This window comes from Cervus elaphus, chromosome 22 (genome assembly GCF_910594005.1).
Source record: "Cervus elaphus chromosome 22, mCerEla1.1, whole genome shotgun sequence".
NCBI lineage: Eukaryota > Metazoa > Chordata > Mammalia > Artiodactyla > Cervidae > Cervus > Cervus elaphus.
In genome coordinates, this window is record NC_057836.1 from 45900524 (window position 1) to 46043197 (window position 142674).

Below are 142674 nucleotides of genomic sequence, written 5' to 3' on the forward strand. Positions count from 1 at the left end.
GGTCAGTAGGGTGTGAAACTGCTGAGATGAGAAAAACTAGACTGGGTGTCAAGAGTGCAGAGGATCTGGAGAGTGTGACAGGGCCCAGACCCCAGGGACCTTGCCAGTCAGGCCAGGAAGTAGGCCCTAACCTGAGAGAAAGTGGAGGGTTTCATGTTTGTGTATTGGGGTTTGGGGGTGCTAAAACATGGACAGATTTGCCTTTTACAATTATTTATCCTGGCTGCACATGAGGAATTCACTGGGTGGAAGGCAGAGCTGCTGGCTTTAATCCTCTAACTTTATGTCCAGTAAAAGTTCAAAATCCTCCAAAGTTTCAGAGATTCTTGGACACTTATGTTTTCACCACTTCCCCTGCCGCTCTCGCTTCTCCCTGAATTTCTGCTCCGTACGGTGCTGACTCAGACATGAAACTTGGTCCCTTCTCCATTTCCATAAAACCCCCATCTTGACAAACACTTGTGAGTGGAACATGAAGATCTTGGGGTCACAGAGAGGGGTGAAGTCACACCCAGAAGGCCCTTCACAGGGCATTTAGATAGGTCTGTTCTCCCGGAACACTCAGGAGTATTCTGTCCCTTCCCCTCCCTCAGCCCGGGAGTTCATCTCCAGACCTTCCTCAACCCTTTGTCTGGTCACCCTGGCTCCTCTCTTCTCCTCCCCTTCTCTTCACTCTGGGCTCCCCTCCCCTCTCCAGGAGCAGGCCATGGACATCGGAATGTAGGATTCATCTTCCTCTGATACACAGAGCAGGCTGCCCTCCAAGCTTGCAGATCCCGAGTTCACAAACCTGACTGTGACTTTTGCTCATTTTCTCCATCCCCTGCCTTTGATGGTGCCCAGCTTCCCATTTGCAGCCTTTTTGACACTTTCAGCACTTTTGTCAACTTTCTTCTTTTTTTTTTTTTTTGGCCAAGCCTCTGTGGCATGTGGGATCTTAGTTCCCCAACCAGGGATGGAACCTGCCCCACTTGCAGTGGGAGCTCGGAGTCTTAACTACTGGTCCCCCAGAGAAGTGCCTCTTGTTACTTTCAAGCATGAAAATGTTCAAAGTTAAATCTAACATCTGATTTCCACCCCACTCTTAGTCGTCTCTTAGCTCCGAGGTCCTTGCTAGAGAGATTTGGAAGGGGTGGGGTGGCCGGCTCCTTCACCCCCACTTCCCTCTGTTCTCTGGATCCCTTTCTTCTCTGGTGGGCTATGGTGGGGATGAGAAAGACAGAAAGGTCCTCATCTCTTCTCAGTGGATGCTGCCGTGGTCCTTACTGTGTGGTGTCCCTGTGTTTGTGGCCCTCACTGGGGGCCCTCGATGTCCCCTGTGTGGCAGGCATCTGTGCAGTCTGGATAAGACGGTGATGGAAGGAAGGAGGCTATGCTGGCATTTGTGTTGGGTGAGTGAATGGAGGGATGGTGGACGGACCAGTGGTGCATGGCTAGGGGGAACAGGACACCGAGAGATGGAGGCAGGGCTGGACGGCATTGGGCGTTCTCACCTGGAGGTCTCTGGCCACCCTGCCTGGTCCTCAGGCACCTTGGCAGCATCTGAGAAGGCTCAACAATGTCACTCTTGGGCAATGGGTGGAGCTCTTGGTGGGACAGTAACTGGGGAGGGGTGAGGGGCAGAAGGGGTGGGGCTTCTCACCACAAGTCCGGGTTTAAAAGCTGAGATTCCCAAGTGTCACGGAGGGTGGGACAAATGAGACTCAAACAATTTGATAGCCTGGGTTTGCAGGTGTCATGTGTGCATGTGTGTTAAGCTGCTTGTCTGACTCTGTGAGCCCATGGACTAGCCCTCCAGGCTCCTCTGTTTATGGGATTCTCCACATAAAAATACTGGAGTGAGTTGCCATGCCCTCCTCTGGGGAATCTTCCTGACCCAGGGATTGAATCAGAGTCTCTTATGTCTCCTGCATTGGCAGGAGGGTTCTTTACCACGAGTGCCACCTGGGAAGCCCCTGCAGGTGTCACAGAGAAGAACAAATCTGATTCCATATTGGATCTGTTTCTTCAATTTAACCTGTGTGTTCTATTGCTTTTGCTATAAGTTAGTCACTAAAAGAATGCTGCCTGTAGCCTGAAATATGGGATAATCCATTCTCAAGGCTCTGACCTTTAAAGGTATAACACTTTTCCATTCATATGCAGATAAAAAGCTGCAGAACAGAGAATACATTTGTCTTGGGACTTCCCTGGTGATCCAGTGGCTAACACTCAATTCCAATGTAGGTAGGTGGCCTGGATTTGATACCTAGTCAGGGAACTAGATCCCACATGCCACAACTAAGAGTTTGCATGCTGCAATAAAGACCAGCACAGCCAAACAGATAATAGGTATTAAATATATATATATATATATATTAGCAAGAGACAGGCCTGGAAAGAAGGGTCAGGAACATAGTGTCTGATGGTTGGGTCTGGAGGCAGGTGAAGGAGTACTTCCCCTAAAATACAAAACACATAAAAAACAAACAAAAAAGCACCTTTGTTTTGTTGGAGGTTTATAGGAACATCGTGACCAGATATATAAGCTAGAACAAAGGATCCGGGCACCAACAAGTTTGCAACACTCAACCACACCCCCCTCTCTTTCACTAAAAAAGAAGTCTGAATTCTAACTCAGGTAAGATGGTTCTTTGGGATACTAGTCACCATCTTCTTGGTCTGCTGGTTTTCTTTTTTTTTAATTTTTGTTTTTGTTTTTTTTTCCAAATAAAGTCACCATTCTCTGTCCCGACAACTCATCTCTCAATTCATCAGCCTGTTGTGCGGTGAGCAGTATGAGCTTGGACTCAGTAACAGAATCGAGGAGGGAGGTGGGGAGCAGACTGTGTCCATGAGGGAGGGGCCAGTGCAGAAACCAGACGTCAAGAATGGTCATGCGTGGCAAAGGTGAAGGCCTTTGGCGCCTGTGGGTGCCTGGCACGGTGCAGTAGTCCTCGGCTCCTGCCCTTTGGGTGGTGGGGCTGCCCCAAACAGTGGATGGGCCCAGTGGGGCTATTTCTGACTGGAGTGAGAAACTGCCTCACTATGTGATGCAGTCTGATTATGTCACACAAAAGGTAAAGCATTAACTCCTCAATGCATTGCAAAATGGTTTGTAGGCAAAAAACCGAGACCATAAAAACTTGCAAGTCAGGTCCTAGAGAAGCCGTGATAAAGGAAGTCCTTGGTGAGACGTTTACAACCTGCGGACCAGCTGGTCTCTGAGGTTTAACATTCTGTGGGAGCTGGGGTGCGGAGGGGGGCCAGGAGGTGTTTCCACGGAGGGACTCCCAACTGCTGTCCTCTCCCCACTTCCTGCCGGGCTGGATCTGTGGGCAACCTGATTTCTAATCCTGGTTGTGGCACAGATTTGTTTTGTGACTTTGGCCAAGTTTCTGCATCACTCTGGGCCCAAGAAACTCTGCCTCACCCTGGCAACCCGCTTCCCGCAGGTGACCAGGACACTCCTGCAGACTAAAGGGTGCATCCAGCCCACTGTAGGGGCACACACACATTTATTTGTGCAAGCATGCACATGTGATGCACACACACGTGTGCACAGAGACTTGCACACGCTGACTCTGCTAGCCCCAAAGCAGCCCTAGGCATTGCCCCAGTATCAGAATAAAATGCACCTCATCTGACCCCCCAGTAGGACGCTTTCCTCCAAGAAGAGGAGGACTCAGTGGGGCCAGTCCACTTCCCAGCGGTGTAGCCTTGGATTGAGTAGTTGACCTTTCTGAGCCCACTTCTCTCCTCCACAAGATGGACATTCTTTTTTTAAAAAACAATATTTATTTATTTTTGTCTGTGCTAGGTGTTCAGTACGGCGTGCGGGCTTCTCACTGAGGCAGCTTCTCGCCGCAGAGCACGGGCGCTCGGGCACAAGGGCTTCAGTCCTTGCAGCTTGTGGGCTCAGTAGCTGTGGCTCCCGGGCTTCAGAGCACGGGCTCAGCTGCCTGGATCAGGGATCGAACCCGTGTCTCCTGCATCAGCAGGTGGCTTCTTTACCACAGAGTTGCTGGGGAAGCCGTGATTCCTTTCCTTTCCATCTCAGGAGCCCCAGGGCTGGGCCGCTCCCACCCCTACCCTGTGCAGCCCAAGGGCAGGTTGCTCTGCTGTTGCACCACTAGCTTCCTCTTTTCAGGGGCTATCCCAGGGCTGGGGCAGCGGGTGGTGAGTGCAAAGAAGTTCGCAGCTTGGGTTTCACTTCCTTTCTGCCCTTGCGGCTGCCAGCTCCCCGCATGGCCCAGGGCCTCCCCTACCTGTTCTGCTGTCCTGGTCAGCAGGTATTTTCCCACTCCTGTGTGTCCTGGAGCAGGAGAAGAACCCTAAGACCCCGTGTTGCTACCTCTGTTATTAGGATTTCTAGCCTCATATACGGAGAAGGCAATGGCACCCCACTCCAGTACTCTTGCCTGGAATATCCCATGGGCAGAGGAGCCTGGTAGGCTGCAGTCCATGGGGTCCCGAAGAGTCGGACACGACTGAGCGATTTCACTTTCACTTTCATGCATTGGAGAAGGAAATGGCAACCCACTCCAGTGTTCTTTCCTGGAGAATCCCAGGAATGGCGGAGCCTGGTGGGCTGACGTCTATGGGGTCGCACAGAGTCGGACACGACTGAAGCGACTTAGCAGCAGCAGCCTCATATATGTAATTTTTTCTTTCACAGGGAGGATTGTGGAGTTTGGGGGTTGAGGGAGCAGAAGAGCAGAGTGGGAGGGAGTCCCAGGATCACTTTGTCAATCTCCTTGGTTGACAGCTGGGGATACTGAGGCCCCGGGAGGGAAGGGCTTGCCTCAAACCATACTGTAAACCAGTGGCGGAGTGAGCCAGCCACTGTGTCTGCTGATTCCCTGCCAGTGCTAGGCCTGCACAGCCTCTAGCCTGACAAATAAGGCCGCCCGCCCTGGCCTTCCTGAGCTCCTGGGGTGGGCTGGGAGCTGCCTCTTCCTGGACAGGGAGGCAGGACACCTGCCCAGACAGGCCCCCTCCCCTCTCTGGGCTGCTGTTTCCCTGTCTGTGATACCACAGTGGCCCAGCCAGCTCTAACTCGGCATGAAGCCAGCTGGACTATGGGGGAAAGAGGTGCAGGCTGGCCTCTGGCAGGGGCTGGGAGAGGCCACATGAGTCCTGAGTCAGAGGTAAAGGGAGACGAAGGGGCCTGGTCCTGCTGCCCCAGGGTGGGCGGAAGGGAACCCCACCAGGTCACTCCCTTGGATCTGCTCTAAAACAGCAGGTGGCAATGGGGCCCAGGACAGCCCCTGGCCTAGGCTCTGGGTGTCTGTGGTCTCCTTACTTCCATCTCCTTCCCACTCTGCTCTGCCCCTGGTCCCCATGGCTGGTCTTTCCTCGACCTCCAAGGCCAGATTGGCTCAAGGATGGATTAAACTGCCCTCAAACCCCTACCAGGAGAGGGGACATGGAGAGGGTGGAGGTGAGTGTGACACATGGTCACCCCTTTGCAGAACTGGTGTGGGTCATGGGTGATCCTGTTCTGGGACAGGGGCCAAAGCGGAGCAGGCATGCCCTAGGAAGATGGCCAGAGGGACTCTGTATATCTGAGCATGTGGGCTGAATTGTGTCCCCCTCAAATTCATCTGTTGAAGTCCTAGCCCCTAAGACTTCAAAACGTGACTGTATTTGCAGACAGGGTCTTTAAAGAGGTAATTAAGATAAAACGAGGTCACTAGTGAAGTGTGAGACACTGATCTGTGCCCGACTTTTTGCGACCTCACGGACTGTAGACCTCATGGCCCTAACCCAGCACGACTGGTTTAAGAGGAAATGAGGACACAGATACACAGAGGGAAGACGGCTGTCTGCAAACCAAGGAGAGAGGCCTCCAGACAAACAGCCCGCTGGCACTGTGACCCCCACGGCCTGGAACTATGAGATAAAACACTTGTGCTGTTTAAGCCCCCAGTCTGTGGAACCCTGTTATGGCAGTCCTATCACACAAACTCACTAAGGATTTTTGTGCTTTGTGATGTAAGTGGTAGGCAATGGTAGTTTGGAGGTGTAAATTCTAGATTTGTGCAAACCTTTGGATGGTTTGCGGGGACAATGGGACTCACACATTACCTTGGAGAGGCTTTCTCTGACCATCTTTTTTTTTTTTATTAACCTTTTTGGCTGTTCTGCGTGGCAGGCAGGATCTGAGCTCCCAACCCAGGATCAAACCCAAGCCCGTTGCAGTGGAAGCAGGGAGTCTTAACCACTAGACTGCCAGGGAAGCCCCTGACCATGCTTCTTGAAGTGAAATCCCCTCTTCCTCTTCCCTCCTGAGTAATCGGTCCAGTCATGAAACAGTACCAGGCAAGGCAGGAAGCAGCCTCGGGAGGGGGGGGGGACTGTGCTGCGGTGGCCCCAGGTAGGCGGGGGTCTGAGCAGGGGTTCTGGTGGTCCATCCAGAGATGTCAGGACCCAAGGAAGGTGAGGACACCTTCAGGGCTGGGCCGGTGGGGGCAGAGGGTGATTGGCTACCCACGGGCCTGAGCAAATAGCTCTGTACATGAAGGGCAGCGGGAACCAGGCTCTGCAGTTAAAGGGGGCGGGCTCAGGGAACGGAAAACTGGAGGGGATCTGTGGTGTTGGGCTGTGACTGCATACACTTGTGCTATCCTGCATATACAGGTAGAAGTAGAAATACACACGGATCCGCACGCTGCGTCCACTGAGCGTCCCCACGGGAGTGAGTGCACGCTGTAACCTCGTGGGAGGCACTCGCAGCTTCGGGGAGCTCAGAGGGCCACGGCTCCGTGTTGCCCACCCAGGGCTCCCTTTTGCGGGTCCCTCCTCTTGTCAACTCGGAGGCGCTGGCCCCACTGGCCCTGGGACACAGGGTACTCCTGCCACCTTGTGGTCGCTGTGGGACACCGTCCTGAGCCAGAGTCACCCCTGCAGACGGCAGGTTGTGGGGGCGGGGGGAGGGCTTTCCCAAGTGCCCGCCGTGACCACCCAAGGGGGTCATCCAGCAGGGCCACCCAAGACCAGTGGGCAGACCCTGCTTCTCTCCCGCTGCTGGGATCAAGGCACCATGGCCCCACTCGGGCAGCAGCTCAGACCCAAGAGAGGGGCACGAGGGCCCTGTGTGGGAACCCAGGTTGTCCGGGAGGCAGCCAGCACCCTTGAGAACTGGAAAGGCAATACTGGAGGCTGAGCTGGGGTCTCTGAAACCACCCAGGATTTGACAGGGCAGTGCGCCTGGCTGAGTGTCTGATGCAGAGGCCATTCTGGATGCAGGTGGTACCATCCATGACGACGTGTTGGAACATTTCCTTGACAGGTGTTAGGCTACTGGTCCTCTTAATTAACCCTTGTAACAGTCCTATGAGGGAGTGGAGGCTCTGCCAGGGGGCTTTGAAGGCAGCTCCGGTCCGTACTTCCCCCCTCCCCACCCACCTAACTGGCTCCACTCAACCTCCCCAGGCCCCTGGCTGGGTACCATTTCCGAGGAGTTGAACCCAGCAGGAGCCGCTGGTGCCTGGATAATCCTGCCCCCGCCTGCAGTTGGTCCTCCTATAAGTGGGGTCCCGTGGCTTCCTGCTGCTGCGACTGACCTGGGGCCTGTGGCCTCAAACACCAGCGCTGGCGGCTTCTGCCAGGGTTCCCTCACCCATCCCAGGCCCTTACGGCGGGGCTGCCCTGTGCTGCCCCCTCCGGGGGAAGCCTGGACACCTTCGAGGCCGGGCTGTCTGGGGCAGGCCCCACCTCACTGGCCTTGGGCCCTGTCTGACCTCCGGGCTCTGTTCCTTGGCATCAGCCTCTACTTTCTTCACATCAGAGCAGGTGGTTCGTGTGGAACTTATACCTGTGTCTACTGCCCCCTGCCCTGCCACGGGGCCCGCTGGGCCTGGCACATTCGCCTCTGGATTCTCAGTACACAGAACCACATCTGGTTTGCCACTGGCGCTCTGGGGGTGCCCACACGCAGGAAGGAACAGGCGACTTCAGCCATGCACAGGCCATGAGCCCCTGGAGCCCGCACGGAGGGTTTCCGGGCTCGCCGTCACTCACCTGGAGGGGTGGGGGGCAGAGAGGAGCAGAGGCAACAGCGCCCAGAGCACCGGGTCCCACCCTTCCCTCCTGGCTCACTGACTCCACAGGACCATGGTGAGGTGTGGAAAGGCCCAGGCCGGGGGGGGGGGGGGGCGGGGGCGCCTGCAGCAGGAATGTGGGGTGGCGAGAGCTGGGGGCTACAGGGAAGGAGCCTCAGTCTCCGGGGGACCCGGGTCAGAGGCCTGGAAGCTCAGTGAGCAGGCGGGACACCTGCCGGAGCTCAGCACGTAGCCTGCCCCACCGTCTGTGTGAGCGTGCCTGGCAGCCGTCCAGTCAGGCCAAGGGTGGGGGTAACCCACCTATTATCACCACAGTCCTCTTATCTGACCACCAGAGGCTCCCAACCTCATGATACACGTGGGTGTTATGAAAAAGATGGTCATAAAACGCAGGTGCTTGGGGCTTCTCCCACACAGAATTCAGCTACAACCCCAGAGGCTGGAGGTCTGGTGCCCTGCTGCTGACCACTGGCCAGAACAGCCCAGGAAGGGGCCTCTGGAAGGCGTCTGCTGTCCTGAGTGCTGGCGGGGGCTGGCAGCCTGGTGAGCCGGGCTGCGGTCCCGAGCACCCGGCCACCTCCGGGTGACCTGAGGCAGGAGGAGATGGAGAGGTGCTGGGGACCGTGGGACAGCATGGAACATCGACTCTGCCTGCTCCCCCATTCTGTCTGACCATCTTCGGGCAGGGCTGGCACGGGGGTCACTGCCAAGCAGCCAGGCAAGGCTGGACCGTGTCCAGGAGACGCTTAGTTCATCTTGTGAGAACTAGAGCCTCCCCACTACCTGGACATTAGCGGACATGGCTAATTTATGCAGGCTGCAGGAGGGAACCTTCAGGCCCGCTGAGCCTGGTGTGACTGAAGGGTGGGCGCCTCCATCTCCTAAAACGTTGTCGGACCAGGCTGACACTGGTTGCCCAGGGACAGGGATGAGCTGCTCCCCAGGGGGTGGCGGGGAGAGAAAGGGGGTTCAGGTGGGGAGACAGGTCAGAGGTCACATTCAGCCGTCTTTTCTCCAGGCTGGCTTCTCGTCATGCTCCGAACCGAGGCCTGGACGATGAGCCCCCTCCTCCCTGCCTGGGGGATGGACAAGCCTTTGGTCCCATGTACCTGCTTTGCAGCTACTCCCCTGGCCCCAGCTCCTCATGGAGTGCGGGGTGGGCCTGGCCTCCTGGCGCCCGGCCCCAGGCCACGCCTCAGAACACACAGCCCACCTGCTGCTCTCAGGAGATGGGGGCTGCTGAGGCCCCAGGCCCAGGCATTCCGACTTCTGCTCTCCTCCACGGGCTGACCTTTCAGGCAGGTCAACTGTTCCAGCCCCACACCGGCCCCCTTCCCTTCCACCACCGAGGGGCTGCTGGGTGGGGGCTCCCACGTGCCTCAAGCAGTGACTCTCGGGAGCCTGGTGTGAAGATTCCAGACCAGAAAAGGCTGTGCTCTGAGACCAGGGCACCTGAGCTGCCATGGAGATGAGAGCTGACACCAGCACCTGACCTGTGGCCCAGCTCCTGAGCCGTGTGCCAAGGCCTCCACGCTGAGCCTCAGCGTTGCCATCTGAAAAATGGGGATGATGTGCTGAGGCATGAGGAAGTGCCCAGCACCTGATAAACAAGTGCATCTGGGGTGGCTCACAGGACCCAGAGTCAGAGACTCAGCCTCTGAAAATCGAGATGTAACTTTGCTCCACCCAGGGTTGTGGATCCGATGCCATGAGATCAAGGAGAGCCTAGCACCTGGGCCTTCGACAGGATGGCTGCGTCCTCCCTGCAGGCTCAGTGCCCCGCCACACCCACACCTGTTCCATCTCTGTGATCACAGAGCTCCTGTTGCTGGGCAGGGGCTGGCCTGAGGATGCAGACAGGTCACCCACAGACAGTAATGGGGCCGCCTGGCAGGAAAGTAGTGGCGGAGCCTGTGCTGGTGTGAGGTGTGGCTGGGTGTCCAGTCCATCTGCAGATGTCAGTCTCGTGGGCGGCCCTCAGCCCAGCCCAGCCCAGCCGAGTCCCTGCCCCTGGTGAGGCCAAGTAGCTTTCTGCTGGAGACCGAACACTTCTAGTAGGGTGCTCTTCTACCTTTATTGGGGATACGAAAGGCACCTCTCCCAGTCAAGAGGATCAACTGACAGGTGGGGGGGCCCAGTGCCTGGCGGAGCCCTGTGAGGGAGGAACAGAGGAAGGAGGGCAAGGCAGTGGAGGTCACAGGGGTCCCAGGAGCCACAGGCATCGCCGGAAGCCCCCTGGCGGCCTGGGGCTGGTGAGGTCTCCCCGCGTCACATGCAGCTTATCTGGACAGTGCGCTCTCAGTAGAGAGCCACAGGCCCTGCCCTCAACAGCTGGCCAACCCTTCGGGCTCCAAGGCAGGCACTGGGGAATGGGCCTGAGGCTGCGACAGAGACTTCTGCTGTCTCTAGCCCCTGGCCAGGCTTCAACAGGCAGTGTGGGCTCTGAAGAGGACTCCTCTGGGGGTGGGTCCCGGGAGGGGATCACTCAGGACAAGGGGAGTCACACTGGGCCACCAAGCGACCAGCCTCTCCAGCCTGGGGCCTTCCTGTCCTCAGCAAAGTCGCAGTGGTTGGTGGGGGTGGGAGGGGAGGCATGAGTGTCCAGGGCCCCAAAGTAGAACTCACTCACTCCCCCAGTTCATCCAGCTGCCTCCCACACTCCCAGGCAGCACGGCCCCAACCTCAAGGTGAAGAGAAGGATGCATGTGACAAGCCACCCCCAAGCAGCCTTAACACCAAAGCAGGGAGAGGCCCCCGCCACGGGGTGTGGGAGCAGCCGGGGCTCGGGCGGCAGGGCGCCAGGCCACACACTCATAAGGCAAACAGCATGTCGTCGTCTTTCTCCTGGGTCTTCTTTCTCGGGGCAATGCCAGGTGGGGGGCCTGGGGGCCCCTCGGTGGAGGGACTGGAGAGGTTGGGCAAACGATCGGCCACTTTGGCACGTTCTTCCAGGAACTTGTCGAATTCTAGAGCAACGAGAGGGAGGCTGGGGCTGGGCTCTGAGGCCAGGGCTGGGGAAAGGTGGGCAGGGCCAGGGTCTACTACCTTCACTGGTGACGCCCTTGGGCTCCTCCACGTCAGTCCCCTGACAAGGCAGAAGGAGAGAGGTTAGCTGCGGGCACGGCGGGGCGGGGCTCAGCTGCTGACCCAGAGGGTCCAGACCTCGGCCCCACCACTTTCTGAGCCACAGGGGCTTGGGTGGCACTTGACTCCTCTGAGCCTCAGTTCTCTGCCTGGGGACACTCATGGGGTTGTTGGCAAGCTAAAGTGGAGGACTTCTGGAAAGTGCCAGATGCAGGGTGTGGTGCCCTTGAGGGCACTAGTTCCTGCCCTTCCAGTGTCCAAAGGGATCGCAGACTCGCCCACAGTGGAGAGGCTGACACCCAAGCCTGTGTCAGCTACACATGCTCAATGAGGGGCCGGGCAGGGGGTGAGCCTTCACCCACGAGGCAGAACGGATGGACCCTGGGCAGAAACACAGTCTTGGCCACTTGCAGAAGGCGGCCTTGGAGCCGGGAAGTGCCCAGGCACCTGGTCCTTGGGTGCTCAGAATAGGGGGTGGGCTGGCAGAGGCTGGGGAAGAAACCTGGAAGGGGGCCTGGACTGACTGCCCCTCCTGCACACTGGGGGCTCTGGAGGAGGCCGGGCCCCCTTCTCCTAGCACAGCACCCCTGACAGCTGCCCATCAGTCTCTGCTCCGCACAATGCGGCTCCCTCTGGGCACCACTCCCCGAGCTACGCAGGTGCTGAGCTCAGAGCTCTCAGGTCCCTGCTGGCCTCGGCTGGCCCGTCTTGCCCACAGTGGGCCTTCACGTGGGCAGCAGGCTCGGGGCTGCGAGGAGTGCGCTGGGCCCCCCTCTAAGGTGAAGTACTGGGGAAGCGGCAGGGGAGGGGACACTAACCCTGCTCCCCTGCCCCCCCACCGGTCACTTCCTCATGGGAAAATGGGGGCCCCAGGTGAGGTGGGTGAGGAGCGGGCCCCACTCACCACGTCCGTGGACAGCCACTTCTCGATGTCCTCCATGAGGCAGGCCTGGGTGACAGGGATCTGGAGGGGAGGGCAGGGGTGAGGGGGGAGGGCAGGGCCCCTCACCAGCTCTGGCCCCGGGGGAGGCGCCCAGCCCAAGCCCCTCACTCCTGGGACGGGGCCAGTTGACCTGCCCGGCCCCCTCAGGACAGTCCCTCCAAGACCGCTCCGGCCCAGCTCCCTGGGACTCTGAGGTCTCCCCGAGTTCTGCCCGTTGTGCCAGGCTGTGGGCAAGGGGGATGTGGGCCAGCAGGCCGAGCAGGGGATGGAGAGGGGCTCCTAACAGCTGACACGAGATTATTCTAAGCCCAGGAAGTGGGCAGCCAGCCAGCAAGGCTGGGGCAGGGGCATGGCCGCGGGCTGTCCCCACAAGCCTCCGCAGACTCCGAGTTCCTGGTGGAAGTGGGCAGAGGAGGGCCCAGTGAGGAGGCAGGGGCTGAGACGACCAGAGGAGGCCAGGCTAGTGGATCCAGAGGTGATGTATCACTGTGGCTGCCACACAGCCCTGCACAGGGCAGGGCTGAGGGCTGGTGTGGGGTCTTCCCACTTGTAAAACATCTGAAGAATCCAGAGGTTATGGGCCAGACTCCGGGGTCAGAGAGACCAGAAGCCGGCTAGGCCCCTGCACTTGGCGGCAGGTGATTTAGCTCCTCTCACCCTCACGGCTCGTCTGTCGTTAGACAGGATGACAGTACCTACTGTCCAGGTCGCTGTGAGGATTAAAGGGACGAGGGAGGTAAAGAGGGCAGCACCGCGCCCGGCACAGGGCAGACGCTCGGGAAATGTGAGCTACCACTCAGCTACTCTGAGAAACAGGGAGAGCGAGTCCTTCTCCAACCAAAGCCAGCCCAGGCCGCAAGCTCCGTCCTCAGCACCGAGACCCCGGAGGGGGCGGGGGCACCAGAGAAGCGGCAGAGCTGACTTCCCAGCAGCACCAGCAGCAGCAGCAAGTTCTCTGGGCTGCACCCTCCAGCTCCCTCTGCCGGCACTCGGCCCAGACCCAGACGCGCCCCGGGCACCTCCCAGCTGCCAGAGGCACTGCCCAGGCCTTGCTCCGAGGCAGCACCGAGGGGCCGTGGAAGCAACAGCAGAGGGAGCGGGACTGTGCTGGGCGCCGGGTGGGGCCCACAGGCCCCCAGCCGGCCCCACAGGCCCTTGGCCGACCCCGCAGGCCCTCAGCCGACCCCACGCTCCTCTTGTGATGCCGGTACCACCTGGGCAGGCCCCCTGCGAGTGTTTCTGGCCCCTCCTCACCATGCCTTGTCTCACCATCCAGTCACTGAGGCTCTTCTCACTGCCGCCTCCCATCTGGGTGAGAGAGGGTCACGCTGAGGGTGGTGGGGAGGCCAGGCCACTGGTGTACTGGTAGCCTCCTCCAGCACAGGCCTGCTACTGCCTCAAGAGCCTGTATATGTATGTATGTATATATGTATGTATGTATGTATGTATGTATGTATGTATGTGTGTGTGTGTGTGTGTGTGTGTGTGTGCTACTGCCTCAAGAGCCTGTATATGTATGTATATATGTGTGTGTGTGTGTGTGTGTGTGTGTGTGTGTGTATGCCCATGTTTGTGTAGATGTGGTGACCGGGGAAAGGGATCAGAAAGGTGTGGTGTGTGTGTGTGTGTGTGTGTCCATGTTTGTGTAGATGTGGTGACTGGGGAAAGGGATCAGGAAAGGTGTGGTGTGTGTGTGTGTGTGTCCATGTTTGTGTAGATGTGGTGACTGGGGAAAGGGATCAGGAAAGGTGTGGGGGGTGTGTGTGTGTGTGTGTGTGTGTGTGTGTGTCCATGTTTGTGTAGATGTGGTGACCGGGGAAAGGGATCAGGAAAGGTGTGGTGTGTGTGTGTGTGTGTGTGTGTGTCCATGTTTGTGTAGATGTGGTGACCGGGGAAAGGGATCAGGAAAGGTGTCTCCCCGTGGGGACCCCAGAGTCCTGGAAGAGTGGGGCAAAGCCTCCCGCCCTTTCACCCCACAGATCCCGGGGGTGTGTGCTGAGCAATCCTAGGACGGAGTAGGCAGCCCCCCACTGGCTCTCAGGGGGTTCTGACGGGCACCCAGTGTCAGGAGCTGTACCTGTTTCCCCTCATGTTTGTCAATGGGCAAACAGGAGATGCCCAGGGCCCCAGAGCAGATGGATGGTGGAGGAAGCCTAGGGTCCTGGCTCCTGGCCCATCACCCCGTGATCGTCTTCCCAAGTCAGACAGACCCAGCCTGGGGCCTGGCACAGGCCATCCAGCATCCTTACCTCCCAGGATTCATTAACCCCTGGGGGCAAACACCAGCCGATCACCTACAGGGTTGGCACTTGATTCTTTTCTGTACTTCGCTGCCTGTTTTGACAGCTGAGAGGGAGAAAGCCTTAGCCCTCAGCCAGATCTGAGCATCTCGGGAGCAGATGTTTATGACCTGATTTATGATTTCCTTTGGAGGAAGTCATACCCTGATTGGGGGAACTCACTTAAATCTCTCAAGTCATCAAAGATGAACTTGTCAGCATCTGCTTTTCTGCAGGCAGAGGTGTGTGTGTTTCCGCCCCAAGGCTGATGGCAGGTGGGGCAGCAGCCAGGAGACCTTGTCCCAATGCTCGTCAGGTCCCTGAGCTGCTCTGTGCCCCTAGTGGGTGACATCTGTCCTCCATCACCCCAATTCTACAACAGGAAGGCATACTGCTGTGAGGTCAGTCTCTGCCCACGGGAGACCAGGCGGCGGGGGAGGGACGTGCTCCCCAACTGTCCGGACTCATCTGGATTCTTGGAGCCAGAGTGATGGCCCATGGAAAAGGAAGGTTGAGCATGGGAGCAAGCCTGCTCCGTGGAGCTCTGCAAGTCATCTGGGGCTCTCATTACCAGCACTGGTTTCCATGCTGGACAGACCAACGGCTGTGAGATTGTGGGCAAATGACCTTAATTCTAAGCCCTGGTGTCTCCTCTGTAAGTGAGGACGACCACACTGCAGTGCTATGAAGTTAAAATGTTTCACTACATGCCAGGCACTGTGCGGAGGATGTGAGATCTGTGGTTTCACTCACCCTTCTCTGGGGCCTGGCTTTCTCATGTGCAAAGGGGACACCTTCAGGGTTTGTGTGATGACTTAGTAAGTGGAGGACACAGAATGCTCACTCAGCAGGGGACACAGGGTGCAAGTGGGAGGCTCTGAGACTCGGGGCTCTCCGCGTGGTGGCAGATCTACAACACACCTAAGGGGGCAACACACCTAGGTGTGTTGTAGATCTGCCTGCCCTGGGCCTCAGATCTCCCTCTCCCTCACTGGGCCTGCCCTGTTCTGACTTGGCAATGACTCCTGGGGCACTGGGGATGCACCTGGGAACCACCCCCCTGCATCTCCTGCGCCCCCCTCCCCACTCCAGAGGACAGGACAGCTTCCACAGCCTCCTGACTGCTCTCCCAGCTTCCAGGCTGGGTCCTCCTAAAATGAAGCCAGATAAACGTCCCCTTTCCAACCCTTGCCCCAGACTGCCCAGGGCTTCCACCTCAGGCAGGAGAAGCCAGTCCTCCCAGTTGCCCCTCAGGCTTTACCTCCCAGCGCCCAGTCCCACCTGCGCTCTGAAGCCCTGTGCTGTGACCAAGCCCCTCCTTGGCCCCGCTGTTCACTGCACCTGCCTCTCTGGTGCCCGGGTCCTGAACGTCCTAACCACCTTTCTCTGCCTGAAAGGCATCCACAAACAGACTCAGAGGCACAGGAGCTGTCCTCGGAGCTCCTGCCAAAGGGGCGAGTGGCTGGCAGAGTGTGCTCAGTGTGGCGAGTGGCTTCACGTCACGCACACCAGCAGTTAGATGGAATAAAAGCAGCGCCTTTGGGCGCCTCCCTGTGGTTTCAGGGTCTGTCCTCCAGTCCCTCTCTGTCCACATGCCTGCAGCTAACAGCTCTCTAGAGGGGCAGCGAGGCTGAATACCAGCTTAGATCCAAGTCAGTGCCAAGCCCCTCCCATCCACTCTCTCACATCTCCTGTCATAAACCAAGGGCACCACCAGGCAAGCACTGCCCAGCCTTCCTCTGGACAGGCCCCAGGGTGGCCGCAGGGCCCCTCTGCTTACCGCTCCAGTGCTCTGCTGCCGGGCATCCAGGGCTCCAGCCAGGCCATCTGTTGCTTGAGGGGCTTCATATTTTACCCTGAAATACAGAGGCCATCGTGGCCATTACCTGCCACCCTCACTGTACCAGACATGCCAGCCGACGTGAGGAGGGAGGGGGTTGGGTAGGCAAGGGCTGGACCCACATTCTGTGTGGACTTGGGAGGTGCCTGGGCAGGGTTTCTCGGAGGGGCACCAATCTGCAGGACTGCCTGGGGATGGAGGAAAGAGTCTCCTTTCCTGCCTTTGGGAACCTGGGACAGACATGTGACCTGCATGACAGGCAGAGCAAGGCTGGAGAAGCGAGGGAAAGTGTTGGGGGCCAGAGACCAAGACCACCGACCTCCTGTTCCCGAATCTGGCCACACTACAGGGATGAGCACAGCGTCCCAGACCCTGTGGTCATGGAGAGCTCATATCTAGACCCTCTCCAGAGCAGCCCCCACTGCATAATTTCAGAATCTGTGGTTCTGTGAAGGCTGCGTGTGAATGGGGGAACCCCACTCTGCAGCTGAAAACAAACCTGCAGACGGTGGGTCAGGATTCTGCATGTACTTGGGGATGCCAGCCGCGGCAACTGGGAGGAAATGCTGGGGACACTGTACCCTCAGTGGGTACAGTGGGCAGAGGAGGACGGGGAGGGAGGTGTCTGCTGTGTCTCCAGTGAAGGCTCAGGGGGAGTGGGAGGAAAGTCCATGCTAACAAGGGGGCTGGTGTCTCCCTGGCTGCTACAGGGAGGGCATCCAGGGAGGCCTTGGGGACGTGGCCCTGCTGCTTGGGAACAGCTGTCATTCTTGCCCTGAACTGCCAGCAGAGAGAAGGTGAGACTGGGTCAGTCTTTTTTTTTCTGGTGGTCATGCCATGATATGTGGGATCTAGTTTCTTGACAAGGGATCGAACCTGTGCCCTCTGCATTGGAAGTGTGGAGTCAATCACTGGACCATCAGGAAGTCCCTGGGTCAGTTGTTGAGGCGAAGATGAGACTCTTGGGATTCCAGCCTCAAAGGAAGGCCCTGCGCCGTTAGGGAGGAGGGGTCTTCCTCCAGACGGGGCGGGTGGGGAGCTCCTCACACTCTGCTGGAGCTGGGCTGGACCAGCGCAAGCAGAGCACACGTAGCTCTGATAGTGCCAGCCTGCCTCCCTGGGCACTGGGTAGGCTGGCACTTAAAGGGGCCTCTAGAATAAACCCCCAAATTCTCAGGCAGCCTCTCTGAAGAATGGAGGTAGCCAGGAGGGCGCGGGAATCGACGAGTTAACCCTGTCACACGGTTCACCACACAAGGGGGCTGGGGCCAACCAGAAAACTGGGTGTCTCACGCTATCCCTGCCTCTGACCCTTGGCATGAGCTGATCCACAGCCTAGCACTGCGTGGCCATGATCCACCGGCAGGCTACCTCCCACCCCCAAGAGACTGCAGGCTCTTGAAAGCAAGCCCAAGGTGCTTTTCTCTGGCCTTCAGGGCTCCCCAGAGCAGGGACAGGACAGCGGCAAACCTCAGCCGGCCGGGGCTCTCAGGCGGGCCGCCCTTCTGGCGGCAAGTCCCACCAGACTCATTAGCCTCCAGCCACACAGCAGCCTCACTGTGCCCCGACCTCCAAGGTGACCGTGCGCCGCTGGTCCCAGGGCACCTGGGCTTGGGAACACAGACTCTGCCCCAGACTCCCGGGTTCGGCTCACAGCGCAGGGCTGGTAGGCCAGGGGGTGGGGCTGTGAGCAGCCCTATGAGCCAGCCTGGCTACAGCCTGCCAGGTTTCACTGGCCAGTGTGGATGGGGGACCCCGGGCCCTCTGGAGGCCCCCCAACAGTCCCCAAGGGGGCCAGAATGGAGCCTGCCGAGAAGTCCCCTTAGTTCAGCACTCTCTGTGGCTGTCCATCCTGGTTGCCCCGGGGTTATAAGCAAAAGGCTGGCAACAACCCCGAGCAAACCCTGTCCCCTGACCAGCCTGTACGGAGCTGGTCCTGGGAATCTGGCCTGGTGGACACTTGGCCACGTGGCCTCCGCTGCTGAAAGCATCTCCCTGAAAATGGACAGTCCTGGGAAGCATAGAGCCCCAGCTTGAGGGCAGGGTAGGCAGACTTGAGTGGGATAATGCAACTTCTCTGGAAATTAAGGCTGGTTACAGAATAGCAGAAATCACTGGACCAGCCCCGAGGGCTTGGTACATGGTGTACAGTGCAGTGGGGAGCTAGGCTGGGTTGGAGACGCTGTTTTAGAACCAGACAGTCTGGGGTTCCCAACGCTGTCAAACATTAGCAGACTGAGCCGGGGCAAATGACCAGCCTCTATGAGCCGCTGTTTCCTCATCTGCTCGGCTGTGTGAGAGTCTGGGACCAAGCTGGTCATCACCCAGTGGGCGTCCCTCCCTCATCCACCCCAGGCTGTGTAGGGCTAGCTCGGGGGGAAGAACTCTGCCATCCTGAAGGCGTGCAGGTGGGGTTGGTGTGCCCACCCACACGGCGAGCTCAGGGACCTGAGAGAGGCCCCCGCTGACAGCGGGTGACCCAAACCGCAGGGGCCCAGGGTGGGCTTCAGCACTCACTCTTTGCGTTGGTCAGCCAGCGAGCTGCCCCGTGTCAGCGCAAACATGTCAAACTCGTCTTCCAGTCGGCCAGAGGCCTCCAGAGACTGCAGGCCAGCCCTCACGCTGCTGGAGCCCAGGTCTGTGGGGACAGAAAGACCGCATGAAGGGTCTGCCTGGCTGTCCTTGGACACTGAGTCGTGGCTGAGCTGCTTCCTGCCAGGCCCAGGTTGGTTCTGGAGAAGCTGGGCAACTTGGAGTGGGGGCAGGGTGGGGCGTACGGATGGGACAGGCCACCTGCTGGCTGAGGGACACCGGGCACCTCACCTCCTCTCTCTCAGTTACTTCTGAGCAGGCAGCCGACAGCAGATTAAGTGACGGTGCTGATGGCTGACGTGTACCAGGAGCCCATCCTGGGCCTGGCCTGGTCTAAGCCCGCTCTGTACATAAGCTTATTCAGGAGAAAAGGGGCACAGGGTGTCCACGTGACGTGTCCAAGTTCACCAGATGATCCAGGGGCAATCACACAACAGTGGGGTTTCTCAGATCTAAGCAGGCTCAGCAGCTGTGGGGCTGCGAGGGAGAGTCCCCCATGATCTGTCCTAGCTGTGCAGCAAGATTTAGCAGGGGACCCAGGAGAAGTGGGGGCCGACATTCTGCTGTGGGCACTCCAGCTCCAACTGTGTAATGGGAGGGCACCCCAAGAGCTGCAGGGGTACCCATGCTATGTAATGTACCCCGGCCAGAGCCCCCAACACTGCACTTACTCATTTCTGCCAGCTGGGACGAGAGACTGCCGGTGGCTACAGGGTCAGGGCCCATGTCGATCAGGTCAGGGGCTGCCTCGGCCTCACTTGGGGCCTGTGGGGAGGGGAGAGGCCACCGTCACCCTCTGGCCAGAGCTGCAGCCTCATTCCCTTCTGCCCTGAAGCACGGGCACCTGCATTCTTTGCCTGAGGGTGTGTCATTAGGCTCCCTCCTCCCCTCCTCACCCCCAGCAGCTATGACCGGGAGTCAGGGAGTCTTTCTTCCTCCCCTTGGCCTATAGCTCAGCTGGACCTGCTGGGAGGTTTGCAAGGCCCTGGGGCATCAGCTGCTGGCAGAACCTTGTTTAGCCTAAAGGGACAGTGACAAAAACACTTAGAAGGAGCCTTCTCTAAGAGCCTGGCTAAGAAGACACATTCTAGCCAGGATACCGGGGGAGGGAGGTGGGCACAGCCCTTCCTGTCATTAATACGGAGAAGCTGCCTCTTACCTTGGTGGTCTGGCCTGTTCGGAGGCGTTCAAACCTATGGGACAGAAAAGACCTGGGTCAAGGAGACAGACTAAGAGGGTCCTCAGCACAGCCAGGCCAGAGCTTTGCCCACTGCAGGTCTTGAAACCCATGGAATGGGTCACAAACAGGGTGATCACTGGCCAGGTTTGCCCTGGACGATCCAGTTTATGCTCTAGGGGAGTATTAGCAGGGTGCCTCTTTCACTAGCAAGTGTCCCAATTAGATGACCAATTATTTAGTTACCTTAGCTACAACCAGCATTAAACAAACAACAGGCACAGACTAGAGAGGAAAAGGAAAAGGGGTGCACGCACATAGTAAAGGTGTGGATTTTTTTGGACCTTGTTTGGTAACATACTTCTGTGCATGTGGTGAGTGTCTAAAGTGGTGTTAAGGAGGACACGCATCTCTTACACTACTTCACGGAGACACTTAAACCACCCTAGACAGGCCAAGTTGCTGCTGGGTGGGCTAAAGACCTCGGTCTAGGATCTGCTCTTGTCCTGGTTCTGTCCCTCACTGTGTGACCCCAGCTTAATTATATCACCTCTGAACAATTAACAAGGGGGTGACAGTGCAACCTGCCTTCCAGGTGTGAGGATCAAGCAAAGACACAGAGGAGGAGTGATTATAAACCGGAAACAACCAAACACGAGGTCCGATGAGTGGGTGGCAGAGGGGTCCTGGTCACCTCGAGACTGGGCCCACGGGCCACCCCCAGCCCATACCCCTAGTGGCAGGGGCTCTTGGCTCCACCGGTCTAGTGAGCAGGAAAGGCTGGGCGGATGTTATCTGTTGCAGCCCCATCCCCTTCACCTGATTCAGAATCACTGAGCAAGTGTCTGCTGATGGATAAACATATGAAATGAACTGGGAGCCGGAGGCAGCAGGCATAATTAGCACCGGTGCAGTCAGCCTGCCTGCCGAGGCCCTTATAGGAATAACTGCACGGGCTGTCGGGTACCTACAAGGGATCACAGCTTCGCTGTACAGAGAGGAGAGTGGCGGTGTGCCGTCTCTGCAGGCCCAGCCCCTACAAGCTCCTCTGGGGAGCTGCTTCCCATTTCCCATGACCCTGGTGGGACTGCCAGGATCAAGGGGGCCTCTCCCCTCCCACTCCTGTGGGCACAGGAAGCTGAGCCAATCGGAGTGTCTCCCGGGGTGCTGACTCTTGGACAGAATGATACCCCCCAAGTGGGCAAGTGTTTGGAGCCCATGTATTCAGGGTGACACCCTGGGATCACGGTCCAGGCATTATTGTCCCGAGACCCCTGAGCCACCCTGGCATCTGCCCTTCTGCCCCCTTGGGAGAGCTCACTGTTTTATTCTTCTTTGGGCTCTGAAAGCTACCCATTCAATAAAGGCTGTTCTCCTCATGACTTCTTTTTCTGCTTAAGTTAGCCAGAAGCACTTACCGAGTTTGCAATCAAGGAGCCCTAATTAAGTCGTCACTTGTCCAAGGCCCCAGAGCCAGGCAGTGGGGGCAGGGTGGGGTGGGGGTGCAGGGACAGCACAGGCCTGTTTGGCCGTGGGCGCATGCGCTCAGCCACCACTGACGCCAGCCCGGAGGCGGGATGCAGGCACAGAGGTGACAGGAGAGGAGGGGCTGGGGGAGGGTGGGCACTGTGGCCTGCGCTGGATGAAGACAGTTGAGAGTGTGCACTGGGTGGCTGGCCTGGTGTTTGAGGGAGATGAAAGGTCAGAGGGTGTGAACAGAGGAGAAGGTGGGTTGGCGGGCCAGACGCGGGGCTACCGTTCGTGGCGCAGGAAGACGTTGTTGAGATTGTCATTAACGATGAGCAGCTCCTCGGTGAGCTGCTCGTTGGCGATGCGGGGGATGAGCTCTAGGACCCGCTGCTGCATGGCGCGGCACGTCCGGTTGAGCTCCTACCAGGGAAGGAAGAGAGACAACCATGGCCATGTGGAGCGAGGCTGTCCTTTCCGGACGCCCGGCCCTGGGCGCGCCATGGAGAAGCAGCGGTCTCCACACTGGACTTGAGGCTGCAGGGAACAGCTTTTGGACGAGCACCGGCGTCTCATTTCTAAGGGTGGAGCGCACTGGACATGGCCAAACGGGAGCTGTGCTGTGGTTTAACCTGGCTCTGTCGACGGAGCTCCTGCCACCACCTCCAGTACGGGGAAAGGTCGAGCTGGTGAGCTGCCTGTTGGAACACCTGCCACTTCTCAGGGGGCACTCAGGTTTTTTGTGACCAAAGCATAAAAAATGAACTGGATGATCCAACTATCATCCACAAACCCTGATTCTGAACTTCTGCCTCATTACTCTAATTTCTTTTTTTAATGCCTTTTATTTTGGAATAATTTTAAATATGCAGAAAAGTTCCCAAGGTGAGAGAGCACAGGGGTTCCTGTAAACCCTTCACCCAGACTCTCCTTACCTTAGTTCTGTCAAACTTAGCGTTGTCAAAACTAAGACCTTAACATGGGCACACTGCTATTAACTAAACTACAGGCTTGACTCAGATTTCACTAGCTTTTCCACTAATGTCCTTTTCCCCTCTGTTCCACAGTCCCACACTGCATTTAGTCACCAGGTCACTGACTGACTTTTAATCAGTTAGTGTTATGTATTTAAGCTTGTTTGGGAAAAAGAAAAAAAAAATTAGAAGCTGCAGCAATCACAGGCTTTTCATTTGTAGGACTGAGCACTTCCTTCCTCAGGGGCCCACCACCAGGTGGACGGGGACCCAGGTTAGAGTCTTGAGGTCTCAGCAAACAGCTGTTGGGCACTGTGGACTCAGCCACGAGCCAGACTTTTCTCTTGGCATCATGAAGACCACTGACTTTGGTTCTTTGCAGACCATGTTGCCCCTCCCCAACTTAGACCCTCTCCCGGGATTTCGTCTCCCCTCTGAGCGTGGGGCAGGGCAGCCCGGACTCCTTCCAGCATCCCATGGGCCTCCCCTCTCCTCCCCCCATGACTAAGTACACTGCGCCTTTGTCCCCACTTCCTCGCCTGCCCCTCTCAAGAGCGGAAGAGCAGCAGTTGGAGCCAGGGCCCTGAGCTCATACCCCAGCTCTGCTGATGACCAGCTCTGTGACCCTGGGCATGTCCCATGGCATCTCTTTGTCTCAGCAGTTTGCTGACCTGGGACATGGAGACAGTAAGAGTACCTACCTTATGGGGGGAAAGGGGAGGATTAAGTGAGTGAACCTGTATCACGTATCCACATCAGAACCTGGCACATGGGACATGCTCAGCACGTGTCAGTTGTCCGAGAGTCACCCCTGCTTGCCAGCCAGCCTCCTGGGGCCACAGAATCACTCACACCTGCACGGCCCTGGCATGAGACATCTGAAATTAACTGCACTACAGTAATCCTGTCGCTTCCCAACTCACTCAGGCTTTTGTCATTTACTCCTCATGTTTGTGGGTTCACTCAATGCTGAGACTCCGACTGCACTCCTCCCCCCGGCTCCTGCACTAAGGTAAGGGCCACACAACTCAGCTGGGCTCGGGGACAGAGAGATGACCCAGCTCTGCCCACCAGAAACGCGAGGGTCCAGCAGGAAAGTCACCAAGTGAGTTGATCACATCAAGCCCTCTGTCCCCTCACAGGTTCAGGTGACTCCTGGGCCTCGGGGGTCCCCAGGGATGACCTCCATGGGGAGGGTGCCTTTTCCCACATACAGCCCCTTCATGCCCAGCTGGGGGTGGGACCCTGGGGATATCACCTGACATATGGGAGCCCTGGCCCGTAGATCCCAGCTCACGCCTGCCTGCTAGGCTTCCTCTTCTGATGGATGGAAACCTCACCTTCCAGCCTTCCTCAAGACACTGTTTGGGAGCTATGTGGAACCAGGCATAGGAAGGGGGGTTTACATGCAAAGCCTTATTTAATTCTCACCCCAAATGGGTTCCATAAAAGCAATCTTACATATGAGGAAACTGAGACAACAGGGGCTTTACTGTTCCCACCATCAAGTGGTAGAAGCTGAGTTCCAATCTGATAGAGCCCAAAGCCCCTGGTTTTAACCTCTCCCACTGTGACCCAGGAGCCCAGAGTCGCCATGGAAACTGCCTTGCAGGTGAGGAGCGGGGAGGCTGAGCCTGCCACTCACCTGTAGCAGCTCCAGGTCCGCTGGCTCCGTCTGGGTGGGCACCAGCTCAGTCAGCATCTCTGACATCACCCTCACGTTTCCGCTCACCATCTCCAGCTCGCTGCGCAGCTTCCCGATCTGGAACACACGGTCGGTCTTGCTGAGTGAGGCTAGGGTCCGGAGCCGCTGCCCCTCCCAGAGCCTGGCACCATTAGCCCAACCTGCCGGCACCCTCTCCAGGCTCCTGGGCCACAGGCCTTGTGCCAGGAGGCCTGAGGGGGGCTTGTTCCCACCCCCACCAACCCGCTTACAGAGGTGCTACCAACCGTTACCATCTCCACGCCTGGGTGCCTGGAGCAGGGAGAGGCCAGGAGGAAAGAAGCTGAGCGCTCTAGCATCTCATGGGTGCCGGCACCTAATGAGGCCCTGAAGGGCAGTTCCCTCGAGGGGAGAGGAGGGAGGCCGTCCTCCCAGGACGGGGTTCTGTCTTGCTCCGGCCTGCTCTGGTGTCCCAGATTCTACCGAGCGTTAAGTCCCAGTGCCACCCCCCACCTGAACATGCATGTGAGAAGATTCTCAACAATCAGGGTCCCAGTCCTGGCTTGGGAAACAGCTGCACATCAGTCGCAGAGTCTCAGCACCCAGGTGAGGTGACGGAAGGGCCCTGGTGGAGCATCTCACACCGTGGGCTCTGCAGGGTGGCTCGTGTCCTCATGGACAACGTGGACACTGTGAATGTCCAGGAAGGGACCCCTGTGGATGTTGCCAAACATGACCTGGTTGGTGAACCCTTTGATCACAGGCTGTTTCATGAGTCTAAGATTTACTGGCCTACGTTTTGAGAAATGCTGGATGTATTCTTAATTGGGTGACCCAGTTGATTTCAGAATACAAGTGTTATCATATAAATTCATGGTGCCTGTGAAGGCAGTTGCCATTCTGATCACCTCTAAGTGATAAGCGTTTATCACTTAGCACGTATATTGCTAGTTAACTCTGACCACAGTCTCATGAGACAGGTATCACTACTCCCACCCGTTATAGATGAAGAAGTGGGCCTGCAGACACAGTCACAGCAGTCTGCCAGCACCTTCCAGACCTGTGAAATGTTTGGTACATTTGGCCTGTTTAATGAAGGCTCTTGGTAGAAGCGAGTGGAAAAACGACTGATCACGATCCCTGTATGTCTGGGTCAGATGGGACCTAATTACAAGGAGTCTGGGAGTTACATCAACATGTCCCAAAAGACTGATGGGCCCTCTGAAATTAAATAGACTACTCGGTCTTGTTTAGTAAGGATGTTCTTCCACTGGACATAATTAGTCTTAGTCTACACAGAGGCCAGACTACAGGCAAACTGGTTAAAATTATAACCAGGTAAGATCAGTTTTGTCACCCTGCTTATTTAACTTATATGCAGAGTACATCATGAGAAATGATGGGCTGGATGAAGCACAAGGTGAAATCAAGATTGCCGGGAGAAATATCAATAACCTCAGATATGCAGATGATACCATCCATATGGCAAAAAGCAAAGAAGAACTAAAGAGCCTCTTGATGAAAGTGAAAGAGGAGAGTGAAAAAGTTGGCTTAAAGCTCAACATTCAGAAAACTAAGATCATGGCATCTGGTCCCACCACTTCATGGCAAACAGATGGGGAAACAGTGGAAACAGTGGCTGACTTTATTTTTTGGGGCTCCAAAATCACTGCAGATGGTGACTGCAGCCATGAAATTAAAAGATGTTTGCTCCTTAGAAGAAAAGTTATGACCAACCTAGACAGCATATTAAAAAGCAGAGACATTACTTTGCCAACAAAGGTCCGTCTAGTCAAGGCTATGGTTTTTCCAGTGGTCATGTATGGATGTGACAGTTGGACTATAAAGAAAGCTGAGCACCGAAGAATTGACGCTTTTGAACCGTGGTGTTGGAGAAGACTCCTGAGAGTCTCTTGGACTGCAAGGAGATCCAACCAGTCCATCCTAAAGGAGATCAGTCCTGAATATTCATTAGAAGGACTGATGCTGAAGCTCAAATACCATTACTTTGGCCACCTGATGTGAAGAACTGACTCATTTGAAAAGACCCTGATGCTGGGAAAGAACGAAAGCGGGAGGAGAAGGGGACGACAGAGAATGGGATGGTTGGATGGCATCACTGACTCAATGGACATGAGTCTGAGTGGACTCCGGGCGTTGGTGATGGACAGGGAGGCCGGGCGTGCTGTAGTCCATGGCGTCGCAGAGTCGGACACGACTGAGAGACCGAACTGAACTGAGATCAGTTTTGGATCACAGGGTGATTTTACAACTTTTATGCACCTTTTACTATTGGGCCTATTATTTATTAGGAAAACTTTTCTAGTAATATTTGTAACTCTGGGGATTGACTTCATAACTTGCTAGAAGTACAGAATTAAATAGGTTTGGGTGTGAAGGCTATTGATAAGCTTATTTGTTTCTGAGGCTAAACAGTACTGTAGACATTTGTAAAACACCTCAGAAGTGATACCCACGGTGCGCAGGCCATGACCGACTCCCATCCACACTAAACTGACCAAACACCCAGAGCTGCTGGACATGGCTGTGGATGTCCCTCGCAGGACAGAACCAATGGCGCTGGTCTCAGGGGCAGCAGGGACAAGCGGCATGGTCTCAAGAAGGAAGTCCTGCAAAGTTACTCATGGGGCGCCAGAAAACCCTGCCCAGGACTGGCCTCCAGGATCATATGCTACATACAACCCCAATCCTCTTCTTAGGGCTTGATGGGAAGTATCATGGTGTGAGACAAGGGTTTAACATTTTTTCTGTGCAGATGTTTGAGAACCATTATTTTAGTGAGAACCTCTATTCAAATGAAATCTTATGTGAGCACCTGAGCAAACCCTAGCAGGGAATGCAGCTGCGGTGGATGAGGGGCTGTCTGCTGAGTCTTTCCTCTTCCTGGCATTGCCCAGAAAGCTCCACAAAGGGTACAGTCTGGAGAAGGGCCTGGGTGCAGGGCAGAGCCTGCCTGGAGTCACAGACTTGGGCTTGAATCCTGGCCCTGTCTTCATTGGGCTGTGTGGCTCTGGGCAAGTTAACTGACCTCTCTGAGCCTCATCTCCCAAACAGTGAGCCCCTGTGGGGCTGCCTGAGGACTGGGTGGAGTACTTCCACACTGACAGGGCCCCCTCCCTAATGTGCGGGGAGGTGCCGGGTCTACGGCCTGACTTGCATGGCTGTGACCCAGGTTTGATTACCTGCTCAGGGGTCGGCGTTATGGGTGTGTCGCTCGGGAGTAGGGCCGAGGTGGGCAGGGGTGTGGTTTGTTGGTTAGAGTCCCCTCGATGGCTGGTGTCAGTGCCCATGGAATTCTGTCCTGACTGTGTCTCTGAGTTGAACACGGTCTAGAAGGCAACAGGCTGAATCAGCAAGGCTGGAAGATCAGGGCCCCCCAGGAAACAGCCACAGAACCCCTCTGGGGTGACCCCCGCCACCCCTGCCACTGCCCCTCACCCTCTGGGGCGTGTGGATGGGCGACAGCATGTCCAGGTCAGTCATGGGGAACTCCAGGCCCTTCCTCCGCAGGTCCTCGTAGACGGCCACCACACCCGTCAAGTCGGGCGAGCTGCGGAACGCGTCAGCCCAGGACTGAGAGGGGACAAGGGGACAGGGTTGATAACCACTGCTCAGTGGCTCCTCTGCAAGCCTGCCTGCCACCCCCAGGGAGCAGAAATTCCCTCCTGGACTTGCTGGTCCTTTGGCAGCATCACCCGGGCAGCCAGGCCTCTGCCAACTAGGCTCCCTCATTCAGAAGTACCGTCTGTAGATGAGCAAGACGGCCCCAGTGAGAGAAACCAAAGTGGACAGACAAGCAGCAGCACTGAGGGGGGCGCCTTCTCCCAACCTGCCCCGGGCTGCCTGCACTCACCTGGATGAGGGTGAGCACCTTGTCGTGCACGATGGTGGGCGGGTTGTTTTTGGGCAGGATGGTCCTCACTAGCACACCCTCCACAAAGTCCTGGCTGGCCACCAGCACGTGGAAGCGGTGCCCACAGTTCTTGACGCAGGTTTCCAAGACCTGGATGCCGTGTGGTGCCCATGAGCACCCGGCAGAGGAGGGGGAGGACCCAGGACCCCACCCTCACCCCCCACCCACACCCCAGCATAGAGACCCAGCAGAGGGTGCGGTTTTCTAAAGTGAGACCCAGAACATGGAGGAGCAGGGACGATGTTGGATTCAGGGGCTGGGTGGCTTGGGGGTGAGCCTGGGGTGGGCAGAGGGCTGAGTACTGGCTGCAGGTCCCAGGCTGAGTGGCCTTGGTGCCCACAGAATCCTGTTCTGAGGCCGTCTCTGAGCTGAGCACAATCTAGAGGGAGGTGGCTCTCCAGGTGGAAAGCAGAGAACTTTCACTGAAATGGTGATCCTGTGGCCTGGGAAAAAGGTGTTCAACTTCCCTCCCCACTCCTGCCCCCACTTCCTGGCAGGAGCTGCCTTTGACTTTCAGTTCAGTGGATTAATCCAGATATAAGTACTGCCTGGGGGAGGCAGAGACAGCGCCCTCCCAAGCCCCCTCCCCAGCCAAACCCATCCTGACTGCCAGGCTGCCAGCTTATGTCTGTCCTGCCCTGCTGTGGGCAAGGACTGGCCTTGGCCTCTGACACTTGCATTATGTTTATTTTTCAGGGCCAATTAGTCCACGTGTCAATGGGAGCTCAGCTTGGGCACTGCCCCCCAGAGGCCCATGTGCAGCGAGCTTCTGTGTCACCGGGCAGGCCCTCTGCCCACGTGCTCCATGACGGGCCCTCCACGGCCCTGCTGTGTCTGTTCCCCACACCAGCAGGCTGGAGAGAACTTTTCCAAATAGCCTCTCTTGTCACTCCGTATTGGCCAGCTGTGTAGACAGGCCAGTTTTTTGCCCACAGCCCCATAGCTCGGCCAGTAAAAAATCTGCCTGCAGTGCGGGGAACCTGGGTTCAATTCCTGGGTTGGGAAGATCCCTTGGAGAAGGAAATGGCAGCCCACTCCAGTGGGCTCCAGTTTCCTTGCCTGGAGAATCCCACGGACAGAGGAGCCTGACGGGCTACAGTGCATGGGGTCACAAGAGTTGGGCATGACTTAGTGACTAAACTGCCACCACCTGGAAGAGGGGCCCCAGGATGGCTGGGAGTCCCGCCAGGCCCCTGGTGGACTGTGGTCCCCCATGGATGGAGGGATGCGGCACTCACCGTGAGAGCTAACATCACCTCGTGGAAGTTCTTGTTCCCCACGATTCTCTTCTTCACGGCTCGGAAGGCATCTTTGGGACTGGGCAGACGGACAAAAGGAAGGATGGGTGGAGGATCACAACCTCCTTATCCAACAGGGAGGCTGCATGCCTGACATCAGGAGGTGCTGGGAGACGGGAACGGCTCTCATCCACCCAGGGGGAGGGGGGTGGGTGGGTGTGGGAGCCAGGGAAGCCTCCTCCTTCTCCGAGGCCTGCAGCTGAGCGTGAAGGGTGGGATGGTGTCAGCTGCAAGGAGTGGGGGAAGTGGTTCAGGTAGTAGAGGCAGCAGTCTGGACCAGGCCCAGGTGGGGAGGAGATGAAAGGCCACCACATGTGGGGCAGGTGAGGGAGGGGCTGGCGAGGCCTGTGGTCACAGTGGGGAGGGGAGCGCGGCAGCTGCTCTCTCTGCTCCACCTGCAACCCCACAGCTGTCCCCATGCCTCACCCCCGTGTCTCTGTCCCTCAGCCCTGCGCAGGGGAGAACCACACTGCCTGGGCTACTCCGGCCTAAAAGCCTCTGTGGCCCACAACTTGCACACCTACCGAGTAAAGGCCCAGCTGAAATCCTGCTGATTCATGACCCTTTCCCTGTCCTCATCTCCCGGCTGCATTTGCCCCGGGGGGCTGCCTGGCTAGAGAGGACGCCCCCTAGAGGCCGGGGTGGGGGGCAGCATTTTCCTCTGACACTTTGCCTTCCCAGAGCCCGGCGTGCTGCAGGAGCTCAAGCAACACTTCTAGGCTGGGGAGGGCGGGAGGGGGCTATCGGTGCCAAATCCACCAGAGGCAATGTAGGAGAGTCGGGAACCCTGACGGGGGCTCCCTGACAGGAGAGAAGCGGGCAGCCAAGGCTTCCCGGGAACAAACCTGCGTGGGGGGCGGTGATGACATAGGTGACACGGGGTGAAGGACCACACGGCCCCGGCCGGGGAGGGACCCTGCCCCTGGGGTGTGAGGGCAGTTTTCAACCCAATGCCCTGGGGCAGCAACTCAGCCGCCCTTGGGGCTCCAGCCTGGGAGAAGCTGGTTTCTATTCCTGGCGTGGCCGCTCACCTGTGGCCACCTCAGCGCTCTGAAGGGATGAGTCTCCACTTCTTACCGAGCGAGCACAGAAGGGGCGCAGCGCTGGGAACCAGCAAGTCTGGCCCGGGTCCTGCAGCTACGGGCCCGAGGGTCTAGTCCTAGTCTACAGGCCCGCGGGTCTAGTTCCCCGCCAGGGCACAAAGGGGACGACAAGAAGGCCGCAACCCAAGGTGGCAGCAGACAAGAGACAACGGCTTAGATGACAAGCTCAGTGAGGTCAAGGGTCACGTCTGCCCCGCTCACTGCTGGATCCCCTGGGCCTTGCGCAGAGCCTGGAACTCAGGAGGTACTCACATCAACAGCAGCTGAACAAGTATGACCCCAGTTCTGCCGATGTCTACTGCGAGATGGGGACTTGCTTCTCTAAGGACACGGCAGTGATCTCCAGCCCCAAAATTCACCACCGGGCTCTGTGAGGTTTTCTGCCTCAGTCCTTTCTCTCGGTGGACCCGCCACCTGCCCACCCCTCTCCTCCACACTTAGGAGTCCAGATGCAGGCGGGCGTGTCCCCTCCCAGCACCTCGGCAAGCCCAGGGCACACGGCCGGGGAACTGGAAGGCTCTGGTAGCCACTGAGCGCTCCTGACTGGCCCTGACCGTGTGCCACAGACGCCCACAGACTTCTTGGCTCCGAGGTGGGTGCTGCCCATCTGCTCCCTCCACATGGTGAGGGAGCCCTCACAGGGCAACTGGACCACCGCAGGGAGAAACAGGGGGAGCGCTGAGAGCCTGCTACAACTGCCGAGCCTCATTTTCCAGACAGAGGCCTCCTCTGGTAGCTCCTCCGGTGGTGGTCATCACACCCCTCCCACCTCATCCCTGGTTTTTCCTGAGGACAGTAACCCTGTCCCTTTCTCTGTTCCCCTCAGGCCCTTGGAGAGAAAAGAGCTTTGTCTCTGAAGACAAAGACCTGGGGAGGTATACAGTGATTTGCCTAAGGTCACACGCCGGTGAGCAATGCTAGTCAGAGCCGGGGAGCTGGGACCACGGCACCTGGCCCACACCACGTGCTTCATTGGGACGCCCTGACCCCGAGCAGGAGGCCGTGCCCCACGCTCCGGAAACACTAACTCTGCCCAGCCTCTCTCGGTTCCGCTGCACATTCACTGGCCCCCATGTGATCCCGAACTTCCGTGCTGCTTTCAGATTTTAAGGAAACAAAAGTCTGTCCCTGCTCACAGGGGAAGCTAGGCATCCCTGATGCACAGTCCCGCCCATGGCATGCAGAGGGGGCTCGGGGCCACCTCCATATTCTAAGAGCCTCTGGCTGGCTTTGTCCTGTGAAGATGCCACGCAGGTGATGTCCCTGCAAGAGCAAGTTGGCTGTGCTGCGGCCACTGGGTGGGCAGCACCCAGGGGCCAGCTGGCCGGCTGCACACCGGGCATCTCTGGGCCTCTCACCCACCTGATGAGATGGTCAGACTAGATCACGGTTCTGAAATGTTTAAGATGAGCTGCAGTGGCCGCCCCTCCTGCCTCCCTCTCCCCCCACGGTCCTCACCCTTCCTCGGTCTCATTGATGATGTCACAGATCTCCATGTTGAGTGCCCAGTCCTCACTCTGCAGGGAGCCATCCGTGGCTTTCTCTGAGGACAAGAAATCACAGGTCACAGAGGTGTGCGGGGGTCCTGGATGGACAAACTCAGACAGCGGGAGTAGGGAGGACAGCGCCTGCTCTCTGGGCACCGAGGTGGGCCAGAACCATGTATATGGTGTCACCTTCATCGTCCCATTTCGTCTCTTAATTCTTACAGTAGCCATGCGAGGCCAGGAGGGACGCCCCGGCTGAGTCTACCACGTGGGCAGCAGATGGATTCAGAGGCCTGGCCTCAGCCTGCTTGTTTTTGACATGACAATAGAGAGACAGGGTTTGGTTTTATGCTTGTAAATAAGTGTTCTTTCTTGACTTCTTAATTATCTTTGGACTTGGAAACCCTTCTTAGGTTCAAAGTGTAAAAAGTTTCAAAAAGACATCGAATGGCGAGTCAATCGACCTGCCTCCCCTGCCCCCAGCTCCCTTTTCCTCTCTCAGTTTCCTCTCAAATCTCCCAGCGATGTTCTTTATCTCCAGAGATAGGGACACGGGGTTTTAAATCCTGACTCTGTTACCAAAAGGCCTGGCCATGGCCTCCTGCTTTGAGTCAGCTCATCTACAAACAGGTGGACACCGAGCCGCCCTGCAGAACCGCGCAGGGGAATCTGGTAATGCAAACCAGCATCGACAGGTACTTGGTGCCAAATGGGTGCTCATGGGTGCTGATGGGTCTTTTTCTTTTTTTTTAAATTGAGGCAAAAGTCGCACAAAATAAAATTCACCATTTCAGTGGCATTTAGCATATTCACAAAGGTATACAACCACCCTGTCTGTCTGGATCTTAGGGTGAGGTCTCCAGGTAGCTGGCTACGAGATTCTCCAGGCCCAGTGAGGCCGTGTTTAGGGGGCCTTTGCTGTAAGATCTGCCAAGTGTGCTCTAGTGTGAGAGGTGGTGGGTGGACAGCGAACAGGAAGGGAAAATCCTAGGATGTTCAAAAACATTCTTCAAGAGTGAAGCGCCAACCTTGCGTCACACTGCCTGTTTTCTCTGACCTTGCACCTTCTAGGTTCCATCCACACACAGACCTAGCTTTAAAAGAAGCTGCAAAAAATAAAATAAAATAAAATAAAAGAAGCTGCAGCAGAGCGCACATATCCTGCTCATCTCAGGCGAGAGTCTGCCCTGCATGTTACACCTGCGCGTCTGTCAAGCACGCACACGAGTGTTAACCACTGGTTGGATCAGTGGTTAGGACACTAGTCAAGATCCCACGTCATGGCTGAGTTCTCAGCTTGAGAGCCCTGCTCCAGGCCAGGAGCACCCCTGCCTGTAGCCTTGGTGCATCCCCGGGCACTGCACAGTGGGGTGTCTCCCAGGAGCCCCGATGGACCAGGCACCCAGAGCTTATTACACACGATGGTGCAGGGGAGGTTCCCGCACCACCCTGCTCAGGGGGTGACATGCCAGGCCTGCTCTAGGCAGCGGGGATGCAGTGTGGACAGATGGACATGGTCCCTGCCTTGTGGTGCTCAAAGAGGCCGAGCTCTCGGGACAGATGAGCAGGCTCTGTGGGACTGGTCAGGGCTCTCCTCCAGCCGGCAGGCAGTCCCATCCTGTGGGCAGAGCCTGGGCTGGGCTGGCATAGTCAGATCCCTAGAACAGTGGCTTCCATGCTCTTCGTTTGGAAACTGGCCTGACTTCAGCTCCACCCTGGGGCCCCCTTGGGTCCTGCAGGCTAGATGGAGGCCTGGGTAGCTCAGGTCATGGGCCAGACAGCTGGGCATCCAGGTATGGACCTGGCAGCAGGCAGGTTGCTTGGCTCCTGGGTTAGGGCTGTGGGAGGGGATGACAAAGGGCTCCCTTTAAAAGGGTGGAAGAGGGACTTGCTCATCCCACAAGTATGTCCTGGGTGTGGCTTCTCTGGGCCACACTCCCTACCCCTGGGACTTACACGCCTACTGAACCACATATGAAGAACCAAAAGAGCTGACAAGTGACCCCCATGCAGGGGAGGGCTGGGTCTGGGGGGCATTGGCTGATCAACCACGCAGAACAGCACCTCCTTCAGAAGCCACGTCTCAGTGACCCCCAGTCCCCGGGCGGGAAGGACTCATCAACCCAAGTCCTGACTGCCTCTAATGATCCACCGAGTTCTGCCAGCTCCAGCCCTGCATGCGCTCTCCATCCCAGCCCCTCCCTTCCCTGCCCTGCTCTCTGCCATCCAGGCCACCTCCCCACCCTCGCCTCGCTCCCCTCACCCGTTCTCCATGCTAACCCAGAGTGAACTTTCTGGAACTTGAAAGTGATTGTGTCCTTCCAGCCCCAAATCCTTCAAAGGTCCCTTAGCCCCCTGCTGGACCCACAAGGCTCTTCCACAGTGGTGATATTTTCACTTCCCAAGTTATATTGCTAGGTAACACCCAGCTGTTTACATAAAGAAGGTGACAGGGCCCTGGCACCCATAACGTGGTCACTACTGCCCTCGTCTAACTAATGGGGAAGCTGAGACATGGAGAGGTCGCACGGTGCTGAGGGAGGGTGGTTATGGCTGCCACCGCCCTACCCCCCATCAGGCGCCAGGGACTCTGGTTTTCCAGAAGGATGCGCCCAGACCACTCAGGCCATCTGCCCCCTCCTTCCGGACCCTGGCTCCACCAGCAGCCCTCAGTGGTTCCTCCATTGGTTCCTCCCTATGACCTCCCCCAGGGACTGCTGAAAACCACAGCACCTCCCTCCTCCTGGGGGACAGAGCGGCAAAGTCTCAGAGGGATTATGATCATTTTGGAAAGACAAGCGGATGTTGAGGGGGCAGATGGGACATTTATGAGAGAGAGAAAGCCATCTTGAGGAACCAGGGTCGGTGCAGCGGGACCCCTGGAGCGTGAGATGCCAACCTGAGCACAGGGCCAAGCTCTTTAGTCCTGAGTGCCAGCCATGGGCGGAGCCATTCGGAGGATGGAGCTTTTTGTAGGGGGTTTGGAGTAAAGGGGGCGCTGCAGTCAGTCTGAGCAGGTAGGAGGTGAGGAAGAGGCAGAAGGGAGACAAGAGACATCTGAGCAATTCCAGCAGAAGGGAGGTGTGCCCAGACCCCTCCCGTCAGGGCCGGGACAGTTCTAGGACTTCCTCAGTAAAGATGTCCAGAGACTTCCCTGGTGGGGTGGTCCAGTGGTTAAGACTCTGTGCTGCCAATGCAGGGGGCGTGGGTTCTATTCCTGGTCAGGGAACTAAGATCCCAGATGCTGAGCAGCTTGACCAGAAGATTAAAAAAAATAATAATAAAGATTAAAGAAAAAAGAAAAAAAAAGAAAAGAAAAAAAGGTCCAAGGGGTAGGCATGCTCCATTAAAGGCAGAAATTTAAACCCACAGGAATCTGGGGATGTGTGTTTTGTTTTTGGTTTTAACCACAAAAGTAACTCAGCTGGCTATTTTAAGAAGGCGGAATAAAAACACTGACAATGGTTACTAGTTCCAAAAGAATGACAGCTGACTTCCCAAGCTCTCTGCTGTTGGCCGTGACCTTTGGAGGCCCTGGGGTGATCCTACCCTTGTCCCCCAGCTCCTGAGGAAGCAGGGCCCTATGAATCACCTGCTGCTGTCTGGGCGGGCAGGTGGAGGTTGGGGATCTTGGGGCATCCGTCTGTCTGCTCAGCAGTCTGTCCTCTCTGTGAGGGGCTGGTGCCGGCACAGTCAGAGTGGTGGCACAGCTTTGGAGTGGGACAAGCCTGGCCTCACCTCGGAACTCGGAGACTCCGGGCAAGGATCTGAGCCTCAGAGTCTTGGTTTCCTCATCTGTGAAGCTGGAAGAAGACGGCCTCCCACACAGGAGATGGGACTTTTCGGCCTGACAATGTGCAGTGCGTCAGCTGAAGAGCAGCGGCAGGTCACTGCTGAGTCCCATGACCATGACCCGGGTTGAGAGCAGCAGACAGTGGCCACCACAGTCTCCAGCTGCAGGCCCCTGGAGCCAGCCTGCTCGACCCTGGGGCACCCTGGGTTTCTGGATAGCCCACGCTCTCAGCCATGGGGGAAGCCCTGCTTCGCAGGAGGCCACTTCTGTGGGGCTCAGGGGACCTGTGGTCACCACTGTGGGTGCCCATCCCCCTGACCGCCTCCTGCCAGGTCAGCCTGAGGGCAGCAGCCTAGAGCTGCCTCCCCACCATCCTGCACGTTCCGTCGCTGGGTCCTCACGGGCCCGGCTGCTCAATGTGTCTCAGAGGTGCCCAGCTCCGTCATCACGGTCGCAGCTCTGGTTCCTGGCCTGTCTCCCACCCAGCCCTGTACCATCACCTCCACACTCTCCTCTCCCAACATAAATCCAACCAGCGCTCCTCTGTCTAAATATTGTCCATGACATCCCACTGCCCGAGGGTTGAAAACCGGATCTCTTCAGGGGCTGAGAGGGACATCTGAGGCCGAGCTTGGCCACAATCTGCTGTGGTCTCCTCCCTCCCTCGGCTGGCCTGGTTCTTTCATGCATCAGGGTTTCTGCTTGGGGCGCCCGGCTCCCCTCCAGGTAGGCACCAGGTCACAGGTGATGGTGAGACCTCAGCCCTCACCACCACCACTTGCCGGCTTCTCAGCACAACCAAGCACAGCGCTCCGCACTGCCCTCAGCACAGACCCCGGCAGAGGGTGGGAGCACCGAGGGGCACAGAGAGGCCAGTGGCTCGCCCATGGTCGTGCGGCGTGCGTGCTGCAGGGCGGAGGTTTGAACCCCAAGAGTCTCTCAGCTACTAGGTTGCGTGCCTCTCAGACACACTGAACACGTGTCATCCGGGCCCCGGGAGACACAGGTGAGCAGAGCCGGCCAGGTCCTGCCTTCGGGGAGTCTGCAGCCTAGGAGGCAGCCACAGTGGCATCACAGAAGGGCAAAACGCCTGGACAGAAAAGCGTGGGTGCTGAGACAAGCACGGGGGGTGCGGTTCAGACGTGCCAACGGGACGGCCTGTGAGGCCCGAGCCCAGGGCTGGCCCCGCAGCGAGCCTCCAGACAGGCGAGCCGTGCCCGGCTCATCCTGCCCCTCGGCATGGCGCTGTGGACGACAGTGACCAGACCTTTCCTGCCCGTCAGCCGGGGACAAGGAGGTAAATACTGCAGAGTTACTGTAACGCACACTCCACAGCCCACAGCACGTGCGGGGACAGCTCACACCCACACCCGGAAGTGGAGGGTGGGGGTGCGGAGCCGGTCCGGGAGCTCCAGACCTGTGCGCCCCCCCCTGCTCTGCTCCCACTTGCCCCACTGCATGCCGAGCTCTGGGGACATCTCTGTCTCTCCGGGCCCGCCCTCTGGCGGGACGGAGAGCAGAGGCCCAGCCAACGTTTGGGGAAGGACCAGCCGAGGCTCCAGGCCGCCTCGCCGCCCCAGGTCGTGCTGAGCACCCGCCCCACTGTGTCCTGGGGAAGATTCCTCGTGCGTCACTGACCTAAGCTCCCCTGTCCACCCTTGAGCCCCTCTGCTGCTGGGATGTGGCTTACAAATAATGACCTGTCAGAACTCAGTGGGTAGACTTTTCTTTCTAGATTCAAATGAAATATGGTTTGCAAACAGTAATGAAGTGTTTTAAAGGGTGAGGTCAACAGCTAAAGTCCCACCTTGACCATGACCAGGCCTGGGGCAGGGCTCACCGACCTGGGGTAGAAGGAGAGGTAGCTGACCGTGATCAAGCAAGCAGTGACATGAGGCATCGGATCTACCCAGAGCTCCCACGGGTCCTCTTTCCAGATCTTCCTCCTATGACCAGCTCCCCTGCGAGGGTGCCCACAGATCACCTTCAGGAACTATCACCTTTCCAGTGTAATCGGCCACCTACTCATATCGCTCAAAGGAACCATGGTGAACCCTTGAGGAGATTTCCCTTCTGGTCCTTACTGTTTTCAGGCTTTAAAAAACACATTTTTTTTAAAGCGTGTAATGGTACTGTGATTATGGCTCATTTGTTTCTACGTACGATTCCTGTTCCATACCCTTAAGAGACACACAGAAATAGTTGTGAGTGAAATGAAAGGCTGTCTGGAATCCGCAGTAAGTAGTACCCACCCCTCAGTTCCCTGCTGCCTCCCACCCACGTCTGCCTCCATCCCTGGCCCAGGGCCCCTTTGCCCCTCTGTCCACCTCCCCACTGCCTCCCAGGTGCCCTCTTCCTGCCCTTCTCTTCTCCCTCCCACGACACACTCTGAGCGGCTCCCATTCGTCCAGCCCTGCGCCAGGTGCCAGAGGGGCAAAGATGAAGAACAGAATCCCTGCCCTTGGGGCGGCCGACAGCAGTCAGTGAAGACAGCTGGAGGCATGTGTTTAGTGCAAAAGGACAAGTGATGTGACTGAGGCCAGTGCAGGGCACTGGGGAGCCGGGGTAGGGGTCAGCACCTGCAGGAGGAACCAGGAAGGTTCCAGTGAGGGGGTACTGTCTGGGCTGAGCACAGAGCATGAGCTGCTGGGCTGGAAAAGATGAAGAGGGACATTCCTGGGAGAGGAAGGGCATGAGCTGAATGAAAGATTCCGAGATGAAACCTCAGGGGTGAAGAGAAGAGGAGACACAAGGGGCTTGAGGGTCAGTCTGAAGGGCCCGAGGGAGGGAGACAAGGCTGTTCTGAGACCAGGAAAGATCCCGGAGCCGGAGGTGGGCTAAGGGTCCCGGAGGGAGTGAGGCAGCCAGAGGAGAAGGGCAGTGATGAAAACTGCCCGGAAGACCAGTCCTCGGAGCAGGACAGAAGGGATCGGGCATGGGCACCCCTGGCCTGCCCCCTAGCAACTCCTCCCTCATCCCCACCCAAAACAACAACCCCGCTACCCATTGGCAGTGCCCAGTCCAGGAGTGGTCAAGCCACCCAGTCCTGACCCCTGGGGAGCATGGGGTGTCTGCGGGGCTCGGCTGTGTGTCTGTCTGTCACATGCAGGCAGGGTACCCCAAAGCTTGGTGGTGGGATGTGGTGTGGAGACTGGTCTTCTCCCCACTTCCTCCTCCGCTGCCCAGGCCTTCTACCTGGGCCCTGCTTCCTATGGGGCCTTGCCTCCGTGCTGGGCCAGCAGGACTCTGCGCAGACAAAACCACCAGCTCTGTTCAGTGTTACAGTGACTGCAATATTTACTGCTTTGTTTCCGTCTCCTCCATTAGGCTGTGAGCTCCAGGGTGGAGACTGTGAGTCATGGAATTCTCTACACCAGGCTGGATGACGGGGCCTGTGAAAAACCTGCAGGACATGTTTGATGAATGACTGAATGAAGGATGAGGCCATATTCGCCAGGACAATAAGCCCTTAGAGCACTTTAACTTAAATGAACTACTCCCACCCTTTGGCCCTCGTAGACCCTTTAGTAGTGGCTGTGTAGAAATCCTAATCTTCCCTCCACTTCGCAGTCCTATGAACTTTTACTTTTTTTTTAAACTTTTTCGGCCGTGCCGCGTGGCATATAGGATCTTACTTCTCTGACCCCTGCATTGGAAGTGTGCAGTCTTAACCACTGGACTGCCAGGAAGTCCCAGTCCTATGAATACTTTTAAAAACTACCTTGCGTGTGTGCTCAGTCACTTCAGTCCTATCAGACTCTGTGATCCCATGCACTGTAGCCTTCCAGACTCCTCTGTCCATGGGATTCTCCAGGCCAGGATACTGGAGTGGGTTGCCACGCCCTCCTCCAGGGGATCGTCCCGACCCAGAGATTGAACCTGTGTCTCTTATGTCTCCTGACTTGCAGGTAGGTTCTTTACCACTAGTGCCACGTGGGAAGCCCTAACAAGTACCACAGCCCTCTTTAACCTGACCTCCGCACCACATCCTCAGTTCCTGTGACCACTCCACTCTGACGTGACCTCCAGAGCCTTCACCATTCCCATCAGCCCCTTGGGACACTGGCCAGCTGAGCTGTCCTGGAAACGCAGTGTGGGAACTCACGCACCTGTCCACATGGGAGGCGGTATCTGGGCTAACTCACCCTGTGACTACATTAGATGTTTATTCACTCCACTGTGTGGACCTGACCCCTACAGAGTCTGTTGCTGTGAAAGACACTCTCCACTGGTGTCCTCTATTGAGGTATTCTAATCTCCCTTGCAGTCAGAAGAGGTCCTGTGACCCAGCACTGGCCTCTGACGTTAGTGGAACTTTCTGGTGGCTCCCAGGGAAGGTTTTCCTCTCCCGATAACAGAGGCAGTGCTGGGAGGTACTAACTGTGCTCTGTTATGTGCAGTCCAGCAGAAGGAGGAAAGCAATATGCTAAAGGTTGGGGGTGGGTGGGTGGAGAAATGCAGAAAGAAGAATTACGAACAAACTCAAACTACATGGATTCTGGACCCACACATTTCCACTGTAAAGGAAACCCGCCAGGTCCCTGTCAATTCTAAGGGGAAGCAATGAGGTGGGAAAATTAGGAGAGTGGGATCTGGACACAGACAAATCCCAGTTCAAGTCCTGACGGGAGCACTCGCTGACTGTGTGACCGGAGTGAATTCCTTAACCTCTCTGTGCCGAGTTCCCCTCCGGCAGAACAGAGGAAAGGATAACTAAAGCACCGACCCTCAGAGGAAATGAGAGAAGGCACTTCATGTGCTCCGCGTCCCACCCAGCACAACAGTCAGCCCCCAAACACACGTTACCAACTGGAAATATCAACCCCCAAATCATTGCTTGGAAATTTCAAGCATCCCCCCAGAAATAGCTTTTCAAATCACACACATGCAGAAGCCATTCTTTCCCGCCCCAGCCAGCAAACCGTCCTGAAGCCCACTTTCCAGTGAATAGCTCTTTCCAGACCCAACATGGAAAGCTCAATCATTCTCCTAAGTTGCTGAGCCAGCCTTCCCCAAACCCTGGCTGCCTCTCCCCTGCCATTTTGTAACCACAGGCCACAAGAGGAACTCGAAAATACCTCGCAGAAGGCATAACTTTGGCAACCCACAATTTTAGAGTTGATACAGCTAACTATAGTACCTAACTGGAGAAAATTCCAATTTGCTGAAGGAGGGCTTTTGAAAAACTATCCAGGTAAGAAGGAGCAAAACTGTGAAAACAGAGGTTTGAAGGGGCTGGCCAAGGCATATATGACATTCTTTTTTTCTTCCCCCAACTCATGAATGCAAAAGATGTTACTGACATATGTAGGCATGTATGTATTTATGTACCTATCTATCTATAGAGAGATTTAAGGGATTGCTTGTGCTATTGTGGAGGCTTGGCAGGTTCAAAATCTGCAGGACAGACTAGCAGGAGACAGATGCAGTTCAAGTCCAGGGTCATCTGCTGGCAGAATCCCATCTTTTGGGGAGGTCAGTCTTTCTTCTATGCAACTGGTCAGATGAGGCCCATCCACATTATAGACGGTAATCTGCTCTTCTCAAAGACAGACTTAAATGTTAATTTCATCTAAAAAAAATACTTTCACAGAAACATCTAGATTAATGTTTGGCTAAATATCTGTGTGGGCTTTCTTAGTGGCTCAGCCAGTGCAGGAGATGCAGGTTTGATCCCTGGGTCGGGAAGATCCCCTGGAGGAGGGCATGGCAACCCACTCCAGTCTTCTTGCTCGCAGAATCACCTAGACAGAGGAGCCTAGTGGGCTACAGTCCATGGGGTTGCAAAAGAGGTGACACAATTTAGTGACTAAACAACAACAACAAATATCTGGGTACTGTGACCTGGCCAAAACGGACACACGAAGGGAACCAACCAGGGTTTATCCTGCATCAGTGTATTCAAGTTCCAGGTGAACAGAGGACATCTCTGCTTGGCCTTCGGTTCTCCTAGTCACAGTCTCTGTGACTGGCTGGCTCCTCCCTCCCGATTCCCTCCTTCCCGTCTCTGCTTTCCCCGCAGGTGTGAAGCCCAATTCCTCCCCATGGCTCCTGCACAGCTGCTTGGCTCTTCATGGCACCCTGGGGTCTCTACCAGTTCTCAAATCTTCCATGTCCATGCAGGCACAATCCCCTTGGAGGTTCTGTCACTTGCCTGGGGACATGGCTGGGGAGGGGAGGAGCTGGTACTTGAACCCAAATCTTCTGATGCAGGGTCTGTGTTCTGAGCCTATTCAGATTGCTTACATCCGAGTGGCTGAAATGCACCACCTGGGATCACGAGCAAACCTGGGATCAGGTGGGCTCATGCGCAAACATAAAGACATTTTTGGAGTTGCCTATTTAATGTCGAGTAGCTTGTCAAAGTCATGATTTCAGGATGTAATTACACAGGATAAGGCCAACTTTAAAAAGGTAACTGAACAAAAGGAAAATACTACGAAAATAAAACTAAAGGTGGGACACAAAGGGCAGAAATCCGGAGAGAGCTAGCTTAGGCAGTGACTTACGTGATAAGGAGGTAAAGAGTTAACTTGTCCTGAATCCTCCTGCTTTTATGGAGTGATGGCCCCAGGCTAATCAGAAGACTGAGGGTTTTTGTTTTTTTCTGTAACCAGAAGGGCGGAAATCCGGGACTTTACTCTTATTTCTTTGAGCTCAGGGAGGGAACAAAACCTATTCACCAGTTCCATCTGTAGGGTCAGGCAAAGGCTTTAATTCCCAAGTGAGAACCGGCTCCACCCCACAGCCTGAAACCTGACCTGTCTGCGACTGTGGCTGCCACCCAGTCTGCGACTGCTCATTCCCAGTAACACCAAGACCAGACAGAGGCTGTGCTGGGGCCAGGGCCCTAAGTGGGCACCCTGGCTCCCCAGCGACCTTAGACTCTGCCCCAGTAATGATGATAAGACCTGGGGAAAATCACAACAGCTGACAATTATGGACAATTACTGTCTGGTGGGCACTGGGCCAAGTGCTTCACGACGTGACCATATGAGAACCTCCCTACATGGCTGAACCTCCCAATCCTGACTGCTCCCTGCTATTATTATCCTTATTTTTTAGGCAGGAAATTGGAGAACAGAGAGGTTAAGTAACTTGCTCCAGGTAACAAAGCAGATGATGGATAAACCAGGATTTGGACCACCTGGTCTGACCCAGGCACACACCCCATGCGGCCATCTGACTCAAAGCCCTTTCTAGATATTAGTCCCTGTTATCCTTAAGACCCAAATTTTGGGTTCTAACCTGGTGCCAGATCAAAGAATCGGAGCTTCAAGCTGCAAGGGCTCCCCATAGCAAAGAGTGGGAAGTGGTAGAGATTCTGACTCAGGAGGTCCAGAGTTGGAGCATTCTCAAGTATCTCTAACAGGGATGCCTTGGGACCCCATTCTGAAGCACACTGTCCTCTATCATTCTGCCTCTGGCCAAGAGGTCAGCAAACTATAAACTCATGTGCCAAAAGGAGTCTGCTTTTGCATGGCCCACAAGCTAAGAATGGTCTCTACAATTTCAAAGGGTTGAAAAAAAATTCCAAAGATCATTTCATAACATGAAAATACATGAAATTCCCACTTCAGTGTCCGTAAGTGAAGTCTGATTGGAACACAGCCACGTCCCTTCACTGACATTGTCTGCTTTCGTGCTCTGAGGCAGAGGCCAACAGATTGCAGCACAGGCCCTACAGCCCACAAAACTGAAAATATTTACTCTCTGGCCCTTTACAGAAAAAGTTTGCAAATCCTGGTCAAGTTTACCCTGCCAGCCACCCAATAGCCTCCTTACAGCCTCCCCCCACTCCATACCTCCAGTGGTGGGGAGCTCACTACCAAACAACGCACCCAGTCCTGCTGTGAACTGTGCTGGCATGGAGCTCCTTGGAGTCATGGAATAGTTCCATCACCCCTCCACAGCGCCCATCCGTTTCTTTCTTCTCTCTAGTATCATCCTCCCCCCGTCCTCACTGTCCCCTCAGCTGTTCAGTCCTCTGTGAATGAGGGAGAATGTGGCCCCTGACAGAAAGCAGTGAGAAGGAAAGACATGCAGTCGGGAGCGAACGTGAGCTGGGCCCAGGTCTCCTGCCACCTAGCCTGGTGACCCCTTGACAGCACCTGAATGTCCAGTTTGGTTTCCACTCTTTGCTCCCCAAAGGGCAGCCCTCAGGGCCTGTGGTCTCCCACCCATGATGCCTTCTGGGAGCCCCCTGGCTTGGCCTTTGTAGGGCTAAGAGCGGCTCTCCCTGACTTTTCACCTCTCCCGTCCGCCCCAGGGCTCAGTCTTAGGCTCTGACCTTTCCTCCTGCTCCACAACAAGGGGGTGGTCCCCAGGCACTGCCTGTGTTTACAGTCTCTGCTGTTTGCAGCTGGCTCTCCTGGGTCAGCTGTGCCTCTAGTCAAAGTGCTGGGGTGAGCTGACGGCTGGAAGTGGAAAACTGGGTTCTTAAAACACGGCCAGCAAGAGCTGTCCTCAGAGAATACCTGGGATGGGTTTTTAAATCCTTGGAAGAAGAGGGCTGTGTCAACAGCAGCTAGTACTCACTATCTGGGGTCCTTTCAGCCACAGGCTGCTGCCCACTGGAAGCTTTCCTGATAGATAAAGCATCACCCACCATTTCAGTAAACAAAAGCACTTGTGGCCATCAAGCCTTTGGTTACAGAGGCACCCGCCCGCCACCAAAGTGCACCTTGAGCAGAATTCAGGATGGAGAAAAAGAGTATACTGGGCCTAGATAGTGAAGATGCATACCAAAGGGATGCCTTCAAAAAGCCCAAACTCTTTCATCTTCCCACACAGAGAAAAGCACTAAAATCATTAATTTGTGATATCTGCTTTTTGTGATTAGCAGTCATCTTTTGATGTCTGACTGTGTCGTCCCCCCCCCCAGCAAAAACTGTATCTCCTGGCTCCCCACCCCCACCAAACCTGGAACAGTCCCTCGGAGCTATCTGAGAGACTGCCTCCCGGGCTGTAGTTCTCAGTGAGGGCTCCAGACAAAACACGATTCTCAACTTGTAGGCTGCGCATATTCTTTAGTTGACAGGTGAGTGATTTGGAGGAGGAAATGGCACCCCACTCCAGTATTCTTGCCTGGGAAGTCTCAGGGACAGAGCAATCTGGAGGGCTACAGTCCATGACATCGCAGAGAGTCGGACACGACTGACCGACTGAGCACGAGAGACCTGGAAACACTCAGGGGCCCAGCGTGTGCCACAAGCAGAAAAGCAGGTCTGCGGGCCAAACAACAGCTGTGGATGCTGGAGGGCTGGGCTGCTCCAAATCCCAAACCGGCGCTGACCAGCCAGAGGCAGAGTGGTGAGGGTGCAAGAAAGGACCTCAGCTCTGCAAGCAGAGACATGGGTCTGGGTCCCGACTCTAGAAAGCTGGGAAACCTTGGGAAGTGACACCTTCTTTCAGACTTACTTTTGGTGATTGGAAAAAACAGCAAAACCTTGTAGGCTTGAAACCGACTCCCCCTAAAACTGAGTTCCTCTGTCAAGTTCATATTAATTTCTTTATCCAAAACTTTATTCCCTTTCTTGTCCCACACCTGTTCCCCCCAAGACTGAAGAGTATCAAAGAAAAGGGGGCTTTGAAACCCGCTGGTATTCTGCAGGGCCCATCTGGGCATGAAAGCTTTTCAGTGTTCCCCGTTTCTTGTTTATGCGGAAAAGGCTGCTGTCTCCTAAATCTTCCCTGAGTTCCAAAGGGCAGATTCAGTTACTCATTAGGGGAGGGAGGGAACCCAGAAACAAAAGAAAAGCAGTCAAGAAACAATAGTGCAGCAATAAAAAAGAGTCCTAGTTCCTTCTCAAGGGATTTACTTGACAATCTGATACACATCTCTGAGTTCTACTATCGGAGCTGGGGCCCCACCCAGGTGGATGAGGGTGACTTCAAGCCTGCACAAGTTCGGACCCCAGACTGGATGGAACCAGAAGGCTGATGCCGAAGATTCCAGGAGCCCCTCCCACCAACCAATCAGAAGCAAGTTACAAACCCTGGAGTTCCACCCTCCTAATTTTGCCTTTAGAAACTCCTCCCGGAAAACCAATGGGATTTTGGGTCTTTTGAGTATGCATAGCCCAATCTCCTTCCTTGGCCCCTGTAACAAACTTTTCTCTGCTCCAAACCCCTGCTTTGGTTTGTTTGGCCTCACTGCACATCCAGCACACAAACCTGGGTTTGACAATAGGACTGTGATAACAAGTATGGCACCTGGTGTTTGCTCACAAACTGTTACCTTCCTTTTTTCCTTTCTTCCCTCCAGTAATGTGTCAGCATGATGCTAGTACCTAGGGTCTGGATCAGTAAGATTCGGAATCTGCTCTCACAAAGCCTAGTCCAGCAGGGGAATCACATGCACAACTACTAACAGAATGCCACGGTGCTTTATTAGTGTGACATTGGTGAAAATAATAAAAATGATGACAATGTTTCCTGCAAACTGACAATGGGCCAGGCCCTCTCCGAGAGCATCTCACTTCACTCTCACAACCACTCTGAGAAATGGATGCTGCTATAACCACCATTCCACCCAGGAAGCAGAGGCTCAGAGCCCAAAAGCAGACAGGGAGTGAGCCTGAGGAGCTAGAGTGATAGGAGGGCACAAAAGCAATGGCTGGATCTGAAGGGGTCAACGAAGGCCTCATGGAATAGGTGATGATGCCTGGAGCTTTGAAGGAGGCACTGGCAGCAGGCATTCCAGGCAGAGCAAGCAGCAAGCAGAAAGGGGTGTGAATGGGTGACTGAAAACTTTCTGAGCCGAGAGACACTGAGCTCTGATTTACACCATCAGGACCTACAGTCAGTGCTGCCGACTGGACAGGGCTCTACGCTCAACAGGGGGATGAAGCTGGCAGGCGGGAGAAGAGATTATTTCAATCCTGCAGTTTATAGAAATGCAAGCAGCTCATACTAGGTCATTAGTAATTACAGCTGATCAGGGCTGTTGCTCCCCCACACCCCCGGGGGTGGAGGCCGGGGGTGGGGGCGGTGGGGAGAAAAGGAATACTGAGGGTATTAACTCAAACAGCAGACATTATTCATTTAGTCGTACTTTTAGAGCCTCTTCAGCTTTGGTTCAGATTTCAGGGACTCAGAGGGGTTCATCTCAGCTTTCTGACCATGTAACTGGGGTCTTGGGTGAGTCCTATTTTCCACCTTCCCTCTCTTGGCCTCAGTCTCCAGTGTAGAGTGAAGGGGATGGGCTAGGATGGAGGTTTTCAATCTGGTGGCCACCTCAGATCTATAGCCTTTGATGCTATAACAAGTCTTCCAGGGGATTCTGATGATAGCTCTGGATTAGAAGAGCCCCAGGATAAGGACTGTTCCTGCAGTAAAACATGGTCTGTGCTCTAAACGAATAAGAGTTAGTAGCATGCTCTTTGGATTGATTATTTCTTGCCCAAGACAGGTAACCCTTTAGGGTAAGAAGAGAAGACTCAAGCCTGGAGTCCCAACAAGCTTTTCTAGAAAGCCTCTGGCATATTTGGCTGACTGTGAACCAGAATTTTTTTCTTTTTTGGGGGTGGGTGGGCAGGAAGTCTCAAGCTTGACATGTGATAAAAGCAGAGGTTTCTACAGTTGGAGAAATACAGACAAGAGATGAGCTGCCTTCTCTTTTCAGCTCCCAAACAATGACTCATCAGAGTGTGTGTGCCTGTGTGTGTCATCAGAGAGTGTGTGAGTGTGTGTGTGTGTAGCAGGTGGATGAGGGTCCTGAGAAAGCAGTTGCCCCTCTTAGGTCCAGGAACTTCCTGGTGTGTAAATTCTCTACTGACAGCATCCTCTTGAATACATTTGATTACAAAACCTCAAAAGAGCCACAAACAGCCGGCGGGGGGCAATTTCAACACAGAGCTGGGTTAACAGACTTAAGTGAGGTTTAACTTCTAAGACAGCAAGAATGAAAAGAATGTCTTGTCTAAAAGATCCAGTTTTCCCAGTCTGGACTTAAGGCTAAAAATCATCAAAAAGATAGAGAGAGGCTTTCAGAGTACTTCCCTCGGTTTATTCAGGCGAGGAGGCACACCCAGACTGTTCTGGAGAAGTGTCCGGGCCATGGCCTGTGGCTTCTCTGAGTTGGTGGGCAGGAATGAGTGTCTGTGAGACCAACTCTTCAGCCATTCTCAGGATTTTGGAACCCTCATTTGGTGGTGTCTCAGTAACAATAATAAATATTACCACTTTCTTTAAGAGAGCATCTGCCACGTGGAAGGCACTAAATCCTTCACACTTATGAACGAGTTTAACCTACACAACAACCCCAAGGAGGCAGGGATCATTATTATCCCCTAATCACAGGGGAGGGATCCTCTACAGACAGCCAACGCCGCACCATTAGTAAGTCTCCAGTCAACAGGTGCCAAGGGAGTCAGGAGACCTGGGCTCTGAGTGAGCCTGTGTCTCGCCCAGAGGGCTTGGCCCTCCCATCTGCTGAGAAATGAGGGAGGCCGAATCAGGTGGTTTTGAAGATCCCTTCCAGCTCCGAACCTGCGACTCCACGCGGTCCATTAAGGGCCGGTTGGTGAGGTGGCTACGGCCGGCAGTTCCTGAGCCTTTGGCCTGGCCTTCTTGTGGGGTGGACTCCCCAGCGTCTAGCCCCGGCTGGGCGGAGGAAAGGCTCCCAGCCGCCTGCCCGCAACATGCCCGCCCGGCCGCCAAGCTCCAGCCTCCTGGTCCTTGAGAATGGACTTCCAGCCCTTCTCAGGTATCCGCGTTCGCAGCTCCAGACGAGCCAGGAAAGAAATGGCAAGAGCCCAGGTGGTGCAACCCGTGCGGGGTAGGCGACGACAGAAACCATCGAGGGACCCAAGGACTGCAAAAACCACGCAGTCCCTTTAACCCCCAAAACTTTCTGCCTGGATTCGCGACCCCAGCAGCTGCACATTGGCTGAGCCGCGGCAGCCCGGGCCCGCCTCCTCTCTTTATTTATTGGCTGCCGTGGGCATCCATCACAAGCCGAGGCTTCCTAGTGGACAGCGGCTTTTGTCAATCAAAGCAGGCGGGAGGCAGGGCGGGGCCGGGTCTGGGAGAGACACGCCAGCCTCACTCCCCTCCCAGTCTCCCTCTGGCGTGTGACTCGGGACCTGGAGGTGCCCCGGGGGGCCGGGGTCGAGCGCGGAGTGCTGCGCTGGGGCTGCGCGGGGCCCCGCGGACTCACCGATGCGCTGTCCCACCGGAGAGCTGAACGGGTTCCCCAGGAGAAAGTCCATCGCCACTGCTGCTGCTGCCACCAAGCCGGGGAATCAGCTGACAGCAACCGCCAGCGCCGCGGACCCGTCACGTGACGCGCTGGACCGTCCTCGAGGAGGCGCGGCTGGGGCGGGGCAGAGGGAGACTGGAGCCCGGAGCCCAGCCGCAGGCCCCGCCCCGGACGTGGAGTGTCGGCGCCCTGAGGCGGAGGGCGATGACCTCACTGCGGTTAACTCGGCGTCGGCGGACGTCACGCACTACATAGGGCGACTGCGGACCAGAGGGCGTGGGTTTCGTTATGCCACGCCCTCCATGCTTCCTTAAGGATTTAGGGGCGCGGTCTTTGAACTCTTCACATCTGGAAAACCCAATCTCAAACCAGGGAAATGGCTTGGGTAAGGTTACCCAACAAGCCGAGACCAAAGCTCTAGTTCTTAGTCTAAGCTCCTGGGACCTCAGTATGACTACACACCCGCTGCTGGGGTTGACAGCCTCTCTGTCCTGTTGCCTCCCTACCCAGAGAGGACGCTTCCTGTTTGAGGCTGAGGTCTCCTGGCTGCAAAATGCGTCATGTTTGCAGCCCAGATTCCCTTACCTCAAATAGGAGGCAAGGGCCAAGGTTTTTCGAGACCTTGACACCGAGACACACCTCAGTGAATTGCAGCTGGTTATTGGCTAGAGCTCAGGGTGGCAGAAAGCATACAAATGTTATGAGTGGGTCCTAGGACACATCTCTGCCACTCATTTACTGTGTGATTCAAACAGCAGGCTTCCATTTTCTCTGAATTCTGGAATTAGATCAAGGACTTATAACCTTTATTTTTTTAGGTCACAGGTTCCTTTGAGAAATTGTACAAAGCATTGGAGCGTTTCTGAAGAAAAAGGGCGAGATAGAATTGTACCTCAGGGGGGTTCTGGGGTCCCTGAGGTACACCAGTGGACCCCAAGCTAAGAATCTCAAAGGCTTTCTCCAGCTTTGTAATTCAAATATCTTCTTCCATGTTCCCGTGTGCCATGTTTCAGCTGTGTCACTTACTCATTAGATATCTTACCGGTTATATTTTTTTGCTTCTAATGACATGTACTCCAAAAGATACAATAACCGGTGCTTTGGTAGTCTGAGCTACTGTGAGGTGCTTTAGTATTTATCGAACATATTTGTGAATTTTTAATTTGAAAGGCTAGTAAATTTCACAAATTTAGGATGATAGAAAACTTGAATTACAATTTTATCACTTCTGTATGTTAACTGTTTGAGCAATCAATAGGGTCTGACATCTTTACTGTATGATATAAAAACTTTATTGAAATCATGTACTCCTGTGCTTTGAAGTGTTTTAATAATGCTCATGAGACATGTTAATACATGCCCAGTCCCCCAGTAGTCTATATGCTCCTTGAGGCTGGGATACTATGTCTGTTTCTCTCACTGTTGTCCAGCATGATGACTAATGCTTGAAAATTTAAATTAGTAATGGTATTAAGCCTATAAAGGGGGGATGTGCACTTATGATGATTTTCATGTCAGGTAGGTACCTTCTATGTTTTTTTTTTTCATTTAAGTATATTGCTTGTTAGTATGGAAAGTATTTAGCATGATTTTCCTTTGGATTCTTCCATTAATCTTTAATATCTCTATGTTAGATGACTGGAAGTTCTTGCCTTCTTGCATCATTCTGGTTTGAAGTGATTATAGGCAGATCGTGGCTTTACAACAGAGAATAGAACAGTCAGTTTTATCCTTCATGGTAAGAAAGCAGAAACCACCCACATACCCCCAACCAGGGAGTGAAATTATATTAACTCCATGCAGACAGAAAGTTGTACAGCTATTAAATTAGAAATGGAAGTGTGTAGATTTTGTCAATACAATAAATAGTAACGTAAACGGCAAACATTAAGTGCAGTATAAAACTATGTCTTCAAACTATTTCCTAACAGGGAACAAACTTGTTCAGTAAATAGTCTGTTTTAATTTTTTCTTTTAAGTATTTTAGCAATATCAATATCAAATGCCTTACTATGGATAAAAATGTTGAAGTCCCTTAAGATTGACAGTGCATAAATGTAATATAATTGATTATAACCTTTAAGTACTTTTAAACAAAAAAATTAAGATACTCTGCTTTCAAAATGTAAAGACCATAGTATGACAAGAAAAGTGAGGTCCCTATAGTAAAGTCCAGCTAGGACAAAAGAACACTTGGACAATGAAAAGGTCTGATAGTTTTCCTGCAATCACATTTGCTCAGGACTGCAGATAATGGAGAAGGATTCTGATGAATTACATACACAATTTAAATTTGAAAGTGGCTTGGGGTAGAGGAGAGCCTTGGCTTTGGTTTCGGCCTTTGCTGTTCCAGTGTGCTTATTCTGGCTTTGCCATTTACTTAGCTGTTTAAACTCAGGGAAAGTGCTTTCCTGTACCTGTCTCCTCATTTGTAAAAGGGGATAATGTTTATAAAGCTTTGGGGGAGGATTAAGTGTAATAAAATATGCAAAACACTCTCTTCATTCAGCAATATGGTGATCTCTTTCTTGCTGCCTCTCTGTAAGAAGTGAGCCATACAGCCAATCATAATATTTTGCTATTTATGACTATTAACACCTTGTGTTTGCATTGAAAATTTTACCTTGAAAGGTCTAATCTCATATATTAGATGTTCACAGTATTACTAAACATACATGTCAGGCTGGCTGGCTGCAAGGCTTGGGAGACAGAGAAGTGACATTAACACTTTTATAGATAGGGCTGCAGATACCTATAAAAATTAAGTGATTTATCCAATCCAGTGTAACTCAGCAAATCAGGACAGTACTGAAACACATGATTTAGCACACAAGTTGGATGCGACTCTTACACAAGACTGATAGATATCTGACTTAGGCCAACAATATAATGTGCATACAATTTCATTTGCCAGTGAATACAGCTACACTTAACAGAGCCACTGGCTTCGCAGTTAGCAAAAGAGAAGATGAAAGTCCTCAATGTAAAAGTTAATAGAAACAGAGCAAGATATGTTAGGAAGATAGCTTTGATCAGACACTTGACCTCTATTCCAGATGGGCTTTTTTTGTTTAAATGTGAAAGACAGGTTTAAAATTTCATAGGAACTTTGGTTAGCCACAGGAAAAAGATAGCTGACACTGGACTACAAATATTAAAAATGTGATTTTTAATAATATAAGTACAAAATTTTATTTCTTTATACAACTGTAATGGGATTTGGATCAAACTGCTAGAATTTATTTAAAAAACAAAATAAAACAATGATATAAAAACTGCAAGAAGGTCTGAATCCAAAGTTTTTCCTCTAATAGTACCAAATACCACAAGGAACAGATTATCATACAAATGTGTACAAATTTTAAATACAAATACAACAGGGTTGGACTTTAAAGGAAAACAAACAAACACAAAGCAGGCTCTCATCAGGACTTCATTAATGTGTACAAATGACGATGGCAGGACTGACTTCTTTCTGTCCTAATCCGTGTCTCCGAGGCCCCTTCCTCGATACCCTGTGTCCAACAGGAAAATGACGTGGGTAGAGAGGAGGTGTGTGACAAGTGCTGACACACGAAATCAAACCAGGATTTCTTGTTTCCCCAGTTCAATCTCAAAACTGCTCTGAGGTGAGAAAGGCATTCGGCAGCCAGAATACCTTTAACGAACACAGCCCTGTGACCACATGGATGGGAGGGAAGGAAGGAAGGATGGAAGGAGTTACACAGGATGCCGGCTGGGGGCACTATCCTCAAAGATCGACACTGATGCCTCAGTGCTCCATCCAGGCCAAGGGAAGCAAGCAGTCACCTCAGAGCTTGGTTTTGATGTGGACTCTTGCACCAAATTTAAAAACAACCCTGAAGGGCTCAACTGTTTTCTTTGAAACTGGGAAGCAAAATCTGGTTCTTTGGAAATTAGGGCAGCTGGGAATGGTAACATTCCTTTTTATTTCACTTTCTTGACATTATTTAATTGTAAAGAACTAGAATCCCAACATAATGATTCCGTCTTGAGGCACGATACCTTAAAGTGTGGGTGATCTGGAATTTGCAGAGGAGGCCAGAGGAAGGAGGGGAGGAAGAAATGACAAATCTAGTCTCTTCCACATGCTGTTGCTGGTGGAGGCTCTTGTTTTTTAAATTATATATACAGAAATTTACAGGATAAATTAAAATCTAAGGGAGTTTAAAGAGTTAAATACACATAATTAAAACACATTCATACTCGCACATAAATAAACCTACATGAGAACACAGTACTTTTTTTTTTTTTTTTGCAATTCGCTTATGTGTGGAATGCGAAACGCCATGTTTCTGGCCAGCAGGGGAGCCAATGAGAAGATCCCAGGAATCAGGCTGGGCAAAGCTCACCTTCCGTATCCGCCCAACAACCAGGCGGCACAACTGTGAGCTGAGCTGATGCTGCCCGTGGAAGATACCAGCTCTCAGCGCTGCAGACCAAATGCTCCGGGTCAGCTCACAGCACAGACTGTGCAACTGCTGACTGATGGCTTGACCCACTCCAGGGCTCACAAAACTCCTTGGCCCAGACAGAGGCTGCCAGTGGTACCAATGATTACAATAAGTTTTGAGACGTGGACACCAATAGAGCAGGAATTGGAATGAACCCTCTACTAAGTTCACTTAGGCCATCACAATAACTTTCAGATGGGAACGATGTTATCGCCTCCCACCTAGGTCACTTCAAGTTGAAAAGCTTTGTATTTTCAGTTAACTGACGTCTTCCCATAATCTTTCCCATTACATTTCAGACTGTAAGACAGGTAAGGCAAATGGTCAGTGATGGGTCTGGAGGTACAACTGAGTTTGGAAAAGAATCACATTTTAGCCAACCTTACCACGATGCACTTGGCATCCAAAACTAGCCCCCAGCCCCCAAGTTACATTGATTTTTAAGGCAGATTTATCCACCACAGGAGAAGAAAGAATTCCAAGCCCATATTCATGCCAAGGTTTCCTCTTGGCTAAACCTTTGCCATTTCATAAAATTATTAAAAGCAAAGTACTTACAGTCCTATGTATATATTTTACATTTTACATATATATATATGTGCATATATATAAAAATTTAAAACCTACACCCAGAGGCCAGTGAAGGGATCTGGAACAGTCACATACACACAAGCCAGCAACAGGGCAGGATAAGGTTTCTGTCCCAAGAGTCTGCTCACAGTCCAGGCATGATGTAAGCAATGTTGTCGAGTGTGTTCGACTGCAAAACAAGGGGAAAAGTTTCAGTTGAAGAGTACTTTACCTTAGTTCCCCAAGACATATTTCTTTGTTTAGGGGAGAGAGATCAGAAAAGAAGTCTGGAGTTAGAATGGGGAGAGAAGATGGTATTCTGTTGTCTGTTATGCTGGGAGCTTTTCTGCTGACGTCTCCCATTAATCCTAGTAAAACAGTGGCAGCAGACTCCTGTACTCTCTTCGTCTCTGGAAGAGCAAATAGGAAACACAGGAGGTGCAGTACCTTAGGGGTTACACTGCTTCTCTCCAAAGGAGAGAAATCTTAGGAAATGGCGTGTTTGCGATTTCACTGAGGGTCCAGTGCACATTCAAGTCAGTGTCACGTTCCGTTGGCTGACAGCAGTGTGGTATCCAGGAAGCTTTAAGAGCTTGTGCCTGACAGGGCTTCCGAGGCTCTGGCCCCTCCTAGATCCCAAGAAACAAGGAAACTTACCAAGACTTGTTTGGGACAGCCGTTCAACTCAGGTAGTTGTGTGGTCAGACACGCCAAGGGGCCAAGCGCACAGATGATGGAGTCCAGAAGCACGGACAGACTGCCGGACACAGCCACCATGCCCTGAAAGCGAGAGCATGCAAGGAGGAGGGTGTGCCTGCATCACACTCGCGGGGTTCCCTCCAGGCCCTGGGCACTGCCTCGCATGGCTCTCTGAGTCTTGGGCAGTTCCAGGAAACTTGTGGCAGAAATGGAAGGTTTCCGCTTTGGAAACTCAATACATTCCAGGCTTCTTGTCTATATTCCTAACCCACTGTATCCTCTGGGAGACCCTGGGTTGGTCACTTAGGAAGAGTAGGGGGGGAAAAGAAAAACAACCCTACACTTAAAAATATTAAAAAAAGCCTCACCTATTGTGGAGAACTGCTGGCAAGATTTGTAGAGGTCATGAGTGCAAAAGATATTTTCTCACGAACTCCACAAATACAGTTCAAATGGGATAACCATGAGAATTCTACAAGTTAATGTTTAATATAAGCATACAAATTCTCCACATATGTAGCTTTTTGACAGGTGACGATACCACTTTTCTGTTCTTTTTAAAATTTAATCTCTCCTAGAATTCATATCGTTTGTTATCTCTGTGATTCAAAGAGATAAGAAATAAGATTGCTTGCTGCAAATACTGCTGCCGAGCTCTTGTGTAATCTGCTTCAACTAGGAGTACTGTGAGACTGTGTGACCTAGAAGGCAGTGTTGCAGAGTCCATCAGAGAAGGAGCTCTGGGCTTCAGACAGCTGGGTTCAGAACCTGGCTATCCCACTCACTGAAAGGCGCAAGTTGCTTTCTATGCTGTGCCTGTAAGACAGTACTAAGAGCATCTGCAGCACGGAGGGGATTAAGTGAGATAACAGATGTACAGTACTTGAGGGTGGTTCTTGCTACCTGGTAACTGCTCAGGAAAGTATCCATAATGCTTACTACTATTACCAACATCTTCATCTCCAAAACTGCATTTCAGGCTTCCTGCTAGATCTTCCATTTTGGGCATTTCTCAATCTCAACACACTGTAAAGAGAAATAACCTACTGTTCCTCCTAGCATTCCTTCCTCTGCTAAAGTCATCATCACTCACACACCTGCCCAGTCTCAAGGCCTTGCCACCACTAACTTTTCTTTCTCTTCATTCTCCTCGTCCAATGTCTCCCCCTACTTCCAAGTCAGAAAATAAAGCAAAGGGTTATAAGAATGGACCCTGAGGTCATGCCACCAAACTCAAGGCTCCATTTCAGCACTTAAGGGCTAAACTCCACAGAGAGTTCCTTAATCTGAAAGTCTGTTCTTTCTTCTATAAAATAAGGGAACACAAATTCTGCTTTATAAAATATGCAATGTGAATTAAATGAGAGACTCCATGTATAGCACTCCCAAAGCTACCTGGGTGAGCGTTCAATGAAAGAGAGCAATTAATAGTATTGCTCCATACTTTTACAGTTAATTATAGGTAATATTTTCTGTTTCACTCTCCCAATAAGCATCCTGAGGGCAGGAACCAAGTCCTATTCTTTTTTATATCCTCCCAATAACTACTGGGGTTCTGTATAGTGTAAGCCCCCAATAAATATTTGAATTAAATTCAAATCTTTGTCATGTCTAGACTATTGCTATAACTTTCCCCTAATTCTGGTGTCTTCACTCTCAATCCAAAGTAGAAGATATTCTCAAAGAAAATCAAATGAGTGCTCTGATCACTCCTTCTACTCAAAACATCCCCGAAGCTCCTGAGTTGTCATTTTCTCCTGTGACTTGTACTGTGCCCTTCATATTTCAGCCTTCCCCCACCTTGTGCACTGGATGTTCCAGTTTTTCGTCATTTAAGCAATAAAACCCTTTGAAAATAAAACCTCAAGTGGAACCCTAATACATAAAACAGTTAAAAGACCTGGTGAAGGTAGGAATGGGGGTCGAGAGCCCCACTGGGTCTCTTCAGACCCATCTCTACAGAAGACGCCAGGGCTGAGAAGCACATGTGCACTGTTGTCTTGGTTTATGATGTCATCTCCATGATACAAGTCCTGCTTGTCCTTCCGGGTCCTAGTGGAACCCCACTTCCCTTTCAGAGCCTCTCCTGACCCCCTCACTGTGCTCTCGACTGCCGCTCTAACTGCTTCAGGTGGCAGAGCTCTAGAATGACAGCAGGCTGCACAGTGGGGCAAGCTGACCTTGTTCACTGTGAGTTCTGTAGACTTATAATAATGGTTATACTTTTATTAGGCTTCAGGTATTCAATTTTAAATAAGCAACTACATAAATCAATGCTCCTTGAAGTGTAGTAGTTTACTAATTTCAGATGGCATACAGGTGAACATTAATCAGTTGATAATGCACATCCATTTTTCCAATGTACATTAGTAAAAAGATTAGAATACCACACTTGTGATATCCAGGATATCATTGTGAAAGCATGGATAAATTTATTTAAATAAAAACACAGTAGATAACAGTATAAGTGGTCTGAGGAAATTGCAAAATTGTGAAGATATATGCAAATGATTAAAGTCTGGGGAAAAGTGGATTAGAAGGGGAATTACTGCTTACTGCTGACATGTTGTTTAGTCACTAAATTGTGTCCAATTCTTTGCAACCTCATGGACTGTAGCCTGCCAACCTCCTTTGTCCATAGAATTTCCCAGGCAAGAATACTGCAGTGGGTGGCCATTCCCTTCTTCAGGGGATCTTCCTGACCCAGGGACTGAGCCCTCGTCTCCTACAATGGCACGCAGCTTCTTTACCATTGAATCACCAGGGAAGTCCACTGCAGATACATATGGGGTTTCTCTTGGGGGTAGTGAAAACGATCTGGTATTAAACAGTAGTAATGGAGCCAGAAATCCGTGCATACACTAAAAGCCACTGAATTCTACATTTTAAAAGGGTAAACTTTATGGTTGTTGCTGTGTTAGTCACTCAGTTATGTTCAACTCTTTGCGACCCCATGGACTGTAGCCTGCCAGGCTCCTCTGTCCATGGAATGCTCCAGGCAGGAACACTGGAGTGGGTTGCCATTCCCTTCTCCAGGGATCTTCCCAACCCAGGGATGGAACCTGGGTCTCCTGCACTGCAGGAAGATTCTTCATAGTCTGAGCCATGAGAGTTATATCTCAATAAGACTGTTCCTTATGTTTTTAAAAAAAAGTGGAATAGAGGTGCAACATTCTTTTCCCTTTTTCTGTCAATATGGAGATGTAACCCTCCCTGGCAACTGCTCACAGAAGCTGGCTTGTTTTATTTGCTAATTTTGTATCTATTTTATCTTTCCAGTTACATTGCAAGTTTCTTGATGATATGAAATCATGAGGAAGCTATTAGGAATTCTCCTCCCCCCAGTTTTTGGAATTATGCCTAAATACTCAATACGTATTTGCTAAACTAAAAGGAAACGGCAGGGAAAATGTGGAATATGGGAGGTGAATTTTATTTTTGTTCAGTCGCTCAGTCGTGTCCAACTCTGCAACCCCATGGACTGCAGGATGCCAGGCTTCCCTGTCCTTCATCATCTCCCAGAGTTTGCTCAAACTCATGTCCATTGAGTTGGTGATGCCATCCAACCATCTCTTCCTCTGTCATCCCCTTCTCTTGCCTTCAATCTTTCCCAGTATCAGGGTCTTCTTTTCCAGTGAGTTTGGGCTCTTCGCTTCAGGTGGCCAAAGAATTGGAGCTTCAGCTTCAGCATCAGTCCTTCCAATGAATATTCAGGATTGATTTCCTTTAGGATTCACTAGTTTGATCTCCTTGCAGTCCAAGGGACTCTCAAGAGTCTTCTCTAGCACCACAGTTTGAGGGCATCAATTCTTCAGTGCTCAGCCTTTTTTACTATTCAGCTCTCACAACCATAACATGACTACTGGAAAAACCATAGTACTGACTATACAGACCTTTGCTGGCAAAGTAATGTCTCTGCTTTTTAATACACTGTCTAGGTTTGACATTGCTTTTCTTCCAAGGAGCAAGTAACTTTTAATTTCATGGCTATAGTCACTGTAACTTTTTAGGAAACATAAGAACATCTCAATATGAAAAATAAGTAAGGATCCCAGAATATTTTCTTCTAGAAATATCTATATCCATTCAAATATCTGAGCCTACCAGGAAGCGTCTGTTTTTGACACTAACTAACTTTTGAGAAATTAGTCAAAGAACTTAGACAAAGCTTCATCTCTTGTGGCCTCTGATGTTTCATTTGTTAAATAATAATTCACCTTCCACATAAAAGCAAGTGGGTAGTTTTATATTTCTACACCGACTTCTCAGCTTAAAAATGGCTTTAGGAATGGAGACTGATTTCTTTGCTGAAATGTCCTACTAGGACCCAGCGGAAACCTGAAATCTTATACCACTGAGTTAGCCAGAGGGTAGTATGATTAGAAGTGGAACATGGTAACAGAAATGGAACATGACAGTTTTGCAGGTTAAGTGATCTTGAAACTGAAGCTTAAAAGGACGAAGATCTCCTTAGGGTACACAACATTGTATAATTCAAGTGCAGAGTAATGAAGAGCTTGGACACCTCAATCTCCCCGTTTGCTACCTATTTTCAAAGCTGTAGAGGAACTCTTACTCCCCTGGATAATCTAACCTGTCTATTCAAAACCTTGCTGGAAATGCACAGAAAAATCCTAACTCTCTTGTAAGTAAAAAAGATGAACGTTTCCATGGGATTTGGACTCATTTTTCAAAAATAAAAGTGAGTTGTAGGGTTATATGTCAGTTATCTCTCCATAAAACAGGGGGAGGGAAAGGAAGTATCAGGGTAATTTCCTTTTGTGTCATTGTTTCAATAGAAAACTATCAGTGTAAGCTTTGAGAGCCAGATTCCAAATCTCTAGGTGTTTCTATTACCATCCCTCTTCTTTAAAAAAATTTATTTATTTTTAATTGGAGGATAATGGCTTTACAGTGTTGTGATGGCTTCTTCTATACAGCAATGTGAATCAGCCACAGGTATACATATCTCCCCTCCCTTTTGAACCTCCCCTCCACCCCGTACCTCATCCCACTCCTCTAGGCTGTTACAGAGCACCAGGCTGAGCTCCCTGTGTTACGCAGCAGCCTCCCACTAGAGCTATTTTATGTGTGGTAAGGTATGTATTTCAATTCTGCTTTCTCAGTTTGTCCCACCCTGTTGTTTCCCTGCTCTGTTCACAGGTTTGCTCTCTATTCTCGCCTGCAAACAGGTTCATCAGTAACATTTTTCTAGATTCCATATATATGCATTAATAAATGGTGTTTGTTTTTCTGATGTACTTCACTCTGTATAACAGGCTTTAGGTTCATCATCTCAGTACAACTGACTCAAATTCGTTCCTTTTTATGGCTGAGTAATCTTTCACTGCATATATGTACCACAACTTCTTTATCCATCCATCTGTCAATGGGCATCGAGGTTGCGTCCATTTCCTGGCTATTGTAAATAGTGCTGCAATCAATGAACATGACCACCCCTGTTTATCACTGGATCCCGAGCACCGGGCATAGCACAGCACACAGCAATCGCTCACTGCATGTCTGTGGAATGAGCACACGGATCCAGACTTCACCAGCAGCTGGAGGCTTGCTGCTGATGGTGCCCTTACCTCAGTTTCCTGCAGGCGGTGTCCGATGAGGCTGAGGGACTCTCCCAACAGCTGGAGGTGGGCAGCCACATCAATGGGCTCTGTCTCAGGAGCTTTGGCCGGGGAGGCAGGTAACAGCATGGCGGCGGGTGGGGATTTCTTCTGGGGTGACAGCACTCCCATAGAAGCAGCTGAGAACGGAGAAGAAAGAGAGAGATAAGCTTGCCCACGGCCTTGAACCACCAAACTGTTCTTCCCGGTTTTCCCTTTTTATGAGCTCCACCAGGCATATGCTGAAACTGTAGACTGTGGGTCGGATCTGGCTAATAACTTACTTTGTATGGCCTGTGAGCTAAGAATGATTTTAGATTTTTAAATGGTCATTGTAGAAGAAATAAAGAAAAATATGTGACAGAGAACGCATATGGATCTCAGACCTAAAATATGTTTTCTCTGGTCCTTTACAGAAAAGTTTGCTGACTTCTGACTTAACATTTTCTAAATGTTGGGGGCAACCTTTAATACCTGGAGTCTGGATATCAAGATCTGCTTCTGATATAGGCCACTCTCCCCATTTCTTAGTAAAGAAGCAAAGTCTCACAGAGCTGTGGGGAAGAGACTGAAAAGAGGAGAAGGATATGGTCATTACCTTTCACTTTCACGGAACCTTCAGAGCTGGATGCTTTTCTTTTCACAGTTGTAGCTTCTGCTTTGTTCTGTTTGTGTTGTAGATACTGAGCTTTCTGCTTCCAAACCTGCAATCAGATCAGGGCAAAAATAAATTGCAAAGGGCAAAAAACTGAAAGAGAAAGCAGTGGAAGAACAGAATGAAGAAAAGAAAGGGAGCAGAGGAGGGGAGCAGACAGAGGGTTAGTGTTTATTTTTAAGCTGGAGGGTCAGCGCACAGGCTTTGGGCAGTAGTTACAGCAGCATCTCAGGAGGACGAGGCATGTCCTTCAGTGCTAATGGTAGGATGGCAGCACTCACTCTGCGATCACTCTGACTAAGGCTGGAATGTAGAATCACAGAGGAAACCTCTGGCTCACCCTTATGTCCATCTGGTTTAAATATTTCTTCTAACCTGTCGGCTGGTGACACCAATAGTAGGATAACAATGACACAAAAAACAGAAACTAAATATAATCTACCTGGGTGAAAACTACATGTCATGTCACCTAGATGACCAGTACCTTAAATAAAGCAAAATGGAAATTCTAATTCCTAGACCACCTTCATATCATCTAACTGGAGAGTGACTGTGAGTGATTCAGGTATGACTATCACCGTCTTATTAGTGTTTTGATAGGGCAGTATATTATTTGGTAATGGTTGATGGAGATGATGACCCAGAACCTATCTTCCTAGTAAACACTGTCCCCATGTTTTTATTATTTGCTGTGACTATGGACATCTTTCCTCAGTTCTCAGACCACAGCTGTAGTCAGGGGCTCTGGCTTTAGATTCTCTTTTAACGAGTATCATTGCCCAAGGTAGGTCATCTTTTGACTCAAATGTAAGGTTGCTGAGAAAAAAAAATTAGATGAGGTTAGAAGACAGTCTCCCTGCAGCTAAATCCTCACCTAGAGTGAACTGGCACCAACTTGTTCACTGCTCTCTAAGCCATTTTCCACCAATCTGTAATTTTTCTTTTTTTTCTATTTTCAGTGTTTGGAATTTCGGGCTTCCCCAGTGGCTCAGAGGTAAAAGAATCTGCCTGCCAATGCTGGAGACATGGGTTTGATTCTTGGGTCAGGAAGATCTCCTGGAGAAGGATATGGCAACCCACTCCAGTATTCCTGCCTGGGAAATCCCATGGACAGAAGAGCCTGGTGGGCTACATACAGTCCCTGGGGTTGCAAGAGTCGGACATGACTGAACAACTAAACAACAACAAAGGAGGATTACACACTTTGGAAGGCACAGAACAGTGAAAAATGTGTCTGTAATAAAGTCTGCTTACCAGTTTGTCCTTCTCTGGCAACTGCTTCCACACCTCAGCCAGTTTTTTACTCAGTTCCCCAAAATCTGGCACAAAAGAGTAAAAAATCCAGGAAAACTCAATACAGTAAAGTTTTAACCATAAACAAAACAGAAGGCCAATAAGAACAAAAACTAGGAAGAGGGTTTTGAAGATCAGATTTAAATAGCCCAAGATTCTTTCAGAAAACCAAACCAAACCCCACCACTTCCCTTGGGTCTTTTATAGAAGGAAGGAGCTGTTTGGGTCGCTATGAGACAGGCTCAAAATCTCACACATCTACTCTTTAAGGATTTATGCCTGAAGCATCGTGTTGGTATCTTTTAACATGATCCCATGAAACATGGCTTATCTACTTAGGTTAAAGAAAAAATGTTACGTAGAATTTGATTAGAAATGTTAAGGTTTTTATCAAATTTCTGAGAGCTCAGAAACAAAGGAGAATTTCCCTAGAGCAGCTCAGAAGCAATCTTTCAGATGTGTGATACCGTGCTCCCCACACTGTAGAGCAAGCTCACACTTTATAAAGCACATTCGAGTCTTTTCTGATGCTTCATGTGTGCCTCACAACAGCCCTGGTGAGAGGGTTGAGAAGCTAGTCCACATGCTAGGCAGATGAGATTTGTAGATGTTATCTGACTTGTTCAAGGGCTGGGGTGTAGTGTTCTCACCTTACCAACTTCTGATATAGAGACAAATAATGAACAATGTAATATGTCATCTCACTCCAACTCCATACCCAAGAGGCAGTTTAAGGAAAAAGTCAACTGTAGAATCTTGGAAAGAAACAACTGTATGTTTACATACTGTGCTTTTGGACGGGGTGTACTAAGACAAAATCTAAAGTGACTTGTACAGTTGAGAGAAATGAGATTTGTGTCCTTTCCAGACCATGGGAAGAACTTTGCCTGCTGACTGGATTAACTGCCTTGCTTCAAAGATACAAATGGAAAGTAAGAACACTAAAAACGAGAAATGTTCTCACCTATGCCTGGATGGTCAGCCACAATGGTAACACGGTACTCCTTGCAGAACACTTGGTAGGCCGACATGTTCTTCTTTTTTGGCTAGTGCCACATAAAAATAGAGCAGGGTAAGACTTAATTAGAAGCCAAGTTGAACAACTTTGCGTCTATGAGAACAAAACAGAAAAGTGACCTGCACTTTTTCCTCAAAGGTCCTAAATTGCCAACCAGCTTTCCTTAAACAGGATAATTAATTTTTAAACCATGTTACTTATGACTCAGAGATGAGTATCAGTTTTACTTTTAGAAGGTAAAAACCAGATGCTGAATTATTTTTAGATTTTTCAGGTTGTTGCAGCTACTTGGTAATTGTTTGTAAAGCTCTTCATTCGTCCTACCAATGTTACCTAATTCGTTTAGAATTAAGTGCTAAGCAAATCTTTACCTCTCCTGGGGTATCTATTTTTCATCTTTGAAAATAAGAACCACATAACTTTCCTTTACTTTGGGGCTAGAAAAATCAAAAGCCAAATTTATGTTCATATTGTGCCTTTGGTTTTAACTTCTTTCTTTTGGTTCTGTGGCATGTGGGATCCTAGTTCTCCAACCAGGGATCAAACCTGCACCCCCTGCATTGGATGTGCAAAGTCTTAACCACTGGATCACCAGGGAAGTCCCTGGCTTTGATTTCTAATCTTAAAATTTTCTTGATCCTGCTTTGACTGTCACTGTAGTTTATTGTTATTTTATTATTCACATTCTTGTTATCCGAGGTGAAAAGTAAATAAATAACTGAGGACAATTCTTTGGTACTCAATGTAAGATGAACCTCTTTCATGTCAACAAAGTGCTTTGTACTACTTGAAGCATGTTTATGCTTCATTGAAATATGACAATTCCAAAAGCAACACAGGATTTTTGAGAAACAAGCTTTTAAAACCAACAAAGTATATATAAAACAGAAGTTACTATACATTACTATGCATTCCATTTTACAATTATCTATTAAACTTGAAAGAAAAAAGTTTTCCTACCTGAAAAGGCACATTAGATAGGACCTGTCCAAACCCCTCACTTTGAGGATGAAGAAAAGGAAACTCAGAAAAATAGTGACTTGTCTGGGTCCCACAGCTATGCCGGTTGTAACACCAGAATGGCTACAACCCAGGTACCTGACCTTTAGGTGTACTCACTGTGGGTCAAGGAAAAAAATACATTGCTTCCTTATAGAAAAAGTTACTATTTCAGAATAAAAGATTATCCCTTTATAACTTTTATCTAATACACTGAGATGTTTTCAGTGTGGCTTTCCTTACAACCTCATTTGTAAGTATCAAAGTGCAATGATTGGTCCTCCACCTCCTTCCAAGATAGTCCTTTCTGGTCCTGCAAGTTATTATAATGACATGAATGTTTGGTGCTTTAAAAGCTACTGGGAAAAAAAAAATAGAAAAAAAAAAAAAAGCTGCTGGCAACTTTTGTTTGCCTCAAGAGTCAGATTTTACAACCAAAACTAAACAATAAACAACACAGTCCCTGTCTCATGACTTCAGAGCTGCACCTTGTTTAAAATGAAGTCTAATCATGCACTTTGTTCACCTGACTTAATTCTTAATGTTGTTTTCATAAAACCACTATCCTCAAAGGCCAAAGGCTAGCCAATACTTTTGCTGTTGTTCACTTGCTCAGTTGTGTCCAACTCTTTGTGACCCTATGGACTGCAGCATGTCAGGCTTCCTTGTCCTTCATTATCTCCTGGAGTGTGCTCAAACTCAAGTCCATTGAGTCGATGATGCCATCCAACTATCTCATCCTCTGTCACCCCCTTCTCTTCCTGCCCTCAATCTTTCCCAGCATCAGGGTCTTTTTCAATGAGTCAGCTCTTTGCATCAAGTGGCCAAACCACTGAAGCTTCAGCTTCAGCATTAATCCTTTCAATGAATATTTAGGGTTGATTTCCTTTAGGATTGATTGGTTTGATCTCCTCACTGTCCTAGGGACTCTCAAGAGTCTTCTCCGGCATCATGGTTCGAAAGCATCAATTCTTCAGAGGTCACCCTTCTTTATGGTCCAATTCTCACATAAATATATGATTACTAGAAAAACCATAGCTTCAACTATATGGGCCTATGTTGGCAAAGTGATGTCTCTGCTTTTTAATATGCTGTCTAGGTTTGTCATAGCCAACACTTAAGACAATAAAAAAAGCTGTGTGACAGCTCTGACTTGAATTCCCAAAGGAATTCTGAAACCATTTTTGAAGAATGGAAACAACCTTGAGACATCTCCCAAAGTACCTGCTTTGAATGAGATAGCACTTCTTTGGCTATAAAAATTATGGCATGTTTGTTATAAATTTACCTTCCAAAATTTCAGACCAGCCTTTTAAAAATAGCTTATTCATAGGACTGACATTTGGCCATATTATAAAACTTGTAAGGAGATTTAACAATGTTTCCTTAGACAAGTTATAAGACTGTGAAAGGTCTTATTGCCCTCTATTTCACAAGGCTATCTACAGCTATAACATAAAACTAAAATTACTTTTATAGAGTGAATCACAACTCTTACTCAATACATTAGATCCCAATCCTGAAGAAAGGAGTTCCTCTCATAGCTCTCATAAGGACTTTATTCAATTGTGTAGAAAATAAACCTGCATTTTTTGAGTACCTGTACTGGGTATGCTGCTGCTGCTGCTGCTAAGTTGCTTCAGTCGTGTCCGACTCTGTGCGACCCCATAGACGGCAGCCCACCAGGCTCCCCCGTCCCTGGGATTCTCCAGGCAAGAATACTGAAGTGGGTTGCCATTTCCTTCTCCAATGCATGAAAGTGAAAAGTGAAAGTGAAGTCACTCAGTCGTGCCTGACTCTTTGCAACCCCACTGACTGCAGCCTACCAGGCTCCTCCGTCCATGGGCGTTTCCAGGCAAGAGTACTGGAGTGGGGTGCCACTGCCTTCTCCGGTACTGGGTATAGTGAGTAGTTAAAAAGGATGAGCTTTTCGGGACTGGTGCACTGGGAAGACCCAGAGGGATCAGGTGGAGAGGGAGGTGGGTGGGGGGATCGGGATGGGGAATACATGTAAACCCATGGTTGATTCATGTCAATGTATGGCAAAAACCACTACAATATTGTAAAGTAATTAGCCTCCAACTAATAAAAATAAATGGAAAAAAAAATCCCAGAAATCCATTTGGATAAAAAACCAAGGGAAAGATTATAAATAAATTCAGAGGTGCTGAATTAAAAAAAAAAAAAGAAAAAAAAAAAGATGAGCTTTTGAAGCCCAGATCTTATTCTCAGGCAGTCAAGTAGCATAAAATGGTGGAAAATTTTTGAAACATAAGAGTTCGAAGGCCCACCATCTTTTCTCAGCTTCAGCTTATACTAATGATTTGATCCCCAATAAAACACAGAAGTGGATAGCTCTTCTGACATGTGATATTATAAGTATTTCAGTGGCAAAGAAGGAAAAGCAGAGACTAACAAGGAGGAGACTGCAAAGGGAACAAAGTAACCCATCAAAGTACTGTGTCATTCATTTCTTAATATTTACTGAGCATCCACTATACGCCAGACATTGGGAATACAGCCAAGAACCAGACACAGAATCTAACAGAGGAGACAGATAAATGTGTCATCATAATACAATGTGACATTATAGGGGAAGTACTGGCTGCTACAAGAATATGCAATAGGACCACCTCACTAATCAGGGAGTTGAAGAAGGTCCTCCTTTCTGGAGGAAAGGACATTTAACCTCGACCCTAAAGCTGGGTAGAATTAGCTAGGTGAAGAGTGGTACAAGTGTTCTAGGTTCTCAGCGTGGTGACACTCATCAGAGAGGGAGGTAGGAGATGACGTCAGAGAAGCAGGGAGTGCTCAGAGATGGATGACATGTAAACTGTATTTGAAGAGTAAAGGTTCTATCTGAAAGAGGCAATTATTTTAAGCAGGAAGTCACAAGGTCAGATTGCACTTTATGACCATGGAGAATGGACTGGAGAAGAGCAAGAGGGGAGGCAGGGAGTCCTGTGGAGGTGAGATGGCTGCTGCAAGAGCACCCAGGAGGGATGGATGAAGGCCCATGGCCAGGACAGTGGGGTTGGAGAGAAGCAGGTCAATAGAAAGGGAGGGAAAAGTTAACAGGATTTAACAGGAGTTAACTCAGACACAATGTGGCCAAACAGAAAGACCCTAGGCTTGGGGGCTGACAGAGCTGGGATGGAATCCTGACAGTACTAGTTGTACAAACTGCTTCATTTCCCTGAACTTTAGTTTCCCTGTAAGTAAAGCCTGGATGATACCACTGAGCTTGGATAATACTGTTTCCAGAGGTGGGAATTCATCAGCGTTTGGCACTTCAGGAGGTACTCAGTCATGTTATCTCTGTGGTAGGCAGGATCATAAGATGGCACCCAAGATTTCTGCCCCTCTCGTGGACACGCCTTGTAAAACACCCTCCCCTGACTGTGGGCAGGACTGGTGAATACCAGAGGGTGTCACTCCCATGGATCGTATTATGTTATACGGCAAAAGGGGATTTTTTTTGCTATTAATTAAGGTTCCTAAGAACCCGTTCAGATGTAATTAAGGTTCCTAAGCAAACTGAATCTGAGTGAATCAAAGAGAGATTATCCTGAGGGGGTCTGATGTTATCCAGTTCAGTTCAGTTCAGTTGCTCAGTCGTGTCCGACTCTTTGCGACCCCAAGGCGTTATCTGGTGAGACCTTAAAAGAGGTGAGACCCAACAGGAGACACTCCCCTGCTGGCCCTGAGCTCGGAGACAAGTTGCCATGAGTTCTACCATTGAGAGGAACTGAACGCGGCCAACAGCCTGGAAGAGGACCTCTAGCCTCAGCTGAGAGCCCAGTTCTAGCCAACACGTGGATTTAGTCTTGTGAGGAATGAAGCAGATGGCCAAGAGGAGCCCTGGCTGGACTTCTGATCTGTAGCATGGTGAGGTGATATTAACGAATGGATACTGTAGTAATTTGCTATGCCATAATACAAAAGTTAATTTCTATTCCCTTTATTTTTTTTTTTTAACAATAGAAGTTATAGTATCCAAAAAGCCAGTTTGAGTTTTCTTAAAAATAGAAATTCTGGTGAAGGGGGATAGGGTGAATCCATCTGACTTAAATCAGACAAAGAAAACAGCGGCAAGGCCTTTAAACATTTCATTTAAATAGTAAAGGTCTTAGTTTTAGTATTCTTCTGATGAAGCCAGTCCTGTTCAGAGATGCTACGGGAGTGAGTTCTGGGTGCTGTATCTCCTTTATTAATTGAGTGGCAGCCTCATATCCCCAGACGCGCTAAGTGTTCTAGTCCTTTCAAATCTCCCTTTATTGGGCTTAAGGTAAAATGAAGTGGCATTACAGAGAAGATGTGAGTTCACAGTTCTATATTTGGCCATGAGAGAGAGAGGGAGCAATGGACTGATTAGTCTGGGTGATTCTGTTCTGAGAACCCAGTCCTTGGAGCGAGTTGACAGAAAGCATAAACCTGCTCTCCTCAGACAGCTCCTGTATGTCTCCCTCAGTGTGTGCGCCTCGATACCCAAGGGTGAGTCTGATGTTGGAGCTGACATAATTTAAAAAATAAAATTATGGCTTCTCAATATACATCAATGACTTCATCTGGTGAAGAATGGGCTGACATTCTGTTGGACTGAGCGTCTACTGGCCTTCAGCTTTCCTGGATTTTCAAGGGAAACTCTTAACAATTTTCACCTTATATGCTGACCTTAGAACCTAACCTTTGTGTTATAAGATGCAACTCCGGCCTAAGGATCCAAAGTTTGGAATTCAAACTTGAGGGTCAAATTTTTTTCCAGGGCATAGCCATTTTTTTCTAAATTAACCGTTAGAAATAACACAAATAATGGGTGGTCTCTAGACAGACAAAACATTCCCATATGATTCTAAACACAGGCCAGTAATTTCACCCAAGAAATGTTTTCTGCTGCGCAGCACAGTGTGTTAGAATCCTAGTTCCCCATCAGAGATGGAACCTGAGCCCCCTGCACCGAAGCTCAGTCTTAACCCCTGGATCCCCAGGTAAACCCACACCCTGGACTTCTTATTTTTATAGTAGAAATAGGATTTTAATATATTCAAGTCTAGCATTTGCTATTTACAATAAATCACCACCCCTCCCCCACCCCCAAACTGGTAATGGAGAAGGAAATGGCAATCGATTCCAGAGTTCTTACCTGGGAAATCTCATGGATAGAGGAGCCTGGTGGGCTACAGTCCATGGGGTCTCAAAGAGTCAGAAATGACTTAGCAACTAAGTAACAAACCGGTAAACCTTTTTTTCCCCACTTATTATACAAATATTCAATCCGTCTTCCTACCCCCAAACTCTTGTGACTCATAGTGGTTACATCTGGAATAACTGTGGGCTCTCCTTTAACAAAATGTTAATACTTCGAAAACTTGGATACTTTATTACTAGGAGCAAATAACTACAACAAATCCACTTAAGCATGACTCAGGAGGTTGTAATTTTACAGCCAGACCTCCTTTTAAATGTCTGAAGACATGTGTGACAATATCAAGACCTTCCAAGAGCAACTTCTTCATGTGTTGTATAAAGCATTCATGCTGAACTCCTTTAGAGCACAGAACTCTTTGTGAAAGTCTGATAAAAACCGCTCTTTGAGCCCATCTAGGACTCTAGTTTAAGAACCTGTTTTTAAAGGGTAAAATATCTGGGGGTTAAGGCAAAACAGGCTCCGTCCGTAAAGAATCCATCTGCAATTCGGGAGACTGGGTTCGATCCCTGGGTTGGAAAGATCCCCTGGAGGAGGCATGGCAACCCACTCCAGTATTCTTGCCTGGAGAATCCCCATGGACAGAGGAACACGGCAAAACATAATTTTTGAGTCTTCTAAATAAACTGGGCTTTCTTCTGCTGATGATGGAAACCAATCTCTTCACTGATGTTAGTACTGTGCAGGAGAGGAGACACAGTTACCAAGGCTTTACCGGGGGAACTCTTCTACCACTCACAACAAGCCTACAAGGTAGGCGTCATCATTCCTGCCATTTTAAGATGAGAACCTGAGGCATTTACCCAGGAACTGGCAGGGCCACCATCTGATGCTCCTCTGGACTAACCTCACTGAGATCTCTAAACCTGTACTGGTCAAGGGAAAGGGTGCTGGAGCAGCCAAGTTCTCACACCAAAGCTTCTGTTCTAACCCTCTGAACGGGAATCCAATTCTGCTCTCTCTCGTATTACATCACTGAGTAGAATTTAAACATTCTTTCTGTGTCCTGTCATCAGAAAAACTTGGGGTCAAACCCTTGTACTGCCACTAAATAGGTATGCATCCGGGGGCAGGTTATTTCACTTTTTTGAGCTCCTTTCTGTGAAATGGACATGAAAATACCTACACCTCATTGGGCTCTTATGGAAATTCATCAGTACACCATAGGTAAGAAAACTCAGTGCAGTTCTTAGAACATAAGAGCAACTCCATAGCAAAGTTCTTATTACCACTGTAATTTACTAATGCCTGCTTCCTGCCTTCCACCTCGTTTCTTTTACCTTTCGGCTGGCTGGACTTCCTGTGGTTCTCTGAACACCCTACCACCTGTTGTGCCTTCACACGCATTCTGCACTCCTTGACTGGAATGCCCACTCCTCCTTTCCATCCGACAATTCCTATTTGGCCTGAAGATTTGGTTTGGGTGCTGCCTCCCTCTGAAAGCTTCCTGGTCACCCCCAGGCTCTCCTCGGCACTCGGCACCCATCTCTGCTGAGGTTCAACCCACTGGGTACTTTCCAAGCCCTTTTACTACATCGAGAGCTCTTTGAGAGCTGACACTGTATCTGATCAGGGCCTGGCACAATGTAAGTGCAGAATAAATATGTACTTTATGCATAAACAAGTGCCAGAATTGTGTGTGAAAAGCACATTCATTTGTATTCCCTCATCTGCTTCTACATGAAGCAGGCTGGGTGCTTGTTCATTAAGACTGTGAAGGAAAGGATAGGGCCAGAGTGGCCTCGACGAATCTCTAGCTGATGTTCCCCCTTCCCCAGCGCCCATGAAGTGTTCCAAGGATCTGTTGTAAACTCGTTCTGTAACATTTGCTTTTGCTCCTTAGGGACCCTGTTTTCTTTCTGCTTCTTAACTGCTTTCTAAATAGATGCTAGTTGCAGAGGTAGCTTCCTAAAAGGTGGGTGTTAATATGAAAAAACAAAACAGAAACAAAACCATAAAAGCAGCACCCCCTTGCTTAGTCTAATTTGTGAAATGAGTGGATGAAAAAAAAGTTTTGAAAACATGTTTTCAAGTATATTTTATGCTTCCAAGGAACCTGGGATGAAAACAACAGTTGCTGTAACAGCAGCTCTTGATTGAGTGACACCCTGTGCCAAGCATGTTACTCGTTCACCTGATTTACTCTAAGTAGCCCCATTTCACAAGTGAGTAGGGAAGTGAGGAAGCCATCTCCAGAGAACAAGTTGAGTAAGTAGCCACTAGAACAAGAACTCCCTGGAGTAGGAAATGGCAACCCGATCTGGTATGCTTGCCTGGGAAATGCCATGGACAGAGGAGCCTGGCAGGCCACAGTCCATGGAGCTGCAAAGACTTGGACGTGACTGAATGACTGAGTACAAGCAAGAACATGAACCGAAGTTGACTGAACTCGAGTCCAAGCTTTCAGCCACTTTATTACAACATCTGTCTGTCTCCATAGGGCCGATCTCAGACACCAGCGCACTGTATCAGTCCCAGTTACCCTAGGACCTACAATTTAGCTTTGTTGAAGGCTTACTGTGGCACTGGGTAATCATCTTAAGTATCAGAAAGGCATGCACTATAGTGGAAAGAGTACAACATTAAGGTTAAAGAAACCTCTATTAAAACTCTGGCTCCATGCCTTGTCTTCTCAGCTTCCTCCTCTGTGAAAGGGAGCTAACCATACCTATCAGTCAAGACTCTTCTGTGTGCAAAAGGGCCTCAGAGAGCCTGGCACATGGCAGGCCCTCAGAGATGGTGCCTCCTCACTGGTACCACTTCTGGCTATTGTGACTCCTTTATGTAATACCACGACAAGACAAGTCTAGTTATCTCTCAGAATTTAGTTTATTCGTAGATCAATAGCAATGTCTGAGTGTGCCAGGCACTAGGCCAGCCTTCGTTTGCTTAGAGGACATGAGAACACTCTGGAAACATAGAGATGAGTGAAGACATGCCTCTGAAGTGGCGATGTCACAGATCTTATTTCAAGTGGTAGTGAATGGGGTTTTCCTGATTTAGTAAAACCAAAAGTAAGGTATCTTTGGACTTCCCTGGTGGTCCTGTGGTTCAGAATCCTCCTTCCCGTGCAGGTGCCATGGGTTTGACCCCTGGTCGGGGAAGATTCCACATTCTTCAGCGCAACTAAGCCCAGGTACCTCAACTACTGAACCCACAAGCTGCCACTGCTGAAGCCTGAGTGCCCAGAGCCCGTGCTTGGAAACAAGACAAGCCACCGCAATGAGAAGCCCGAGCACCACAACTAGAGAGCCCCTACTCGCCACAACTAGAGGAAACCTGCACAAAACAATGAAGACCCAGCACAGCCACACACACAGCAAAGTGTCTTGGAAATGTTCCCATATCCTGCTCTTCCAATATAAACCCAAAGACCCCCACTCCAACAGCATGATCTTAAAGGGGAAATGATGCTTCAAGGTACCACCTCACGATTTCTCTATTCCTCCTGGAAAGCAGGATTCAGTCACAAAGAAACAAGAGGCGAATAAAAAAGCGAAAAACCTCCTCCAAGATAAAACTCCACTCTGAAAGTGTCTCCATGAGGAAGACAGTCCACTCTCCCTTCTTCGTCCTGACAGTCATGGTTCTTTAGGAAGAGCTCCCCCCACGTCACTTCTCCTTCCCGTGTGAACTCTGCCAACCTGGCTTCAGCTCTCCCCATCACACCTGAACTTCTGTCTCCACGAGGCCCTCTCTGGTCTCTCCTCCAGCACCCACGGCCTCTCCCCTCCAGGGCCTTGGTGTCTGTTGCATGATTCTGCTTTGGGCTCAATGACCTCTCATCCACTCACACGTCTCATTTACTGCCCACGAACACCCAATCCCTAACCTCAGTCTCAGGTGGTCCATCAAACTCAAAGGCCTCACTTTTCTAGTGCTCCCTGGAAAACCTACTGAGATGACGACTTGTCACTGATGACTTGTCAGTGACAACGGACAAGTATCGAATGCTCTTTGGCTAATGTGCCAAACACTGTGCAGTCAAGGGTTTCCAAATCTTGTTGGGTCACGGTGCCTGTGCAGGTCTTCAGGTAGTATATATATATATATATATATATATTTTTTTTTTATATTTCCTTGTTTAAAAAACATATTTACTTTCTTAGCTTTATGGCATGTGGGATCTTAGTTCCCCAACCTGCCTCTGACAGTACAAACCAGTGTCTTAAACACTGGACCACCAGCGAGCATATGGTTTTTATCACAGCAATCACTGAAAACCTAGCTTTGAAAAGATATGGCATTACGGAAAGGAACGGAGTATAAAAAGATGTTGAAATTGAGAATTACTTCACTCCAGTAGCTCAGAAGGTACTTGACAGATGGCAAGTATGGCTGTTTCTCCTGAAATTTTAATGTTGAAAAAAATCCCGTGATACCCCTGTGAGTTTGCTGTTGGTACCCCAGAGGGCCTTGGCATACAGAGGCCCTGAACACCTTTCCATGTATCGCCTCACTGAACCCTTTAACGACCCTACCACGTCGGCCTATCCTCACCCCCAGCTTGTGGGTGGAGGGGTCATGCAGCGGGTCCTGCACTGCACAGCTTCTAAGCGGCAGAGCCAGGAGCGGAGCCCGGGGCTGGCACCACTGAGCTCTGCTGCACCTCTAGATTCTTATGTCTTGGAATCTACATCTGACTTTTCTTCTTCCAAATCAGACACTCTCTTGCCTCTCTATGTTTACTGCTGTCCTGGTCACAGAACCTAGGGTAGAAAGGGCACACAAGAGGCCTACCACACTTCCACAGTGAGCTCCTCATGTGTGTTTTCTGCAGGCCAAGGGAAAGCTGTTCCTGAAGCCTTCCTTTCTATCTTGAGGTGAATTTTCAGATAGTTCTATTTTATTTTTGGCTACACTGAGTAGCATGCAGGATCTCAGTTCTTCAACCAGGGATCAAACCTATGGACCCTGCGGTGGAGGTGCTGAGTCCTAACCACTGTACCACTGGGAAAGTCCCTCAGAGAGGCTTTCATTACTGACCTCTGACTACAGTAACTTCCTGGGTGATCTGCCTCAAGTCTCTCCTCAGTCTAAGCCACCAGGTATAGCTTCATCATTTTATTATTAAATTATCACTTACCGCATATTTAAACCTTGCTCAGAATCCAAAGTGCCATGGCCAAATCCCTCACTTTGGCATTGGAGATTCTTTACCATTTCTTTACAACCTACATTTTTGATGCTGTTTTCACCCACATATTCATTCATTTGACATGCGTCACAAAATGCCTACCAATGACATCAACGGGTTGAAAGCAATCACAATAGGTGGCTAAAAGAGTCCCTGAGGAGCTAAGACATCCTCAAGGAGCTTACCATCTTCAATAGGGGGAATGGATCCACACAAAGACAAATCCAATATAGAGAAGAAAGTAAGTGCAGTAACTGCCCCTGGCAAGAGTGCTCTGGGGCTTCATCAGTTACTCATAACTGGAGCGTCAGGATATCTCAGAGGAGGTGGCATCTGATTGGGTCTTGAAGGGGAAGCAGAGCTTCATTATGTGAAGGAGAAAAAACAAGGGGAAGAAGGTCACTGCAAAATACAATCCAAGGAGTAGAGGTCAGACTAGGAGGAGCAAGTCTGGTTTCTGCACAGTTGCATGCAAATCAGACTACTAGCAGGTAAAGCTGAAAAGGGAGGTTTCAGGCTAAATCACCATTACGAATGCTTGGGCAAGGGTTTGGACTTTGATATTTATTCATTCAACAAGCATTCACTGATTTTTGACAATGGGCCAGACTGCAGAGTATGTATTAGGGACAGAGTGGACAGCAAGACAGACATGATCTCGGTCCCCTTGGAGCTTATGGTTTAACATGAAGACAGTAAAAATTCACTGAGGATGTTGAGCGGACAACTGTCATCATCAAGTGATACTTAAGTTCATTCTGACATCAGTGTAAGACTAATTAACTGCATGGGGAAAGACATGGAAAGAGGGCTATTTATTACATTAAGTACTGAGAGAGATGAGGCAGTGGTGATAGAGGGCATAAAAGTGTGGAAGTTATTAAAGAAGAAGAATATCAGGCTCAATCCTTAAGTGGAGGGAAATGTAAAAGTGAACTATAAGGTTGGAAAAAAACATCAGAAAAAGGGGGACTGACTGAGAAGGGGTACGAGAAATACCTCTGAGTATCTGTGATGAGGGTAGTACCTGTATCATGATAGAGGTTTGGTCACATAGGTGTGTGAACATATCAACACTCATCAGATGGTATACTTAACATTTGTGCATTTTTACCATATGTGAATTTTACCTAATAAAAGCCCAGAAAACAAATATTGAGTTTAAGTTAATGATACGCAAACTCAAGTGTCTAGGGGTGAAGTGTATGATACCTACAACTTGTTTTAAGATACATTAACAAAGATAGATAAACAGATGGATGATGAAGCAAATGGGAAAATACTAACTACAGAATCTCAATGGGTGGCATATGGTGTTCACTGTACAATTCTTTAATACTTTTAGCTTGAAAAATTTCATAATAGAGTACTGAGAAAATAATAAGCATATAGATTTGAGTCTGGGTTGACTGGTAGGACATGAGGATTATAGGAGGAGATGGAGAGGGAGAGGCAGGTTTAGGGGTCTGGTGATGAGCTCCATGAGTGACACATGGTCTGAGGCAGCCAACGCGTTCAGGTAGAAATATTATCAGACAATTGGAAAGACAGGACCAGAGTTCATTCAGCTCTTTTGCTGTCCTGCTTCCTAAACATCTCTCTGCCTCCATGTGTTCCCTTCCACTGATAACCTTTTTCTCCTTTAAGCTTTCTGTGACCATCTTGCCTTCCTCACATTTACTAGGAGATTAATTAATGGCATTACTATGTATCACTAGAGTGGAAATTCTTGGAATAAACAGTATCTTACAGAGGAAATGTATTACTTCATGAAATAATTTTGGAATAAACAATGAATAAAACCTGCCCTGGAATTTGACTGTCCAGTTCTTGATGATCCTTAAATCAGAAGGTACAGTTTTTTCCTTTCTGATCTGTACATTTTCTTAAACGGCAATCTTACTAGTGGGGAAAATAACTTGTGCCTCAATTATAGGCCGAAATGAAACCACCAATCCCATATTCTTAATATAGTTGATTTTCTCTTTCTTAGTTGCTTTTCTTTTCTGATTTTACCTGATATTTAACTTTGCAGGGGAAAGGAAGAAAATGGTTGCCCTTGGGTGGTAAAAACTGTGATTGATTTTTTTCTACTATTCTGAATTTCTAAGTTTCTAGACAAATAACATGCTACTTTGATAACTGGGGGGGGGGGGCGGGGGGGAGTTTATCTTTTAAAGGACACAGCCATCAGCCCCCACAGTACAACTGCTAGAAAATTTCTTGAGTTGTGAGACAGAAATCAAACCAGGGAGGCTGATTTCTATTCCTCTCTTCTCAGCAAATGGTGAGCTTCCTGAGATCAAGAGCTATAGGCCCCCTGCTCCTCTTCCCACCTCTTAATTCGTATGGCAGCACTGGTCTTGGCACACAGAAAGCACTCACATGGTGAGAGCACGCATCTTTGACACTAAAAGGAACACCACACCACAGCCAGTATCAGTCAGGGGAAGCCATTACCTCATTTTGTCATTCTAATTTTAAAAATCTGTTTTTCAAGATGAATTCACAGAATGAATACCTTTTCATCTCTCTCAACTGCCTTAGGCAGACTGCTGCTGCTGCTGCTGCTAAGTCGCTTCAGTCGTGTCTGACTCTGTGTGACCCCACAGACGGCAGCCCACCAGGCTCCCCCGTCCCTGGGATTCTCCAGGCAAGAACACTGGAGTAGGTTGCCATTTCCTTCTCCAATGCAGAAAAGTGAAAAGTGAAAGTGAAGTCGCTCAGTCCTGTCCGACTCTTCGCGATCCCATGGACTGCAGCCTACCAGGCTCCTCTGTCCATGGGATTTTCCAGGCAAGAGTACTGGAGTGGGTTGCCATTGCCTTCTCCCTAGGCAGACTGCACTGCTGAGTAAAAGAAATTGGGTTTGGCTCCTTCTATGAATTCCAAGGGCCAGTCAGAAAAAACCTCGGTATTTCTAAACCCATGCTTGGCACAGTGGGAGAACAACTCTTTCAAGAAAACCCATGAATAATTAAGATGGCTCCTATTTTTGTACCACTGGTACTATTTTATGAGTGAACGTGTTAGTTGCTCAGTCGTGTCCGACTCTTTGCAAACCAGGGAATGTAGCCTGTCAGGCTTCTCTGTCCGTGGGATTTCCAGGCCAAGAATACTGGAGTGGGTAGCCATTCTCTTATCCGGGGGATATTCCCAACTCAGGGACTGAACCTGGGTCTCCTGCACTGCAGGCAGATTCTTTACTGTCTGAGCCATCAGAATTATATTTCAATAAGACTGTTGTTTCTGTTAAAAAAAAAAAAGTGGACTAGAGATTCTGCAATGTTCTTTCCTGAGCCATCAGGGAAGCCTGGCACTATTTTATACTTTGCATCATCCCAGTGGATTTATCTTGCTACATTCCCAATGGTTCACCTGGTTAATTCCAAGTCCACTTACTACAGTCAAGGAAAAAGCCTGCTTCACCTCTTGTCCTTCATCATACTTTACAAACATGCCTTACCTTTTCCCCTCGGTCTCGCTCTCTGTCCTTCTCCTCTCTCTTCTTTTTCTTCTCGCTGTGCCCGTCTGTGTGGAGGCTGGGAAGCGGCGGGGGTGGGGCGGCGGCTCCGGTGTACGGGAGGCTGGGCGGGGGGACAGGCGGCGCGGGGCCCTCTCCTGCCACCGCCGCAGGGGGAAGCCCCAAACTCCTCTTGGACTTGGAGTGTCGCTTCTCTTTATGCTTCTCCTTGTCCTTCTTCTTTTTGCTCTTCTTTGACTTCTTTTTCTTCTTGATTTCCCGGTAAGAATCATCGATCACTAACTCCCCAGCCTCTAGCTCCCCGCCAGAGGAGGAGTCTGATTCTACCAGGATAGGTTCGAGCCCTGAAAGGTCAAGGTTAGCACTGTGGGATTCTGGGAACTGGGAGGCCTCAGAGCCACAGCCTTCGGGGCCAGGAGATGAACGCGGGTCTGAGGATGACTTGTGCTTCTTCCGGGCTGTTTTTAGAAAGCTCTGTAACTCGTGTCCTAGGAGTAAAGCACCCTGCTCATCCCGAGCTGACTTCTTAGAGGATTTTTTCACAGTCGCTTGTTGAGAGGGGTATTGAAAAGACTCCTCATCAACGGAGCCACTCCCCTTCTCCTTGGGCGAGAGGATAAGTTTCATCTTTAAGCCGTCAGGCTCACGAAGGGTCAGTGTCTCTGTGTTCACGTAAAGCGGTTTCATTTTTTTGGATTTGTGGGAACTACCATCCTCCAGGGACAGCTCCCCACTGCTTCCACTGACTTTCTTCCTGTGGTGTTCCTTCTTACTCTCCGAATGGCTTGAGGAACTGGACGACTTTTCTCCTGTCTTTTTGGAGGGTTTGGCGCCTGTGGCCAGAGGGGAAGTGATTGCTTTCAACAGGTCCATAGCTGTATCAGCAGACTGTGGGCTGGACTTTTTCTTTTTCTTCTGTGACGGCTCCAAAGACGAAATATCTAGAAGTAATCAAGAGAAGTAATTGTCCCTATGGCAGAGTAACTTCCAACAAGTTTCCTCTCTCACCAAAAACCCCCAACTAAGATGAGGAAGAGGCTAACAGGAATGACTGGAGGGGAGGCCCTTCAACTGATTGTAAACATTCAGAGATGATGCCCACGTGCTTCTTGGCTTGGTAGATCCTGCCTCTGACCCTGGAGACAGTTTTTGCCACTCAAGATGTTTTTCTTCACTGAGTCTTCACAAGCCACCAAAGACAGCATGCTCAGAAGGATGGACCGTGGCTGCGGGGTTACGAGCAGTTACAACTTCAGATTACGCTGAAGACAAAGCATCATTTGTTTCTGGGTTCAGGACAAATCCATTCTAGCAAACAGTCGGTCTTGTCAGCTAAATACATAATATAGCTAAGAAAAGCTGGTCTTGTGAGTGGATACACGCTGGAGTGAGAAGGAACCCATAGGCGCAGGCTGGAGGGCCCAGGACTACAAATGGCAAGAGGGATGCTAATAACAATGGGCATAAGATAAGTGGATGATTGGGGGGAGAAGGAACCTGGTACCTGGTGTATCACAAATGAAGACTGTTCTTCTATGCTGAATCCTCCAAAATACCAGCCCTCCACCTCTCTCCTCCTTCACACTGGTTTATCGGCACTCAGAACAAGAACCACTGTCCTGTTAAATAGGCCACTGAGTCAGCAACATCTGGATCTCTCTCCCCTACCCCGACTCCAAGAACCAGTGAAGTGTCTGTCCCGCCTGCTGCTGCTCCCCAGCCTCACCTCCATAGTAGTAGTCATCGGAGGAGTGCTTCCTCTTTTTCCTGTGTGTGTCCGTCCCCAAGAAGTAAAGTTCACTGTCCTGGAATTCAAGAGGAAGGAGAACTGAGCAACAAATAAGACGATGAGGCACAGGCACTTTGGAACCAATGTTGTTTTCTGACGATTTCTGACTTTGGAAAATAAAGTATCACACAGGAAATAGTAAAAAAAAAAAAAAGATGTGAATGATGCTTATCTTTCTTTTTAAACGTTTTTCAAAGAAACATCTTTCTTCGAATACTAGGAAACACACTATGAACTAGTTTAAACATTCCTAATTCAAATGTTTAGAATTTACCTTTAATTTCTTCTTGGAAGAATTCCTGACCTGAGCAGCGATTTCTTCCTCTTCCCTTAAAAAATCTTTGTAAGAACGTTTCTTTTCTCGTTGGCTTCGGCCAGCAGCTAGCCCTATGTCCTCAAAGCTGTGATCACCATCAAAGCAATCTGAGAAGCACAGGTTTGTTTGGGAAAGGAAACGAGAAAGTCAAGTAAGTCACGACTGCATCACCACCCATGAAATGCAACAGTCCCTCCATTTCCGAATTAGAATCATGTCATTTGGTAAGTCCACTGGAACACAGGGCTAGATCCGAGGGGATGAGCATTATGTCCTGACGAGCTGGCTGCAAATACAAGAATCAGACCTGAAGAAACAACGCTTCCATGCTACGCAAAGGCCCAAGGTGCATCCTGAGACCATGGTTTCTTAGTTGTGATTTGGCAGGTGGACACGAACTTGCAGAAGTAAGGCTGAAAAGAATAAGGATTCATGTGCTGTGCTGCTCTGTGGGCGTCCACTGTGTGATTCCTATCCCCAGGCTCCTGCACACTGGAGCTGGCAAGGACCACGAGTGCTGCTGGGGATCACCCCATAGACTACAGAGACTTATGGCTCAGACTCTTGTGTTAGAACCCTGTCCCGGTTTGCGTTTCCATGGGCCCAGTCTGGGGATGATGTGAAGTTTTACTAGTGCTCTGGGTCATCACTTGGGAGTCCAGGCTGTGATGGCCAGTCCTGGTCTCTATGTCCATGGGCTGCAAGGATTGAAGAGGACACCCCCTTTGGAATGCTTCTCAGGTTAAGGGGTCATACCTTCTTTCTTCACGGAGTCATCATAAGCCATGGCGGTCCTGCAGGGCCTTTGAGAATGGGTCCCTGTGTCCAGGCTCCTTCCCGTCTACAGGACCAGGTCTGAGAAACAAAGAAGGAAAACCCTCCTGTAATGCGAAATCACTGTGGAGAAGCAACCTTCCAGGTGGAAATGCGAAGTGATCCAAGGGCGGACTGGAAGGACAGCAAGGAATAAAGGAGGGTCTTGTCACCACCTCCTCTTTCTGTTTGTAAATATACTAGGGATGAAGCTGTAGCAAGTGCATTAGGCTTAATTCGATTTGATTCATGAATTAAAGCTGTCAGTTGGGGAAGTATATAAAATACCTCCCATTTTAAAAAAAAAAAACTTCAAAAATTCATAAGAACTTGTGAAATGCCAACAGGTCTAGTAACACTGAGACAGGGAGAAAGCCGACATGAAGTCAGAGGGTTAGGTTCAGTTATGGTCACAAAATGCACAGACAAAGCAGGATGCAGAGGAAGACAGATCATGCCACGCATTTGAGACCACAAGATCCTACTGGTTGAATTGGTGACAGGCTAAAATCTGTTGTATTGCAGTTTAAGCAGAAATGATGACAACATGACAGGGATAGTAAAAATCTTGAGAGCATAATTTTTTGGTGTTTATTTTGTTGGGCTCTTTGAATTTGCTCAAAATTACAGAAGTGTAAAAGTAGGCACACTTCTTACATTAGTTGCCCATAAAACAGCTTTAATGCTATCAAGCCTTTCTTAAAGGCTACAGGTGAAAATGGGCTTCCCTTGTGGCTCAGCTGGTAAAGAATCTTACTGCAACGCAGGAGACCTGGGTTCGACCCCTGGGTTAAGAAGATCCCCAGGAGAAGGGAAAGGCTACCCACTCCAGTATTCTAGCTTGGAAAATTCCACGGACTGTATAGTCCATGGGATCGCAAAGAGTCAGACACAACTGAGCAATTTTCACTTTCACAGGTGAAAATAAGTAGGAATTGCCACCTGTCCACTGGTGATGAAATTTTTATCACTATTAAGATTTTCACTAATTTGAAGAACTATTAAAATTTAAGTGTTCTAAATACTGCTGTAAATTTGTTAAAATTACTTTTTTGGCATTCAACTTTATATGCCCGTTTTGACTTTGAAGATGATGAGCCATAAACCGCACTCAAAGGTAAGGTTCTTCAAATATTTTTAGGACAGGAAATGTCACAATTCCTGCAGGAAAAGTTTTTGCAGGAAGTTTAAATTTTATATACTAAATATATTGAAAATGACCTCATTCTGTTAGTGAAATGCTTAAAAGTTGATCTGATTATTTACTTCTTTTTTATTTTACCTTCATAACTATAGCGGGGTTTAGAAATGCTGAAGGACACTTCAACGAGATATTGACAATCCCTTTGAGGAAGGTACAGGTAATTGTGAAGTATGTAACTTTTGGGAAAGAAAAGATGAATGAACAAAGGAAACTTTCCTAAGAGTTACATTTAAAATAAACCAAAAGAAAAAAGACCTACTTGCACAAGTCAGATAAGATACAACGCACAGATAAGCTTATGTTGAAAATAGAAAAAGAAGTATTACCAGGAACTATTTACAAGTAACATTCAGAAATGTAAAAAAGCATTTCTCCAGTTCCCTAAGGAGTGGAAAGAAGAATAGACTTGGTCAAGGTAAGAGAAACTTGAGTGAAGTGAAGAAATGAAATGAACTGGGTTCTTTTACAAATAATTGGATAACTGCTTACTCAAAGGGCTTTTCACAGGAAATTATGGGGATATGAGATCAGGTCTCATGTAGAAATTCATAATATAGCCAGTTTTTCATGTTCCAGTACTAAGAGTTAAACTTTCTCAAATAGAAATTACTGTTGCCCCCTGTCCACCCACACAGTGCAACTCCAGGAGGGATCAGAGGAGGAGCATCATCATAGGGAATTACATCCATTCATTTAAAAACAGCATATCTGCTCACTGGCACTAAAGCATAGTAAGTTTATTAGAAGAGAATATGGACCCCATTCATTTTCATAGGCCGATAATGCCAAGAAATAGCACAACTTGTGACCTCAAGTTAAATGTTTTCCATGCCAAATGGATTCTGGCTAAGAACCTTTGAGAAATAATGGGCAAAAAAATCTGAAATATTCAACGCCAATGCGGCCACCAATCTGTGGTCAAGAACAAAATGCTCTTCTGTATGAAGTGAAGGCAGGTCCTGAGACTTATAACCAGGCCTTCCCTTTGAAAATATCAAAACTAACATAAAACAGAGCTGAACAACTAACAGTCAGAATAGGAGTTAAGTAGCTCTGAAGACAGCTCCAGAAAGAAAACAATGATGTCACTTACTGGACTATGAAAAGGCACTCATAGTCTCTTAACTGACTGCTTTGAAAAACAACCAGTGGATGAAAAAACTGTACAAGGGAACAGAAAATTAGGAGCTGACCCTCAGAAGCACAGAAGAGCACAGAAAACACGTGCTGGTGTTGGCATTTTGTATTACAATTAGGTCTGCTACTATTTAATTTTTCTAAAGACACAGGAGGAGCATTTTATAAATTACAAGATTAAATAACCTATAGTAAAAAATGAACGGGGCCTGAAGGCAAGTCCAACTCAGTAAAGAACTGGGACAGTCAAGAGCTTAAAAAACTAAAATTAGATACAATGGTCTCACTCACTCACAGCTTGGGCAGACTGATGGACCCTGAACTTCTAGGTTCTTTCAAGTGAGGATATTATTGCAGCCCAGGGGTTAGTTTTGGATGCTGACTCATAGAAGGAAGATGAAACCAGATAAAGAAGTCTCAAGCAACAGTGTGGAGGAAAGGCAGAGTTAGGGCAACATTTATATAAGATAACTCTCCTGATGTTCTTTCCAGGTCTTGAACATTATCCATGATAAATTCAGAGTCCAGGCTTAGGCAGCAGATTGTGAGGATTAATGAAATTGAAAAATATTAGGCTGGATATTCACATTAGAAAACAGAAGCCATAATTACATTAAATGTTGGCAAATGTAAAAACTCATTTAGATGTTAAAGCTCATTCTCTGGAACTCCATAAATTTTGGTGTGTATAGAATTCAAAATTGTCAACTTCAAGAGGCAGGATAATTTTACAATTATGTTCTCTCAGTGGGTTAAGAAATGACAACAGAAGTAAAAGTTCATTATTTATGTTGCTTGTGGAAGTAAGAAATATGTCATCATGAAAAATGTGTACTTTTGGAAGGTGAAAATTATCAAACTTGTGGACTTCTCTTCAAGAGATGAAAAAGGAGACAGAGCTACTCTTCCACTTGTAGATAAGTATACCGTGATGTTTAGGCTTTGCTTTCGGAGTTATCAATCAGGAAAAAAGGGGAAATCATCAGGCATAGTATTTTGTTACTTTGAAAGCCCAAATTAAAAGTACTTTGGGAAGAAAAGTTTCAGAAGATGGTGTTTTGAGGTCATCTCAGCCCCAGCAATCACTAGCAAGCTTCTTCATCCCAAAATTTAAGTGTGTTTTGAAAAAAGACAAAGTAAGCCTCGGAAACCCGGGCAGTAAGCGAAATCCTGAGGCGCGGGTCCAGTTCAGGAGGCAAGGCTTGTTCAAGATTTTCAAGATTCCACGGTCTCTTCTTCCAGCCTTTCTTTCAGGAACTCAAGCTGCCAGTCGGTGCAGGAAGAGGAAGATATACATACAGCTGTTGCCAGTTTCTGAATTGCTGCTGTTGTTACTTTGAGGATAAGAGCAGGGGATGCCTTCTCATTTTCGCCCAGATTTCCTCCAATCTCAGAACCCAGAGACTCGGAATTCTTGCCACTCCCTTCTCCACGAACCTACCTATGCAGCACTCACAGCCCCTGCCAGCTCTGGAAACTGCAGAGATCCCGACAGCCAGGGTTGGGGATTGAATCCTCTCATTGGGGTGCAATTGAGCGGAACCACGACCACCACACAGATCTGCTGACAACACACATTTCCAAAAAAAAAAAAAAAACCCAGCGGTACAAATTTTGACAAGCCTTATCCAATCAACAGGCTCTACTCTAGATTCAGTGGTTTCTTTCTTTTTTTTTTTTTTAATTCTGCTATGGGGTAATATAATCAGCCACCAACTTAGCCATCAGGTAGCAGAGGGATAAGATGGTTCTCCTCTTCTGCCCGATAGAAAAATTAAGCGAAATCTACAAGCAACAGCTTTGGGGGAAAATGGGTCTGGATGGAGCAGATCCCACTAAGGAAGGCACGTTCAAACTGGGTCGCACGCAAAGATTACATACCACACAGGTTATTGCTACAAAGAGCCCCCAAGACCACCATTTTTGTGGTCCCCGCGGCAAACCAACGGGATTCTCCTGGCAGTTTTGCAGCAACAGCTAGTTCAACAAAGCTGGGCGAAGAGGGGAAAAAAAAGAAAGCTCGTCGCATCCACTCCTGCAGCCGCGCCCCGGCCCTCCAGTCGCCCCGGCTCCCTTGCCCCTTGACAGCCCGGGGATCCCGTGTCCCAGGTCCTGAGCCGCAAGGCGGCCGCGACCCGGGTTCCCGCGTCCCGGCGGCTCCAGGCGCCCCCGAGGGCGGAGACGGCCGGGCAGGGGGAGGGGCGGCCTCGGCCCGCGGGCCCCCGGGGCGGCCGCACGCCCCCTCCCGGCCCGCACTTTCCCGCCTTCCCCATTTGAACAGCTCCCGCCCGCCTTCCTCCTCCGGCCCGCTCCAGCCCCTTCCCGGGGGCGGACTGCGGCCGCTACTCCAGTCCCCGGCTCGGCCCCTGGGCTAGGCCGCGAAGGGCCCGGGGCGCTCTCGGGGCGGTGTCGCGGCCCGAGGCGGCGGGTGGCGGCGGGGCGGGGCCGCTGCCGCCTGGGGGTGGGGGCCTAGCTCGGCCTCGTGGGGGCTCCGCTCGCCGCTACCTTCACTAGGCTCGCCCGGATCCCGCCTCAGCGCCGCCGACCGCCGCCATCTTGGAGAAGGAGAGAAAAGCGCGAGCGACCAGGGAGCCTCAGTCGAGCGCAGAGCGCAGACTCTGCTTGGGAAGGGGAATCCCGCTGGTGCAAGAGCGCCGAGCGCATCGAATGAGACGCTGGGCTTGCTGAGCCCCGGAGCTAGTCTGTAGTAAGAATTTGTTCTGTGTCAGGCTTGGGCTAGAAGCTTTACGAATAGGACAGCATTTGATCCTCGCTGCATCGCTGTGAGGTAGGCTCTGTCACATTTTATAGATGAGAAATGGGGTTCAGAGGGAGGGGTTAAGTGACTTGCCCAAGGATACACAGGTAATTGGACTGCAAGACAGTCTACCAACCACTTCTAAGACTTCTGATTCTTACTGAAGTGCTCTTTCCAAAAGACTCTGCTGTTTCCTTCGAGATATTTTTATACAATAACTCCTGTCTTTGCAAAACCGTGCAGATTAATATCAGTGCTGCTTGTCTGGAGTTTAGCATCTGCATTTAGATGATTGGCGTATTTGGGATGAGGGAGGCAGAGTATATCTTTGTAACAATGCACTGTAAAATAATTTGCATGGCAAGTCATCTGCATTTCTCCCCATAAATCGTTTGTATTTCAAAGTTAGAAACAGTTTTCAGAGAAATGAAGAGTAAAGTGTTCTGTTTTGTTTTTCCCCCCATTTTGCTCTGGAGAATTTAGACCAATGGGTAGAAGTTACAGTGTACAGCTCTTAGTTCAATATGAAGACGAATTAATTTTTCCAGCGCAGTTCAGTTATGTTTGACCACTTTGGAAGGTAGTGAGCTCCCTGTCACCAGAAGGAGTCCAAGCAGAAGCTAGTGTCATAGTTTCTGTGGAGCAGGGAGTTTAGAGATATAGAATGGCTTCTAGAGTTGTGAAACCCATGAGACTCTATGCAAAATTATGTGTTTGCCCATATGTGTGTTTTTCTGGGGTTTAGATCCTATCAAAGATTAGGAACCTCTATCCTAGCAGGCTGTTCATTCCAGAATTGGACAGGTGCTTGAAGATATAGTCATTCTTATCACTTTACAGACTTACAAATTGAGGTCAAGAGGGGCAAGGGATTTGTCTCAACCCATACTGTCAATTAGTGATCAGATTAGGATTAGATACCAGGTTATTGGACTCTTGGTTCACTGCTGTTTTCGCCATATCATGCTCTTTCTTCCTCTATGCTATGTAGAAGATCAGATTCTGTTTAATTACTATTCTTACAAGTGTGAGATGCTGAGATATGAAAATACTTGAGACAGAGTTGTTGAATATATCCCTCAAATGTAAACACACACGCGCACACAAAATAACTCTAGCATAATGACCTTCTGCACAGCCCTTATCCTGCTCACCTAAAAGACTGGCAATGAGTTTCACCAAACTTCTGGGACACCTTACCTGACATTAGCATCCTTGCTAAGTATTTAAGAGTCTCAAGAATGTATTTTTCTCTTCTTCAATATTGGTCAGGATGTTTTTAGTTGTAAGTGACAGAAACCCAATTCAAAATAGCTCAGCAGAAAATGAGAATTTATTGGCTAACATTATTGAGGTGTCCAGTGCATTCAGCTGTGGCTGGATCCAGGGAGGAGCTCCAGCTGGTCTCTTGACATCTCACTTTGGTGCTTTCTTCTGAACTGGCTTTATTCTCAGGCTCCAGGTGGTGACTCCAATAGTTCCAGGCTTTATTATCTTTATTGCTAGCAACATCCCTGGAGAGAAAGTTTCTTTTTCCTGTTTGTTTTGGTAGATATCAAGGGATTGACTCTTCTTTCCTGAATTGATGCATATGTCCAAACAGAAAGCAATCAGTATGAGCAAAGGCATGGGGTATGCTGATTGGTTAAATTAGGTCACATCCTCACTCAAGAGTAGGTCAGGCAGAACATTAAGGAAAATTAGAGATTGTTGTCAGAAGAACTGTAGGGAGAAACAGACAAACACAATTATATCAGATATTTCAACAACTCTCTCTCAATAAACACAAAATCAGAAATGCCACTAAAACCTTGAGCAGCATGTTAATTGGCTTCCGTTCAGTTCAGTCGCTCAGGCATGTCCGACTCTTTGCGACCCCATGGACTGTAGCACGCCAGGCCTCCCTGTCCATCACCAACTCCCGGAGTCCACTCAGACTCATTTCCATTGAGTCGGTGATGCCATCCAACCATCTCATCCTCTGTTGTCCCCTTCTCCTCCCGTCTTCAATCTTTTCCAGCATCAGGGTCTTTTGAAATGAGTCAGCTCTTTGCATAAGGTGACCAAAGTATTGGAGTTTCAGCTTCAACATCAGTCCTTCCAATGAATATTTAGGACTGATTTCCTTAGGATTGACTGGTTTGATCTCCTTGCAGTCCAAGGGACTCTCAAGAGTCTTCTCCAACACCACAGTTCAAAAGCATCAATTTTTCAGCGCTCAGCTTTCTTTATAGTCCAACTCTCACATCTGTACATGACCACTGGAAAAACCATAGCCTTGACTAGAAGGACCTTTATTGGCAAAGTAACATCTCTGCTTCTTAATATGCTGTCTAGGTTGGTCATAACTTTTCTCCCAAGGAGTAAGCATCTTTTAATTTCATGGCTGCAGTCACCATCTGCAGTGATTTTGGAGCCCCCAGAAAATAAAGTCTGCCACTGTTTCCACTGTTTCTCCATCTAATTGCCATGAAGTGATGGGACCAGATGCCATGATCTTTTTTTCTGAATGTTGAGCTTTAAGCCAGCTTTTTCACTCTCTGCTTTCACTTTCATCAAGAGGCTCTTTAGTTCTTCACGTTCAGCCATAAGGGTGGTTTCATCTGTATATCTGAGGTTATTGATATTTTTCCCAGCAATCTTGATTCCAGCTTGTGCTTCATCCAGCCCAGTGTTTCTCATGATGTACTCTGCATGTAAGTTAAATAAGTAGGGTGACAATATACAGCCTTGACATACTCCTTTTCCTATTTGGAACCAGTCTGTTGTTCCATGTCCAGTTCAAACTGTTGCTTCCTGACCTGCATACAGATTTCTAAAGAGGCAGGTTAGGTGGTCTGGTATTCCCATGTCTTTCAGAATTTTCCACAGTTTATTGTGATCCACACAGTCAAAGGCTTTGGTGTAGTCAATAAAGCAGAAATAGATATTTTTCTGGAACTCTCTTGCTTTTTTGATGATCCAGCTATGTTGGCAATTTGATCTCTGGTTCCTCTGCCTTTTCCAAATTCAGCTTGAACATCTGAAAGTTCATGGTTCACGTATTGTTGAAACCTGGCTTGGAGAATTTTAAGCATTACTTTACTAGCATGTGCCACCCAACAACATACATGCTTTGTAAGAGCACATGGAGCATTTACTGAGATAGAGCCATAAAAAATGTCTTAATAAATTTAGAAAGGATTCAAGTCATGTAAAATATGCTCTCACTATAATGGAACTAAGCTAGAAATCAGTGACCTAGAGATAATTTCTCTATGGAAAATTCCCAACTATCTGGAGATTAAATAATGTACCTTCAAATCATACAGACATCCAAAAATGAGTCAAAAGGGAAATTAGGAAGTATATTGAACTGAATGAAAACAAAAAACACAAAACATATCAAAATGTGTGGGATGCAGTTAAAGTAGGGCTCCGAGGAAGATTTATAGTACTAAAATGTATGGTACTGAAAAGGTCAGCAAAAGACAGGTCTCAGAGTTTCAAGTCAATAACATCAACTTTCACTTTAAGAAATTATCAGTGGGTTGGTGGCTTCCCTAGTGGTCCAGTGGTTGGGACTCTGTGCTTATACTGCAGGGGTATGGGTTCAATCCCTGGGTGGGGAACTAAGATCTTGGATGCTGCACAGTGCAGCCAAAAAAAAAAATTAGAGAAATTAATTAAAGTGAAAATAAGCAGAAGCGAGGAAATAATAGAGGAAGGGCAGAAATCATTAAAATGGAAAGCAGATGAACGATAGAGAAAAGAAATGAAGCTGAAAAACTGATTCCAGAGCTGGGGAAGAGAAAGTACAAATGAGCCTGAAGCATTCTGCAGTACCAGAAAGTAAGAGTTCTTCACAAAGAGAAATGGAGGGTGTGTGTGTTGGGGGGATGGTGGGGCGGGGCGAGAGTATGTCAAAGGGACAGATGAATTGACCTGAAAGAGCTCCCAATGGTCAGAGCTGGAGCAATTCAAGAAACTAACTAAATGGTATCTATTGGATCATAACCAAGGTTATAAAATAAATATACAGGAGTTCGTAATGATATCAATGATTGAATAGAGAAATAAATGGGGGAAAGAGAAAATTATGCATTGTAGAAAAACCCCAAGTAATATATGCAGGCACTCCTGGCCCCCACCAGGAGGTCGAGCTTAATTCCCGCCTTTCCATTTGAGAGTTGGCTAGACTTAGTGACTCAATTCTGAAGACTACAGTCATGGAGAGAGAAGGTAGTAATTGTAGATGTCGAATTCAGACAAGCAGTACCTTAACCAAGTGATACTAGTTACCTTTGATATGACAGGATGAGAAAGACACTTTACCTTGAGGTATTCTTCCCCTGGCTTCTCAGGTGGCTCAGTGGTAGAGAATCTGCCTGTCACTGCAGGAGACGCAGATTTGATCCCTGGGTCAGGAAGATCTCCTGGAGTAGGAAATGGCAACCTGCTCTAGTATTCTTGCCTGGAAAATTCCATAGACAGAGGAACCTGATGGACTGCAGTCCATGGGGTCGCAAAGAGTCAGACACAACCAAGCGACTGAGCACACATTCTTCCCTTAAATCCATCACTGCAGCCAAATCACGATAAAATACATCAGATACACCCAAATTGAGGGACCATCTCCAAAACACCTGACCAGTACTCCTCAAGGCTGTCAAGGTCGTGAAAAATGAGGGAAGGCTGAAAAACAGTCACAGACCAGAAGACACGAACACAACAAAATGCAAAGTGGTAATCTTTACAGTGTATTGGATCCTGGAACAGAACGAGGACATTAATAGAAAACCTGGAACATCCAAAGTCTAGACTTTCATTAATAATAATGTATCATTGTTGGTTTCTTATATTTTGACAAATATACAACAGTAATGTGACATAGTAACACAAGGGGAACCTGAAACTGCAGAGTGAGGGGTGTATGAGAACTTCCTCAACTATCTTTGCAAGTTTTCTGTAAGCCTAAAATTATTCCAAATAAAGGTTTATTTTCAAAAGGTTGTCCTTTGAGAAGATCTATAAAATGGGTAAATTTCTAGCTGGACTGATCAGAGAAAAAAAAGAAAGAAGGCATGAAATACCAAACTCAGAAACCCAGCTGCAAAGTGCGCACACACAAATTTTGCCTTCACTGTCCATCTGTGTTGATACACGTACATGAAGTGATTTATTTTCATAGCTGCTTAGTATTCTATGGTGGCAGTGTACCAGATTTTATTTTTTCATTTTCATCACTTTGGGCATTTACATTGTATCCGTTTAAAAAATTATTAGAGACTTCCCTAGTGGCCCAATGGCTAAGATTCAGAGCTCCTGATTCAGGGGGCTGATTCAATTCCTGATCGGGGAACTATATCCCACATGCTGCAACTAAGAGTTTGAGTGTTGCAACTAAAGATCCTGAATTCTGAATCTCTCACATACCACAACTAAGACCCAGCACAGCCAAATAAATAAATACTGAAAAACAGTTATAAGCAGTAGTGCGGCAATCTTGTTTGAGTGCCCTGTGCAATTGTGAGAGCTTCCTCGAGAAGTCTGCTAGGAGTGAAAATGCTATGCGTGTGTGCTAAGTCGCTTCAGTTGTGTGTGAATTTTTGCGACCTTATGGACTGTAGCCCACCAGGCTCTCTGTCCATGGGATTCTCCAGGCAAGAAACTGGAGTGGATTGCCATGCCCTCCTCCAGGGGATCTTCCTGACCCAGGGATTGAACCCTCATTATGTCTCCTGCATTGGCAGGTGAGTTCTTTACCACTAGCAAAGTTCTTTACCACCTGGGAAGCCTGGAAATACTATAACCTAGTGCATATCATTACCTTTACCAATATCACCAGGTTACTTTCAAAGAGGTTGAATGAACTTCTGTGTTTTTCCTATACTTGGCTTCCCGAGTTCTGTTCTGTCTCTGCTTGGGGGCTTCCATCTCTTTGCCTCCTCTCCATGCCTTCCCACTATGAGATGACTAATTAAGGTTAATTTGGTCATGTATGGATGTGAGAGTTGGACTGTGAAGAAAGCTGAGCACCAAAGAATTAATGCTTTTGAACTGTGGTGTTGGAGAAGGTTCTTGAGAGTCCCTTGGACTGTAAGGAGATCCAACCAGTCCATCCTAAAGGAGATCAGTCCTGGGGATTCATTGGAAGGACTGATGCTGAAGCTGAAACTCCAGTACTTTGATCACCTCATGCGAAGAGTTGACTCGTTGGAAAAAACCCTGATGCTGGGAGGGATTGGGGGCAGGAGGAGAAGGAGACGACAGAGGATAAGATGGCTGGATGGCATCACTGACTCGATGGGCATGAGTTTGAGTAAGCTCCGGGAGTTGGTGATGGACAGGGAGGCCTGGTGTGCTGCGATTCATGAGGTCTCAAAGAGTCGGACACGACTGAGTGACTGAACTGAACTGAGATGATGGAAACACCCAGACCTCCTGAAATACATTAATAACCTCTTGAATTTTGCTCTTTCAAAATATGAGCAAAGCTTCAACCTCTTGGTGAAGTCCAGTGTAAGAAAAATCAACATGGTGCACATATCTGGCAATTTTATATACGACCCAATAAACTGAAGGACACTTTCACAGATACCAAATTATTTGCTTGGTCATATGAGACATACATTGTATTCTCATTGAGTACTCCTTTTATACTGGCTGGCCTCATCCTACTGGTTTTTTAGATACGAGGAGTGACTTATCCAAGGTCCCACAGTAAATTGATGGCAGTACTGAGATGAGAGGGCTTCCCAGGTGGCTCAGTGGTAAAGAACCCGCCTGCTGATGTAGGAGATGCGGGTTTGATCTCTGGGTTGGGAAGATCCCCTGGAGAAGGAAATGGCAACCCACTCTGGTATACTTGCCTGGAAAATCCCATGGACAGAGAAGCCTGGTGGGCTTCAGTCCGTGGGGTCACAGAAGAAGCAGATACAACTGAGCGACTGAGTACCACCACCACCATCACCAAGATGAGAACTCACTTTCTCTCGACCCCACCAGAACTCAAGTCATTCCCCACCCCATCTTTGTGTCTGAAGTTTGATAACTCTGGTTCAGTGCCCAAGGATGCAGAGAGTATGTCCTGACGTTCTTCATTGCATGGAGCCAAACACAGCTGCATATATAAACCTGCTCAAATGGCAACTGCTCTGAGCCCTCAGTTTATTTAGAGGAGGGGTCCAGTTTTCCCTCAGGTCTCCTAAATGCTCAGAGGTCCTGTCACATACCCGTGATTTGGCTTTCATTCTGCCACTCCTGGTCCCCAACAGCACTCCCTGTTCTCCCGCCATCCTGCCCCTTCCTTGTGACCCTTGCTTGGCCTTCCTCCTTCTCTCTGTGTTACGCTCAGCCGGGGAGTCACATGGGTCCCCAAGGGTCCCAGCTCCTTAGTGATGAGTTCCCAGAGGATGATGGCAGTCTTGTCTTGTCCCCCTGGCACGCCCACAGTGCCAGATGGCTGGACCATCACCTCTCCTCGAGGACAGAATCTCAGTGCGGAGTCTAGGTCATTGGTTCATCATCGTGCTCCTCAGTTCCCAACCCCCCACTGGAAGGTGAACTTCCTCCCAGCAGCTTCCTTTCCCGCAACCAAGCTCCAGTTGGGGCTACCCAGTCTGTAAGACATGTTTTAATGACTTTTAAACTACAGAGGGAAAGAATCAGAGTTCTCTTCCTTATTCCTGGGGCTCTTCTTGTATGTAAAACTGTGGCAACAGATAAATAAAATGCAAATGGGAGGGATGACATCCTGTTACTTTCCAGTCTGGCTCTAAATCCCAGGTGCTTGCTGAGCACTGTCTTCCTGTGACTTTAAAAATATACTTTATTCTCACTAGCCCCCAAACCCACTCATCTCCCAGTCTTTCTTACTGGCCAAATTGGTTGCACCGTTTGAGGATGAAAATAAACAATGGTAGTAGCAGATTCCCTGGAGGAGGGCATGGCAACCCACTCCAGTAGTCTTGTCTGGAGAATCCCCATGGACAGGGGAGCCTGATGGGCTGCAGTCCGTGGGGTCACAAAGAGTTGGACCCAACTGAGCGACTAAGCACAGTATGGCCCAGCATAGTAGCAAATTACAGCCCCGTAATAAAGGAAGAATCACTGAGTCCACTGATAAAGGTAAATAAGTAAATTAAAAAATGGGCTAGAAGAGAAAGCTCTGCCTTATGAGAAAAACCAAATAAACAGAAAAAAGATGGCATTAGACAATCATTATTTGGCAACTATTATAGTTACAACTGAGATGAGAGTGGGCAAAGGATGCTGATATAGTGGGTAAAGTTGAGGGGTCAAAGATGTTACAAAATCTCAAATTAGCTTTCCACAAGGTACTTACTATTTACAAAGGAAAACCCAGAAACATTACTGGGGCAACCTGGCAAAGGCCACTCTAGCCAGGCATCAACGTTAACATCACCAGCAAACAGACAACTTGACATCATGTGCTTCCCAATACAAGGCACTGGGACGAAAACATCCCTCTCATGTTATTTTTACCAAAGATGCACAACCCAAACCTAATTACGAGGAAACATCAGACAAATCCAAAATGAAAAATGTTCTACAATATTAGCCTGTCCTCTTAAAAATGTCAATGCCAGGGAAATCTCTGTGCCTCCCTCTCAATTTTGTTGTAAGCATAAAACAGCTCTAAAAAAGTCTTTAAAAATGCCAGTGTTGTAAAGTATGCACGTGCATGTATGCACGTGAGATTGAGAAGCTGGCTCAAATTCATGGGGACAAAAAGACATAATGATTGAATGTCATGCATGATCCTGGGTTTTCTTTTGTATTGCTGTTCAGTTGCTAAGTTGTGTCTGACTCTTTGCAACTCCATGGACTGCAGCAGCCAGGCTTCCCTGTCCATCACCAACTCCCGGAGCTTCCTCAAACTCATGTCCACCAAGTCGGTGATGCCATCCAACCATCTCATCCTCTGTCATCCCCTTCTCCTCCTGCCTTCAATCTTTCCCAGCATCAGGGTCTTTTCCAGTGACTCAGTTCTTTGCATCAGGTGGCCAAAGTATTGGAGCTTCAGCATCACTCCTTCCAATGAATATTCAGGACTGATTTCTTTTACGATTGACTGGTTGGATCTCCTTGCAGTCCAGGGGACTCTCAAAAGTCTTCTCCAGCACCACAATTTGAAAGCATCAATTCTTTGATACACAGCCTTCTTAATGGCCCAATTTTCACATCCCTACATGACCACTGGGAAAACCATAGCTTTGACTTACATGCACCTTTGTCTCTGCTTTTTAATATGCTATCTAGATTTGTCATAGTTTTTTTCCAAGGAGTCTTAATTTCATGGCTGCAGTCACCATCTGTGGTGACTTTTGGAGCCCAAGAAAGTAAAATTTGTCATAGTTTCCACTTTTCCCCCATCTATTTGACATGAAGTATTGAAACTGGATGCGTGATTGGGAGAGTTGGTAAAACTGAAATAGGGTTTGCGGAGTAGATAATAATATTTATTGCATTTATGTTAATTGTCTGTTTTTGATCACTGAACTGTGATTATAGAAGAGCTTGTCCTTGTTCGTTTTTTTTTTTTTTTTTGGTTGTGCTGAGTCTTCATTGCTACGTGCACGGTTTCTCTAGCTGCAGCGAGTGGGGATTACTCTCTGGTTGTGATGCTGGGACTTATTGCGGTGGCTTCTCTTGTTGTGGAGCACAGGCTCTAGGCCTGCCGGCTCATGTTATTTAATCTTAGAACGAAAGGAGATTGAAACTTGGAAGTGTAAAGTTACCTGCCTCAGACTCAACGACAGGAAACTACATCTAGGTGCTGATCTCTGAGCCTCTAGTAATAATTACACAATTCTGGGATCAGACGGTGGAGGTGATTAGAAGCTTATGGGAAGCCATTGGCGAAACTGGCCTGGCTTTGTTGGTAGCGGAGTCAGAGCTTCGGGGCTCTCTGAGGCGTTTCTCCGCATGTCCACTAGAGGACACTGCTGGCCCAATTTAGAAGTACTGGTACCCACTTTCCAGCTTAGGTGTGGTCACAGTAGAATTGCTATTAAAGCGCAAAACGCTTAAGCTTCTGGGTCTCTCACTTGCACAAACCTCTTCTACTTTTGTATGCAGTTTTACATTCATAATTTTATTTTATTTTTCCATGATAGGATTCTCTCAATAATCATCAGACCACTCCAAATGTGAATTTACTCCAACTCTTGCAAATACTTTAATAATCAAGGGCTGGGAGCTTTGGGACACTGATGCTTATGAGCAGCACAGAGTCTCTCCATGGGACGAGGCTGTCCCCTCGGGGACTCTGCCCTATTTGACCCTGATTCCTGGTCTGTAGCACATGGTAAGCTGTCTATACATGTTTGTTGAGTGAATAAACGAGGGGCGGACATCTACCAGTGCCACTGATTTTATCTTTTCCTCTTTCTCCTCTTTGGGTCTCAGTTTCTCAACTTCAGAAGCGGGAGGATGAGATCTAGAATTCATATGAGGCTCCTTCCTTCCAGGCAGAGATTTATTCTCGATTCTCTCCCTCTTCTTTCTCCTTTTTTTCTCCTCTGCTGCCTCCCATCTGACTTTTTATTTCTCTATTTCTGCCCCCTTCCACCTCTGCCCTCAGCCTATGCCTCCTGGTGAGAGATCTCTTCCTGGTTTGCAGACAGTTGTCTTCTCTTTGTGTCCTCACATGGCAGGAAGGGAGCACTGGTGTGCCTTCCTCTTCTTATAAGGTCACTAGTCGAATCACGAGGGCTCTACCCTCATGACCTCATGTAAACTTAACTATCTCCTAAAGAGATAACTTAGGAGAAAATTAAAGGTGTCAGCTTCAAGCATCATCACATTGGTTCAACAGAGGAATTTTAGGGGGACACAATTCAGTTCTTAGCAGCTTGTTAAATGGTGATGATTTATCTCTGTCCACTAAAATCTGTTTCTACTTCTCTATTCCTTATCTAGGGAAAAACAGTCACTCTTTTCATCCCTAATTCCCTCCTCCTCTCATGTCCAGTCAGGTGTCAAGTCTTATTAATTACATCTCCTAAGCGTCTCCCACATTTTCCCTTTCTGTCTCTGTACAGCTTCTCTATGTCAAACCCTCATCATTCATATCAGCTAGGATTGAGTACCAGGAAACTCTGCTGCAGTGGCTTTAAAAAGTAAAGGGTATGTTTCTCATGTGCAAAAGGAAGTTTGGGACAGGCAGTTCAGGATTGGAACAGAAGCCCAAGGATGTCACCTGGGACCCTGGCTCCTCCTGCTTTTTCTCTTCTGCCCTCTTCAGTGTTGGTATTGGTTCTCATGATCACAACATAGTTGCTGCTTCTCCAAGCATCACATCCACATTCTGGGCTATCACTTCTAATTGAAAGCCTTTGTCTTTTTATTTAGGAAGGGAATCCCTCTCTTCCATCTATGTCTCATTGGCCAGAACTGTGTCAAGTGACACCCCCTGGCTGCAGGGGGAATCTGAGGAAGTGAGTGTTTCACTTTCCAGGCTCTATAGGAGAGGGAAGCAGGGGGAAGGGGGATGCAAATGGCTTCAGGTAGCCAATCTTGGCATCTGCTATGTCATCCCTCAGCCCAGCAGCCTCTAAATTGATCTTTCTGTCTCCATTCTCACAGAGTGTTCCCATTGACGGTATGTCTGTCTTAAGGGCATAAGAAACCATTATATCCAGCAAATCAATTACAGTACAAATGCAACAGTAATACTTATGGCAAATGTCTATTAGATGTGTCCTGGTGTGTCAAATGGGCTTCCCTGATAGCTCAGTTGGTAAAGAATCCACCTGCAATGCAGGAGATCCCGGTTCAATTCAGGACCCCAGCTCAAACATTCAGGACTTGTGAGGTGTAATCCTAAAAGTCATTTTATTATTGTCTCTCCCCATCCCTCTAAATTTGACTTTGTCCCTTCCCTGCCCTGGAGGAAAACTCTGGCGGTCCCTTATGGCTCTGCGGGTCAGCTGAGGCAAGGGAGACCCTATGGTCACTTTAAGGTACAAAATACGAGCCTTGGTTCAGAAATAGGAACGTGCAGTCTGGGCTTCCCAGGTGGCTGAGTGGTTAAGAATCTGCCTGCCAGTGCAGGAGCTACAGGAGACCTGGGCTTGACCCCTGGGTTGAGAAGATCCCCTGAAGTGGGAAATGGCAACCCACTCCAGTATTCTGGAGAATCCCACGGACAGAGGAGCCTGGCGGGCTAAAGTCCATGGGGTTGCAAAGAGCTGGGCACAACTGAGCATGCATTCACTTACATACATCCAATCTAGATCTATTCAATATTAGCACTTCAGTGGGTTTCCAAGGTAAGTCACCTCCCTCTGCCTCTCCCATCCAGCTGGATTGACTGCAGACAGGGCTCTGGCTTTGGGAAGGGAATGGTCCTTCTCTTTTCTTCTTATGGATAACTGCTATTTCTGGCTCCTCTGGGGCTGTAGAGCATTGGGTAGGGGAACGTGGAGGGAAGAAGGAAGGGGGAGTCGGGAAAGGTCTATTTGCCTGGTAGTGTCATCACATGCCTTCCTGACCTTTGGACTGGCTGATGGAGCTGACCCTCTGCCAGACACTGGATAGATTTTCCGGGGATCCCCCTGCTGCCCTCCACTCGTATTCTGTTCCCCTGGACATTGCTGCCCCGTCAGCTCCTGGCTTTCCCACGATCCACTGCCACAGACCCTCGTGGTTGGTAGAAGGCTCCTGACTGCAAACCCTGGGTCCTTTCCCAGAGGCAGACACTGAGACCAGCCTTTGTATCCATGTGGTTTATTAAGGAGATGAAACCTGTAAGCTCATAGGGGAAAAGTGGACAGGGAAGGGGAAGAAGCCAGGGTGCAGGCGAGAGACATCGGGAGAAACCCCAGCGTCAGTCTGGTTCCGTGGGAAGCTCTGGAGTCGATATGAAACCTGAGAGCACTTCCCCACTCAGAGCAAGATGCTGGTCTTTCATAGTGTCACACCAGAGAGCAGCCCCTGGTCCCGGGTGGGAGGCTGCAGAGCGGCAAAGCTACTCCAGTAGCCCAAGGGTGGGCTTCCAAAGAGAGTTTGCACGTGTCACCTTTGTAATCAAGGCATCTCGCAATGGAGGGATGGGCACACGGGATAGGTAGGAGCTATCTCTGTGTTCGTGTTAGTTTCTTCAGTCATGCCCGACTCTTTGCGACCCTGTGGACTGCAGCCTGCCAGGCTCCTCTTGTCTATGGTTATTTCCCAGGCAGGAATCCTGGAGTGGGTAACCATTCCCTCTTCCAGGGGATCTTTCTGACCCAGAGTAGGGCACCAACAGTGTCCCCAGTACCATCCCTACTTGGATGGTTTTATTTTATTTCCCAAGTTGGTTTGTCCACTGATCAGCCCCCTTGTTTATCTTCATACCTCAGCCCTTCCTGGCAGTTTACCTCCAAAACCCCTCGCTAGAGGCTGAACCCAGTTGCACTGGAGGAAAAGCCTGTCATGAGCCTGAGGCCACCCCCCACCCCCACCCTTCTTCCAACATCCGTCACAACTCATCACCTTCCCCGTAAACTCAGGCGTACACTTTGTGTATTTCCATAATGTTGTCAGCTGCCCATATAGCATCGAGAATATATTTCCCCATTTTAGAGTGCTGGTAACTCAATTTATAGCGATTTATTCCACAAAAGCAGACAGTAACTCAACTGATGATGGGGGAGGGGGAAACCCTACCTACCTACCACCGTCTCTCTGTGCTGGAAATCAAAATGGTAATTCATGGAATAGATTATGGCAAGTAATAGGCTTGGTCTGTAGACGTGTGAGCTGAGTTAAATGCCTTTTAAGTAAATCTCAGCGTGAGTTATCTGTTCACTCAGACGTGCCTGCATGGAGACAGAGGGAGGCTGTGTGGACAGACGGGCACACGCTGTAACTTTCATTATCACACACTGAGGTTCTTTGTTAATAACCACAGTCAGAGGGACTGCACATTTTCTGATCACTGTGACAGGTGGCTACCAGTGTGAGGTTGAGGCATTCATTCGTTCATTCGATCATTCATTCCCCAAGCCTCTGTGAGGCCCAATATGCACCAGGCATTGTGCTGGGCCTTGGAGGCACAGAGATGCAGAGATGGATCGACAAGGTCCAGCCCCTGCAGAGCTTACAGTCCGGTGGGAGGAGATGAAATAATAAACAGGTCAGGTGACCATATATTCATGTGCTATGAGATTTGGCAAGGTCACAGGCTCTGGCGTCAGACCGCTAGGATTCGAATCTGGGTCCTGCCATTTACTTGGGGAAGATACTTACCTTCAGTTTCCTCATCTGTAAAGTGGATAGAAATAGTGCCTATTTGATAAAGTGGATAGAAATACAGGATGGGAGGTTTAAAGGACACATGCATGGCAGAATGCCTGGTGACACTTAATTTTCTGTTGCTGTCATGATTGCTGACATCTGTGTAGGGCCAGCATCAGAAGGGTTAAGAATGGTTTGATGGAGTGGGTGATGCTTGTTCGGAGATTTGAGTGGTTCTCGTGCATCTAAGCCGGGAAAGGGAGCTAAGAGCAGGGAAGCAGGATGAACAAAGTTCCGAGTGAAGGGTAGGTGGTGGGGTGCTCTAGGAAGGTGCTGGTGTCTGTCTGGGTCTGCTCGGGATGTCAGAACAATGGACCACAGACTGGTTACTTTAACAACAATTATTTTCTCACAGGTCTGGAAGCTAGAAGTCAAAGACCAAGGTTCTGGCTGATTTTGTTTCTTTTTTTTTTTTATTTTGTTTCTTAATGAGCACTCTCTTCCTGGCTTGCAGATGGCTGCCTTCTTGTTGTATCCTCGTATGGCCTTTTCTCTGAGCAGGTGGGGAGACAGAGAGAGACATCAGCGAGGTCTTTCTCGCTGATGTCTCTTCCTCTCCTTGTAAAGGATACCATGCCTGTAGGATTAGGGCTTCACCCTTACAACCTAATTTAACCTTAATTACTTCCCTCAAGGCCCCACCTCTGAATACGGTCACACTGGGGATTAGGGCTTCCACATACAAGTTTTGGAGAACACAAACATTCAGTCCATAACAGAGCCGTTGGAAAACTGGGCCTAAGAACCATGTTTCTCCATTTATTACAGGTGTGGGCTTAGGTCAATTATGGCTAACTCTTGGGGCTTTTGCATGAATTAATTCAGGTAATATTTTGTGTTGAAGTGGCAGAAAATGTTGAAGGCTGTGGTTTCTTAGTTGGAATGGTGGAGATACGGCTCTCAGCAGCAGGAGAACCATGCAAGGGCAAGAGTGTTTTCCACGCCCACTGGTGGTGAGGTCACCCAACCCAGTGGCCCACTGACCCAGTGTGGAGTCTGAGCCCAGGTGTCTACAGCAAACCTAACTTCTGTTGCAGGATTTCCCAGGTGGTCCAGTGGCTAAAATTCTGTGTTCCCAATGCAGGGGGTCTGAGTTTGATCCCTGGTCAGGAAACTAGATCCCACATGCTGCAACTAAGGCGCAGAACAGTCAAATAAATAAATAAAATATTTTAAAAAATCTAACTTCTGCTGTAAATCCATCCAAGACTTTGTCTCCTGATGCTTTGGATAATGTGTGCTGCATGAACTCTTGGAGCCTTCTGTATCACAAGATACTGTAGAATGTCACTACTGATCAAAACCACACACAACAAATCTCGTTGGTGCTCTCTCCACTCTGTACATCCCGTCTTACCGCCTGTCAGTAAGTATGTCCTTCCTTAGCTAGGTCATGAATAAAACACAAAAAGGAATTTTGGACAATCTAACAAGACCAGACAACAAGCTGCCTGGGAATCAATGAATCTCGGGGAAGACTTTTAAGTTTGCAGTGTGTCGAGCTAATTCTGTGCATTTTCATTTTGCATAAGACTGGCGTCTCAAAAATATCATTGGCGATTGACTAACGCTTTGGCCTCCGATGAGGTTAAAAACATCATCACTCATATAAATTGTAGGCCACTTTTTCTCTGTTCTCAACGGGAATCCCATGCAAAGAATGATCAGCCCAGAATCCAAAAGTAATTGAACAAGCAATTTAATTTTTTATTGCAATCCTCTTGAGAAAATGACAAAAAAAAAAAAAAAAAACTGGCATCGAAAGGCATAGCAAAACTTCTTAAAGCTCCTTTCTCCTTATTTCTTATACTCTTCCTGTCTTTCATATACATAACGCTCCCCTCACCCCAATCCTCCCTGCTGTAATGACCCTGTCACTTTTGTCCCCTGCCATCCACTTCCATTACTACTTATTTATTCAGTTTTGCATTGAGTCTCTCTTATGTGCCAATTTCTAAGTATAATGGCAGAACAAAGGCACATGGCTCTTGCCTTCTCAAGTTTGCATTGCTTTCCCCAGCTTTTTCCAGGTCTACATCCACCACTCACTGTCGTCTCTCACTTGACTGACACCAGTGACCTTAATTTCTGGCCTCTTCCATCCTTGCCCTGTGGATCTGCTGTTCAGACTGCCTGTCTGAGTTCTTGTTCCCAAAGTTCTCCCTTCTTTCCTTCTCTCACTTTGTTGCACTTCCCTCCCTCCATCTCCCTTTGTTGAGATATGATAAAGTTTGCATTCTTTTTTTAAAAATTTTAATTAAAAAAATTGTTTTGGCTGTGCCACATGTGGAATCTTAGTTCCCTGACTAGGGATCAAACCTGCACCCCTTGCATTGGAAGCACAGAGTCTTAACCACTGGACAAACAGGGAAGTCTCAAGTTTGCATTCTTTGATAGAAGACATGTAGTTCCTTTTCCAGTCTCCTTAGATGATCCCTGGAAACCTCTAGTCCTACATGAAATTTGTAACTGGGAAAGGAGCATCAGGACAAGAAAAACAGATCTGCTATTTGGAAGGAACTTTGGAGATTATCTGGTCCAATTGGAAGGGGTCCTTTCAATCTAGACCCTTTCTGCAGTATTCTTGGAATCACCCAGACTTTGCCTTGGCTTATCCAGCATATATTTCCAAGGGTAGTTAACTTTCTATAGTGTTCCTTAGAGTAATGCAACACCTGGAGCTGTAGGTGCCTGGTAAATAATCACTGACTTTTGGATAAATGGGGAACTTCTTTAGAAAATGGAGAACTTCCCTCAAGAAAGTTCTTCCTAATTGTTGTTGTTCAGTTGCTAAGTCATGTTGGACTCTTCGTGACCCCATGGACTGCAGCACACCAGGCTACCCTGTCCTTCACTATCTCCCAGAGTTGCTCAAACTCATGTCCATTGAGTGGGTGATGTCATCTAACCATCTCATCTTCTGTCTTTCCCTTCTCCTCCTGCCTTCAATCTTTCCAAGCATCAGGGTCTTTTCCAATGAGTCAGGTTTTTTTTTCCAGTGAGTTGGCTGTTTGCATCAGGTGGTCAAAGTATTGGCGCTTCTGCTTCAGCATCAGTCTTCTAATGAATATTCAGGGTTGATTTCCTATAGGTTTGACTGGTTTGATTTCCTTGCAGTCCAAGGGACTCTCAACAGTCTTCTCCAGCACCACAGTTCAAAAGCATCAATTCTTTGGTGCTCAGCCTTCTTTATGATATTGAGCCTAAATCCTCCTTCCTATCCCATAGCTCTATTATTCTGAGCCCTTTCCTGCACAGAATGGTAGCTGCCAATGAAGCTGTGCATTCCAAGATCAATTCTAAGACAATTTCTGCAGTTCCTCTTGAAAAATGGTTTTTGGTGCTTATTTCTGAGTCATATGAAGGAATGACACTTGGTGCTTTATCTTAATATCAGCGTCTTGGAGTCTTTCCTTTATTGGGATTTGCAATGATCCTGTATTTAGACCAAGGGAGACTCAGATGGTGGGAGGAGGGCAAGGCTGGGTTGCAGAAATCACTTAGTGAGCTGACTTTTCCAGGGCTCATCTCTTTCTGATCAACAGATTGAAATTGGATGTATAGATTTTTTTCACTCATTTATTTATTCAATAAACATTTATTTAACCCTGACTGTGTGCCAGATCCTGTGTTAATCACTGGATACAGAGATGAATGAGAAATCTTATTTTCTCCAGAAGCTGTTAGCCTGGTGGGGAAATCAGATAGGGAGACAATTCTGATACATTGTGATACATACTAGAATAGTCAGTATGGTGCAGAAGACTTAGTGGGAGCTCTAGAGAGGAAGGGTACTTCTACAAAGCAAATGGGGTCAGGGAAATCCTCACTGAAGACCTGGCACTTGAGCTAAAGTTTGGAGGTAGACCAGATAGATTGCTTCGAGGATGGTGTTGGATGAAACTACCAGGTAAATGTGCAGGAAATGCAAAAGCTTGTTGAGGCGGGGCATGAAGGAGTGTGGTCTGTTTGGGGAACTAGGTATGCTTGAGGATGGCAGACTCAGAGCACATGTGTAGGAAAGGATGGAGAGGGAAGCTGGGACAAACCTTCGGGGAAACCCCCCTCAGCTCAGAGCTGCTTGTATTTTCAACACAGTCTTGCTCAATCTTGTATGTTTAATGTGGAGTTCTTGGCTTTATGGAGGTCATAAAAGGGTAGCCAGGTTTAAGAAAATAATTATAAAAAGTTTGAACAGGAACTTCCTCGGTGGTCCAGTGGTTAAGAGTCTATGCTTCTGCTGCAAGGGGCGATGGTTTGATTACTGTTTGGAGAACTGGGATGCCATATGCCACAAGGCAAAAAAAAAAAAAAAGAAAGAAATATCAAACTTGAACATACTAAAAAGTTGAGATACAGTACAATGACTTCTCATATATTCATCATAATTACTTTGTTTTTGCTGCATTTGCTTTATCCGTGTTTTTTCCTTTTGCCCTGCTGAAATACCTGAAAGCAAACCTCAGATGCTATGGCATTTCATCCCAACATACTTTATTATGTATTACTAAAAACTGGTCATTTTCAGGAATTCTCTGACAGTCTAGTCATTAGGACTCCACAATTTCATTCCCAGGCCCTGGTTGGGGAACTAAGATCCTGCAAGCCATGTGTTGAGGCCAAAGGAAAAAAAAAGAAGTCATTTTTGTATCAGTTCAGTTCAGTTCAGTTCCTCAGTCATGTCCAACTCTGCGACCCCGTGAACTGCAATACACCAGGCCTCCCTGTCCATCACCAACTCCCGGAGTTTACTCAAACTCATGTCCATAGAGTTGGTGATGCCATCCAACCATCTCACCTTCTGTCGTCCCCTTCTCCTCCTGCCTTCAATCTTTCCCAGAATCAGGATCTTTTCCAATGAATTAGTTCTTTGCATCAGGTGGTCAAAGTATTGGAGTTTCAGCTTCAGCATCAGTACTTCCAGTGAATATTCAGTACTGATTTCCTTTAGGATGGATTGGTTTGATTTCCTTGCTGTCCAAGGGACTCTTAAGAGTCTTCTCCAACACCACAGTTTGAAAGCATCAAGTCTTCAGTGCTCAACTTTCTTTATAGTCCAACTCTCACATCCATATATGACTACTGGAAAAACCATAGCTTTGACTAGACAGACCTTTGCTGACAAAGTAATGTCTCTGCTTCTTAATATGCTATCTAAGTTGGTCATAACTTTTCTTCCAAGGAGCAAGCATCTTTTAATTTCATGCTTGCAGTCACTATCTGCAATGATTTTGGAGCCCCCCCAAAATAAAATCTCTCACTGTTTCCACTGTTTCCCCATCTTCTTGCCATGAAGTGATGGGATCAGATGCCACGATCTTAGTTTTTTGAATGTTGAGTTTTAAAGCCAGTTTTTTCACTCTCCTCTTTCACTTTCATCAAGAGGCTCTATAGTTCTTCTTTGCTTTCTGCCATAAGGATGGTGTCATCTGCCTACCTGAGGTTACTGATATTTCTCCCGGCAATCTTGATTCCAGCCTGTGCTTCATCCAGCCCAGCATTTCTCATGATGTACTCTGCATATAAATTAAATAAGCATGATGACAATATACAACCTTGATGTACTCCTTTCCAGATTTGAAACCAGCATGTTGTTCCATGTCCAGTTCTAACTGTTGCTTCTTGACCTGCATTCAGATTTCTCAGGAGGCAGGTCAGGTGGTCTGGTATTCCCATCTCTTTCAGAATTTTCCACAGTTTTTTGTGATCCACACAGTCAAAGGCTTTCGCATAGTCAGTAAAGCAGAAATAGGTGTTTTTCTTGAACTCTCTTGTTTTTCCGATGATCCGATGGATGTTGGCAATTTGATCTCTGGTTCCTCTTCCTTTTCTAAATCCAACTTGAACATCTGCAAGTTTGCGGTTCATGTTCTGTTGAAGCCTGGCTTGGAGAATTTTGAGTATTACTTTGCTAGCATGTGAGATGAGTGCAATTGTGTGGCAGTTTGAGCATTCTTTGACATTGCCTTTCTTTGGGATTGGAATGAAAACTGACCTTTTCTAGTTTTTTATTTAGAATCACAATTCCGTTAGCACACCTAATAAAGTTAACACTTCCTATCATCCAGTTTATAGTTTATATTCAGAATTTCCCAAGTACCTTAAACATCTTTTGTAGGAGTTGGGTTGTTTGACTCAGGAGCGAGGTGGGTGGAGAGGATTTTCATCAGAATTCTATCAATAGATGTATCAATAAGGATGTAGTGTGGGCGAGTTGAGGGGTGGCTCCAGTAACGCCCACCCCCTGGGAGTCGTGCCTGCATCTAAATCCTTCTATGTAAGTGGGCAGGACCTGTGACTTGGTTCTGCTGACGGAATATGGTAAAGGAGCAGACTTTTGTGACTGGGTTGTGAAGGATGCTGTCTTCTGTTGTATGCAAGGAATCTCTCTTTTGCTATTATTATTATTTTTGATATTTACTTATTTATTTGGCCCTGCTGGGTCTTAGTTGAGACATGCAGGATTTTCTGTCTTCTTTGTGGCATTCAGAGTCTTTAGCTGCAACATAAGAATTCTTAGTTGTGGCATGTGGGATCTAGTTCCCTGATCAGGGATGGAACCCTGGCCCCCCTGCATTGGGAGCATGGAGTCTTAGCCACTGGACCATCAGGGAAGTCAGGAGAGAAATGGCTTTCTATTTCTCTCCAGAAAGCAGAAGCACTTGGTTGTCTTCTCTGAGCACCCTTTTTTTTTTTTTTCTTTCATTTCCAGAACTGGATCGAATGCCCATTTTTGGACTTAGTACCTGGCAAAGAAATTGAAGATTGCACAATAGTTTGGATCAATCAATCATGGTTTATCTCCTGGACTGGGCACTTTGTCACCTGAATGAAACTGACGTTTTATTAACAAGGGAGAAGGGAGGAGTGACCCCTAGGGAGGCTGTGGTCGGTGTCTGTTAGAGCAATACTGCACGCCAGCAGGGATGCATGTGACCTTTCCACACTGAACCTGCTCATCAGGCCTCTTCCCTCGGCCTCGTAGGAGCCAGAAGGAGCCTTCTCTCCCTCTGGCTGACGGCTGTAGATAGCAGCGTATTGTCCCATAATGGGTCTGAAGATGCAGGCATCTGGTGATCAGAGCTGGGACCTTTGGGAACATGGCCACAGCTAACTCAAAGGAAACAAAAAGGTGCACTTGCGTTAGAAGACTGTGCATTACAATGTGGCAAGTCAGTAGGTGTCAAAATCTGGTTCTGTCATTATCTGTGATATAAAATTTGACGATAACCTCTGTGAGTTTCAGAGCCCATTTGATTTTTTTTTCCTAACATTTCTCCTTCTGAAGTTCTCTAAAGGACTATGCAAGTGTTTTAAACAGGGGACTCCTAGGGACTTTAATTGGAGCCCAGTGTCAAGGGCCTCTATACATGCATTTGGACAGTGAGGCCTGAAAATTCACTTCCTTTTACCAGTAATTCTCTTTTCTTTATTTCTAGGAAGGGCAATTCACATGTTTTCAGGAACACATTTTGTTGTGTGGCTTCATGCCATGGCAATCTAGACAGCAGTTCCTCTCTCAGTGGGGTGGGGGCAGGGTGCACATTTTTGCAAATTGAATGAAGTTTAGCTGGGAAGGGGTGGTGGAGGTTTAGTCGCTAAGTTGTGTCCGACTCTTTGTGACCCCATGGACTGTAGCCTGCCAGACTCCTCTGTCCATGGGATTCTCTAGGCAAGAAAACTGAAGTGGGTTGCCATTTCCTTCTTCAGGGGATCTTCCCCACCGAGGGATCAAACTCTGCATTGCAGTGTCTCCTGCATTGCAGGCAGATTCTTTACCAACTGAGCTACGAGGTGGGAATGTCCATATTATTGCAAATGAGCATGTGAAGCCGGACATATCGAAAGGATCAGAAACTCCTCCAAAATCCTGCCCTGGGAGAGGGCACATTTCAGGACCTAGCTGGCTGTCTTGTTTAAAGCAACTGATAAAAAACTGAAGCCTAGTTCTTCTGGAAGCAGAGTCCAGCTAAAGTGAAGGATGTCACAATGTGAGGAGTGGCCCAGCTGCAGGGCTGGGTGGGGAGAGTTGTCCAGGAGACTACATTTCTCAGTTCCCTATGATTCTGCACAGTAGAATCATCTGGGAAGTGTGTAAAAAGACTGGAGGCCTAGGCTGAACCCCGTAACAGTTGCATTAGAATTTCTAGGAGTAGGATCAGTTCTTATTTATTTTTTAACATATTTTTTAAAAATTGTGGACTGTTTTATGCCTTGCAAATTAGTAATCACTGCTTCTTGTCTCTTTTTACATACACTGGCATTCCCTCGTTCCTTTTTTTTTAAAAAATTTTTTTATTTATTTATAGCTGCCCTGGGTCTTCATGCAAAGGCGGGCACAATAAAGGACAGAAATGGTATCAACCTAACAGAAGCAGAAGATATTAAGAAGAGGTGGCAAGAATACACAGAAGAACTATACAAAAGAGATCTTCATGACCCAGATAACCACGATGGTGTGATCACTCACCTAAAGCCAGACATCCTGGAATGTGAAGTCAAGTGGGCCTTAGGAAGCATCACTATGAACAAAGCTAGTGGAGGTGATGGAATTCCAGTTGAGCTATTTCAAATCCTAAAAGATGATGCTATGAAAGTGCTGCACTCAATATGCCAGCAAATTTGGAAAACACAGCAGTGGCCACAGGACTGGAAAAGGTCAGCTTTCATTCTAATCCCAAAGAAAGACAATGCCAAAGAGTGTTTAAACTACTGCACAACTGCACTCATCTCACAGGCTAGCAAAGTAATGCTCAAAATTTTCCAAACCAGGGTTCAACAGTACATGAACGGTGAACTTCCGGTTGTTCAAGGTGTATTTAGGAAAGACAGAGGAACCAGAGATCAAATTGCCAACAACCGTTGGCATCAAAAAAGCAAGAAATCATTGAAAAAGCAAGAGAGTTCCAGAAAAACATCTATTTCTGCTTTACTGATTACACCAAAGCCTCTGACTATGTGGATCACAACAAACTGTGGAAAATTCTGAAAGAGATGGGAATACCAGACCACCTGACCTGCCTCCTGAGAAATCTGAATGCAGGTCAAGAAGCAACAGTTAGAACTGGACATGGAACAACAGACTGGTTTCAAATCCGGAAAGGAGTACATCAAGGCTGTATATTGTCATCATGCTTATTTAACTTATATGCAGAACACATCATGCAAAATGCTGGGTTAGGTGAAGCACAAGCTGGAATCAAGATTGCTGGGAGAAATATCAATAAACTCAGGTAGGCAGATGACACCACCCTTATGGCAGAAAGCAAAGAAGAACTATAGAGCCTCTTGATGAAAGTGAAAAAGGAGAGTGAAAAAATTGGCTGTAAAACTCAACATTCAGAAAACTAAGATCATGGCATCTGATTCCATCATTTCATGGCAAATAGATGGGGAAACAATGGAAATAGTGAGAGACTTTATTTTTGGGGGCTCCAAAATCACTGCAGATGTGACTGCAGCCATAAAATTAAAAGATGCTTGCTCCTTGGAAGAAAAGCTATGACAAACCTAGATAGCATATTGAGAAGCAGAGACATTATTTTGCCAACAAAGGTCTGTCTAGTCATGGCTATGTTTTTTCCAGTAGTCATGTATGGATGTGAGAGTTGGACTATAAAGAAAGCTGAACCCTGAAGAATTGATGCTTTCGAACTGTGGTGTTGGAGAAGACTCTTGAAAGTCTCTTGGACTGCGAGGAGATAAAACCAGTCCATCCTAAAGGAGATCAGTCCTGGGTGTTCATTGGAAGGACTGATGTTGAAGCTGAAACTCCAATACTTTGGCCACCTGATGCAAAGAACTAACTCATTAGAAAAGACCCAGATACTGGGAAAGGTTGAAGGTGGGAGGAGAAGGGGACGACAGAAGGTGAGATGGTTGGATGGCATCACCAACTTGATGGACATGAGTTTGAACAAGTTCTGGGAGTTGGTGATGGACAAGGAGGCCTGGTGTGCTTCAGTCCATGGCATCGCAAAGAGTTGGACAGGACTGAGTTGAACTGGGTCTTCATTGCTATGTGCGGGCTTTCTCTAGTAGTGGCAAGTGGGGGCTATTCTCTGGTTGTAGTACGCAGGCTGCTCATTGCAGTGGCTTACCTTGTTGCAGAGCACAGGCTTCAGGGTGTGCAGGCTTCAGTAGCAGTGGTGTATCGGCTTCCTTGCCCCATGGCATGTGGAATCTTCCCAGGCCAGGATCGAACCCATACCCCTGGATTGGCAGGCAGATTCTTAATCACTGGACCACCAGGGAAGTCTAGGATCAGTAACTCTTAAAACTTCAAAACTGATTCCAATATACAGCTAAGTTTGAGAACCAGTGATCATTCTAGCCCAGGGGTCTGCAAGCTTTTCTGTTCAAGGACCAGATAGTGAAAATTTTTGGCTTTGCTGGCCATGTGGTCTCTATTGCAACCACTCATCTCTGCCACTGTTGCAAGATAGCCATAGCCAAGGTGTAAATAAATGAGTGAGATGGGGTTCTAATAAAACTTTATTTAACCAAAAGAGGGAGTGGGCTGTGTTTGGCCCATGCGCCCTAGTTTGTGGATCCCTGTTCTAGGCCCTATAATGCAGTTCAGGCTGTAAGCATCACGTGGGATCTTGTTGCAAATACAGGCTCCTGGGCCTCATTCTAGACCTACCGGATCTGCATCTACATTTAAACAAGATTCTCTAAGTGATTCACATGCACATTGAAATTTAAAAAGCCCTAGAGATCTGGGTTGGTAAGCAGGGTTCCCCCCACAAAGCATTCATTTGTGGGGGACAATGAAGGAGTATAGTTATCATAAGTGGAATGTCGGTAGGAGTGTCTTGGAAACGAGGCAAAACTCTAGTTGGAGAATTGAGGCACAAGGTGGGAGGGTCAGGCCAAAAGCGTGGTTAGTCGCTCAGTCGTGCCTGACTCTTTGTGACCCCATGGACTGTAGCCTGCCAGGCTCCTCTGTCCATGGAATTCTCCAGGCAAGAATACTGGAGTGGGTTACCTTGCCCTTCCTCCAGGGGATCTTCCCAACCCAGGGATCGAACTCACTTCTCTTATGTCTCCTGCATTGGCAAGAGGGTTCTTAAACCACAAGTGCCACCTGAGAAGCCCGACTTAGCACACACACATGCACAAATAGATTCCTCTTTTTAAAAAATTTCATGAGACACTTCAAGTAAGGATTTAAGTTGCTATTTATTTTTAAAAAATTGGTGAGTAAAGTTTTTAAATTGATTCACTGATTGATTTTTGGCTGTCCTGGGTCTTCACGGCCGCTCGGGCTTTTCTCTAGTTGTGGCAAGTGGGGGGCTCCTCTCCAATTGTGGTGCGTGCTCTTCATATTGCAGTGGCTTCTCCTTTTGTGAAGCATGGGCTCTTGAGTGCATGGGCTTCACTAGCTGTTGCACACGGACTTAGTTGCCCTGTGGCTGTCATGAGGTGGTGAGTACTGGGCGAGGGAGAGGGAGGCAGGGGTCTCACTGGGAGCCTTCCTTGTTTGGGGGCCCCTTTTAACTTGTTGTAGTGAAGGGGATTTGAGGACTTAAGGAAGAGGGAGTATTGACGTGATGCAATCTTCTGAGCTTCCTTTTAATTCCTGATGGCAGCCCGATGATACTGCATCCTTGCAAGAAGTGGCACTCTCCTCCGCACCTTGGAACTGAGTATGGCCAGGATATGGTCTGCTGTGGGATTTAAGGGGAGGCTGGTGGGGCCCCATATTCATGGGGGGATCTGCACACTTGTTTAGTTGCTCAGTCATGTCCGACTCTTTGTGACCCCATGGACTGCAGCATACCAGGCTTCCCTGTCCTTCACTGTCTCCTGGAGGTTGCTCAAACTCATGTCCATTGAGTCAGTGATGCCGTCCAACCATCTCATCCTCTATCACCCCCTTCTCCTCCTGCCTTCAATCTTTCCCAGTGTCAGGGTCTTTTCCAATGAGTTGGCTCTTTGCATCAGGTGGTCAAAGTATTGAAGCTTCAGCTTCAGCATCAGTCCTTCCAATGGATATTCAGGGTTGATTTCCTTTCAGATTGACTGGTTTGATTATCAGCATTCTGCACAGCTGTAAATGGTGGCCCGGAGGGTCAGGCTTCCAGAACCCCTCAGAGCAGCATGCTGGGTTTATCTTCCCAGAAGGCACAGCTGTTATCTGATTGTGGGGCTTGACATCACCCCTTCTGTACCCCATCACCAGCCACCGTAAGTCCCAGGATGACCAGCTGAGGAGGAGGTTGAGCTGTGGTGTTTGTCAACCTCTGGGTCATGACACAGCTCTTCCAACATCCCTGGCTGTCACAGGGACCCCCAAAAGAGCAAGGCCACTAAGGATACCAGTCCTTGGGCTATTACTGGCAATGCAAATTCCAGAATTAGCAGGAATTAGCAAATTCCAGCGAGTCAGCTAAGTAGGGTCAGCAATGATTGGCTTTCTGGCAGAAGAGCCTTGCAGGGCCTCCTTCCTACATGCATGCCCACATAGCATGGCATAGTGGCAAGAATAAGACTCAGGGCGAGTGCTCTGTTCCCATTTGTCCTCTAGCACTTACCAGCTGGTCATTTTGGGTCACTCAAGTAATGTCTTGGAGACTCACTTTTCTTATCTGTAGAAGACAGAACAAAGCATCCCCATAGGGTTGCCATGGGAATGGTGATAAATAGGATAAAGGATGGGCAGAGGATAAAAGTTAGGTTGTGTTAAGAACCTGGGTGGTAGATACGAGTCCCTGGGTCTGAATTCCAGCTCCTCCACTTTGTAGCTGTGTGGAGTTGGACAAAGGCATGACTTGGAGCTTGCTTACTCATCTATTGAATGGGTGTGTTAATAACACCTACATTATGGGATGGCTAGGATTTGATGAGACAATGCATGGGAAACTCTTAGCACAGTGTCTGATACACAGTAAAGTTTCAATGTCCGATATTATTATAGGTTATCTGCTATTATTTCAGGTTATCTGACTTTCAATTGGAAGGTTCTGTACTGCACTGGGCGGAGAAGGCAATGGCACCCCACTCCAGTACTCTTGCCTGGAAAATCCCATGGACAGAGGAGCCTGGTGGGCTGCAGTCCATGAGGTCGCCAAGAGTCGGACATGACTGAGAGACTTCACTTTCACTTTTCACTTTCATGCTTTAGAGAAGGAAATGGCAACCACTCCAGCATTCTTGCCTGGAGAATCCCAGGGACCGGGGAGCCTGGTGGGCTGCCGTGTGGGGTCTCACAGAGTCAGACACGACTGAAGGGACTTAGCAGCAGCAGCATACTGTACTGGGCACACCCAAATCCTTGGGAAGTTAGTATGAACAAGGAAAGGGAACACAGGAGTCTTTGTTTTATTTTGCTTATTTTTGCCTACCTTGGGTCTTTGTTGCTTTTAGGGCTTTCTCTAGTTGCGGCAAGGGTGGCTACTCTTCATTACAGTGCGCAGACTTCTCACTGCAGTGGCTTTTCTTGATGCGGAGCACAGGTTCTGGGCATGCAGGCTTCAGTAGTTGCAGCACTCGGGCTCAGTAGTTGCAGCTTCCAGGCTCTAGAGCCTGGGGTCAGTACTTGTGGTGCATGGGCTTAGCTGCCCGAAGGCATGTGGAATCTTCTGGAATCAGGAATCGAACCTGTGTCCCCTGTGTTGGCAGGTGGATTCTTATCCACTACACAACCAGGGAAGTCCAACACAGGAGTCCTGAGCCTCCAGTCCCTCTGATTTCCCCCTGGCTGTAATTCCTTTACTCCTAGAGTAGGCTCCAGTGCCCAAGGCTACAATTGCAGGGTAGAGTAAGGAGCAGGGGATTACAGTCTGTTGCCTCTTTCTATGTCAGCTCCAGTGTTCCTGTAGAAGTCATAAACTGACTCAGTGTCAGAGGTATGGATCTTCTGGTTCAATACTTCCCATTTTACAGGTGAGGAAACTGCCATCTAGATGGCAGAAGAGACTGATCATCTGACTACTGGGTCTGAGCTCTTTCCACTACCCTGCACTGCTAGCTGATTAATTCTGCACTCACTCCCAACATTTTCTTCCTTGACTAGTCAATCTAGAGTACAGCTAGGTGTTTTAATGTGATCCTATTTTAGCCAATGAAGTGTAAGTGGAAATTTGCTGGGGGTGAGGTGAGGCTTCAAGAAAGCTTTTGCTTTACTGGTAAAAAGGGCTAGATAGACTTGTCTTTGTGCTTCTCTTTCATCCTGCCTCGAGTGTGGGCATGATGCCTGGAGCTGTAGCAACCATTTTATAACCATGAGGGAACAGACAGTAGAATTGCAGAGACACAGCCCTGACATCGAGCTAATGAATAGATTCTGACAGCCCCTTGTTTGTTTGTGTTAGTCAGATGTCCTGTTACGAGGAGCAGAAAGCGTTCTTAACCACCTTTTCTCTTGTTGAGCCCATCATAGAGGTGGAGGCACTGAGATCTTCAGCTAGGAGGAAGGGTCTGTGTGGATGGTGGGGGACAAGGAAATGCTGGCTGCTCTTATGAGCACTAACCCTTGGATCTAGCCATTTTTAGACATAGCTTTCAGTTCTCACTGGCCTCTGGGGCTTCATTCCAGCCTATGACTAAGGGCTCAGAGTCCAGTTACTGGTTAATAATACTGCAGGATGATGTTTACAGGCACTCCCTGATGCATAGCAGTCTATGGATAGTTCAGTTCAGTTCAGTTCAGTTCAGTCACTCAGTCGTGTCCGACTCTTTGTGACCCCATGAATCGCAGCATGCCAGGCCTCCTTGTCCATCATAAACTCCTGGAGTTTACTCAAACTCATGCCCATCGAGTTGGTGATGCCATCCAGCCATCTCATCCTCTGTTGTCCCCTTCTCGTCCTGCCCACAATCCCTCCAAGCACAGGGTCTTTTCCAATGAGTCAACTCTTCGCATCAGGTGGCCAAAGTATTGAAGTTTCAGCTTCAGCATCAGTCCTTCCAATGAACACCCAGGACTTGTCTCCTTCAGGATGAACTGGTTGGATCTCCTTGCAGTCCAAGGGACTCTCAAGAACCTTCTCCAACACCACAGTTCAAAAGCATCAATTTTTCGGCGCTCAGCTTTCTTCACAGTCCAACTCTCCCATCCATACATGACCACTGGAAAAACCATAGCCTTGACCAGATGGACCTTTGTTGGCAAAGTAATGTCTCTGCTTTTTAATATGCTATCTATGTTGGTCATAACTTTCCTTCCAAGGAGTAAGTGTCTTTTAATTTCATGGCTGCAATCACCATCTGCAGTGATTCTGGAGCCCCCCAAAATAATAAATAAATATAGTATTATTATTATTCTTAACCGTCCCCTGGCCCCCCAGAGCCTCCAGGAGCCAATGAAAGTGAACCGTTCCATCTGTCTGAGAGACAGAGCGAGAAAGGTAATTTTGATTTAATTCTTGGCTTCTCTGAAATGTGCCTGTATATTGCTAAGGGGTGGGAGGGGGAGGGACCACAGAGCTAGAAGATTCTCATGGATGGAGGGGAGAAAAATGGCAGCATGAAGGCGCATCACTCTCCATTTAAAGGGCCATTTTCTATGTGACACCTTAGAAATTATTTCAAATATAATCTTTTAAAATTGATTGTATTATTTATTTGGCCACACTGCAGCATGTGAGATCCTAGTTCCCCAACCAGGGATAGAACCTGGGCCCTCTGCATTGGAAGTGTGGAGTCTTAACCACTGGACTGCCAGGGAAGTTGTTCAGATATAATCTTGAATATAATCAACAGCCACTCTTTTGCCTACCTCCCTGTGCTCCATCTCCTCCCTCACTGGTCTTCGAAGGAAAAGATCTCAGGTAAATCTACCCTTCCATCAATTCCTCTAGAATGGATAAAATCTGGAATTATGGCTTAAATGATCGCTCAGCTTTAACAAAGGTAAATCTGTGCTGACCATCGAAAAGAGACAGAGTAACTTTGGCTTCCATGACTCAGAATATCTCCTCTACCCACAAATGCAATGTCAGTCAGTTCAGTTGCTCAGTCTTGTCTGACTCTGCAATCCCATGAACTGCAGCATGCCAGACCTCCCTGTCCATCACCAACTCCTGGAGTTCACCCAAACCCATGTCCATTGAGTCGGTGATGCCATCCAACCATCTCATCTTCTGTCATCCCCTTCTCCTCCTGCCCTCAATCTTTCCCAGCATCAGGGTCTTTTCAAATGAGTCAGCTCTTCGTATCAGGTGGCCAAAGTATTGGAGTTTCAGCTTCAGCATCAGTCCTTCCAATGAACACCCAGGACTGATCTCCTTTAGGATGGACTGGTTGGATCTCCATGCAGTCCAAGGGACTCTGAAGAGTCTTCTCCAACACCACAGTTCAAAAGCATCAATTCTTCAGTGCTCAGCTTTCTTTATAGTCCAACTCTCACATCCATACATGACCACTGGAAAAACCATAGCCTTGACTAGATGGACCTTTGTTAACAAAGTGATGTCTCTGCTTTTTAATATGCTGTCGAGGTTGGCCATACTTTCCTTCCAAGGAGCAAGCATCTTTTAATTTCATGGCTGCAATCACCATCTGCAGTGATTTTGGAGCCCAGAAAAATAAAGTCAGCCACTGTTTCCACTGTTTCCCCATCTATTTGCCATGAAGTGATGGGACCAGATGCCGTGATCTTAGTTTTCAGAATGTTGAGCTTTAAGCCAATTTTTCCACTCTCCTCTTTCACTTTCATCAAGAGGCCCTTTAGTTCTTCTTCACTTTCTGCCATAAGGGTGGTGTCGTCTGCATGTCTGAGGTTATTGATATTTCTCCCAGCAATCTTGATTCTAGCTGTGCTTCATCCAGCCCAGCATTTCTCATGATGTACTCTGCATATAAGTTAAATAAGCAGGGTGACAATATACAGCCTTGACTTACTCCTTTTCCTATCTGGAACCAGTCTGTTGTTCCATGTCCTGTTCTAACTGTTGCTTCCTGACCTGCGTATAGGTTTCTCAAGAGGCAGGTCAGGTGGTCTGGTATTCCCGTCTCTTTAAGAATTTTCCAGTTTATAGTGATCCACACAGTGAAAGGCTTTGGTGTAGTCAATAAAGCAGAAATAGATGTTTTTCTGGCACTCTCTTGCTTTTTCAATGATCCAGCGGATGTTGGCAATTTGATCTCTGGTTCCTCTACATTTTCTAAAACCAGCTTGAACATCTGGAAGTTCACGGTTCATGTATTATTGAAGCCTGGCTTGGAGAATTTTGAGCATTACTTTACTAGTATGTGAGATGAGTGCAATTGTGCGGTAGTTTGAGCATTCTTTGACATTGCCTTTCTTTGGGATTGGGATGAAAACTGACCTTTTCCAGTCCTGTGGCCACTGCTGAGTTTTCCGAATTTGCTGACATATTGAGTGCAGCACTTTCACAGCATCATCTTTCAGGAATTGAAATAGCTCAACTGAAATTCCATCACCTCCACTAGCTTTGTTCATAGTGATGTTTCCTAAGGCCCACTTGACTTCACATTCTAGGATGTCTGGCTCTAGGTGAGTGATCACACCATCGTGGTTATCTGGGTCATGAAGATATTTTTTGTACAGTTCTTCTGTGTATTCTTGCCACTTCTTAATATTTTCTGCTTCTGTTAGGTTGATACCATTTCTGTCCTTTACTGAGCCCAAAACCGTTCAATATCATGGTAATCCAAGTCTATGCCCCGACCAGTAATGCTGAAGAAGCTGAAGTTGAACAATTCTATGAAGACCTACAAGACCTTCTAGAACTAACACCCCCAAAAGGTGTCCTTTTCATTATAGGGGACTGGAATGCAAAAGTATGAAGTCAGGAAACACCTGGAGTAACAGGGAAATTTGGCCTTGGAGTACAGAATGAAACAGGGCAAAGGCTAATAGAGTTCTGCCAAGAGAACACACTGGTCATAGCAAACAGCCTCTTCCAACAACACAAGAGAAGACTACACATGGACATCACCAGATGGTTAACACCGAAATCAGATTGATTATATTCTTTGCAGCCAAAGATGGAGAAGCTCTATACAGTCAGCAAAAACAAGACCGGGAGCTGACTGTGGCTCAGATCATGAACTCCTTATTGCCAAATTCAGACTGAAATTGAAGAAAGTGGGGAAAACCACTAGACCATTCAGGTATGACCTAGATCAAATCCCTTATGACTATACAGTGGAAGTGAGAAATAGATTTAAGGGACTAAATCTGATAGAGTGCCTGATGAACTATGGATGGAAGTTCATGACATTGTACAAGAGACAGGAATCAAGACCATCCCCAAGAAAAAGAAACGCAAAAAAGCAAAATGGCTGTCTGAGGAGGCCTTACAAATAGCTGTGAAAGGAAGAGAAGCAAAAAGCAAGGGAGAAAAGGAAAGATATACCCATTTGAATGCAGAGTTCCAAAGAATAGCAAGGAGAGATAAGAAAGTGATCAATGCAAAGAAATAGAGGAAAACAATAGAATGGGAAAGACTAGAGATCTCTTCAAGAAAATTAGAGATACCAAGGGAATATTTCATGCAAAGATGGGCTCAATAAAGGATAAATGCAATGAATTAGTAATAAATAAACCAGTTGTGTGTGTGGGTAGCACTGACTTTTTTTCATGTATCTGGCCATTATCTGGGAGCAGAGACTCTGTCTTACTTATTTCCACAAGATAAGAGCTGTCTAATTGTGATGACATGACGGATGCTGATATCACATTTCCTGGGTTCCAACCCTGATTCCACCAATGCTGCATAGCTGTGTGACCTTTTGCATGTTAATTTACCTCTCTGTGCCTCAGCTTCTTATCTGTAAACTGGGGGTGATAGTAATACCTACCTCCTGGGGTGGTTGTGAAGCTAAGGGAAAAGAGTGGGTGTAAAGCTCTCAGCTATCGCTCTGAATGTGTTAACAGTCTCACAGTGCCTGGCACAAGGCCAGGCGTGGTTAGCACAGAGGAAGAATCAACGCAGTGTAAGTGGTGGTCACACACTCACTTTCTGACTATGGTTATCAGATGCTGCACTTTCCAGGCACTGGGTATGTGGTGGAAAACCCAAGACACAAGATCCCTGCTTCATGCAAGTTATATGCATTTACATTCTCATGGGGAGACAAGACAGGAAGCTAACAAAAACATCATCTACAGTAAAATGTTATGAAGGGATGAGAGAGATGCTCTGAGGAGAAGCCACGTGACCTGGGAAGTAGGGCATTATGGGAAGAACTGTTTTAGGCAGAGTGGTCAAAGATCTCTTCATGGAGATTGCCTTTGTGGAGACCCCAGAGATGGAAGGGAATGGGCTATACTCCTCACTGGATTGGAGGCTTTAGGCAGGCATCCAGCTCTCATGGGACTTCTGTTTTGGTGGGAGAGTCAGATGTGACATCTAGACCCACAAGCAAGCATGATAAGAGTTATCACAGGAAAAATGTGGGGCACTCTGAGGACACCACCTATCCAGTGTCTCTCCTCTGGAAGTGACAGAAATCCCTCTTAACTGGATTACTGAAAAGAGGGACCTAACTCAGGCAAGTTGAAGGTTGGGGTATGTTGGCTTCAGGCATGGCTGAATCCAGGTGTTCTAGTGGTGGCTTTAGGACAGAGTGATTTGGTTGTACATATCTTTGTGTGTGTATCTATATTCTTTTTTGATTCTTTTTTCCATTATAGTTTGATACAAGATATTGAATATAGTTCCCTGTGCTGTACAATAAATCCTTTTTGTGTACCTATTTTATATTTAGTAGTGTGTATCTGTTAATTTCATTTTGTCTCTCCCCCTACCTCCCCTTGGATAACTATAAGTTTGATTTCTGTTTCTATAAATCTGTTTTTGTTTGCTAAATAAGTGATATCATATAAATTTGTCTTTCTCTGTCTGACTTCACTTAGTATGATAATCTTTAGGTCTGTCCATGTTGCTGCAAATGACATTATTTCATTTTTTATGACTGAATAATATTCCATTATGTATATTGGGTTGACCAAAAAGTTCGTTTTTTCCCCCATAATATGGCTCTAGTAGCACTTTAACCTCATTTGAAACTAGTCCTGAACCTTAACCATTTGAAACAATTTTGTTAGATTGTATTTTCACAGTTGTTATATCAGTGTTCATTTAAAAACTTATAAAAATTGGTGAATTTTTAATTTTAATATTGAAGATGGAAAGAAAAGAGCAACTTTTCAGCATATTATGCTTTATGATTTCAAGAAAGGTAAAAAATTGCACCCCTTGTGGCTCAGCTGGTAAAGAATCCACCTGCAACGCGGGAGACACCTGGGTTTGATTCCTGGGTTGGGAAGATACCTTGGAGAAGGGAACAGCTACCCACTCCAGTGTTCTGGCCTGGAGAATTCCATGGACTGTATAGTCCATGAGGTCGCAAAGAGTCGGACATGACTGAGCAACTCTCACTTTCACTTTCAAAATGCAACTGAAATGCAAAAAAAGATTGTGCAGTGTATGGAGAAGGTGCCGTGACTAGCAGAACTTGTCAAGAGTGGTTTGCAAAGTTTCAGGCTGAAGATTTCTCACTGGACGACACTCCAAGGTCACGTAGACGAGATGAAGTTGATAGCAATCAAATTGAGACAGTAATTGAGAACAATCAATGTTAGACCACGTGGGAGATATCTCACATACTCAAAATACCCAAATCAAGCATTGACAATTATTTGCACCAGCTTGGTTATGTTAATCACTTTGATGTTTGGGTTTCACATAAGTTAAGGGAAAAAACCTTGACCGTATTTCCACATGCAATTCTCTACTTAAACGGAACAAAAATGTTCCATTTTTAAAACAAATTGTGACAGGTGATGAGAAATGGATACTGTACAGTGATGTGGAATGGAAGAGATCTTGGGGCAAGTGAAATGAACCACCACCAACCATACCAAAGAAAGTCTTCATCCACAGAAGGTGGTGGTGTATATATGGTGGGACTGAAAGGGAGTCCTCCATTATGAGCAAGTCCTCTGTTGTAACCAAGACCGCATGCTTTTTTGATGACCAGCAAAAACTGTTACAGCTTGACTGGGAAGTCCTGACTCACCTGCTGTATTCACTAGATACTGCACCTTCGGATTTCCCTTTATTTTGGTCTTTACAAAATTCTCTTAATGGAAAAATTTCAATTCCCTGGAAGAGTGTAAAAGACATCTGGGACAATTCTTTGCTCAAAAAGATAAAAATTTTGGGAAGTTGGCATTATGAAGTTGCCCCAAGATGGCAGAAGGCAGTAGAACAAAACAGTGAGTATTTTGTTCAATGAAGGTTTTGGTGAAAGTGAAAAATGAGTCTTTTATTTTTATTTGAAAATGGAAAGAACTTTTGGGTCAACCCTCCACACCCACACACATATATGTTACTGTTGTTTAGTTGCCAAGTCATGTCTGACTCTTTGCAACCCCATGAACTGCAGCACACCAGGTCTCCCTGTCCCTCACTATCTCCTGGAGTTTGCCCAAGTTCATGTCCATTGAATTGGTGATGCCATCCAACTATCTCATCCTCTGTCGCCCCTTTCTCCTTCTGCTTTCAATCTTTCCCAGCATCAGGGTCTTTTCCAATGAGTTGGCAGTTCCCATCAGGTGGTCAAAGTATCCATTCATCTGTTGATGGACACCTAGCTTGTTTCCTTGTCTTGGTTATTGTAAATAGTGCTGCTATGAACATTGGGGCCCATGCGTCTTTTCAAATTTTAGTTTTCGCCAAAAGACAGAATAACTACTGAGCAACACAGCCAGTGTTTGAACTTGCTGCCTCATTCTGGTATGCAGCACAGCCTCCAAGGCTTTTAATTAGAAAAATGTGTATTTGCATCCCAGCTTTGCACATGCTCACTGTGCACTTGGACACATTGTTTCGTATCTCCGAGCCTTAGTCCTCTCACCTATAAAATGGATTAACAGCTACAACCTCCAGGAGGACTGCTGTGAGTATCATGGCTGAAGAGGCTGTTTGCAGAGTTCCATAAAATTCTTCAGCTTCCACCACTGCCTTTTTGATAGGCCTCGAAGAGCTGAGGCAGTTGAGAAATTGGCCCCGGTGCCAAGCCTTAATGTCTTTACATTGACCATTGTGCATAACAGATTGATTTGTTCCTGTTGCTCTGAAGAGAAAAACCAGCTCTGGAGGGGATTGGCCTTGGGGAGGATGGGAGCTGGGTTCTGAGTGTGTGTCTAAGCCTCGAGGGAAGTATTTTCCAGAAGTTTTCTCTGAAGAACCTGCACACAGACTAGCCATTTCCCTTGCCATAAATAAGGGTGGCCCCACCGGCTCTGCGGTTGGAAGGAAATATCAATAACATGACTAATTATGGAAATTGCATAATGCATCATTAGTTAGTGATTATGACTTTGTCAAGCGCCTGTTAATTTTTATGTAAGAATCACTCAGTGTATGACATGGACATATGAGCTTGTCATCCGACTTTCCTTTCTGGTGGGGGAGAGAGATCGTGAATGTTTAGGTTAATAATGTGTCGGGTTGAAGGATGAGGAGGCAGGGTAGGGGGGTGCAGCAGGAGGAAAGGAAGGGTGGGGAGAGGACTTGAAGGAGGAAGACAGCAGAGGAGCCTGTGGCAGGACAAGTAATGTCATACTTGGGGAGACGCCCAAGTGAGGAGCCAGGAGCCGGCCTCGGAAGGTGACTGGTGTCAGATGGGACTCCCCCTTCTATCCCAGAACCCGAGTTTGCATGGGGTGTTGACACATTTTCCTAATAAGATGGCTTTATCATTTTACAGCCTCTCCGGAGATTCCTGGCATGTCTCATCTTGCTTGAATAAATTATTAATTTGGTCTAATTAGGTTCATCGAGCAGCTGGGAGGCAGGTTGAGCTAATTCGGGCTTCCTGTGTGGGTCTGTATGGATGCTTGGCTCCGTGGAGATGGTGGATGGAGTGGAAGGCTCTTGGAGGGTTTGAGGAAGGGGGAGATAAGGTTTCGTGTCATTTCATCCGCTTCTGTGACTATTTCTTCTCAGGCACCTGACAACTGAGAAACAAGTGCTAAAAACCTCAGTCTTTCCTGGGACACCTGGATCCTTAATTTTGTCAGCAGAGTTGCTTAGGTCAGAAGAGGACATGGTTTGAAAAAGTGGATTCTGTCAAGGTGTCTTCCAGCCTGGAGTTCAAGGAGCTCCACAGTCAGGCACGTATCTACCAAGTTCATTGCCTCGGAGTTCCAGACTGTCAAAGACAGCTTCAGCTGATGGTCTTTAAAGCAAGACAGGTCTGGCCTCAGAATATGGCTCCACCCCATGTAGCCCTTTGAATTCAGGAAGTTATGTCAACTCTCTCTGTGGCCTTTATTACACTGAGATAATAATGGCCGGCCCTTGCACTCACTGTCAAGATGAATGGAGTTGATCAATGCCTGATCCTAGGATGGTGTCTGGCATTGTGTTCAGTAAACGGTACCCATGAAGTTCATGGGAGAAGCAGGGCAGAAACAGTTACAGCTGCTTTATGTACGGGGAAATGAAAATCCACGGATTTACTCGGGACAGATGAAACAAAATCTCTATCCATTGTTCCTCCAGCCCCATTAGGTCACCTCTCAAGTTTGACATGGGCATTTAACTATTTATCTTTTTGGATAAAAGTTTATGTTTTCATAGGTGATGTAAACAATGAGCTTCAGAGCCCTGATTGTGTTTTAATGGTACTCAAATCCCCCTAACACTTCTCCCCAAGTAATAAGGTTTCAAGCTTTAACTTGCTGTGGGGAAAGCAAAGCCCTCTTTACGGTGCTTCAAGTGCTGCTGCTATTTCTAAGCAGCAGCACCGGAATCCATCACACATTCCCCTGAGCCCTGGAGCCTGGGTGGGAACTCAGGCAGCACTCCTAGGCTGGGTCTTCGGTGATTCTCTCTGGGTTTGTCTCCTAGGCTGGGCTTCAACCACATGGAAGAGATGCTTCCTCCCCCGGGTTAGGAGCTGCAGACTGCATGCTCTTCTAGACTAGGAGCTCTATGTGTCATATCAGGGCCCCAGCTCAGTGTACGGCATCTCACGGCATTTCTAAAAAGTCTTGGTGGGTAAAGAAAAGACTGCTTAATGACAGAGCTGCAGCGGCTGTCATTTAATCGTTCCTCAGGGTTCAGAAGGCCCCAGAGCACCTCAAGGTCATCCGTTTAAATCAATCAGCACGCATAATAAATTTCACTCACTATTGCACTGCTTCTGTGCCCACGTGCCCGCTCACATAATCAGGGGATCAGAGACTCCCTTGTTGACAGACAGGAGACCAAGGGCAGAAGAAGAAAACTTGTGCAAGGTCACCTGTATTTAACTCTTCCCTCTCTACAGCCTTTTTCATCACAACATTATTGACTCTTCTGATTATACATATGTGTGTATGCTCAGTCACTTCAGTCGTGTCCGACTCTTTGCAGCGCTGTGGACTGTAGCCCGCCAGGCTGCCCTGTGCATGGGATTTCCAGGCAAGAATACTGGAGTGGGTTACCATTTTCCTCTCTGACTAGATATAGATATAACAGATGATCTACGTATGTATGTATATATATGTGTGGGTATTTTTTCTCTACCACTTTACGCCAAGATTGCTGCAACCCCTCCTCACTGATCTTCCTGCCTTTGTCTCTTCCATCTCAGTCTATTTAGCTTCACAGAAAGAAAGATTCTCCTAAAAGAGGGTTTGTCTTATTCCATTTCATTTTTTTTTCTCTTTAAGAAAATTTTTATTGAATCAATATACCTGAGATACAACCTTGTGTAAATTTGAGGCATACAGAATGTCAATTTGATATATTTTATACTATAGTATGGCTGTAGTGATAATTAGCCCCTCTATCTTGTTTCATAACGATCATTTCTTTTTAGTGGTTGGTTATTCCATTTCTTAAAAGAAGCTACTGTGACGTTTTCCTACTGCTTGTCCAAGGAAAGAAAATCTATACAAACTTGCTCAAGAAGAGTGTATGTGCATGTGGGTAGGGAGGTGCTTAGAAAAGTGCTTAATACATGGTATTATAACCATTTGTGCTGTTGTTGATATTATTGCTTATATTTTTTTAATTAATATTAATCTCTAATAGAATTCTAGGGTAACAAACAAATCAGTGCAGCAGTACCTCAAGGGAATTGGAACTGAGACTCAACAAAAGTATTACTTCTTCTAGGAAATGTTCCTGACACCCCAGTGCTTTAAATGGATTCCCCAAGTGGCCCACAAATCCAAAACAGTCAAGAACCATTATCCCAATTCTTATTAATTTTGTCCTTGGATCAAGTCAGACATCAAGGAGCTATGGATTTGGACTTTATTGTCTTGGCCCTTGTAGAGTTGGTTTCATATAGACCTTCATTGAAGGACATTATAAAAAAGCAGGGCAAAAACAGGTTCTTGGGTTTGTTACAGGAATATCCAGAAACTGGTGTCCATTACCTCTATAAATTCCCCTTTACTGGGGACAAACTCTCTCAGGTCTCTGCACCAGGGAAAGTTGTCATTGTTCTGCTGGTTTGTATTTGATGCTTTGGACATTGGGAATTTGCAATAATGTCCATGTTTCCCTCTTCACTTTTGCTGCTAGAAATCCTCAGAGTTACCTCGCCAGCTCACCTCTGGCAAGGATTTATGGATGCATTTTGTGTGTTAATATCACTTCATCTTATGTTATTCTCTACCTATTTTCTTTTACTTTGATTTCATGATAAAGATTCTGTTTTACTATATGCATCCCTGTAACCCACATTGATTCTTTTGGATATCAAGTAGTGTATCAGTGAACAAGTGTTCCTCCCTATCCTTGTCCTCCTCATCCTGACCCCAAAGGCTGCGTGAGAACAGAAAACCCCTAGAGGCTGCCAGGCAGAACCCATTCCCTGATAGCTGAGTTTTTAACCCACTGTTAAAATCTCAGCCTTTTAACTGGAGAATTTAGTCTGTTCATATAAATTATAATTTATATATTTAGACTCATTTCTGACATCCAATTTTGATTTTTTATGCATTGCACTTTTTCTAGCCTTTTCCCCTTTCCTTTCATACTTTCTTTTGCCTTGACTGAGACATTTTTAGCCTTATTTCATTTTTACCTCTATGTTGAGAAGTTGTGCTAAACCCATGTTTCTATTTTTTGTGGTTTTCCGAAAAATATATATGATAATAATATTAATATTATATGTTACAATAAAGCAACATATATAATCAGGGCTTCCCTGGTGGCTCAGATGGTACAGAATCTGCCTGCAATGCAGGAGACCTGGGTTCGATCCTTGGGTCGGGAAGATCCCCTGGAGAAGGGAATGGCTACCCCCTCCAGTATTCTTGCCTGGAGAATTCCATGGACAGAGGAACCTGGTGGACATGGGGTTGCAAAGAGTTGGACACAACTGAGAGACTAACACACACGTTATAATTATATAAAACATACTAAAAAAACACTGAAATAACATATAGTATAAGAATATAACACATACAAATAGAAAATATATGTCACATATACACACGTATGGCAATGTCCTAAAATTAGTATCTTTACCTTCCTCCTGAGCAAAGCCAGGGTCTGAGAATGCTTTATTATTATCTGACTCCAGGCTTATTTCTCATTGATCAGTATTTGAATTCTTTTTTTTTTTAACCTCATATACTGGTCATTATTGTGAGTGTTTCATTAAATCAATTTTTATTTAAATTTGTCCATATAGTTACCACTTATTTATTCCTGTTTCTTCTTTCTTGTGAAACATTCTCTGGGACCATTTTCCTTCCCTGTGAAGCATATCCTTTAAGAGTTCCCTTTGTGAAAGTCTGTTGGTTAATAATCACTTCTTTCTCTCCTCTCCTACTGTCCTCCTTCCACAAATGCCTTTATGTCATCTTGGTGTGGAATTCTAGGTTGATGATTATTTTTAGCACTCTGAAGATGTTATGCACTTTCTGTTGGTATGAAGTCAGTTGTCTTCCATTGTTGCTATGAAGTCAGTTGTCAATCTTATTATTTCTTTGTATGTAGCAGATACCTTTCTCTGATTTCTTTTAAGATTTCCTATTTAATTCTTTCACTGCACAAGTATTTAATATTGATGGTTATTAGGTACTTGGTGCTCCTTCCGGTCATGGAGCCTTGAATCTTTGGCATTCTGAAATTTGCCTTTAATGTATCAAGATAGGAATTTCTTTTCAATTTATCTTGCTTGGAACTTTCTTGGGTTTCTTGACTTTTTCGTTTCATGTCTTTCCTCAGTTCTGGTAAAATCTTAGTCTTTTTCTTTTAATCTCTGTAAATACAGTGTATTCATTATTTTCTCTCTTATTTTGAATTCTAATTAGACATTGTTGGATATTTCATTCTGTTCTCTATTTCTCTTCACTTTTCTTACCTTTATTTTTATCTCATGGACATTTTAAATACTTTTTAAAAAGTTATTTTCTGTTTTGATAATTTTCACCTTAGCTGGTTCTAATTTAATCTATCCACTGAATTTTATATTTTAATTATATTTTTAGTTCTGTAATTCTATTTTAAACATATGCCTGGTAATCTTGATTGTTTCTTATTTTTCTGTAATACTTTAAGTTCCCTCTAATCCTTGCCTGGCACTGATGCCACACTGTCTTACTTACTGTAGCTTTACGGTAAACCTTGGAATCACATAGTGAAAGTTCTTTAACTGTCTTTCTCAAGGCTTTTCTGGCCATCTTAGGTCTTTTATATGTTCCCCTGTTTTAGAGTCAGCTTATCAGTTTCTTCAGAAAGTCTTGTGGGGGCTTCCCTGGTGGCTCAGTAGTAAAGAATCCACCTGCCAATGTAGGTTAGATTGTAGGATCTAACAGGTTAGATCCCTGGCCCAGGAAAATCCTACATGCCACAGAGCAACTAAGCTCATGTGCCACACTACTGAGCCCATGGTCTACAACCTGTGCTCCACAACAGGAGAAGTCCTGCAATAGAAGCCCATACACCACAACTAGAGAGCAGCCCCTGCTCGCCACATCTATAGAAAAGCCCACACAGCATTGAAGACCCAGTACAGCCAAGAATAAATAAATAAAATTAATTTTGGCATTTTAACCAAGATTGCATGGAATGATACATAAATTTGAAGAGAATGGACAGAGTATCTCCCCATTTATTTAGATCTTTAATTTTAAACAGAGTGGTCTTGCATGTTTTTTTGTTAGAGTCATTATTTTGTAATTAATTTTTAATGCTATTTTCAATTAGGTTGTTTTAAAAAATTTAATCTTTCAACTGTTCCTTTCTGGTATACAGAAATACAATTAATTTTTATGTGTTGTTTAGTTGCTAAGTTGTCTTTTGCAACCCCATGGACTGTGGCCTGCCAGGCTCCTCTGTCCATGGGATTTCCCAGGCAAGAATATTGAAGTGCGTTGCCATTTCCTTCTCCAGGGAATCTTCCCAACTCAGGGATCCAACCCGAGTCTTCTGCACTGAAGGTAGATTCTTTATCACTGAGTCACCTGGGACCCAGTTTTTATGTGCCAGCCTTATAGTCTCTGAACTTGCTAAATTCACCTATTAGTCTTGTTGGTGTTTTTGTAGATTCCTTAGAGTTTTCTATGTAAACAATTTTTTCACTAGGGAATAAAAATATCTGTATTTTTCCTTGATAATATTTATGCTGTTGTTTCAATTTTATCACTTTATTGCACTGGATAGGACTTCCTATATCATGCTAAATAGAAGTAGTAAGAAAATACATCTTTGACTTCTTCCAGATTTTAGACAGATTCAGTGTTTCACTATTAAGAAGGATGTTGTGCGTGTGTTCATGCTAAGTCACTTCAGTCATGTTCAACTCTTTGTGACCCTATGGACTGTAGCCCTCCAGGCTCCTTTGTCTGTGGGATTCTCCAGACAAGAACACTGGAGTGGGTTGCTGTGCTATCCTGCAGGGGATGTCCCCAATTCGGGGATCCATCCCCCATCTGCCTGCATCTCCTGCATTGCAGGTGGAATCCTTACCCACTGACCCCCCTGGGAAGCCCAAATAGGATGTTAGCTGTAGATACTTCACGTGCTGTGCTGTGCTTAGTCGCTCAGTCGTGTCTGACTCTTTGTGACCCCGTGGACTGTAGCCTGCCAGGATCGTCTGTCCATAGGGATTCTCCAGGCAAGAATATCGGAGTGGGTTGCTATGTCCTTCTCCAGGAGATCTTCCCAACTCAGGGATCAAACCCAGGTCTCCCGCGTTGAAGGCAGATTCTTTACTGTCTGAGCTACCAGGCAAGATATCTCGAAGATGTTCTTTATCAGATTGAGGAAGCTGCTTCCTAGTTCTAGTTTTCTGAGAATTTAAAAAACGAATTGGAACCGAGTTTTGTCAAAAGCCCTGTTTTTTTTTTTCTTTTGCATCTTTTGACATGAGTGTGTGACTTTTATGCTTTATCCTGTTTATTTACTTATTTATTTTTGACTGTGCTGGGTCTTCATTGTTGTGAGTGGGCTTTCTCTAGGTGCCGTGAGCAGGGGCTACTCTCTAGTTGCTGTGTAGGGGCTTCTCATTGCATCGCTTCTCTTATTGCAGAGCACGGGCTCTAGAGCGTGCAGGCTTCAGTAACTGTGATGCACCAGCTTAGCTGCCCCATGGTATGTGGAATCTTCCTGGACCAGGGATTGAAACCATGTCCCCTGCATTGGCAGGTGGATTCTTAACCAGTGGATCACCAGGGAAGTCCTATTCTTTATTATTTTAGTGTGATGAATTACATTGCTTTCTTTTTTTATATTAAACCAAGACTCAAATTCACAGAATAAATACCATTTGGCCATGATGTATTATATTTTCACTGTATCACCAATTCAATTTGCTAATATTTAATTAAGGGATTTTTGCATCTATGTTCAAAAGGAGTACTAGTCTGTAATTGTCTTCCCTTATGATATCTTTTTCAGTTTTTGTTATTGAATTTTGACTGGCCTCATAAAATGAGTTGCAAAGTGTTTCCTCAGCCTATAGTGCCCCTATCCACTCCAGATACCCCTCTCAGAAATGAAGGGGTCATTTTTCCAGCTTCTGGGAATAGTGCCTGTTGATGACTCAGCCTCAGGAATTGCCCTGGGATAAGTGCATCTGTCTTACTTACTCTGTACCCAATGACTAAGTTGATGTAGGACCACAAGGATCTGGATCCCGCTTCAGTTTGGAACAGCTTTAAAGAGGCTGAAACCTGTCACAACTCCATCATTGTTCAACTCCTTCTATTTAGTCTTTCTTCTTTTGCTCCATCATAGATGTTATTCCTAAGAGCATCTTCTCACAAACCACTTCACTAGAATTCTATCCCAAAGTCTATTTCTTGGGCACCTCAATCTACGGCAGAGTTTATGTAAAGCTGGTTTTACTTATTTCTTAGATGTTATAATTCATTAAGCCATCTCGACCTGGAATTTTCCTTGTGAAACAGTTTTGATTAAGAATTCATTTTCTTCCATAGATATGGGGCTGTTCAAACTTCCTAGTTTTCTTGTGTTGTTTTCAGTGAGTTGTATTTTTCAAGGGATTTGTTCACTTTGCCTAATATTAATATAGGTAAATTAGCTTTCTCATGTTTTATAGTTTATTTTACATGGTATTTTTTAAAGAAATACTTTAATCTGTCAGTTTTCATATTTAAAGTGCTTTATCTACAAATAGCGTGTTGTTAGGTTTTGTTTTTTTTTAATTTACACTCATAATTTCTGGTTTTATTTTTTATTGTTTTATTTTTTTCTTTTTTGGCTGCATCATATGGTTTGTGGGATCTTAGTTCCCTGACTAGGGATTGAACCCAGGCCCTTGGCAGTGAGAGCATGGAGTCCTAACCACTGGACCACCAGGGAATTCCCTATATTTTATTTATTTACTAAAAAATTTTTATTAGTGTATAGTTAATTTACAATCTCTGATTTTGAATTGAAATCCTTAGTCCTCTTACATAAGTGGAAGTATTGATCTTCCTTCTGGGTATATATTTTTATTCTGTCTTTATTTTTTTGTCTCATCTATTTTTGTTCCTCTTGACGTTTTTAGGGGTGAGTTGAGTAATTTTTACTATTCAGCTTGAACTCCTTTATTGTTTTTAGCTGTGCTTCATTATGTGTGCTTTTAAAAAGTGATTGGTCTAGAAATTACAATATGTATCTTTAACTCATCACTTTACTTTCAAATAATATACTAATTCACAATGTAAGAACCTTAAAACAATGATTTTCCTTTTATTGTCTTCTTGCTTTTTATACTCTGTGGTTGTGTAATTTCCTTCTATGCATGCTCTAAACCTCACAATAAATTGTTATTACTTTTGCTTTGAACAGTCTTTTAAACTATATAATATATAGTAAAACAGTAATTAAAATGAATTATATAAATATTTACCCTCATATTGATCATTCTTTTTTCTCTATTTCTTCCTGCAGATGCAGACTTCTATCTGATTTAATTCCCCTTAAGCCTGAAGAACTTGTTTTTGTGTTTTTATAGTGCTAGTCTGATGGAGAAAAGTTATCTTTGAATTTTTGTGTATTTGAAAATATATTTCTTTCACTTTCAGTTTTGAAGGATATTTTCATTGGACATAGACATCTTGGCTGACAGTATTTTTTTTTTCTTTCACCACTTTAAAGATGCTGTTTCACCATTTTCCAGCCACTTTTGTTTTCACTGAGACATCAGTTGTCATTCTTATTATTGGCCCTTCCATATGTGATATGGCATTTTTCTCTTAATACTTCTAAGGTTTTTAAAGCTCTTTAACTGTGCCCTCCTTAGATGTTGATTTGTTTGTATTTATCCTGTTTAAGGTCCACTGTTCTTATTAGATCTGTGGGTCCAAATTAAATTTTTGAATTTCATGTAGAGATGAAATTTAAAACAACATTAACAGAGAGTAAGTTTTGATGAACCCATCACATAAATTCTCTGCTCTTTCATATATAGTGTCAAGAACACATTATGAATTAAAAGTTTCACACCACAGAAGAGATACAAAACTTCTGGATTGAGAGAGGAAATAGTTAGGGAAGATTGAAGCTTCATTATTTAGTCACTAGAAAGAGCTCTGCCTGTTCTTTCTTTCTGTGAAAAAATAAAGAGAAGGGCAAATGACAGAATTTCCCAATTAATTTTGGTACCTGAGAGCAGAGGGAGTATGTACCCCTTTTCCTGCATCAGCCCTGGGAAAATGGCAAGACCCCATGATTCTCCTGTGTCCCATTTGGCCAGAGGAATTGAGTGAAAATAGTTGCAGGTGTCTGTCAGGTGTCTGTCTGTCAGGGGTCTGTCAGGGGTCTGTCTGTCAGGTGTCTGTCAGGTGTCTGTCAGGGGTCTGTCTGTCAGGGGTCTATCAGGTGTCTGTCTGTCAGCTGTCTGTCAGGGGTCTGTCTGTCAGGGGTTCTGTCTGTCAGGGGTCTGTCAGGTGTCTGTCAGGTGTCTGTCTGTCACGTGTCTGTCAGGGGTCTGTCTGTCAGGGGTCTATCAGGTGTCTGTCTGTCAGCTGTCTGTCAGGGGTCTGTTAGGGGTCTGTCTGTCAGGTGTCTGTCAGGTGTCTGTGTCTGTCAAGTGTCTGTCAGGGGTCTGTCAGGGGTCTGTCTGTCAGGGGTCTGTCAGGTGTCTGTCAGGGGTCTGTCTGTCAGGGGTCTATCAGGTGTCTGTCTGTCAGCTGTCTGTCAGGGGTCTGTCTGTCAGGGGTTCTGTCTGTCAGGGGTCTATCAGGTGTCTGTCTGTCAGCTGTCTGTCAGGGGTCTGTCAGGGGTCTGTCTGTCACGTGTCTGTCAGGGGTCTGTCTGTCAGGGGTCTATCAGGTGTCTGTCTGTCAGCTGTCTGTTAGGGGTCTGTCTGTCAGGGGTCTATCAGGTGTCTGTCAGGGGTCTATCTGTCAGGTGTCTGTCAGGGGTCTGTCTGTCAGGGGTCTATTAGGTGTCTGTCTGTCAGCTGTCTGTCAGGGGTCTGTCTGTCAGGGGTTCTGTCTGTCAGGGGTCTATCAGGTGTCTGTCTGTCAGCTGTCTGTCAGGGGTCTGTCAGGGGTCTGTCAGGGGTCTGTCTGTCAGCTGTCAGGGGTCTGTCTGTCAGCTGTCTGTCAGGGGTCTGTTAGGGGTCTGTCTGTCAGGTGTCTGTCAGGTGTCTGTGTCTGTCAAGTGTCTGTCAGGTATCTGTCAGGTGTCTGTCAGGGGTCTATCTGTCAGGTGTCTGTCAGGGGTCTGTCTGTCAGGGGTCTATCAGGTGTCTGTCTGTCAGCTGTCTGTCAGGGGTCTGTCAGGGGTCTGTCAAGGGTCTGTCTGTCACGTGTCTGTCAGGGGTCTATCAGGTGTCTGTCTGTCAGCTGTCTGTCAGGGGTCTGTTAGGGGTCTGTCTGTCAGGTGTCTGTCAGGTGTCTGTGTCTGTCAAGTGTCTGTCAGGTATCTTGTCAGGGGTCTGTCAGGGGTCTGTCAGGTGTCTGTCTGTCAGGTGTCTGTCAGGGGTCTGTCTGTCAGGTGTCTGTCAGGGGTCTGTCAGGCAGAAATTACTGGCTGAGTCTTGTAAGTTTCCTGGAGAGCAAAAAATGACTTTTCTGGATCCCACCTGTATCACAGAGATCAAGAAAAGTTTCAGTCTCCCCCCAGAAAGTTGTCTGGAGGCTCTGAGTGGAATCTAGCCATGAGAGAACCTGGAGGTTTGGCTGCTAGGACAAAGACACACAACATTGCCTTGTCTGAAGATGCCACATGGTTAGATAATAATGTCTTATTACCAAAAGTATGTGTGGGGTCTGGCTGCTCGCTGCTCAAAAGCCAAAAAACAGGCCAAGTTGGTGAAAAGGAAAGGTTGCTTTATTTCAGATACTGGCAACTGGGTGGCTAGGAGAGGGTGGCAGACATCTGTCCAAAGGCCAATGACTCCCTTTTTCCATCACCACCCCCCGCCCCCCATTGGTAGCCAGTGGGCCAAGAGCTTTTATAGACAGAAATGAGGGGGGGATACATGCAGAAAAACAGCAGTCAGCTCTGACGGTCATCTTCAAATTGGTCATTAGCGGTCTGATCAGCGTCATCTTGGTCATTTCAGGTACAGTTAATCTTCAGTTCCAGGGTTAGTTTGTTTCCATTTCTTTGAGACCAGTTCTTGGAATTGTGGAGGCTTATGTCATGGGTACAGAAGTTGACATCATGTAGTTAACGTCTTCCACCTGGGGTTTCAGTATCTATAAGACAGCTCACAGGATATGGCTCAGGATATTATTTGTAGTTCTTGAGAAGGAACTAAAGGCCCTTGACTATGTTTGATGACTATATTATTAATATTTAGTCTCCTCTGACTGTTTTCCTTTGTTTCCGCATTTCTCATTTTTCTGATTAAACTTATTCTTTGACTAAAGTTTTCCACAGACAAAAGGCAGGCAGAGGTCATGCAGGGCAGGCAATAGGATCCTGCTCCGTTTCAGTCTGAGGATCAGATTGAAGCTCCTTATACTTGTGCTTTGACTGTTTTAGCTCTTGAGAATATTAGAACTACCCAGCAGAACAGTAGACTAGAAACTGAGTGACGTTTAGTTTCTGCCATCAAACGAAATGAAGCTTAAGAGAGAAATTAAATTCACTGATGGTAATATGTTTTATTTCTTGCATCTGTGAGCTTTTGGACTGTGATTCCATCTGCAGTGCTGGACTATTATTGTCACTGGGTTATCAAATAGGAAAAGGAGTACACCCAGGCTGTATATTGTCACCCTGCTTATTTAACTTATATGCAGAGTACATCATGATAAACACTGGGCTGGAAGAAGCACAAGCTGGAATCAAGATTGCCGGGAGAAATATCAATAACCTCAGATATGCAGATGATACCACCCTTATGGCAGAAAGTGAAGAGGAACTAAAAAACCTCTTGATGAAAGTGAAAGAGGAGAATGAAAAAGTTGGCTTAAAGCTCAACGTTCAGAAAACTGAGATCATGGCGTCTGGTCCCATCACTTCATGGGAAATAGCTGGGGAAATAGTGGAAACAGTGTCAGACTTTATTTTTGGGGGGCTCCAAAATCACTGCAGATGGTGATTGCAGCCATGAAATTAAAAGACGCTTACTCCTTGGAAGGAAAGCTATGACCAACCTAGACAGCATATTGAAAAGCAGAGACATTACTTTACCAACAAAGGTCCATCTAGTCAAGGCTATGGTTTTTCCAGTGGTCATGTATGGATGAGAGAGTTGGACTGTGAAGAAAGCTGAGTGCCAAAAAATGGATGCTTTTGAACTGTGTTGTTGGAGAAGACTCTTGAGAGTCCCTTGGACTGCAAGGAGATCCAACCAGTCCATCCTAAAGGAGATCAGTCCTGGGTGTTCATTGGAAGGACTGATGCTTAAGCTGAAACTTCAATACTTTGGCCACCTGATGCGAAGAGCTGACTCATTGGAAAAGACCCTGATGCTGGGAGGCATTGGGGGAAGGAGGAGAAGGGGACGACAGAGGATGAGATGGCTGGATGGCATCACCGACTTGATGAACATGAGTTTGAGTAAACTCTGGGAGTTGGTGATGGACAGGGAGGCCTGGCGTGCTGCGATTCATGGGGTCACAAAGAGTCGGACACGACTGAGTGTCGGACAAGACTGAGCGACTGAACTGAACTGAACTGATCAAGTATTCCCCCTAGGATGTCCACATTGTATCTGATCGCTAAGTCTCACAAATGGTTTACTGTATTATGTCACATTGTGCTCAATACTTACTAGACATCTCATAATGATTGAATCACATGGTTGAATTATTTGTTGTATTGGACCAACTAAAGTGTGCTAATTTGCTTCCTGGATGCGAAGTCCACCTGTTTCAGTGTTTGTTTCTTTTTTTTTTTCCTGCTTATAGTCCACTATTTAGGCAGAAGATGGGACAATTCAGGGGGAAAGGGAAAGTTTGGTGGGGAGTGTGTATGTGTGTGTGCTCAGTCGCTCAGTCAGGTCCATCTCTTTGTGACCCCATGGATTGTAGCCCTCCAGGTCCCCTCTGGACTTTTCAGGCAAGAAAACTGGAGTGGGTTGTCATTTCTTCCTCCAGGGGCTCTTTCTGACCCAGGGATTAAACCTGTGTCTCATGTGTCACCTGCACTGCAGGTAGATTCTTAATTGCTGAGCCATCAGGGAAGCACAGTGGGCAATATCCTAGGTCTTTATGGTGTGCTCAATTACCTGAAGCACTTGTTTATTTCTTCCTTAATGGAATCTCAGAGAATTCTGTGTTCTTTTTCAGCACATGGCTCACTCTCATAGATACCTATAGTGAATGCATATGCTGTTATGTTAGAGTTAAAACCAGAAGTGTAATTTGGAAACACATCATGGAAGATCTTAACGCCAGGCTGATGTGTTTGAACAGAATCTTGCAGGCTTGTGGAGTACAGAGGCGTTGAATTTTAAACCTAGAAGAGACTTGATAAGAACGGTGTTTTAAGATTAGCCTGTTTTTCTGGCATTGAGATGTCTAGGAAGCTTTAAAAAAACACAGAAAACCTAGATTATTTTTTCTTCTCTTTTTAGGAAAAAGAGACCAGTTATCTTACATAAAGTGATAGGTGTCAGGTGGGCATGAGGGGTTAACAGTAGTAAAAAGCCATCTTCTAGACATGACACAGAGTATGTCCAGTCTCTGCAACTTTCTACATCCTCATAGATGCAGAGTTTTCAAAGATGATGCTGAGACTCTACAAAAAAGGAAACATTGAAATCTAGTGCATCTTAGGACCCTAACTCTAGCACTTCCTCTCCAATAAAGCCTTCTAGGATCTTTCTAGCCCCCAAGTTCCCACTGTAATACTTAATCTGTTTCAGTTTTAAGGCTCCTATCACTTTTTCGCCTTGACAGAGAGTTGGTGGCCCTGACTTACATGCTCTTTCAGATTGGGAGCTCTTTGAGGGCTGGGAAACATCATCTCTAACATGTAATGGGCACTCAAAATATGGAGATTAACTGCATGTGAACATCTAATAATATATGTGAACCACTGGTACTTACAAATCCTCAAAGGGAAAAAAAGATTAGCATCTGTTCATGGAAATTTTAGATGGAAGTATACTTAATTGCATACTTGCATGCATTCTTTGAGGAGAGGAATTCTGGTAAGCTAAGGAGTAGGGAATTTTTAATTCTAATCATAGTCTGGGATCCACAGAAAATAGTTGATCAAGTTCAGTTCAATTCAGTCGTTCAGTCATGTCCGACTCTTTGCGACCCCGTGGACTGCAGCACACCAGGCCTCCCTGTCCATCACCAACTCCCAGAGCTTGCTCAAACTCATGTCCATCAAGTCAGTGATGCCATCCAACCATCTCATCCCCTGTCATCCCCTTCTCCTTCTGCCTTCAATCTTTCCCAGCATCAGGGTCTTTTCCAGTGACTCAGTTCTTTGCATCAGGTGGCCAAAGTATTGGAGCTCCAGTTTCAGCATCAGTCCTTCCAATGAATATTCAGGACTGATTTCCTTTAGAATTGATTGGTTTGATCTCCTTGCAGTCCAAGGACTCTCAAGAATCTTTTCCAGCACCGCAGTTCAAAGCATCAATTCTTCGGCGCTTGGCTTTCTTTATGGTCCTATAAAAGTTGATCAAGGGTCACCTATAAAAGAAAAAGAAAATTTGACAAGAAATTTCGCGAAGTGTAGAATGTCCTTCTCTTGTGCATGCCAAATTAGGAGCAGGGATCACATATATTGCTCTTTGATGGGGAGCAGGAATTGGGCTTTGGGATCAGATGTTCCTGAGCTTGCATCCCAACCATACTAATTCTCAGCTGTGTGACTTTAGCCAAGTCACTCAACCTCTTTGAGTCTCAATGGCACAGGATTTGAATCCAGACTACTTGAATTTGAAGTTTGACCCTGTAATGAACAAAATTGTGTGCCTCAATTTTTTTCATTCTTAAAATAGTGGAAATCATAGCCCTTGACCTTAGAGTTATTATGAGGATTAAATGTGTTTTAATACTTGTGAAAGTATTTTGAAAAGCACTTGACACACAGTAGGCACACAGAGTATCTTTTTTATTACTATTATTTTGTTACCTTTCTGAGTTGTTGTGTGGATTTTGTATAAATGTATCTATAGTATTATCTAGTGATTTTAGTTCCAGGCTTGACACAAATAGGTATGGACTAGAGACTGATTAGCAAATAGGCATACATTCCTCTTCTGATCATTTTAGAAGGAGCGGGGAGGGAAGGAGAAAAGGACCATGGCAGTGGAGAAAGAGAAACAGTAAAAGTAAGTGGTATTGGTGAGGCAAGACTCAGGAGGAGAGAGAAAGTAGGAAAATGTAAGGGAGAGAGCAGAAGAGGAGAAAGAGACACGGGAGACAGATTCATTCAGGTATTTTTCTATTATTACTTTTTAACATTTAAGTATAGTGGATCTACAACATTTCAGGTATGCAGCACAGTGATTCACTTATACATCAGATACATATATATTTTTCAGATTCTTTCCTATGATATCTTGTTGCAAGGTATTGAATGTAAGTCCCTGTGCTATACAGTAGGTCCTTGTTATTTATTTCACATACAGTGGGTGTGTATCTGTTAATCCCCAATTCCTACTTTATACCTCCTCTCCCCTCTCCCCCTTTGGCAACCCTACATTTGTTCTCTATGTTTGTGAATCTCTATTTTGTAAGTTCATTTGTATAATTTTGAAGATTCCACATGTAAGTGATATCACATGATTTGTCTTTCTCTGTCTGACTTCACTTAGTATGATAATTTCTAGGTCCATACATGCTGCTGCAAATGGCATTCTTTCCTTCTTTTTTATGGCTGAGTAATATTCCACTGTGTATATATACCAAATCTTTATCCATTTATCTCTTGATGGACATTTGGTTTCTTCCATGTCTTGGCTATTGTAAACAATGCTGCTATGAACGACGTTGGGTGCATGCATCTTTTCAAGTCATTGAGGTTTTGTTAAGTCAGGGCTCACACTCTTCCTGACTCATTAAAGGTAGGGGCTTCACTCTGTTTTCTGTCATTTTGAAATACTTACCAATAGTTAACCATGGCTTTCTGGTTAACTGTCAGCCTCTGGCTGGGAGACGGTCCTTTAGACGGCAGCAGCATCAGGACGGCACCTGCAGAGCCGAGGCTGGCTCTCCTTTGGCCCCAGCTCCCCAGGCAGCTGAGCTTCGTTTGTGGCAACTGCCTGTTAAGAAGATCAGGAAGTTTACTCCCCAAATTTGGGGCCAATGGGAGTGTTCCCTACTGTGCCTAACCCCTCTGCCAGCCATTGTGCATTTGGACTCACTTGGATGAATGCCCCAGCTGAGAGAATCCGCAGAGACCACTGGCTGCATCTCCCTGGCTGGCATTCCTCGGATGCCTCTGTGATGTTAGGTGCTCTCCCATTTCCCTTTTCAGTCACAGCTGCCCCTGACTCCGGCGGACATACCCAGTTGGTCTTGCGCCTCTAATTTCAGGGATACAGGGCAGTGGAAGGGGCATGGTTCAGGGAAGACAGGCAGAAGAGAATGGGGACAGTAGCATTTAAATTTTCTATTCAGATACTTCGTTAACATTTGACAAGAAGTCCCTGATTTTGTGTAGACATTCCTGGGGCTGCCAGCTTCCCAAAGCTTCCTGGTGTCCACCAAGGACATGGCCATGTCCTCCTGTCCATCGGTGCCAGCCCGGTGCTCTGCTTGTTGGCACATCACAGGGATGGGAGCTCTGAGAATGGAGGCTAGTTGTTGAAAGGCTGGGTGTGCAGAGGAATCATGCTAGGGACCCCCAGGTCTTCCGGGAATAAACAGAGAGCATGGTCAGGGCAGGCACTAGTTCTGGGCCAGGAAGACAGGTGAGAAGCAGCTGAGTCAGTCTGGGATCAGGTGGGCAGTAAGGTATAATTTCCACGTAGGCTGAGCATCTCATAGAGGCGAGGCTCATATCTCTGTCCACATCTGTTTCCTTCCTGGTATGATTGATGAGCTGTCCTATCCAAGGTCGCCCCTCTGTCTTCTTGAGGACAGCACTGCAGCTGCTTGTTCCTCTCCTGCAGCATCAGGCTTTCCTTCTAAACTCTGAATCCTTTCCATCATCGTACAAATATGCTGTAATAGCTTTCATCTTAAACAAAACCCTTCTTTGAATCCAAATTTCCCTCCTGTGGCTCTTTCTCCCTTTTCTTTTTTAAAAATATTTATTTTAAAATTTTATTTATTTATTTGACTGCGTCAGGTCTTAGTTGTGGCCCATGGGATCTTTAGTTAAGGCACGTGTGTGTGTGTGTTAGTTGCTCAGTTGTGTCTGACTCTTTGTGACCCCATGGACTGTAGCCCTGTGACCCCATGGACTGTAGCCCACCGGGCTCCTCTGACCATGGGATTCTCTAGGCAAGAATACTGAAGTGGGTAGCCATTCCCTTCTCCAGGGGACCTTCCTGACCCAGGGATCGAACCTGGGTCTCCTCCATTGTAGGCAGATTCTTTACTGTCTGAGCCACCAAGGAAGCCCAGTTAAGGCATGTGGGATCTTTTTTCCTTCTTTAGTTGCAACATGCAAACTCTTAGTCCCCTGAACAGGGATTGAACTCGTGTCCCCTGCATTGGGAGTGTGGAGTCTCAGCCACTGGACCACCAGGGAAGTGTCATCTTCTCTCTTTCTTTACTCTCCTTTACTGTGAAACTCTGAAGAATTTATACCTTCAGTCCATGCATATTTGAACCTAGGACATGTATATCCAGTTATTTGCCTGACAGTTGCCTATTTCTACTTGTATATTTCACAAATATTTCAAACTTACAACTCCAAATCTTAATTCAAGATTCTACTTCCTTTCACCCCTGGCCCTAGTCTGCTTTTCTCTCTGTCTTCCCCATCTCAGTAAGTGATTTTACCATCCACCCAGGGCTTCCATAGTGGCTCTGTGGTAAAGAATCGCTGGCAGGAGATGCAATAGACACAGGTTTGATCCCTGGGTTGGGAAGATCCCCTGGAGAAGGGCATGGCAATCCATTCTAGTATTCTTGTCTGGAGAAGGCCATGGACAGAGGAGTCTGATGGGCTACAGTCCATGGGGTCACAAAGAGTTCGACAAAACTGAGCAACTGAGCAACTGAGCACGCATGCTTATTCAAGTCAGAGCCTCAGAAAGGATCCATAAGTCCTCCTCCTCCCTTACCAGTCCACATCCGGTCCATTAGTGTGTATGTGTGCTAAGTTGCTTCAGTCGTGTCCGACTCTGTGAGACCCATGGACGGTAGCCCGCCAGGCTTCTCTGTCCACGGGATTCTCCAGGCAAGAATACTGGAGTGGGTTGCCATGCACTCCTCCAGGGGATATTCCTGACCCTGAGATTGAACTCACGTCTCCTAGGTCTCCTGCGTTGGCCGGCGGGTTCTTTACCACTAGCACCACCTGGCAGCAGGTGGATCTTAATGATGTCCTGACTGTGTTCACTGATCTCACTGTCATCTCTCACCTGGATGACACCCGTGGCCTTAATTTCGGTCCCTCTTCCACCCTTCTCCTGGGGATCTGCTGCTCTGACTGCTTGCCTGGGTTCTTGTCCCCAAGGTTTTGCTTTCCTCCCTCCCTCTCCCCGCCACACTGCCCCTCCCTCAGCCTTCCTCCCCACGCATTGGTGTTGCTTCATGCCTGTTCTGTGCCAGCCATCAGGTGACTGCTGGGGATCCAGAGGTGACGGCGGTGTGGTCCCGGCCTTAAGGGGCTCCCAGCCAGTGTTCCCTTTTGCTTTCTCTGTGTGCTGACTTCTCATCGCCGATGAATGTTCCACTTTGGTCTCTGTGTGCTCTTGTTTGGGGGCTGACACTTGCTCCCAGAAACACCAGCCAGGAGCTCAAACCAATGTCTGCTTTCCAGAATCAAGAGCCGAACCTGTGGGGTAGGGTGTCATCTCAGTAGCCAAGAGTGGGAGGGGACAAATGATGCAACTGAACTTAGGCCCTAGGAAGCACAGGAGTTCAAAATCAGGAAGTCTGGTTGGCTCAGCAAGTCCGGAAATGGGACCCTCGTATACTGTGTTTGGTTGCACAGGTTGTTAACTGCACAAGAGGCTGCCTGTCACAGGGCGCAAGTAGGGACTGAAATCCAGCCTTCATTCCTGACTATACTTTTGCCTTGAGCTTGAACACCAGTTCCTTGGAGAAGTTCCCCTAACACCGGGTCTGGAATGGGTCTCCCTTGGTGTTTTGGTCCTCATTTCCCTGTTTGGTCTTCCTAGGTCTTGTCAGACTTGGACTTGTGCACCTATGCACTGACTTATGTATTACTGGAAGTCCCACCAGCTGCTGCTCACAAAGGCAGGAGCCCTCTCTGTGTGTATCTAGCACCTGGCACATTGTGGGTGTTGGTTCATATCTGTGGGATGAAGGACCAAGGGCAGAAGTGGAACAGGGGCTGGAGGTCAAGAGAGAGGATGAGATCAAAGTGGAGGTGGT

The 142674-nt window shown here is 47.8% G+C and overlaps 2 protein-coding genes across 10 annotated transcripts; both read right to left on the minus strand.

The window, feature by feature from the left end:
* Window positions 1-10100: 10100 nt before the first annotated feature.
* TOM1 (target of myb1 membrane trafficking protein) lies at window positions 10101-49088 on the minus strand. Of its 3 annotated transcripts, none has more exons than XM_043882688.1 (16): window positions 48842-49088; window positions 31858-31942; window positions 29237-29315; window positions 27939-28088; window positions 27524-27658; window positions 27268-27414; window positions 24047-24163; window positions 21717-21850; window positions 19943-19976; window positions 19455-19548; window positions 18709-18829; window positions 16132-16207; window positions 13327-13380; window positions 12034-12093; window positions 11091-11130; window positions 10101-11011 (listed from the first exon to the last, which is right to left on the minus strand). In XM_043882688.1, exons 1-16 carry the CDS (start codon window positions 48891-48893, stop codon window positions 10857-10859), a joined length of 1533 nt encoding a protein of 510 aa, XP_043738623.1. In that variant the 5' UTR covers window positions 48894-49088; the 3' UTR covers window positions 10101-10856. The 3 variants fall into 3 exon arrangements, with proteins under 3 accessions (XP_043738623.1, XP_043738625.1, XP_043738624.1); XM_043882690.1 differs by lacking the exon at window positions 48842-49088 and adding an exon at window positions 42189-42352; XM_043882689.1 differs by lacking the exon at window positions 13327-13380.
* Window positions 49089-52478: 3390 nt separating this feature from the next.
* On the minus strand, window positions 52479-85945 carry HMGXB4 (HMG-box containing 4). 7 transcript variants are annotated; one of them, XR_006336800.1, is made up of 12 exons: window positions 85805-85945; window positions 80902-81000; window positions 80104-80252; window positions 79767-79845; window positions 78023-78981; window positions 63161-63242; window positions 62158-62222; window positions 60847-60952; window positions 60219-60388; window positions 54586-54708; window positions 53986-54118; window positions 52479-53658 (listed from the first exon to the last, which is right to left on the minus strand). XR_006336800.1 is itself a non-coding variant. In XM_043882685.1 (12 exons), the coding sequence occupies exons 3-12, from the start codon at window positions 80930-80932 to the stop codon at window positions 54074-54076; spliced, it is 1809 nt and encodes a 602-aa protein (XP_043738620.1). In that variant the 5' UTR covers window positions 80933-81000; window positions 84741-84860; window positions 85181-85265; the 3' UTR covers window positions 52479-54073. The 7 variants fall into 7 exon arrangements, 6 of the variants coding, with proteins under 6 accessions (XP_043738620.1, XP_043738617.1, XP_043738622.1 ...); XM_043882685.1 differs by lacking the exon at window positions 85805-85945 and adding exons at window positions 84741-84860; window positions 85181-85265 and having other exon boundaries at window positions 52479-54118; XM_043882682.1 differs by having other exon boundaries at window positions 52479-54118.
* Between the last annotated feature and the right edge of the window lie 56729 nt (window positions 85946-142674).

What these genes read in the sequence shown, in the direction of transcription:
- TOM1 (XM_043882688.1), bottom strand. Translation starts at nt 48,893, where the DNA reads ATGGACTTTCTCCTGGGGAACCCGTTCAGCTCTCCGGTGGGACAGCGC. An exon ending in TCCGGTGGGACAGCGCATCG is followed by an intron (nt 31,943 to 48,841) that starts GTGAGTCCGCGG and finishes TCTTGTCCTCAG; the next exon opens with AGAAAGCCACGGATGGCTCC. An exon ending in AGGTGCTCACCCTCATCCAG is followed by an intron (nt 27,659 to 27,938) that starts GTGAGTGCAGGC and finishes GTCCCCTCTCAG; the next exon opens with TCCTGGGCTGACGCGTTCCG.
- HMGXB4 (XM_043882682.1), bottom strand. Translation starts at nt 80,932, where the DNA reads ATGGCTTATGATGACTCCGTGAAGAAAGAAG. An exon ending in TGCCAGAGAAGGACAAACTG is followed by an intron (nt 60,953 to 62,157) that starts GTAAGCAGACTT and finishes ATCTGATTGCAG; the next exon opens with GTTTGGAAGCAGAAAGCTCA. An exon ending in AGGTTCCGTGAAAGTGAAAG is followed by an intron (nt 60,389 to 60,846) that starts GTAATGACCATA and finishes CTCCGTTCTCAG; the next exon opens with CTGCTTCTATGGGAGTGCTG.